Here is a 130,353-nt window from a genome sequence, read left to right as displayed (position 1 = left end):
TTTGAGAGGTTGGTCATGACTAGACTGAACTCCTGCCTCAGCAAAGACCTGGACCCATTGCAACTTGCCTATCGGCACAATAGGTGAACGATAGATGCAATCTCAATGGCTCTCCACACGGCTTCAGACCACCTGGACAACACAAACACCTATGTCAGGATGCTGTTCATTGACCATAACTCTGCATTTAATACCATCATTCCCACAATCCTGGTTGAGAAGTTACAGAACCTGGGTCTGTGTACCTCCCTCTGCAGTTGGATCCTCGACTTCCTAACCAGAAGACCACAATCTGTGCAGATTGATGATAACATCTCCTCCTCGCTGACAATCAATACTGCTGCACTTCAGGGGTCTGTGCTTAGCCCACTGCTCTACTCTCTCTATACCCATGACTGTGTGACTAGGCATTGCTCAAATACCATCTATAAATCTGCTGATGATACAACCGTCGTTGGTAGAATCTCAGATGTTGACAAGAGGGTGTGCAGGAGTGAGATATGCCCAACTGGTGGTGTCGCAGCAACAACCTGGCACTCAATGTCAGAGGAAAGAGCTGATTGTGGACTTCAGGAAGGGTAAGACAAAGGAACACATACCAATCCTCATAGAGGAATCAGAAGTGGAGTGAGTGAACAGTTTCAAGTTGCTGGGTGTCAAGATCTCTGAGGGCCTAACCTGCTCTCAACATATCAATGCAGTTATAAAGAAGGCAAGGCAGCAACTATACTTTATTAGGAGTTTGAAAAGATTTGGTATGTTAACAAATACGCTCAAAAACTTACATCGATGTACCGTGGAGAGCATTCTGACAGGTTGCATCACAGTCTGGTGTGGAGGGGCTACAGTACAGGACTGAAAGAAGCTGCAGAGGGTTGTAAATCTAGTCAGCTCCATCTTGGGTACTAGCCTACAAAGTACCCAGGACATCTGCATAGAGCGGTGTTTCAGAAAGGCAGTTTCCATTAAGGACCTCCAGCACCCTGGGCATGCCCTTTTCTCAGTGTTACCATCAGGTAGGAGGTACAGAAGCCTGAAGGGACACACTCAGTGATTCAGGAACAGCTTCTTCCCCTCTGCCATCCGATTCCTAAGTGGACATTGAACCCTTGAACACTGCTTAAGTTTTTTAAGATATATACAATTTCTTCTTTAGCACAATTTTTAATCTATTTAATATACGTATACTGTAATTGATTTACTTATTACTATTTTTCTTTATATTATATAATTGCATAACTGCTGCTAAATAAACAAATTTCACAACACATGCCAGTGATAATAGACCTGATTCTGTCTTTATGTTGTCTCTACTTAGTATGTTGTGTAAGTTAAGTATAATGTATGCTCTTTTAAGTTCATGAATAAACTCTTCTCGAGCTTCAAATTGGGTACAGATATCAATTTTAACAGACGTTTCAATGGCAAACTCTGCCATCTTCATCAGGCATGATGCCTGGGCATGTCTGGTCCGGTGGTATTTATACCCTCGTCATCCATCCCTCCTGATTGGCTAGTCCTCATCCAGTCAGGTTTCTGCTCTCTCATTTTGCTTACAATGGAATTCCAGTTCTTACTTAGAGTGAGACCTTTGTCTTTGTAAAAATTATTTTCCTCTATTTTTATTGCAATGGTTTCCTTTATCAGGCAGTCCCAAAAGCTATTGACATGGCACTGTAGTTTTGTGCTGTTAAGGCGGTAGCAGAACATTGCAAACGCAATGTGTACCGCTGATTTCTCTGGGTAACCCAAACAGATCACCCCCTGTGCTCCTTGATGTGGGTTTCCACCGTGTGTCCCGTCTGACCGATGTACGCTGCTCTACATTCACAGGGAATCCTGTAAACGCCAGCAGTCCTGAGTCCCAGTTCATCTTTGACCCACATAAGCTGTGATTTGAACTGCTTTATAGGTTTGTGGATTGTATTAATTCGGTTTTTCTTCAGGATTTTGGCAATCGTTCCAGAAACCATGGAAATATAGGGAAGACAGAATTAATACCATCTACAAACCCATAAGGAAGCCAGACTGGATGCACGGTGGAAACCCGCAGCAAGGAGAACAGGAGGTATATCCGTTTCGGTTACCTGGAGAAATTGGGGGTAGTAGAACATTGCATTTACAATGGCCATAGGATTGACATCGGCACAAAACTACTTTGCTGCGCCAATGGCTTTCAGAACCACCTAGTGAAGGAATCCAGTAAAATAAAACTAGAGGAAAAGAATTTTAACAAACACAAAGGACTTACTCTAGGTAAGAACTGGAATTCGATTGTTAACAAGATGGAACAGCGGAAGCCTGATTGGATGAGGACTAACCAATCAGGAGAGACAGATGGCAGGGATATAAACACCACAGGACTAGACATGCCCAGGCATAATTTCTGATGAAGATGGCAGAGTTTGTCATCAAAACATCGATTAAAATCGATACCTGTACCCGGCTGGAAGCCCAAGAAAAGTTTATTCGTTATATTTGCCAAGAAATCACTAGTTCCTTTATGTAATTTATGTTTGCTATGATTATAATATATTGTACTAATACTGCAAAAAGGTTACTTTTGTGGTATTTATACCCTGGTTATATATGCCCATGGCAATGAACTTAATCTTGACAATGAAGGGCATCTGACAACATGGAGAAAAGATTCAAGGGTCTGATAATGTTTAAGTCGAGGCAACTATTAGGTATTAGCCATTGTTGGGATGTAAATGTTGATACAGAGCCTTGAATGATGTAGAAGGTTTATAGAAAATGGAGTACCATGGCTTGTGAAAGACAGGCTTTAGGCAAAGGTCTCAAGGTCTAGTAGTGTGACAGAGAGAGTGCCAATATCAAAAAGCATGAGGTTTGATGTTTGAGAATTTTCCAGAGCGTGTTGGTAATTGGAGAATGATTCTGACTTCATGGGATAAGAATGTCCTGCCGCCTTGAGGAGGAATGTGACCTGCCACCACTGGGGAAATGGTGGGGTAGAGCTTGGATCAGGCAGTAATGGAGGGCCCAGCACAAACTGGACTGAACTGTTCTGGACAGTTTGAAGTTTTGCATCTTGTTTCAAGGCTGTTAGCTGATTCCTGGCTGAGAGATTGTTTTTAAATATATATTGGAGTGAAATCCTAAAGGTTTGTCTGAGTAACTAGAATAATACCTAAATCTGCATAAGAAAAGTGTTAAAATAAGATTCTGAAGATTAGATATAAACAAGTGCATTATTATGCTATACTTCTGACTGAAAAAGCTTCCAAATCTAAGCTTTAACAATCTTTCATATACATAGGGTTTCAAGATTCATTGAGGATTTTTATCCATGAGAAATGTGATCACATCGCTGGTAAGCTGTGAACGATTGAAGCTGTTATTAAAATGCCTTGAAGGCCCAGATGTAACTGAATAATGAACACTTCATTGGATGCTGTATTTTCGTTAGCTGTACATCTTGGCAGAAAGTATGCAACAAGACATCTGTCTTTTTGTTTAGTTGGAAATGCACTTGCCTGTAATTATACTTTATAGCTCACAGTGTAATTTTGGCCTGATATTTTAGGTCTACAACATAACACTACGTATGAGCACAAGGTTGTTAAATAAATAGTTTTGATAATAAGTAGTTCACCAATTCAGATGAATGTAAAACATGCCAGGCATTACATGAAGAATAGTAAATTGTCCTTATTTTTCTTGGTCAATATTCATCTCAGCCAATTAGTTGTCATATTTCTAAACCTTGCTGTTCTCAAATTTAAACACAAAGTATACTACAGATGCTGTGGTCAAATAACACGTACAAACAAGCTGGATGAACTCAGCAGGTCGGGTAGCATCCGTTGAAAGGAGCAGTCAACGTTTCGGGCCGAGACCCTTCATCAGGACTGAAGAAGGAGGGGGCAGGGGCCCTATAAAGAAGGTGGGGGGAGGGTGGAAGGTGCAGGTGAAAAACCAATCGGAGGAAAGATCAAGGGGTGAGGGAGGGGAAGCAGGGAGGCGATAGGCAGGATAGGTGAAGAAGGAATCTAAGGGGAAAGCACTATGGGCAGTAGAAGAAGGCAGAATCATGAGAGAGGTGATAGGCAGCTAGAAGAGGAGGCAGAGTGGAAGTGTAATAGGGGAAGGGAGAGGGAGGGAATTACTGGAAGTTGGAGAATTCGATGTTCATACCAAGGGGCTGGAGACTACCCAGATGGTATAGGAGGTGTTGCTCCTCCAACCTGAGTTTAGCCTCATCATGGCAGTAGAGGAGGCCATGTATGGACATATCCGAATGGGAATGTGAAGGAGAGTTGAAGTGGGTGGCAACCGGGAGATCCTGTCTGTTGTGGCAGACAGAGCGGAGGTGCTCGGTGAAGCGGTCCCCCAATTTGCGTCAGGTCTCGCCGATGTAGAGGAGGCCGCACCGGGAGCACCGGATACAATAGGTGACCCCAACAGACTCACAAGTGAAGTGTTGCCTCACCTGGAAGGACTGTTTGGGGCCCTGAATGGTTGTAAGAGAGGAGGAGTAGGGACAGGTGTAGCACTTATGCTTGCAGGGTTAAGTACCAGGTGGGAGATCTGTGGGGAGGGACGTGTGGACCAGGCAGTCGCGGAGGGAACGATCCCTGCGAAAAGCAGAGAGGGGTAGAGAGGGAAATTTGTTCTCAAATTTGCTTCTGCATTTGGTTAATTCATAGTTGAGCAGGTGATTTTGAAAGCCAGTGGAATTGTTTTTGTTTATTGCTAGGGAATTAATATTATTCTGAACACATTCACAATATCAGGGTGAGCAGCCAGAAGTCATGGTACACATTGGTAACAACAATATGGGAGAAAGGGAGGAGGTCCTGAAAAAAGAATACAGGGAGTTAGGAAGGAAGCTGAGAGGCAGGACCTCAAGTGTAGTAATCTCTGGATTGCTGCTTGTGCCAAGCGACAATGAGAATAGGATTAGAATGAGGTGGCAGATAAATGTGTGGCTGAAGAATTGGAGTAGGAGGCAGGGAATCGGACTTCTGGATAATTGGGACCTCATCTGGGTCAGGTGGGACCTGTACAAAAGAGATGGGTTGCACTTGGATCTGAGGGGGACCAATATTCTTGTGGGCAGGTTTACTAGAGCTGCTGGGAGTGGTTTAAACTAATATGGCAGGAGGATGGAAACCAGTATGATGGAGCTGACGGTGAACCAGCAGGTTTACAAGTAGTTGATGGGTGTAATGTGTATGTAAAGATGGACAAGCCAATGATTGGGTACAAATGCAGACAGAGTAAAGAGTTAAATTGGATGAATTCGTAGGACAATTAGAGATTGGTTGGTATAACATTGTGGGCATCACTGAGTCATGGCTAAAAGAAGGCCGTAGTTGGGAGCTTAATATCAAAGTATATACTTCGTATCAAAAGGACAGACAGGAAGACATAGGCAGTGGTGTTGCTCTGTTGGTAAGAGGTGGAATTACATCTTTGGAAAGAGGTGACATGGAGTCAGAATATTGAATCTTTGTGGGTGAAGTTAAGAAACTACAAGGATAAAAAGAAACATTATGGGAATCATATATTGGCCCCCAAATAGTAGCCAAGATGTGGGGTTGAGATTGCAAAGGGAGCTGGAAAAGGCATGACACATCGTAATAGAGGACTTCACTATGCAAGGGGATTGGAAAAATCAGGCTGGTGTTGGATTGCAAGCGAGGGTATTAGTGGTATGCCTATGAGATGACTTTTTAGAGCAGCTTGTGCATGAGTCTACTTGGGGAAAAGCTATCTTAGATTGGGTATTGTGTAATAACCCAAATCTTAATAGGGAGCTTAATGTTAAGGAATCCTTAGGACGGAAGTGATCATACTATGATTGAATTCATACTGCAATTTGAGAGGGAGAAGCATAACTCATATGTATCACTTACACAATGGAATAAAGGGAATTACAGAGGCATGAGAGAGGAGATTGCCCAGGTGGATTGGAGGAGGATACTGGCAGGGATTTTGGCAGAGCAGAGATGGCTGAAGTTTCTGGGAGTAGCTCACAAGGCACAGGGTAGGTATGTCCCACAGAAGAAGTAGTTCTCAAATAGCAGGAGTAGGCAACCGTGGCTGACAAGAGAAATTAAAGACTACATAAAAGCCAAGGAAAGGGTATGTAAGGTAACAAAAATGAATAGAAAGCTGGATAATTGGGAAACTTTTAAAATCCAACAAAAGGCAACTGGAAAAGCTATAAGAAGGGAAAAGATTAACTACGAGGACAAATGATCCAAAAATATAAAGCAGGATACCAAAAGTTTTTTCAGTTATATGAAGAGTAAAATGGAGGTGAGAGTTGATATTGGACTACTGGAAAATGATGCTGGTGTGGTAGTAAAAGGAGATAAAGAAATGCTAGGTGAAGTTAATGGGTACTTTGCATCTGTGGAAGTCTAGCAGTGTACCAGAACTGTGTGAGTGTTAGGGAGCAGGAGTGAATGCCATTGCTATTTCAAAGGAAAAAGTGCTCAGCAAACTCAAAGATCTTCAGGTGGATAAGTCAACTGGACCAGATGGATTACATCTCAGAGTTCTGAGAGAGGTTGCTGAAGAGATGACGGATGCATTGGTCATAATCTTTCAAGAATCACTTGATTCTGGCATGGCCCCAGAGGACTGGAAGATTGCAAATGTCACTCTGCTCTTTAAGAAGGGAGGAAGGCAAAAGAAAGGACATTGTAGGCCTGTTAGCCTAACCTCAGTGGTTGGGAAAGTGTTGAGTCTATTATTAAGGATGAGGTTTCGAGGTACTTGGAGACTAATGATAAAGTAAGTCAAAGTCTGCATGGTTTCAGTGAAGGGAAATCTGTTAGGGTTCTTCAAGGAAGGAAGTTCTTCAATGGACAAAGGAGAGGCAGTGAAAGTCACTTAGTTGCATTTTCAGAAACCATTTGATAAGGTGACACACATGAGGCTGCTTAACAAGATAAAATCCTATGCATTACAGGAAAGATACTAGCATGATAGAGGAATGGCTGACAGGAGGCAGTGAGTGGGAATAAAAAGGGTCTTTTCTGGTTGGCTGCCAGTGGCTTGTGGAGTTCCTCAAGGGTCAGTATTTGGACCACTGCTTTTCACATTGTTTGTCAATGGTTTGGATAATGGAATTGATGGCATTTTGCATAGCTTGCAGATGATGCAAAGGTGAGTGGAGGGGTAGGTAGTGCTGAGGAAGCAATGTGATTGCAGCAGGACTTTGTCAAATTGGAAGAATGGGCAAAAAGTGGCAAATGGAATACAGAGGGAAATGTATGATAATGTGTTTTGGTAAAAGGAACAATAGTGCGGACTATCGTCTAAATAGGGAGAAGGTTCAAACATCAGAGCTGCAGAGGGACTTGGGAGTCCTTGTGCAGGGCTCCTAGAAGGATAATTTGCAGGTTAAGTCTGTGGTAAAGAAGCCAAATGCAACATTGGCATTTATTTCAAGGGGAATAGAATATGAAAGCAAAGAGATAATGCTGAGCCTTTATAAGATACTAGTCAGGTTGCACTTGGAGTATTGTCAACAGTTTTGGGCACCATATCTCAGAAAGGATGTGTTGTCATTGGAGAGAGTCCAGAGGAGGGTCAAAAGGATGAATCCATGAATGAAGGGGTTAACATATGAGGAGTGTTTGGCAGCTTTGAGCCTGTACTCATTGGAATTTAGAATATAAGGGGATCTCATTGAAACCTACTGAATGTTGAAAAGTCTAGATAGGCTGGATGTGGAGAGGATGTTTCCTATGGTGAGAGAATCCAGAACTAGAGGGCACAGCCTCAAAACTGAGAGGCAACCTTTTAAAACAGAGGTAAGGAGAATTTTCTTTTTTAGCCAGAAAGTAGTGAATCTGTGGAATGATCTGCCACAGTCTTCAGTGGAGGCCAAGTCCGTGGGTATACTTAAGGCAGAAATTGATTGATTGCTGATCAATCAGGGCATCAAAAGATATGGCGAGAGGTGTATGTGGTTGAGTGGGATTTGGAGTCAGCCATGATCGAATGGCGGGGCAGACTTAATGGGCTGAATGGCCTAATTCTGCTCCTACATCTTATGGTCTTCTAAACTGAATGCAAAAATAAGGAGTTTATGCTTGATATAGCATCTAGGCACTAGTGAGACCACACCGAGGAACCGTGTATGGTACTGGTCTCCTTATTTATAAGATGTTTTTATGCATTGGAAGCTGTTCTGAGAAGGCTTACTAGACTGGTACCTGGAATAGTTGATTTTCTTATGAGGGAAGATTGGATAGGTTAGGTTTGTATCCACTAGAGTTTAGAATAATGAAAGTGAATTTGACTGACATGTGGCTGTTGTATTTTTACTATTTATTGTTATGTTTGTTATTTAGTGTTGCATTTGTTATGTTATGATTGCACTGCTCCTGGGAAATGCTGTCTCATTCTGCCCCAGAGCTGATGTACGGTTAGAATGACAATAAAGTTTTTGAATCTTGAATCTTTGAATCTAATACCTTAAGGGATCTCGATGGGTGAATATGGAGAGGTTACTGCTCCCTAGAACAGAGAATCTAGAACATATAGTTTTTGTTTAAAATAAGGTGTCACCCATTTAAGACAGGTGATGGCTTTTAATTTTCTGTCTCATGAGGTTTGCAGTTCTTTAGAAGTCCTCTTCAAAAAGTAGAAGCAGTAGTTTTTAAATATCATTTAAGGCATTTGATAAGAAGGGGATGAAAGTGGTTAATGTGAATGGGGAGTTGAAATTATAATTAAATCAAAAGGGATGTTATCAAATGGCAAAGGAGGCTTGAGGGATTGATGACTCTTAATTCATGAGTAACGTGTTCCTTTGTTCCTTAAACATTTTCTCCCTCAACAGGAAATAGTTGCATCATGGCCTGGTATGGAAACCTTGTACGGAAAAGCCTACAAAAAGTAGTGGATATGGCTCAGTCCGTTATGGGTAAAACCCTCCCCACCACTGAGCACAACTATACAGAGTGCTGTCACAGGAAAGCATCATCCATCATCAAGGACCCCACCATCGAGGCCTTGCTTTCTTCTCACTGCTGCATCAGGAAGAAGGTACAGGAGCCTCAGGACTCACACCACCACTTTCAACAACATTTATTACCCATCAACCGTCAGACTCTCGAATCTCAGAGGGGTAAGTTCACTCACCCCAATATTGAACTGTTCTCAGAACCTATGTTTTTGGGACCTGTTTATCTCAGGATCTCTTGCTTCATTTGACCAATTGTCAAATAAATTTGCACTCCCAAAAATACATTTTTACAGATACCTTCAAATTAGAGATTTTCTACGTTTCCAGTTAGCTACTTTTCCTAAAGGTCCTAATAAAAATTTACTAGACGATCTTTTAAATTTAAAACCTTTTGTTAATGGTTCTATTACCGGTATCTATAACTTGTTGATTGATTCTAGACAAGACTTTTTAGATAAAATGAAAAAAGCTTGGGAGGATGACCTAAATTGTCAGATTTCTGATGATAGATGGAATAAAATTCTTACGGGTTAATAAATCATCTTTCTGTGCTCGTCATTCTCTTCTACAGTTTAAAGTGGTTCATAGAGCTTACATTTCTAAACAGAAGCTCTCCAGTTTTTACCCGAATGTTTCTCTACTTTGTAATAAATGCAACTCTGCTGATGCCTCTTTAATTCATATGTTTTGGTTTTGCCCTACAATTGAAAAGTTTTGGCGGGAAGTATTTCTTACCTTCTCTCAACTTTTTAGGGTCCAATTTGACCCAAATCCCCTTACTGCCTTGTTTGGTATTATTGCAAATGAAGATATAACTTTAAATACTCCTAACCTACAGGTTTTAGTTTTTACCTCTCTTTTAGCAAGAAGAGCAATCTTGCTTAAATGGAAGGAGTCTACCCCTCCTACACATCTTCAATGGCTACGTGATATTATGTCTTATTTAAATTTAGAAAAGATCCGCTGCTCAGTCTTAAATTCAAAACAATCTTTTTATGATATTTGGGGACCTTTCCTAAATTACTTTTCCAATTTATAAAGTTTAACAGTGCACAGACTTTTATGTATATTTTTATCTTCTCTTCTTAAGTGAATATGTTTTTTTTTCTAATTATCCATTGTCATCCATCAGCTTTTTTCTTTGGTAGTTGGTAGGGGGTTGACTTTTTTTTTAGTATATAAAAAATTTCTTTTATGATGTATGACTTATCTTTAAATTTTTGATTACAGAGTGGTATACCTTTATGTGTTATACTATAACATTTTGATCAATTTTATTACAATATATGAATGTACACAAGTTAAGTTGAGATGTATCTATGTGTTGCAGTCTGTAAATCTTTTTTGTCTGAATAAAAATATTGTAAAAAAAAAAAGAAAGAAAGAACCTATGGACTCACTTTCAAGGATTCTTCTTCTCAGGTTCTCAATATTTATTTCTTATTTATTTATTATTATTATTATTATTTCTTTTTTCTCTTTTTGTATTTGCATTTTTTTGCACATTGGTTGTTGTCTGTCTTGTTGGATATGGTTTTACTTTGATTCTATTTTTTTCTTGTATTGGAACACAAACATAGAAAACATACTCCACATTACAGGCCCTTCAGCCCACAAAGCTGTGCTGAACATGTCCCTACCTTAGAACTACCTAGGCTTTACCCACAGCTCTCTATTTTTCTAAGCTCCATGTACCTATCCAGGAGTCTCTTAAAAGACCCTATCGTTTCTGCCTCCACCACCATCGCCGGCAGCCCATTCCATGCACTCACCACTCTCTGCATAAAAAACTTATCCCTGACATCTCCTCTGCACCTACTTCCAAGCACCTTAAAACTATGCCCTCTCATGCTAGCCATTTCAGCCCTGGCAAAAAGTCTCTGACTATCCACACAGTCAATGCCTCTCATTATCTTGTATACCTCTATCAGGTCACCTCTCATCCTCTGTCGCTCCAAGGAGAAAAGGCCAAGTTCACTCAACCTATTCTGATAAGGCATGCTCCCCAAACCAGGCAACCTCCTTGTAAATATCCTCCCCCCTTTCTATGGTTTCCACATCCTTCCTGTAGTGAGGCAACCAGAAATGAGCACAGTATTCCAAGTGGGGTCTGACCAGGTTCCTATATAGCTGCAACATTACCACTTGGCTCTTAAACACAATCCCACAATTGATGAAGGCCAATGCACTGTATGTCTTCTTAAGCACAGAGTCAAACTGCATAGCAGCTTAGAGTGTCCTATGGACTCGGACCCCAAGGTCCCTCTGATCCTCCACACTACCAAGAGTCTTACCATTAATACTATATTCTGCTATCATATTTGACCTACCAAAATGAACCACCTCACACTTACCTCGGTTGAACTCCATCTGCCACTTCCCAGCCAAGTTTTGCATCCTATCAATATCCCACTGTAACCTCTGACTGCCCTCCACGCTATCCAAAACACCCCCAACCTTTGTGTCATTAGCAAATTTACTAACCCATTCCTCCACTTCCTCATCCAGGTCATTTATAAAAATCACGAAGAGAAGGGATCTCAGAACAGATCCCTGAGGCACTCCACTGGTCACCGGCCTCCATGCAGAATATGACCTGTCTACAACCACTCTTTGCCTTCTGTAGGCAAACCAATTCTCGATCCACAAAGCAATGTCCCCTTGGATCCCATGTCTCCCTACTTTCTCAATAAGCCTTGCATGGGGTACCTTATCAAATGCCTTGCTAAAATCCATCTACACTACACTACCTGTGTTTGCCTGCAAGAAAATGAATCTCAGGGTTGTATGTGGGGACATATATGTACTTTGATAATAAATTTACTTGGAACTTTGAGATAAAGATCTTAACAATTAGCTTTACTTGTCACGTGTATATTGAAACATAGAGTGAAATGTGTCATTTGCATCAACGAACAACACAGTCTGAGGATGTGCTGAGGCTCTGCATGTGTTCAGCACCATGGTAGCACACCCACAGTTTACCGACTGTAACCTGTTCATACCCACATAGCACATACCAGCATAGCGCACCCACAGTTTACCGACTGTAACCTGTTCATACCCACATAGCACATACCAGCATAGCACACCCACAGTTTACCAACTCCAACCTGTTCATGCCAACATAGCATATACCAACATAGCATAGCCACAGTTTACCAACTCCAACCCATGCATACCCACATAGCATATAACAACATAGCATAGCCACAGTTTACCGACTCTAACCTCTTCATACCCGCATAGCACATATCAACACAGCATACCCACAGTTTACCGACTCTAACCCGTGCATCTTTGGAATGTGGGAGGAAACTCACGCGGTCATGGGAAACTGTACAAACTCCTTACAGATAGCACTAGTTGTTCTGTAAAGCATTATGTCCTTGTAGGGCGTGTTGGCAAAAATGAAAAAAAACTTTATAAACAAAAGTCCCTTCTTTTGCCAGGCTCAGAACGTTAGCAAAAAAATGATCTGCACGTATTCAGACAACCATGCACTGTATTTAGGCCAGCCTAGGGAACATGGAAAAATAATTGTCAAATACAAATACAAATACTACAAATACAATACAAATACTTTATTGTCACCAAACAATTGATACTAGAGCGTACAATCATCACAGTGATGTTTGTTTCTGTGCTTCACGCTCCCTGAAGTACAAATCAAAGTAAATATAATAAAAATTTAAATTATAAATCATAATTAGAAAATAAAAAAGGGAAAGTACGGTAGTGCAAGTCAGGTCCAGATATTTGGAAGGTACGGCCCTGATCCGAGTCAGGATCTGTTCAGCAGTCTTTATCACAGTTGGAAAGAAGCTGTTTCCAAATCTGGCTGTACGAATCTTCATGCTCCTGAACCTTTTCCCGGGTGGAAGTGGGACAAAAAGTGTGTTGGCTGGGTGGGACTTATCCTTGATTATCCTGGCAGAACTGCTCCGACAGCGTGCGGTGTAAAGTGAGTCCAAGGATGGAAGATTGGTTTGTGTGATGTGCTGGGCTATGTTCATGACCTTCTGCAGCTTCTTGCGGTCTTGGACAGGACAACTTCCATACCAGATTGTGATGCACCCCAGAAGAATGCTTTCTACGGTACACCTATAAAAATTAGTGGGGGTTTTAGGGGACAGGCCAAATTTCTTCAGCTTTCTCAGGAAGTAAAGGCGCTGGTGGGCCTTCTTGGCAGTGGACTCTGCTTGGTTAGACCAAGTCAGGTCATTTGTGATATTCACCCCGAGGAACTTAATGCTTTTGACCTGTTCCACCTGCGCACCACCGATGTAGATGGGGTCATGCAGTCCGCTACTCCTTCTGAAGTCAACAACCAATTCCTTCGTCTTGCTGACGTTGAGGGATAGATTATTGTCTTTGCACCGTGCCACCAGGTTCTTAATTTCCTCTCTGTACTCAGACTCATCATTACCCAAGATGCGGCCTACAATTGTGGTGTCATCAGCAAACTTATATATTGAGTTCAACGGAAACTTGGCTACACAATCATGGGTGTACAGTGAGTACAGTAGGGGGCTGAATACACGGCCTTGTGGGGCACTGGTGCTCAGAGTGATTGTAGAGGAGAGCATGAAATTTGAGAAGGAGAACTAAATTCCAATGTATTGGTAATTCAGTGGAATAAAGGAAATTAAATGGCATGAGAGGGGAGCTGGCCAAGGGTGACTGGAAAAAAACACTAGCAGGAAGGACAGCAGAGCAGCAATGGCTGGAGTTACTGCAAAAAATGAAGGAAGAACAAGACAGATATATTCCAAATAAGAAGACATTTTTGAATGGAAGAAGGACACTACCATGGGTGAAAAATGAAGTCAGAGCCAAAGTAAAAGCAAAAGAGAGGGCATACAAAGAAACCAAAGCTAGTGGGAAGATAGAGGATTGGGAAGCTTTTAAAAACTTGTAGAAGGAAACTAAGAAGGTCATTAGGAAGGAAAAGATGAATTATGAAAGGAAGCTGGTGACTAATATCAAAGAAGATACTAAAAACTGTTTTAAGTACGAGGGGTGATTGATAAGTTTGTGGCCTAAGGTAGGAGTCAATTTTAGAAAACCTAGCACATTTATTTTTCAACATAGTCCCCTCCTATATTTACACACTTAGTCCAGAGGTCGTGGAACATACTGATCTTGGACCTCCAGAAAGTGTCCACAGATGGGTGATTGATAAGTTTGTGGCCCAAGGTAGAAGGAGATGAGTTATACAGCTCTCTTTACATGCACTTGCAGGTCAACTCTTTGAGTGATTATGCAGAAAGTTTGAAGTTAATAACTCATCTCCTTCTACCTTAGGCCACAAATTTATCAATCACCCGGATGAGTTATTAACATGTTATTAACTTCAAACTTTATGTATAATCACTCAAAGAGTTGCTCTGCATGTGCATGTAATGAGAGCTGTATAACTCATCTCCTACTACTTTAGGCCTCAAAATTATCAATCACCCCGATATATAAAGTGTAAAAGAGAGTCAAGGGTAGATATAGGACCAATAGAAAATGATGCTGGTATTGTAATGAGAGATGCAGAGATGGCAGAGGAACTGAATGCGTATTTTGCATCAGTCTTCACAATGGAAGACATATGCAATATAGCGGACATTCAAGAGTCAGGGAAGTGAAGTTTGTGCAGTGAAAATCACAACTGAGAAGGTGCTTAGGAGGCTTAATGGTCTGAGGGTGGATAAATCTCCTGGACCTGATGTAATGCACCCTTGAGTTCTGTGGTAAACTATGTGTATACCTCTCTGGACACGCCCCTCTGCTGACTGCTCCTGTGGCTCCTCCCACAGACCCCTGTATAAAGGCGATTGGAGGCACTGCTCCCCCCTCAGTCTCCAAGATGTTGTGGTCACGTTTGCAGCTAATAAAAGCCTATCTTTTGCCTCCCATCTCCGAGAGTTATTGATGGTGCATCAAGTTCTGAAGGAAGTAGCTGGAGAGATTGCGGAGGTGTTAACAATGATCTTTCAAGAAATCGATAGATTCTGGCATTGTACCAGATGACTGGAACATTGCAAATGTTACTTTGTTATTTAAGAAGGGTGGGAGGCAGCAGAAAGGAATCTATTGACCTGTTAGCCTGGCATCAGTAGTTGGGAAGTTGTTGGAATCGATTGTTAGGGATGAGATTATGGATTACCTGGAGGCACATGTCAAGATAGGTCAAAGCCAGCATGGTTTCCTGAAAGAAAACTCCTGCCTGACTAACTTACTGCAATTTTTTGAGGAAATTACAAGCAGGGTCAACAAAGGAGATGTAGTAAATGTGGTGTACTTGGATTTTCAGAAGGCCTTTGACAAGGTGCCGCACAGGAGGCTGCTTAGCAAGGTAAGAGCCCATGGAATTACAGGGAAGTTACTAGCGTGGGTGGCGCATTGGCTGGTCGGCAGAAAGCAGGGAGTGGGAATAAAGGGATCCTATTCTGGCTGGCTGCCGGTTACCAGTGGAGTTTCACAGGGGTCGGTGTTGGGATTGCTGCTTTTTACAATTTATGTCAATGATTTGGACGATGGGATTAATGGATTTGTGGCTAAATTTGCCAATGATACAAAGATAGATGGAGGAGTGGGTAGTGTTGAGGAAGCAGAGAGACTTAAATAGTTCAGGAGAATGGGTAAAGAAGTGGCAAATGAAATACGATGTTGTAAAGTGTATGGTCATGCACTTCGGTGGATGAAATAAGCAGGAAGACTATTATTTAGATGGGGAGAGAATTGAAAATGCAGTGATGCAAAGGGACTTGGGAGTCCTTGTGCAGGATACCCTAAAGGTTAACCTGTAGGTTGAGTCAGTGGTGAAGAAGGCGAATGCAATGTTGGCATTCATTTCTAGAGATACAGCATAGAATATAAGAGCAAGGATGTGATGCTGAGGCTCTATAAGGCACTCATGAGACCACACTTGGAGTATTGTGTGGAGTTTTGGGCTCCTTATTTTAGAAAGGATATACTGACATTGGAGAGGGTTCAGAGAAGATTCACAAGAATGATTCCAGGAACGAAAGGGTTACCGTATGAGGAACGTCTGGCAGTTCTTGGGTTGTATTCCCTGGAGTTCAGGAGAATGAGGGAGGATCTCATAAAAACATTCCAAATGTTAAAAGGCCTGAACAGATTAGATATAGCAAAGCTATTTCCCTTGGTAGGGGAGTCTAGGAAAAGAGGGTACGACCTCAGGAGTGAAGAGGGCATCAAAGGGTGTGGGAAGAAGGCAGGGGAGTGGGGATGACTGGAAGAATTGGATCAGCCCATGATAAAATGACGGAGCAGACTCGATGGGCCGAAAGACCTACTTCTGTTCCTTCCTACATCTTATGATCTTATGTATTAGGAATTTGCTGTTAAAGCCACAGCATTCAACACTTATAAAGAACGAGGAATTATAGAAAAATAAAGTTAAAGATTAAAGTACGGATGTGAAATAAAATGTGCAATTTACATAAATACCTGTATGTAAACAGCATTATAAAAAGTAGTTTAAAGTATTTACAGTGCAGTGACAAGTGTTAACAAACAAGGGCAGAGTTGGCTAACGAGTGGTTGATCAGATTAACTGCCTGGGGGAAGAAACTTTTAAGATCAGACACCATGAAGCTGAAATTTAATATCAATGCTGGCTCAAAGCAGGCAATTCATCTCTCAAAACTCGCCCACCCCACAAGCATATATGTGAAGACTGCAAATTTTGCTATTGATAAGTAGAATGCCATGATTCAGTAACTTTGTTCCAGTGTATTTATGAGCCATATCATGGTCTGTTTAGACTGTAGCAGATCTGCCAATTATCAAAACTGCACACAAGATTCTAAACCACTGGTGAAAAAATACCATAGGATTTATGTTCAGGAGACAATTACAGTATGTTTATTTCAGGAGAAATGTAATAAAATCAGATGACCGTAAAAGGTCAGCACATTGGACAGTATCTGAAGGATAGTGAAAGTTAACATTTCAGGTGGATGATTTTTCATTAGAGTAAGGGAAACATAAGAAACAACTATGTTTTAAGTTGAAAGAAAGAAGAGGAATGGAGAGAAGAAAATAAAAGAATGTGTGAAATAGAGTGAGAACAAGTTAGACTTAATTCAAGCAGTAGAGCTGTCAGGTCCAAGGGATTGGTGAAATGCTTATCTATCTGGAAGAGATTTGAGGGGAAGGAGATGAATGAGGCCAGAAGAGAGAAAATAAATAATGCTGGAATTTTGAAATATAGTGTGAATGGAGTTGGAAGTATAGTTGAAATATATCTAGTGATTTCCCATTCCAGTAAAAATAATCCCTCCCCCTCATCCTCTTCTATTCCCTCCCCCTCATCCTCTTCTATTCCCTCCCCCTCATCCTCTTCTATTCCCCACTCTTACCTCTTCTCACCTGCCCATTATCTCCCCCGGGTCTCCTGCTCCTTCCCTTTCTCCTATGGTCAACTATCCTCTCCTATCAGATCTCTTCCCTTCCAACCCTTTATCTTTCCCACCCACCTGACTTCACCTATCATCTTCTAGCTATCCTCCTTCCCCTCCTCCCAACCTTTTTTTTCTGGCATCTTCTCCCTTCCTTTTCAGTCCTGAAGTAGGGTCTCAGCCCAGAACGTTGTTTATTCACTTCCATAGATGCTCCCTGACCTGTTGAGTTCCTCCAGCATTTTATGTGTGTTGCTTTGCGTTTCCAGTATCTGCATGCATTTTTATGTTTACAGTTGAAGTGGGCTGGCCTATGGTGTAGTTGCTTGAACACTGGGCTTTGAGGTGGATGGTCCTGAATTTGAATCAGGCTGGCTCCCAACCGGAGTAGCAGCAGTATCTGTGCAGAAGAAAGGTCTGGCGATCTACTTCCATAGTGTAGTGGACAACACTACACTATGGATCCATAGGGTTGCCAGTCGTCAACAATGACTCAATGGCACTCAACCTCAACAACAACAACAACATAATTGAAATATAATTGCTGCAAATCTGAATTAAAAGATAATGCTAAAAATGCTCAGTACATCAGCCAGCTTGTGTGGTGAAATAATAAGTGAATTAACATTGTAAGTTAATAACATTTTGTCATAGCTGGCCAATTCTGGTGTGAAAAGGAAAAAACGTGAATTCAATGTTATGCCCTAGTAGCTGTAACATACTTAGAAGATCAGATGCTGCTCCTTGAGGTCACCGTAGAAAGACCAAGATCAAAGTGGGAGTGGTATGGAGAATTAAAATGATGGTTGCCCTCTTTGACAGGTGTTCTGCAGAATGTCTTTGTGTTTACCTTCTCCAATATAGATTAGATCACATCATGAAAATCACGTACAGTTCATTTATTTGTAATTTTCATTTTTCATAATATGCTTTTTGTATGGTAATTTTTTTCTAGTTACAGGTCTTTTAGTGAGCGTCCGTTCACTAATCGTTCAGGGACTAGATGACACATTTAAAATTGAGAACAAAAACTACAATGAAGATTGTGCAGCTGGTGGAGCTGCTGCCTCAGATCCAGGATCTAGGGTGCATCACAACCTCTGGTATTGTCTGTGTGGAATTTGCACATTCTCCGTGTGACTGCGTGGGTTTCCTCTGGCTGTTTCAGTTTCCGCCAACATCGCAAAAGATGTGCAGATTGAATTTTAAAATCTGTGTTGATTCGTTGGGAATGTAGGGAGAATAAAATAGAATGGGCCCATAAGAAACAGGAGCATAATTAGGCCATTTGACCCATCAAGTTTGCTCCACCATTCTACCATGGCTGATTTATTCCAAGGGTGGATAATCAGAGCAGATCTGATGGAGTTAGAGATTGTTTCCAAGTTGTATGACTCAATGTGAGGAAATACACTTTTTACTCAACAGTTAAAAGGGAATTCTCAACTTTTAAAGGTTGTGGAAACTATCAGTGCCTTTAAAAAGGGAACTGGATAAGCACTTGGGAAAATAATTTGTAAGATGATGGAGAAATAGATTTGATGGGTTTATTCTATTGGGAAATGTGATGATCTGAATGGCCAACTTCTATGCTGTATTAATAGTATGATTCTAACATACGGAAAATATTAGGAATAAATGGTATGCTCCCTTGGTTGTTCTGCATTAGATCCTGATATTCCTTGATTTTCTTAATAGCCAAAAATCTATTAAGTTCAGACTTATTTATTATATTGCAATCTGACCATCCATAGCCCTCTGAGTTGGAGAATTTGCAAACTCCTATATTAATTTTTTTTTAAAAAGCTTCACTTTCTGGTAGAGTGCTCATTGAAGATGTCTTCAAGTCTTAGGGGGAAAAAATACCCTCCAGCAGACTATTGTTCCGAAAGCTTTGTATTGATTTTGATCAGTTTATTTTTTCGTTTCTCTGGGGCAGACGTACACCATGACAATTATTAATGAAGTATCATCCTTCATTCAAAGGGTTAAGTTGTCTTACGTCTCATTGCAAAAAGAACAATGACGTATTGGTTGAGTTAATACATTCCTGTTGTAAAAATCATTTAAAGTGGTGCATCGCATGTCTCCAAATAAAGATCTAATTTAATCATTGGTTAATATAGTTTGACCTCACTGTTTGATTGCTAGATCATCAAACGCCACAGTTGTGTAATGTTTTGGATACTGCAATGTCTTGAGTACTTATTGGCAAGAAAAGATTGGAAATAGAATCCCCTGGGCCGAAGTTCAATAGCAGAGACTTAAATTACAAACGAAGTCTGGAGAATTCAAACTTCTCAGCCCAAAGCAGAGTTTACTTAAAAATAATATATAAAGTGCAGGAACGTTTCAGAATATTAATTTGACTTCCACGATGAAAGTGGTAACATTGGACATGGGTAAAACTTTTAAAATATGAATAAAGGATTGACAATAGAGGATTCTTTTTCACGCGCATTTACGAAGCGTAAAATAAGATCCCTGATAAAGAAATGAAGGCTGAAACGCTCTTTCATCCCTTTTTTAAAAAATTCAAGCGATTAAAGACGCTTTACAACCTACAAAGTGCCTTTCAGAAATTTAGTTACTATAGAATCGCCAGTAAGTTCACAGCAAGGACAAGGCGGCAGAATATAATCTCTCCAAATAGATAAGATGTCGATTATGTTGATCATTTACTTATTTGTAGTGGACATTAGGACCCGGGGGACGGTGGTTTCGGGAGGAAAAAGGAAGTCCTTATTGGCGGCGATATTTCTATTTAAAGATTATCCTGAGTCAGGAAACTTGGGCTCCGTAATGACCGGGCTTCGAGAATCACTCTGTTAAACTGCCGGCGTGAAAAGCAATGGAAGCGAAAATGGAAGACTTGGACGCCTGCATTTCTGCGGAAACTGATAAAATTGAGCCGGAAATATCTTCGCTAGAGGACGAAGTATGTGAAGGAGGAGTGCTGGAACCAGAGGAGGAGGAAAAACTTGGAGAAAGGTAACAGGATTTAGAAAGAAGGCTGAGGGAACGATTTTAACCATGAGACACTGTTTACATAATTTAGCAATACAGACTAGCACTGCGAAATAATGTAGAGAGAAGTGGTCAGATATGATTCTGTGGAGATCTAGATTCGTTTCGCTCACTGTTCTCGCCTGCAGTTTGGCAGTGGTGGTGTTTGCACTGCCGGCTATTTAAAGTTGACTTGGACACCAGATACGAAGGCCTCTCTGCCCCTCCTACTTGTTGTCTGTTGAAACCAAAATAATTTAGCATTAAATCGAATGTCATTGTCGAATGACAGTTTCTCCGGCAAGAACATTATCAGTTATGACTCCTTTCCTCCCACATTCTTCCCGGCAGTAACTTTCTATTGGACAGACGAGTTAGTCAAAGGACAAGTTAATATGGGGTCCCTGTCGATGACGCGATCACAAAAATAAGAACAGTAACGGATCTTTGATTTGGACAGCATTGTATGAAGTAGTAGAAGTTTTGGCTCGCTTTGAAGGGTATTAGCTGTATTTCCACCAAAATTGTAATATATCTCATCTTTAATTCCGAGTCAGGATTTAACTATGAAATTGTGTTTGGGTTGGGGGGAAGGGGGAAATTATTTGGGACGCTGGCCCTGTGTAGTTGAGACCGGAATGAGCAATAAACAGTGACAGTGTTAGCATCCACAATAAAATTAAAGGGGAACTAACTTCACCAGATGGCACATTTTTTGTTTATGTTTCTCTATCACAAGGTCCTGCCAAGATCCGAACTGGATACTTAGTAGTCCTTGAGGTGAATCTTGATATCATGGTATCTGTACCAAGTGGTTTGCAGAAGGGTCATCAGGTATCATCAAACCTATGCTTTTCTCACTACCATAAACACAAGAGATTTGCAGGTGCTGGAAATCCACAGTAACACACACAAAATGCTGGAGGAAAATCAGTAGGTCGGGCAGCACCAATGAAGAGGAATAAAGAGGCTAGCAGTTCAAAAGGTAGGATCTTTGTTTCTCTCCATAGATGGTGCCTGACCTGTCGAATTCCTCCAGAATTTTGTGTATTTTCTAATTACTTGTTTGCTACAGCTAACTAGAACTTGAGACTCCCAAAGTAAAATGGTGGTAATGTACAAAACTTTTGATGACACTATATTAGTTTAGTATAATTAGATGACCTTTTGTTTAACAACATGGTAAACCTGGGGAAAGACCAAGGTAAGTGTAACTGTCTGCCATAATGGAGTTATACACTCCAGAATGTCTGTGGGGATTGCTTCACATTGCACAACCACATTGACAGGTACATGCTGTACATCAGATAGCCATTTATGTCCATTGGCCAATTGTTGCTGGCTGCCTACTATATAGCATTTTAACTGCTCCCTCCAAAACATGTAGCTCACTGCTGCACAATATATCTCTAGTCTGCCGTCTGTCTGATCCTTGGCTAAACATTTCCTTGTTTCTGCATTATTTATAAATGTCCCTTGTTTCCAATTATTCTTGAAAAGTTTCCTTGGCCCATACTGGCCTTTTCTTGCAAGCCATTCATCACCTGACATGTGAACATGTACAGCCAGTTTTATATGGATAATTATGGCATTAGTTCTAGTCCCACAAGTGAGCTGAATATTTCAATGTTGACACATTACTTTCTACTCAACGTTCACTTGAGGTCACATATGCTTTTGGTGTATTCTTTCTAGCTATTTCATATGTCAATAGTAAACGATCTAAGTTTAGCAACAAATTTTCAAAAAATTGTTGAGTAGTACTGGACTTGCATCCTTTCTTTATCCTAAGGATAGTCTAAGTCTTTTTAGACTGTATTGGTTCTAAAAGCAACCTATATATTAAAGAGATTATAAAAATAAAGATTAGCTTTATTGTCACACATACATCGAAACAAATGGAGAGATGTGTAATATGTGTATATGGCCACCACAGTGAGAGGATTGGGCTGGGTGCAGCTGCAAGTGTCCCTGTGCTTCTGGTGCCAACATAGCATAGCCACATCTCTCTTACCCACACCCTAACTGCACATCTTTTGGAATGTGAGAAGAAACCAGAGCTCCTGGAGGAAACCTACACAGTCGCAGGGAGAACGTGCAAACTCCTTACAGATGGCGGTGGGAATTGAACCTCGACCTGCCGCTGTAAAGTGTGGTGCTAACCATGTTGTTACCATGGTATTTTTGTAATAACTTTTTCTGCTGCTGTTGATTTTATGATTCAACTCTGCATGTTGTCCATGATTTAGGGACATTCTAGATATTTAGCTTTGTGTCTCTCATGCATGCCTTAAATTGCCTGGGGTCACTTGTGGTGAATTGACCAGCATATTACTGGTAACATTTTGCTTGTGTTTTTGTGAATTTATTCTCATTGTCTTTACTCCTTAACTGATTGGCGAAGTTAAGTAACTTACTCACTTTAAACTTCCTTTCCTTTCCCTATATTCAAGTGCTGTACCTTGTCTCTGATAAAAGCAAGTTGATGAGATTCAGGTGGAGAAGTCAAGACCTTGCAAAGAGGGCTGGGCAGGGCTTCATAGCGGCAAATAATGCCAACTGTTGATGGAAGTTGCAAATCGAAGGCACATACATCCAAGTAGTTTGGGATGGTATATGAAAGCATGATGCATACAGGTAAGTTAGATGGTTACAGTCTTCTTTCAAGGGTAGGAGAGTCTAAAACTAGAAGGCATATGTTTAAGGCAAGTGAGGAAAGATTTAAAAGGGGCCCCAAGGATCAACATGGAGGATGGTGGGAATGCAGAAGAAGCTGCCAGATAAAGCTTTAGAGCTGGGTACAATTACAATATTTAAAAGGCATTTGAACAGGTAGATGCATGGAAAAAGGTTATATGGACATGGCCAAAATGCAGTTAGGAGACCAAAAGGCAAAGTTTTTAATAGATTGAAAACTGTGAGAAAGATGGTTACAACCTAAACTATTGATACTTAGTAATAGCTACTTCTCCTCTGATACCTACTTGTATTTCTATTCAGTCATTCAAATACCAGAATTAAGGCATACAGACCTCATCAAAAAAACTGTGAGGTTGTGGTTGCCATACACAAGAATCATCTACTATGGAAAGATCAATTAAAACTGATATTTTAGAGGGATCTTTTAAAAAGTAAGAATGAGTCTGACACTGGGAAAGTAAACAAGATGAGCCTTCATGCTTGTCATGAATGTGGAACCAAAAGGCAAGAATTTAGGGTTGTGCTGAACAAATTAAGAACAGATGTTCAAATGAATTTCTTTATATGTAAGATGGTTAACAACTAGAACAGATTGCCATAGAGGATGGTTGGGGCCAAGACATGGGTATTGTTTCATTGCAGCCTGATTTATAAAATGAAGGTGTCTGGCTGTATATCAAATAGGCAGAATTGCTCAGTTGACCTCAAAGGATGCTTTGAAGCATTCAGGTGCTGATATATTGTGTTTTTCTTCAGTGCATAAAATAATAATATCAGAATGGAGGAAGAGGAGCAGACCATTCAGCCCCACAAATCTGAACTACCGTTCAAAAAAGTTTGTAGCTCTCATAAAATCCTAAATCCATCCACACATCATGGTTTAATGTTGCAGGCTATCAAAATCTATCACATATTATCTATCAAGATAGCACATGCTACTTTTTCTGAGAGAGTTCCACAACTTATATCAGCCTTTGCATGGTGAACATCTCTCCAACAGACTAACATCTCTCCAAAATAATTTGGCTCTGATTTTAAGGTTATGACCAATCACTTTGTGGAAACTATTACAAAATGGGATAATGCTGGAGGACTGGGAAATGCCCCTTTGATCCAGTTTCCCTTCAAGCAGGAATGATTGCTCTTTAATTATCTCCAATTCCATTCAAAGTCTATAAAACCTGAATCCAGAATAAACTATTTTCTTATCTGCTTCACATGTTATTTTTATTGTTGCACAATTCATTGGAAAGTAAGGAGCTGGAAAAGCTGTTTGATGCATCTTGATGACCCTATTTAAAATGGCGTGAAATTTTCTTGCCAACCTTTAATGTCTCATACAGGGTACCGAGCAAAAGTCTTAGATATATATCAGCTAGAGTGCCTAAGATATTTGCACAGTACTGTATTTGTCAACATAGAGCAGAGAGTGAGTTTAAAAATCTGGCGGGAGCAAAAGATGTTGGGAATGGTGAGGGTGGAGTGCCGCAGGAGGGGTGTGGGACAGGTGACAGAGAAGGAGTGCCAGGACAGGAGTGTGTTGGTAGTGTGGGTGCAGACACACTCAGCCCTGAGACACCAGGCAAGATCATTTGATTCCAAACAATTGGTTTATTGATCATTACAGAATGTCTCTCTGGTGGATCCTGCTTCCTCCCCACTCCCGGCCTGCTTCCTACTCTCAGTCCACAACAGAGACCCGTATCAGAATCAGGTTTATCATCACTCACATATGTCATTTTTTTTTTGGCAGCAGCAGTACAGTGCAATACATAAAATTACTATAGTACTGTGCAAAAGTCTTAGGCTTCCTGGCTGATATATTGTATGTGCCTAAGACTTTTACATAGTATGGAAGGCAATTTTATTTTCTCTCATCTTTCTTTAATCAGAATTTTTAACTGTATGGTTAATGTCCTTATAATCTTTAATTCCCCATCTCAGTTTTAATCCACCTCCCAAGGAGAAATTGATGACAATTATTTTCATATCAACTAGGCTGATCTTAGAAGAGTTAACATTTTGCTTCGGTTTAATGAATTTATCCTTATGGCTTTTACACTGTAATGGATTGGCCAAGTTAAATAATTCACTTACTTTAAACTTCCTTTCCCTATGTTAAAGAGCTGTACCTTGTCTCCATTCAGGATTCCGAGTGTCAACAGAATTTAATTCAGAAGTAAACTTAGATCAAATGCTTAAAGTAATAATTGATTTTCAATGTCTTGGGTGAAGACTTCTCATCCAGACTGATGAAGTCTTGACCTGAAATGTCAACTGTCCATTTCCCTCCATAGATGCTGTCTAACCTGCTGAGTTCCTCCAGCATACCGTCTGCTGGTATCTGTCTCTATAAATTAAAGAGCAGATTGATTCCTTTTGTGAAAGGATAAAGTGAGAGGTAATATTTAAACAACTGAGTTTATATTTCTTCATCTCTTCACAGATGAGATGAGGACTACCCAGCCTATAGAAGATTTATGATCATCTGTTTGTACTGTGAAATGTTAGTAATGTTACCTACGTTTAAACATATTAACCCAAATCTGTGTACATCTGCAATATAATTCTAGGTAAGATATAAAATAAAAGCAGAAAATGCAGGAAATCCTCACCAGGTTAAGTAGCATCTGTGGAAAAACAGAGGTAATATTCCATGTGGATCACATTTCTTCAGATCTCAGGAAAGTTAGAAAATCAGTGTCCTTCTGAAATGGGAAAATCAGAGTTAAGTTGCAGTGAAGGATAGAGAAAAGGAAACAATTTACTGTAGTGGAGACCAAACGAATCAGAGTCATGTTTAATATCACTGGCATAAATCGTGAAACTTCTTTTGCAGCAGTGGTGCAGTACAATACATAATAAAAATGATAAATTACACAATGTATGTGTGTATGAAAATGTGTATATCTACACACACAAAAAGAGAGCAAGTCCATTCAGAAACTTGATAGCAGAGGAGAAGAAACTGCTCCTGAAACATTGAGCGTGTATCTTCAGGCTCCTATACCTCCTTAATGTTAGCAATGAGAAGAGGGCATGTGCTAGGTGATGGTTTGGGGGGTGGGGTGGTCCATAGTGATAGATGGTGCCTTGTTGAGGTATTGCCTTTAGAAGGTGTCCTTAATGCTGGGGAGGCTAGTGCCCATAATGGAGCTGGCTGAGTTTACAGCTTTCTGCAGCTTTTTCCAATCCTCTGCAGAGGCCCCTTCATACCAGAAGGTGATGCAACCAGTTAGAGTATTCACCACAGTACAACTGTTAAAATTTGCAAGTGTATTGGATGACATACCAAGTCTCCTCAAACTCCTAATGAAAAATAGCTGCTGTCATGCCTTCTTTGTAATTGCATCAATATGTTGGGCCCAGGACAGATCCTCAAAGATGTTGCCACACAGGAACTTGAAACTGCTCACACTTTCCACTGCTGAGGACTGTTGTATATTCCCTTGATTTCCCCTTCCTGAAGTCGGCAGTCAATTCCTTGTTCTTACTGATGTTTGTTTGTTTATTTAGGGATAGAGTGTGGAATAGGCCCTTCTGACCTTTCAAGATGTGCCACCCAACTCTGATTTAAACCTAGCCTAATCATGGGACAATTTACAATAACCAATTAGCCTACCTGTTACTTCTTTGGACTGTGGGAGCAAACCAGTGCACCCGGAGAAAGCCCACAGAGACAAAACAGAGAGACTCCTTACAGAGGACGCCAGTATTGAGCTCTGAACTCCAACATCCTGAGCTGTAATAGCATCACGCTAACTGTTGCATTACCTTGGCGTTGACATCACTGAACCAGCTGATCTGTCTCGCTCCTGTGTGCCTCCTCGTCATCGTCTGAAATTCAGCCAACAATAGTTGTGACATCGGCAAATTTATAGATGGCCTTAGAGCTGTGTCTAGCCACATAGTTGCATGTGTAGAAAGAGTACGGCAGTGGGGTAGGTCTGTGTCTATGAGGTGCACCAGGTGTTGATTGTCAGCGAGGAGGGGATGTTATTTCTGATCTGCACAGACTGTGGTCTCCCAGTGTGGAACTCAAGGATCCAGTTTCAGAGGGAGATACAGAGGCCCAGGTTTTGAGGCTTGTTGCTTAGAACTGAAGGTATGATGCTGTTGAATGCTGAGCTGTAATCAATAAACAGCAGCATGACACGGGTTTTACTATAGTCCAGGTGCTCTAAGGCTGAGTGGAGAGCCAATGAGATTCCATCCGGTGTAGCCTATGGTGGCGATAGGCAAATTGCAGCAGGTCCAGGCCCTTGTCTAGAATCAACTCCTGCCTAAGCATGGCCAACATCTCAAAGCACTTCAAAACAGTGGATGTTAATGCCGCTGGGCGATGGCTGTTGAGGGAGCTCACCAAGCTCTTCTTGGGCACTGGTATGATCCGAGCTCGTGGAAACCTCCAGAAGCAACAGTGAGAGATTGAAGATGTCCTTGAAAACTTGCGCCAGTTGGTTGGCACAGGTTTTCAAAGCCCTGCCAGGTACACCATCAGGGCCTGACGCCTTGTGAGGGTTCACCCTCTTGAAAGATGTTCTGACGTTGGCCTCCGAAACAGAGATTACAGGGTCACAAAATGCTGCAGGGATTTGCATAGTTGCAGTTTTATTCTCCCTTTCAAAGTGTGCATAAAAGGCATTGGGCTCAACTGGGAGTGAAACATTACAGCCATTCCTGATGTTAGGCTTCACTGTATGGGAAGAAATGGCTTGCAAGCCCTGACAGAGCTCACTTGCAACTGATTGAATTGGTAGCCTCTATTGGAATTGTTTATTCACTGTCAAATAGGCTGCCATAGGCTGTACCTGGGCTTTTTGTATAGTTCAGGATCACCAGCCTTGAATGCCACAGATCTTGGCCTCAGCTAACTATGAATCTCCTGGTCCATCCACATTATTTGGCTTGGGTAAGTCCAGTATGTTCTCAAAGGCACACACTCATCCACACAGGTCTTGAAGTCAGTGATAACTGTGGCATAATCTTTCAGAATATGAAGAATAATTCTTGAATATTGTCCAGTCCACCGGCTCAAAGCAGTCCTGCAAGTGCTCTGCCTCTGTTGACCATATCTTCTTGGTCCACACCACTGGTACTGTGATCCTTAGTCTCTGGCTATAGTAATAATACAACCAGGTGATTGTCTACTTAAAAGCAATATGTTTCAACAGGAATAGCCACAGTATGAAATATGTACAAGATTCTGCCCTAACATCCTAAATTAGAGTCTGATAGATAATGGAATGGAGAAATGCATACTGTTCAAATATATATTGTATTGTATATTGTTCAAATTTCAAAGTAAAATTTATTTTCAGAGTACACACGTCACCACATACAACCCTGCGATCCTTTTTCCTGCAGGCATACTTAGTAAATCTATAGAATGGTAACTGTAAACAGGATCAATGAACAAAAAATTGTGCAAATGAAAATAATAATAAATGGCAATAAATAAAAGCATGAAATAACAAAATAAAGAGTTGGTAAAGCGAGGCCATTGGTTGTGGAAACACCAGAAAAAGAATAAATGTATTTATCTCCTTTTGTTCAAGAACGAGATGATTGAGGGGTAGTAACTGTTCTTGAACCTGATGGCAGAAGTGAGATAAGAGCATGGCCTGAGTGGTGAGGATCTTGGATGATGGATGCTGCTTTTCCATGGCAACGTTTCACATAGGTGTGCTCAATGGTTACACTGTAATGATGCGGATAGGCTTTTTCCATCAAGAGTAGGGGAGATTCAAACAAGAGGTGACTAGTGGGGTACCGCAAGGCTCAGTGCTGGGACCCCAGTTGTTTACAATATATATTAATGATTTAGACGAGGGAATTAAATGCAGCATCTCCAAGTTTGCGGATGACACGAAGCTGGACGGCGGTGTTAGCTGTGAGGAGGATGCTAAGAGGTGACTTGGATAGGTTAGGTGAGTGGGCAAATTCATGGCAGATGAAATTTAATGTGGATAAATGTGAGGTTATCCACTTTGGTTGCAAGAACAGGAAAACAGATTATTATCTGAACGGTGGCCGATTAGGAAAAGGGGAGATGCAACGAGACCTGGTTGTCATTGTACACCAGTCATTGAAGGTGGGCATGCAGGTACAGCAGGCAGTGAAAAAGGCAAATGGTATGTTGGCATTCATAGCAAAAGGATTTGAGTACAGGAGCAGGGAGGTTCTACTGTAGTTGTACAATGCCTTGGTGAGACTGCACCTAGAATATTGTGTGCAGTTTTGGTCCCCTAATCTGAGGAAAGACATTCTTGCCACAGAGGGAGTACAGAGAAGGTTCACCAGATTGATTCCTGGGATGGCAGGACTTTCATATGAAGAAAGACTGGATCGACTAGGCTTATACTCACTGGAATTTAGAAGATTGAGGGGGGATCTTATTGAAACATATAAAATTCTAAAGGGATTGGACAGGCTAGACGCAGGAAGATTGTTTCCAATGTTGGGCAAGTCCAGAACGAGGGGTCACAGTTTAATGATAAAGGGGAAGCCTTTTAGGACCGAGGTGAGGAAAAACCTATTCACACAGAGAGTGGTGCATCTGTGGAATTCTCTGCCACAGGAAACAGTTGAGGCCGGTTCATTGGTTATATTTAAGAGGGAGTTAGATATGGCCTTCGTGGCTAAAGGGATCGGGGGTATAGAGAGAAAGCAGGTACAGGGTTCTGAGTTGGATGATCAGCCATGATCATACTGAATGGCGGTGCAGGCTCGAAGGGCCGAATGTCCTACTCCTGTACCTATTTTCTGTGTTTCTATGTTTCTAAGAAGACATGAGTTGAGAGTTAGGGGGCAAAAGTTTAAGGGTAACACGAGGGGGAATTTCTTTACTCAGAGAGTGGTAGCTGTGTGGAATGAGCTTCCAGTGGAAGTGGTAGAGGCAGGTTTGGTATTGTCATTTAAAGTAAAATTGGATAGGTATATGGACAGGAAAGGAATGGAGGGTTATGGGCTGAGTGCAGGTCAGTGGGACTAGGTGGGGGTAAGCATTCGGCACAGACTAGAAGGGCCAAGGTGGCCCTTTGTTATATGGTTATGGTTGGGAGGGCTTAACCTGTGATGTACTGGGCTAAATCCACTATCTTTTGTAGGATTTTCTGTTCAAAGGCATTGGTGTTCTCATACCAAGCCATAATACAGTCGGCCAGCACGCTACCCACCACACATCTATAGAAGTTTGCCGAGGTTTTTGATGACGTGCCGAATCTCTGCAGACTCCTGAGGAAATAAAGGCACTGCCATGCTTTCTTTGCAATTATATTTATATGATGGGTCCAGGACAGGTCCGCTGAGATAGTGACACCCAGGAATTTAAAATTACTGACCCTCTCCACCTCTGATCACAATCAGTTCTTTGGTATTATTGACATTGAGTGAGAGATTGTTGTTGTTACTCAGCCAAATTTTCAATAGCATACCTCTTGTATGCTGATTCATCGCCCCCTTTGATACAGCCCACAACAGTGGTATCATCAGCAAACTTGTATATGGTGTTGGTACTGTACTTAGCCACGCAGTCTCATAGGTGTAAAGTGATTAGAGTAGGGGGCTAAGCACACAGCCCTACCATGCACCTGTGTTGATGAAGATTGAGGAGATGTTTTTCCCAGTCCAAACTGACTGGAGTCTGTAAGTGAGGAAATCCAGGATCAAATTGCACAAGGGGGTATTGAGGCCAAGGTCTCAGAATTTATTGATTAGTTTTGAGAGGATGATGGTATTGAATACTGAGCTGTAATCAATAAGGAGCATCCAACGTATGCATCTTTGCTGTCCAGATGTTTCAAGGCTGAGATGGCATCTGCTGTAGACTTGTTGCTTTGGTAGGCAAATTGGAGAGGATCCAAGTCGCCACTCAGACAGGAGCTGATATGTTTCAACACCAGCCTCTGGAAACACTTTGTCACTGTGGATGTCAGTGCCATTGCTGATAGTCATTTAGACAGTTTACCACACTCTTCTTGGGCACCAGTTCAATTGAAGGCTGCTCGAAGCAGAGGGGTGCCACACACTGCCGGAGTGGGAGGGTGAAGATATCTGAGAACGCATCAGCCGTTTGGTCATCATAGGTCTTCAGTACTTGGCCAGGTACTCCATCTGGACCGGAAGCTGTACTCGAATTCACTCTCTTGAAGGCAGCCTGCATGTCGTCTTCAGATACTGAGACCAAAGGATCATCAGGAAACTTGCGGGTGCACGAAGGTTCCTCCCAGTTCTGGTGGTCAAAGCAAGTATAGAAGGCATTGAGTTCATCTGGAAGTAAAGCTCTGCTGTCCCCTATGTCCTAGCTTTGTAGAAGGATATGGCATTCAAACCCTGCCACAACAGTTGTGTATACCTCATTGATTCTAGTCTAGTATGGAATCTCTACTTAGCCCAAGAGATGGCTTTCCGGAGATCATAATGGCACCTCTTGTAGCATCTGGCTGTCAGCAAATTCTGGATTTCATGTTTCATCCAGGCCTTCTGATTGGGATAAACCCTGAACAATTTTGTGGGGACACACTCAACCACAGATATTCTAATAAAGTCTGTTACAAATCTGGTGTAGTCATTCAGGTCCTCAGATGAGTTCCTGTATGCAGCCCAGTCCACTGACTCAAGGCAATCCTGCAACCATTCCTCTGCACCCTGTGACCACCTCTTAGTTGTCTTAATCCATGCTTCTTTAGGCTTTGTTTGTATACAGGTAGCAGGCATACAGCCAAGTGGTCTGGTTTGCCAAAATGTTGTCTCGGAAAGGAATGATAGGCTTTCCTTTTCGTAGTGTAGTTGTGGTCAAGTGTGTTGGGACCTCTGGTGCAACAGGTTATATGCTGGTGATAATTGGGCAGGATTTTCTTCATAGAGGCCTGGTGAAAATCGCTGACTATAATTTGAAGTGTGTCGGGATGGCTGTTTCTTGCCTGCAGACAACATTGTGCAGTGTTGCAAGTGCTTGTTTGTATTCAGTCACTGGTGGTATGTAAACTGCTGTCAGGATTGCGGATGAGGCAAATAAAATGGTCAACATTTAATCGTCAGGTGTTCTAAGTCAGGTGAACAAGAAGTCCGCAAAACCCCACTATCCGTTCACGAGCGAGAATTGACTAAAAATCACATGCTGCCACCTTTCTCCTTACCAGAGTTCGCAGTTCGATTCATTCTGAAAATCATAAAACCTTCTGGTTGGATAACCCCATCAAGTGCATTCGCAGTTAACCAATTTTCAGTTCAACGGACAACTGAGATCTTCCTCATCTTTCTGTTACAGTAGCCTTGCCCTGAGGTTGTTAGTTTTATTTTCCAGTGACTGCACATTCTCCAACAAGATGCTGGTTAGTGGAGACACCATCTATCTATGCTTCAGCCTGAATTGAATTTTGCCTCTCCTGTTACATTTTCGGCTTTTAAGTTGCTGCGTATAACTGCTCCTCATTTAACTGTCGAATGTGAGATCTGAAGACCATTGATAAAATTTTGTAGTCCATTGTTAAGAGGAAATTTACATGCTGCAGATTGTAGCGAAAGTAATTCAAAAGAAGTATATTGAAGAGGAAAACTGGTACAACTTTCTGCAGCCCACAGAATGTCATTGATGTACTCCTGCGCCATCTTGAAACCTAATGCCGTTAGGTTGATATAACTCCACACTCAACAGCTCTATTCTCTTGCATCTTTTTTTGCTATTGTCAATAGTAACCTTTGGTCCCTTGGAGGATAAGACAACTGAATTACTAATAACAGGAAGCAGAATTAAGACATAGGAGAGAGGAGCAGAATTTAGGTCATTTGGCTGATCGTGTCTGCTCCACTGTTCGATCATGGTTGATTTATTGTCCCTCTCAGTCCTATTCTCTTGACTCCAATCCATAACCTTTGATGCCCTGATGAATCAAGAATCTATCAACCTTTGTTTCAAATATACCCATTCACCTGTCTGTGGCAATGAATTCTACAGATTCACCACTGTTTGGCTAAAGTGTCAGAAATAGTAAATTACTTTTGATCAGTCTTCATCAAAGAAGCACTTAAAAACATCCTGATAATATTAGATAGTAAAGGAGGAAAAAGACAATGTAAATTAATGGGTTAACCCAGCCTTTCTCAGCCCTTTTTGCCCTGGAGGAATTCTTGAGATAATTTTCAGATCTCAGGAAACCCCTGAGATTATTTAGAAAGAGAGAGAGAGAGAGAGATAATTATACCTACAGCTCATGATATGTTAGCATGATCAGTAAGTTATAGATATAATCCAAAAATAATTGTCAATACTTTTTTGAGTAGAGAATGTATTTTTAGCCAAACTTCCAATCTCATAAGGAAAACATAATAAATTTCTGTTAAAGATGGAATTTAATTTTTCTACAGGTAGGCTCAGTCAATATAGTTTAAATAAAGGTTGTAAATTGGTTTTAATGCTATTTACAATATGTAAATTTATTGACTATATTGAATAGTAAAGTTACTAAAAAACATAAGCCAAAGCAATATGGATTAAAAAAATATAGCCTAAGACACAATTTTATACAAGACTTTCTCATGCTGCATCTTGTCCTAGCATTTTACCCACTATATTTTTACATGCTGCCATTATTTGGTTCTCACCAACTGTGTGACTTTTCTGGGTAATAAGTTCTGCTACTAAATAACTTGCTTCCTGAAACCTTTGACTGACTTTATTAACAAAAGATCAATTTATTTATCAATTTATTGATCAAACAATGATCAATTTATTAACAAACTCTGTTTTGAGTTTCCAATAGCTGTTTAAAATAATCAACTTTTACATGTGGTATGTCAGTGATTTGTCGTTAAGTGTCTTTTCAATTTTGCTGGAGCCATTGCTGCATTTGTAGGTTATTTGCTACAGATGAGGCACAATGGAATTGGACAACTTGGATCGCTAATCCATGTAAAACCCATTGATAAGTAACTTCCATTGTAAAGATAGACATTTTGTGTGTCTGTTGTTATACTAGTATAGTGAAATGACTCAGAAGATTGAAATTCTTCAACATTAACCTTATCAGAATTGTCCATAGGCCGAGGCTTAGAATCCTCCTCTTCCAACTCATACATCCTCTTCAAAAATCATCACTTTGGACCGTCTTTAGAATGAAAATTTCACTCCAATTTTCTACCACGCCGATAGAGCTTGTTCGATCCCATAAGTCAGTTGGCAGTGTGTTAGGGGAAGTCAAGGGGTGTAATGCAGGAGGGAGAGGCTGACATCACAGCCCAAGTTGGGCGAGTCTATTCAATGCTTGGAAAATGCACTTCATGCTCTGCATCAGCCTACTGTCCATTCCTCTGTGCAGGACTGCGCTTACCAATGATCAGCCTACCATCCTCCCCTTTGTGCAATACAGCGCCCACAAATTATTAACAGCCTCCCCTATCTCGCAGCAAGAACTGAGAGTGGACTCAACCAAATAAACATGGTCCTATTGCGCACTGCCACGCTGGGCTGAGAGACCTCTAACGAGATTGCTTGTGGAGCTGCTCAGCTATTGCCCACCACTGTGAGCGCTAGTGTCATGCATTATATGAAGTTCAAAGAATTTTGTTTTTAATCACCATCTCTCGCAGAACCCTGAGTTAAAGTATCCAGAGGCTTTAGCCACAGCTTTGGTCTCCATATTTAGGGAGGAGATGTATACTGTACATTGGAATCGTTGTAACTAAAATTTACCAGGCCTACAGTGACGAGATTGACATATGAGCAAGGTTTGATCAGGTTGGACATTCCTTTACTGAAGTAAAGATAACAAAAATGTGATCCTATTGAAATGGACAAGATTTTGTGGGTATTTAGCAGGTGGATTTTAACAATGGGCATACTTAGAACAAAGGAGCAGACTTTCAGAATAAAGGGTCATGTAGTTAATATAAAGAAAAGCAGGAATTTCTTCACTCAGGTGGTCATGACTTTTTGGGACATTGAACTCCAAAGAGCTGTGGAGGCAGAGTCAAGACATATATTCAAGGTGGAGATTGACATACATTTGAATTTGGGAAGAGAATGGGAAGGTGGTGTGAAGATGAGATATGTCAGCAGTGATCTTATTGAATGTCAGAGGCTGTTCAAGGGACTGATTTGGCCTACTCCTTCTCCATTTCTTATCCTGATCCACTTTTCTCTGTCGTAATCCCAAGAGCGTAAACTTTTAACATAAGTTTTGATTTATTTTAAGAGATTAACTTTGTCACATGTACATCAAAGCATACAGTGAAATGCATAATTGGAGTCAAATCAAATCAGTAAAGATTGTGCAAGAGTTGACATGCTTCATCTGGCATGACCACAACTTGCGAACCCAAGTTGTGCATCGTTGAAATGGGAGTGAATACCAGAGGAAACCCACGCAGTCACATGGGAAATGTACAAATTCCTTAGGCAGTGGTGGGAATGGAACACCAAATGTAAAGTGGCGCAATAACCACTGTGGTACTGCGCCAGTATTTAAGGCTGTTTCAATGTGGAATATTCTCTTATACACTGTGGTAGCTTTGAATTGAATTGAATTGACTTCATTGCTTACATCCCTCATATACATGAGTAAAAAGCTTTATATTATGTCTCCATCTAAATGTGAAATTTATAGTAATTTATAATAAATAGTATGTTTTTCAGATGGCAGCAGCTGGAATAGATTGTGGTTGGGGTGATTCGGGTCCCCAGTGATCCTTCAGGCCCGCTTTACACACCTGTCTTTGTAAATGTCGAGAATAAGGGGAATAGCCTGCCTAGAAGGAGCTTTTACGTTCGCCCTGTGACCACATGGGTTTCCTCCAGGACTCCGGTTTCTTCCCACATTCCAAAGACGTATGAGTTATGGTTAGTAAGCTGTGAGCATTCTGTGTTGGCTCTGGAAGCCTGGTGACACTCGTAGGCTCTCCCCAGCACATCTCCAAATGTGTTGGTCATTGACACAAACAACACACTTAACAGTATGTTTCAGTGTTTTGATGTTCTGTACGTGTAATAAATCTAAACTTTAAATTAGTGAAGCAGAATCTACAGAAGTTTTAATGAAATGATTTAATTACTGAGCGGAATGGAATATTTTAGTGTATTGGAAGCATATCAGTAAATAGGACTGGTCTAATTAACTCATAGAGAAAAGCAGAGAGGAAGATGCACAACAGCCTCTAAACATGCAAGTATATATCAATGCTTGTATAATAATTTTTGTTTCACACAATATAACAATTAACTATTATTAAGGCAATAGACCTCAACAACTCAGACCACAAATGCCCTTCAATAGGCTTCAACAACACTTCAAGTTCCAAATGACTCTTCAACTACAGCAACTGTGTCTGCTGTCCATGCAATTTCTTCCTTTCCCCAGTTTATTAAAGCACCTGCCTCACCAAATATATCTACTTGTTGTAGGTGAGAAAAAAGCAATCAGAATCCAAAGCCCTGAGCTGTAGCAGTCCTTCATTCAATAGGGAAGACCAAGTGGTGGAAGGGCCCCGAGCACAGTTACAATATGTACATTGCTCAAACCAGTACGGATGGCCTCCACAGTGTAGCCAGTTGCATTCCAAGAAACTGGATGGTATCATGATTTCCTTTAACACAAAACTGTCATTTGTGCATGCATCATGAAACACTAGCTTAAATAGAATATATTTTGTACTAACTGATTTACTTTTTTCACACATATTCCATGAGAGAGATTTTATAAATTTGGGAAGTGGTTTGTGAATTTGGTCAGGGGATTTTTCTAAAAAATGGATTGCTCTAGTGGGGAGGGTCATCTGTACATTTCACATTGATTGACAGGTGTCAAATGCAATTAGTTGTTCAGCATATGTTATTTCACTATTGTGTGTGAACAAATGGTTCTACAGTATAATGTATTTACAATGGGAGTGTATTTTAAGCTATAAGGCAACTTTGACATTATTGATTCTTTCTATTCCCATTACAACATATTGTTCCATGATCTCCTCTAGTGCTGCAATTAAGCCACTCTCAGGTTGGAGGAGCAACACCTAATATTTTGTTTTCATAGCCTCCAATCTGATAACAGGAATATCGATTTCTCTAACTTTCAGTAATTTCTCCTATTTCCCCCATTCTTTTTCAATCTCCTATTCTGGCTCCCCTCTTGCCCTTTCTTTTCTCACCTGCCCAGCACTTCCCTTTGGTGCCCCTCCTCATTCTATTTCTCCCATGGTCCACTATCCTCCCCTATCAGATTCCTTCCTCTTAAGCCCTTTATGTCTTCCACCTATCACTTCTCAACTTTTCACTTCATTCATCCCCCCTCCCCTCCACCTACCTGGGAGGGGGAAGACAACATATGTGATAAGGTGATGATGTCATCCTACATAATGAAGGAAATGATAGAGGAAGGTGAGGCAATGTTAGTTAAATTTAGTGTAATTTGGTGATGCGTTTGATAGAGACGTTGTGGGCCAAAGGGCCTGTTTGTGTGCTGTATTGTTTTGTGTATTAGATAAGGTTACTCTGGAGGAGGTGGGAATGCCAAACAATTATCTGAAATTATTTGAGGAAAATGTTATGAAAGGTGCAAATGTGACTTAAAATACTAGAATTCATACATATTTAAGCTGGATAAATATTTCATGATGCTGGAGTGAAACACCCAAGGCAGTATGTATGCAGGGAATGCCATATTATTTTTGAGACGGTTTGCCATGTGGGTAAAGTCTTGTTCTCACATATCTTTATTGCTTTCTCATACTGTAGAGTATGGAATCTTATTTATTGCTATAGGGAGCAGTGGCGATTACTTGCTATATCAATGCACAACGAACTGCAGCTTAAAATAGCCCAAGGCATAAATTGATGACCATTACCAGTGATTTGGTATGGATCTGCTGTTGTTGCTAAAGCTATTTGTTTAGCTTGGGAAAATTCTCCACTGGTGAAGATTTCCTATCAGTGATGTTATGATAGAACTACTCCTTGAATTATCAATGGATTTGGCTTCCTATTACATGCATCAGTTCCTGCCTCCTTTTATTGTATTTGATGCTTTCAATCATGTTCTAACACGGACAACACACATTTATGAGTCAAATGAAAATTTTACAAAACTCAGTTAAATCTCACTCTATGTTGAGAAAGTCTGATAATTAATTGAACACTTCAAAACATTTCTATCAACTAGACAGTAACCAGAAGGTGTGAACAAACAACTAATATCCAAGTACCAAATAACCTCTGTGAACTTTACTCATGAGTCTTTAATCTGGCTAATATACCATCTGAGTTATGTCAGCTTGAGGCTGTTTGAAAGCATATATCAAAATGGCCAATGAATGTTATCATCTTTATATCCCACAGAATTCTAAACCTAACAAAGGCAACACCACATACACCACAGTAATTCTGAGCAGAAGTTGTGTATTTTAGATCCTTTTACAGTTGTGTATGTTGTTCAAATAGTTTATCAGACAATTGACACTGTTTAAAATATTGTATAAGCAATTTGTAGTTTTTAAAATTCAGATGTTTACAATGTTTTTATTGTCTTACTTTAGGACATGTTATAGTAATTCCTTGATCTATGATTACTTACTGAATTATTGCTAAAACATAATTTTTGGGGGTAACTATTTATGAAGCTCTTTTTGTTATAATGAGCAGAGTGTCTCTTGCCACATGTAGCAATACACTATACCCAAATGCCCGCAATGTATTTAAACTCAGCCTTTGTATGAAATACTGCTTTCTATTTGAACATTAACACTGGCATCTCATGTGGCTCTCAGTAGGTGTTCCCAGCAAAATGAATGCTAATTGAATCAATTCTAAAAAGGATATTGCATCAAAATTGTTGTTTGTTCAACTCCTGCTCTATCACTTCCTGACCTTTCTATTGATATTACAATTTCAGTCCTATTGATGGAGTGGTGATCCATTATTGAAGTGACTAGCTTCATGAACCTTAGGGTGACATGTACCCCACAGGGTCAGTGCTGTCACAGTCAAAATTCATGAATCAAATGATCACAAATTGAGGAGTTACTGTAAATTTATTTTTAAAATCATTTATGTATTTGAAATAGTTTGGAAATGTACAATGCAAAATCTTGCCTTACAACTTTGTTTGCTTATTTTCTGATAGCCTAAAGGAAGTCATTAAAGACAAGTCAGTAAAACCTAAAGTGAATTACATTATGTCAAGCTCATCCTTCTCCATGTTGGCGGTTCAAAGTGAGGACTGTGGAATTATTTGGGAAACTGTTTCCAGTAGTCGGTGCTCCACACCATGGGCATCGGAAAGCACTGCCTCTGATGTTTACAGCATGGAAAGTACCCCTCTGAGCTCTCCACCAGGGAAAGTAATATTTATTACAGACAAACTGCCTCAGTGCTCATCTGTGAATGAGCATCAAAGCAATAAAAAGAGTAAATCTGAGAAGCATCATGTTGAGGCAATGGATCTCAGGCCAGGAGATGCCTTGGAAATGGCCAGAAATAACTTGTGTGTTTTAAGAACACAAGCAGACAAAGTTCAGCCAGTTGAAATGGACAAAATGACAAATTCAAAATTGTTGAAAGAGTCTAATAAGACAGAGGTTTACAGTCAACCGCTCATAGAACATAGACCAGTATTGTCGAAATTAGCAAGAAAACCCAGTGAGGATGGAAATGTGTTGCGTGAGGTGTCAGCAGCCACTGAAGATGCCATGCAACATCATGCTCCAGTGCACTGTCGGAGGAAACTTCATAAAAATACAGTAGAACAGGATGAAAATAGTGTAAAACTGGAAGACAGTTGTTTAATCAATTCATTTTCAACAAGACCAGACCAACAAGTTAGCATGCCTCCAGCAAAACTAAGAAAGCAAGGAGAATCAGAAACTTTGAAACATTTCTCAGATACAGGACTTATTTCAGCATTACCAGAGTGCAAAGATTCAAGGCTGTCTGTAGAAACCAGTGCAGAGCCTGTAAGAATTTCACATTCAAAAGAGACTTGTAAAGACACAGAGCTCTTCTCTTCACCACCCAAGATGGTAATATCTAATGGAACAATACCAACAGGCAAGGGTGACTTGCAAAATATTAAAGTTGCTTCAGATTATGGTCCATCCTTTTCTTATGAAACATCTATTCCAGACTGTAAAAAATTAGCTTCTGACGAGGAGCTAACATCTGTTCCATTTGAGGATAGATCACATTTAAATAGAAGTCCAACTGGCAACACATTAACAAAAACAATACCTCATCATTTTCCAGAGAAACAAGAAATTATGATAAAAGAGGATCAAGCTTATTCAATGGCAAATCCAGAAGTCAAATTTCTAGGGATGCCTATAACTATCAGTTCAGAGCTTACAAAGCCCATGGGAAGTGCAGAATCTGGAATACCTTATAAAGGCACAGATAATTTTGGATCAGTAATCAAAGATGAGTGTGTAGAAGCTGCCGATGTAAATTTACAGAATTTATCTTTCATTCACACTGTAGGAATGGTTGCAGGTATGGAAACACCTCAAAGTTCAGAGAGGCATGAAGCTGAGATACAGGAGAAACCATTTTACTCCATGGCAAATCCGGAGACATTGGAAGTGTTAAATGGATTCCTTCACAGCACAACATGCAGAACACCTGAGGATGCTTGTCACTCAAGGTTAGTAGATTTGGAAGATAAATTACAGCTCGAAGAAGATAGTAAAATTCAGAAAGCTGTGTTCAACATAGTGGCTGAAGGTTCTGAAATTTTGAACATTATTGCTCCAGCAAGCATTTGTTCAGTGGACCAAGAGGAATGTCGCAAAATGCAGGACAACCTGATGTATTTACAAGTCAATCCTATTATTGAAAAAAAAGATTTTAAAGGTGATATTGAAAGCACAGATAGTTTTAATAGAATGAAGGATGCACAGCAATCAAGATTATTGGGTGCATCACAACATTGTGAGCAACAACCGAATCCTCAGAATTTGTGGGACTCCTTCACTGTGGGAAAATCCAGTCCGTCCTCTGTAGTGCATACTGAACACGTTCATGTAACTGGATCAAATCCTTCCAATGTGGCTGGGTCAAATCCCTCTGTTGCAATTGGAACCAATCCCACTCATGAGATTGAGACAAATGCTCAATTGGATCAGCTTGGATCCAATCCTCATACTATCTGCTCTAATCCTTCTCATGGGAGGAAATCTAATCCCACTTCAGTTGAGACACCCAATCCTTCCACCGTTACAGTATCCAATCCTGCATCCACTGAACAGTGCACTGCAGTTGATAAGTCCGCTAAGAAGAGCGGAACCAAGGAAGATGATTATTTTGAAAAATATACTTTGGTGGATGAACAAGTTCCCATTGATCCAGTTACTATAGTACACAAAGTCCAGGAATTATCATTTCCAGAGGTAGAGGATCCATCTGTGATAAACCTGGAAATGGGCCTGAGCACAGAAGAAAAAGAGCTTTTTAATTTTGATGAGTTTGATGTGTCTAGAAATCCTGGAAGCTATGATGATACAACAGAATTTTCTGTACAAACACCCAAGCCTGAGCCATTGAGAAGAAGAGAGGAAGCAGATATTGCAGGTGTATTTTATCATAAGGAAGCTGGTTCGTTGCTCTTTGACACAACTGAAGGAATTCTTTCGCGCTCCCATAATTTTCCAATTTCAACCAAGTTGGTTGATCTTACACTTCTAGAGGAACCACCTGCTCTGGCATTTTATTATAAAGATCTCTATGAGGAAGCTAAGGGACGGAGAGAGCAGAACAATGACCAGTCAGATGAGGACAGCAGTAATCCCGAACTTTCATTTCAATGTCAGTCATCTGACACAGATGAAGGGACTGGTTTGTATTTCGAGAAGTATATCCTGAAGGATGATATCCTAGATTTGCCAAGGGGAACGAAACCAGAGCAATCTCCTTATTTGAATGAAGCATTGCCGCAAAATGTTGCAGTTGAAGCAGAAAGAATTTCATTATTTTCAGAAAATGAAGAGCAGTTTCCTGCAATAGACATCGATAAGGCAGAAGTTGCAATGCAAGAAAGAGATTCTGAAAAAATATTGGAGCTACAGAAAGAATATGAAGAAAAATCAATGGAAGAACATGAAGGTCAAAAAGTTTTGTCAGAAACTCTATCCATAACATGTGAGGAAGTTTCAGAAGACTTAAGTATGGCAGTTGAGCAAAAGGAAGAAAATACTAATGAAATGACAATTGAGGGAACACTGGATATTCAAATATCACCTTTTGAGGAAACATTTTATGTAAAAGAAAAACTTTCCTCTGATGTTAAAGATCACTTGGATACAGGGCATCTTGTCAATCTAGATTATTCATTTGATGAATACGGAAACCTCTCCAGTGAAACAGGATTAGACATTAATTATAATTTTCCAGCACGAGAAATTAAAGTTAATCAGGGATGTGTGTCCAGTAAGAAGGCAGATATTTATCAGAATGAATTTGATATTTTGAAGAAGGAACAATCTATTGAACAAAAATTCAGAATTGAAGATGAACAGGCTCCTGCTGAATTGGGACAGGAAACTGACCAGGAATGCATTCAACCATCCAGAAATATTGAAAATACAGCACATGATGAAATAATCATTGGGGAGCACACTTTAGAAACTGAAGAAATAGCTCCACAACCAGGGACAGAAGAATATGGGAACACAGACTATACAGCAAGAATGGATGAAGAAATCTGTAAATGTGTTCTGAAAGAAGACTTTGGTCTTAATGATAAGACATTACATCTAGAATCAACTGAAATTCCAATAGCTGTTGATGAAATGGAAACTTCAGAAGTTGAAATAATTGATTTACAGAGTATTGAAAGCATTTCTAAGGAAAAGGTTAACATTGAAACTGAAGACCTAGGAAAAACTATGGATGAAACAGGTTTTGAAGAAAACTATGATTTGACTCTATCAGAAGTCAATAATTATGAAATTATTCCAGATCTTACTGAAGAATTGCAGGAAGAAGAGTGTCTTACTGGTGACACAGTGCAACCCATGCAAAGCAAGTATAAGTCACCCAAGATGCCATCAAGTGAGATACTTACTGATGTAATAACTTATGAGCGAGAGTCAAAGCATATTTTTGATGATATTCAAACTAGGCAAGATTCTCACAGAACAATAAGTGAAGCAGAAGATAATGAAACTGAGGTTCCACAAGAGCATTGCCCAGAAATTATCCAGAATAAGGTAGATATCAATAATAAAGCTTATCTTCATGAAAGCTCAGAGGATTTACTTGTGAAAGATGTAGAGGAAGAATCCAAAGATTTGTCTTTAATGGAAGATGTGAAAATTATTGAGGATGAAAGTAACCAGGCAGAACTTGATAGTCTGGAATTTACAGATAAAGAATTGGAAGAAATTACTCAAGAAGAAACTCAAGAATTGAGTCTCCAGAAGACAATAGGAGAGGAGATAGTTGGGGTAATCCCACAGAAACCACCAAAGCCAGCTGACACCTATTGTGTTACCTGTGGGCTTCCAATTTTTGCAATTGATAAACTGTTTGGAGAACATCAAGATCATGATGTCATCTCAATAGATGCAGCTGTGGTGAACCTAAAGGTGAGAAACGTTGTGTTAAATAAACCTACATTTAGATCACCTTGCACATTGAAGCATTCATCCCAAATTGCAGCCTTCCAGTGAAAATTTATTTCTGTTTGGCACTTGATTGGTTAAAAAAATTGTGCAATACTTATTAAACGAATAAAAAGATAATTATTGGCCACTAATGTTGTAAACTAAGCAAAATTATCGAACTTAAATTCTCCTTGTGTTGGCTTATTATATATTGATGTTTAAAATGTCTAGTTGAAAGGAATACATGCATTGCCTAAATGTTTTGATGAGCCATTTACAAGACTTGACTCTACTGAGGATATCAGTTTAGTAGTTATTATCAATTAATCATGCAACAGTCTCCATTCTGCCTGAAACTTGTAACAGGCACCCAAAAATAGGGGCATCAGGCAAATAGTGGAGACGGGTTATTGAAACGGGGAGATAAATGGAGCTAACAGAAGTAGCTTGTAACAACAGACCAGTGTAGGTTGCCAGGTCTTAAGAACCTGAGTTACAGGGAAGGGTTGAATAGATTAGAATTTTATTGCCTGGAATATAAGAGAATGAAGAGAAATTTGATAGAGGTATACAAAATTATGGGGGGTATAATAGGGTAAATACAAACATATTTTCCCCACTAATGTTGGGTGAGACTAGAACTAGAGGTCAAGAGTTAAGGGTGGAAGCTGAAATGTTTAAGAGGAACATAAGGGGGAACTTCTTCACTTAGGGGGTGGTAAAAGTTTGGAAAGAACTGCCAGAACATTGGTGAATACAGGTTTGATTCCATTGTTTAGAAAAGTTTGGATACATACATGGATGGAAGGGGTTTGGAGAGCTATGGTCTAGATGCAGGTTGATGGGACTAGGCAGAATAATAGCTTGGTATGGACTAGATGGGCTGAAGGGCCTGTTTCTGTGCTGTAGTGCTCTATGATTCTGTCATTGCTTATTATCAATCATTACAAATGAAATCCTAGGATTCAAACTCTCTTTCATGAAGATAATGAAATACTGTTGTTTATTAATTTTCTATATATCTGCACAATGTGGTTGAAACCTGAAACAGTAAATGTCTTGATGTCTATTAAACAGATTGGCACAGGAACAGGCAGTTTAACCATTAGTCCATCAGGAATGCAATGGCTCTGCTGTCCAGTCATTATCAAAGCAAGGAGCAATACCTTTGTGTCATGCTCCTTGTGAGTATCCAATTACGCATACTTGGGTCTTATGGATAATTTGGATGATGATGGCATGGGAATGCCAGATGCAGATAGTTTACCACTTAGGGAAATTACTGATCCAGCTAATGGATTGAATTCATCTCCCAACTAGAATCTCAGTCAATAAAACACATTCACACTTAAAAAATATCTCAAGGCGGTAACTAGGACTGCTTTTTCCTTTGATCGCCAAAGCTCATGTATAGACCATACACCATACCTCTAATTCACAAGGTGAATCTTGGTTGAACAAATAATAAGCATACAATAAGTACAATGAACATCATTACAAGATTGTCTTCTCAAATTATCAAAGTAAATTTATTATTAGTGTCACCATATATTATTTGAAGATACATTTTCATGCAGGCATTCCCAGGAAAAATCCCAAGAATATTGTTTACTAGTCTACCACACATTGTAGGGCAAAGTGTGTGCCTACAAATGTTCAAGTGCGGAGATTTTTATGATTGGGTATCAGAGACCTAACAAGTAGTTAACAGTATTCTTGAAGGGTACCGTATGTTGTGACTGTGGTCGAAGTCACCAGGAGACACTGAAGCTGATGAGATTGAAGTCTTTATTCAGCACAACAAGCTGGCATCTTTGGAGACACTCCTGGAAGACGCTTGCTTGACCCAATACTACATGACATTTTTATATGCTAAAGATCAAAGGTAATGGCAGGGTAAGTCTAAAGTTACAATGTGTTCACAATGCTTCCTTTGAATTACATATACTTTTCAAACACACAGATCTTCACACCAACACTCCAGACACCCAAAGTGAATGTTAATCACCACTGGCTCTGGCTGTATTCATGCTTATGCAGACATCTCAGGTCAATAAAGTGTTTATTTGTTTGCAATCGACCCCAGTCTGCAGCTCCGGGAACATCATTGTTCTGAACTGCATTTTAAACCCAATCTACAACCCACATTCAGGTCTGAAGACTGGTTACTGTTCCAATTAATATTTGCTATATTACATAACTCCAGAATGCACCCTAACAGCCCCTCCTCTTGGCGCCCCAGAAAAAAATAATTTTGATCCAGGAAAGACCAAACCTTAAGGAGGATATAATCAAGAAAGGCAGCAAAAATGTCATGTACTTTGTTCTCTCGTCCCCAATTACCTGTTATATCCCTATGTGCATCTACATCTACACTATCGTCCCTAATGGCTAACTACAAAACCAAGCAGAGATGGTACTGTGCCAGGGCAGCATGGTAATGTAATAGTTGGCACAACACTTTACACTATAGGTGACCTGGGTTCCATTCCCACCACTGCCTTTAAGGAGGTTGTACGTTCTCCACGTGATTGCGTGGGTTTCCTCCGGGTGCTATGGTTTTCTCCCACAGTCCAAAGACTTGCTGGTTGGTAGGTTAATTGGTCATGGTACATTGTCCCATGATTAGGCTAGGATTACTCTGGGGATTGCTTGGCAGTGTGGCGAAAGGACAGAAGGATGTATTCCACTCTGTATCTCAATAAATTGACAAATAGTCTTTAAAATGCAGCTTTGTCATTGACTGTTGTCTCCTTGCCTGCTGGCTGATTGTGGTTTAATCACATTCTTTGTCTCTGCTCATCATTCTCTGATAACTTAAAACTCAACAGTGGCTATCAGTGGCTCTTTGGTCAGACTCACAGGCAACAGTTCACAATCCATACCCTGACAAAAGACTGTCAGAATCTGACAACTAGTCTCTCAGACCCTTTAACTGATGTACAGGAAGGGTTGGATGGTCTCTAATTACTGCGAGGACCTCACCCTGGTGGTACTCACTTCTGTATTGTCCATTCGATCACTGGCCCAACCACTGAAAGAGTCCGTTTCCTTTGTTTCCATTCCCTGTTCAGACCAGGGTAACTAATTTCTTCGCTTAGTCTGTCATGCTGTCAAAGTTGTGGAATCTGATGTCCCTGTAAACTCAGATCCCTTCCCAACTATTTTCCCCAATGTTTTTCTATTCTGATCTATACAACTAATCATCTGCCTTCAGGAACCAGTCTTCACTATGAAGTAAAGTGGCCATTATACTTTAACAGGCAGTTCATAGTTTGCTGCCTCACTCTCTCGGTGTCGTTTGCATTTGTGTTTATTATGGGTCTGCTCCAGACCCGTGCAGTCAGATCTGATGCAGCCGGCTAGAGTTCATCACTTAGGTTCTCTGCAATGACTCTGTTAACAGGTACCTTGATCCCTCGCTCTGTCTGTGAGTTTCACCTGACTCCAGTGTTTCCACTAGCTATCTCATCAGGTTTGCACACAAACACAGGTGTCATTGTTCAAACGTCCCATCTGGGATCCTATCCATTGTGGAGCAAACTGTGCCTTTTCATGACTTGATCATGGGAGGACTGTCTCTTCTCCCTCTGGCTGTCTCTGAGCAGCAATGTGTTGCTGTCGTTTTGCTCAGTCCTTCATTGTGTTACCCTGGTCACAGTGGTCCTTCATGTCTCTGTGTAATCTCATTAAATTGGCATTTGTAGTTTCTTCCTGTACACTTGTAATTACAGTTGCCTCTTGTTCTTCTGCTGCCCTCCTTGCACAGAGTCTGCCTGCTCATTCCATTTCTGCTCCTAACTATTCCCTTTCTGTGAGCCTTTAATTTAATCACTGCTACCTCCTCCAGCAGCTCCAGGCTGTGTTTGGCCCCTACCCTCGGAACCTCTTGATATGATTCCTACACATTGCCCTGTTTCACCTCGCTGCTTGGGGCTGCTGTTGCTCTGTGGGCCATGTTAGTTGTTTTGTGGGTCACACATATTTGCTATTCCTGTCTTGCCCAGGTACTTCATCCTTTTTCTGAGTCTATGATAGCACCTGCCTGACTAACTGTGTCTGTTGCTTTCATGTTTGGATACACCCAAAATCTTTTGGAAGCTGCACTCCCTCAATCTCAAGTACCTGGGGTTGACTTCTCTCCACTCTCATTGTTTCATTTCCTGCAATGGTAATGTAAATCACCTTTCTAGTCATGGGCAAGGGCAGATCAGTTATCGATTCCAACTTTTCACATTGCTGGTTTATTAACCTCTTGCATACATCCATGGATGACCACCCCTGGCAATAGAGGCTGTAGCCAGCTGTTTGTCTGATCTCACCAGCTGTATAATGTGGTCGGCAGTTAAATAGGAATGAGAGGGCGCTGCTGTGGAGTCTGTCTGTTTTGGTGAGTGAACCTCGCACCTTTGTCTCTCTTCAGAACACTGCCTCCAACCTAGGCCCAATAGGCCACAGCTGTAACAAATTATCTCCTTTATCCTTCCACCTCTATTCCAGCAGTTCCTTGCTAAGTGCCCTGGTTGTTAGCACACAAAGCAAGCCCTCTGATACTGTTGCGGAGTAGGTTGGTCCCATCGTGATCTCCAAATCTAAAACTTCCTGGTGAGCGAGCTTAGACCCTCTTTCAGCATTTTCAGGAAGACTGGGTCATTCCTCCCTGGATTATCCAACCCTGAATACTCCTCATACGCTCGATATTTACGTTCTGCATAAACCATGGCAGGCACACCAGCTCTCTGAAAAACTGACATTATTGTTCCCCAGTTACTCTCACCTCCCCCCATCGCTGCCTCACTTTCTCCTTAAAGAAGTGTTACCTCTTGTCATTGTTAGTATTCCCAGTAGTTGGCCACATACCATCCTGCACCCCCTGGGCCATACTGGCCCACATATTCGTTGGGCACTTTGCTTGTACTAACACATGTATATCTTTGGGGCGCTTCTGGTGAACTTCAACCATTTCCTCAAGCTTGCGCCGGAATTCTGTATTCCCACAGGCAACTTTGGCAGGGTAGCTCTGACAAAATGATTTGCTCTCCCTAGGAGTGAAGACCTTATAGATGGTCATAATCGGGGTGAAGGACTGACTTTGGTTATCAGGGTTCTCAACCTGATGTTGCCTGACTTCATCGGTGGCACCCTGACAGATATATCTAGATATTTCCTCTCCTTCAAGTATCTCCACACTAATTACCACAAAATGCAAAATATAAATGGAAGATAAAAATGAATCAGTACATACTTAAAACCACAGGGTATGTTATCTGCAATCTGCCACTTATGTGTGTTTGAACTTGTACTTTATCGTTTGCATCTGACTGTTATACCAAAGTTACAGACTTTTCTTAAAAAAACAAATGCATTTGTATAAGAGTCTAGTACTATACAGTTCTCCAGATGAGTACACATGCACCCCACTGGGGTTCCAAATGGTCAGTAACCACCACTGGTGGCCCTGCCTCACCAAATTTGCCAAAACTGTCTGGTCTCTTACACAAACACTACTTTTATATCTACTAGTTCAGCTCTCTGTCAAGTTCATGATTATTGATCTGAATGGATCTATTGCTGAGTCTTAAGAGGACTGCTGAGATCACTGGCACCCAATGGTCTACGGAAGTATCCCAGATGAGCCCCCAGATGTTGTGCCTATGATCAGAGTCACCATAAAACACTGAAGCTAGTGATATAGAAGTCTTTATTCAGCACAACAAGCAGGCATCATTTTAGACACTCTTGGTAGAGGCCTTCATGATTCAATATTGCATGACATTTTTATATGCTAAAAATGGCAGAACAATTCTATAGTTACAATGTATTCACAATGCTTCCTTTGAATTACATATAATTTTCAATCACCTAGATCTTCATATCAACAGTCCAGATACCCAAAGTAAATGTTAATTGCTGCTGACTCTGGGCTGCATTCATGAATATGCAGACATCTCAGGTCAATGGAGTGTTTCTTGGTTTGCATCTGACCAAGGTCTGTAGCTCCAAGAACACCATTGTTCAGAGCTGCATTTTATTCTCAACCTACAATCCACATTCAGGTCTGTAGAATGGTTGCTGTTGAAATTAATATTTCCTACTGTATATACCATAACTCCAGATTTACATCTTAACATCATAATTGTAAAGGCCAGTGAGTGCAGTGGTTGTGACAGGGCTTAGTTTTGACCCACTGTGATATTTAACTAGTTCCAAACAATTGGTTTCAGAGATCATACATTTCCATCTAGGAATTGTCCAAACCACTAGTTACGGGGTAGGAGCACCCTATCATGTTTAAATTGATGATGGCCTTGTTGTTAATTAATATTCACTTTGAAAATTTACAGTAAGTATATCACAGTGGTTTATGATTGTACATCATTCAAGTTGGTTATTGCCTTGTTCTTGGTACAGTGAATGCGGTATGTGGAATTGTTGTCGCTTCTAGTAGATATACAAATAATAAAAAGAGCTATTTTATTTCAGAAAAGAACAGGAAATGTCCCTCTGCAGCCAAACTCACAGTATATTTGACGCAATGAATTCTGTTTAAATATTCAGATGAAATTATTGCTAGGCATCTAATGCTTATTGATAGCACTGCCTGATTGCTTGCTATAATATCTAAAACAGCTGGTTATTTTCTGGAATATTAGTTATGGTCTGTGTCATGTTTATCTCTATCTGCCATTTTAATTTCAGACAGTAATGTGATTCAATTACGTCAGCTAACAGCTGTAAATTCTCAAGTGGTCGCTTTGCTTTAATTGTTTTGCATTCTTAAGCTACTTTTGCAGCAAAATTCCACATGAGAGATGGAGTCAGATAGGATTGGGATAGAGTTCAATATGAAAATGATAAGCCTTTGTGTTCAATGTGGAAATAATAGGCCTCTGCATTCAATGTGGATATGATAGGCCTCCGCATTCAATGTGGATATGATAGGCCTCTGCATTCAATGTGGATATGATAGGCCTCCGCATTCAATGTGGATATGATAGGCCTCTGCATTCAATGTGGAAATGATAGGCCTCCGCATTCAATGTGGATATGATAGGCCTCCGCATTCAATGTGGATATGATAGGCCTGCGCATTCAATGTGGATATGATAGGCCTGCGCATTCAATGTGGATATGATAGGCCTCTGCATTCAATGTGGAAATGATAGGCCTCTGCATTCAACGTGGAAATAATAGGCCTCTACGTTTAATGTGGAAATGATAGGACTTTGCTGCATGGATGCTGAAAAATATCCAAAATAACAGATATCAAAGTAACACACTTGGCAGTATGGAGGATCAGTGAGATCTTGGGTCCGTGTCCATAGGACGCTCAAAACTGCTGCACAGGTTGACAGTGTTGTTAAGAAGGCATATGGTGTGTTGGCATTCATCTGCTGTGGGACTGAGTTCAGGAGCCGTGAGATAATGTTACAGCTGTATAAGCCCTTGGTCAGACCCCACTTGGAGTACTGTGTTCAGTTCTGGTCACCCTTCACTACAGGAAGGATGTGGATACTATAGATAGAGTGCAGAGGAGATTTACAAGGATGTTGCCTGGATTGGAGAACATGCCTAATGAAAATAGGTTGAGTGAACTTGGCCTTTTCTCCTTAGAGCAACGGAGGATGAGAGGCAACTTGATAGAGGTGTATAAGATGATGAGAGGCATTGATCGTGTGGATAGCCAGAGGCTTTTTCCCACAGGGCTGAAATGGCTAACATGAGGGGGTATAGTTTTAAGGTGCTTGGAAGTAGGTACTGAAGGGATGTCAGGTGTAACTTTTTTTTACACAGAGTACAGAGTGGTGGATGCGTGGAATTGCTACTGGCAACAGTGGCGGAGTCGGATACAATAAGGTCTTTTAAGAGCCTCTTAGATAGGTACATGGAGCTTAGAAAAACAGAGGACTATGTGGTAGGGAAATTCTAGGCAGTTTCTAGAGTAGGTTATGTGGTTGGAACAACATTGTGGGCTGAAGGGCCTGTAATGCGCTGTAGATGTCTATGTCTATGTTCTGTAACCCAGGGAACATTCAGGGGATCGAGCTTTGTCTGGAGAAAGAAACCCAATTAATTACCCTGTTATTAATGGGTGGGCTTGATGAGCTGAAGAGAGGGGTGTGAATTTAGTGTGGTTATAACTCTAGAGTGATTTTTGTAGAGTGGGTCCTTTGGCAGGGGAATGTAGAGATGTTGGAAGAAAATTTGAGTAGCCTGTGCCAGCACAGAAATGAACCTCCCCTCCACTGACTGTCTACCCCTCCCACCTGGTCATTCCCACCTCCTCCCATTGGGCAGAATGTACAAAGGTCTGAGAACACTTACTGCTGGGCTCAAGGATACCTTTTACCCTGCTGTTATAAGACTCTTAAACAGTGTCCTTTTGGGTCAAAGATGAACTCTCAATTTCCTCGTCTACTTTGGCATGACCTTTGCACTTTATTTCTCTACCTGCACTGCACTGTCTCTGTCAGTGTAACACTTGTTTTGCATCACACATAACATTACTGGAGGAACTCAGCAGGTCAAGCTGAACAACCCGTTGACGTTTCAGGCCAAGAGTCTTCTACAGGACTAAGAAGGGGGAAGATGCCAGAATAAAAAAGGTGGGGGGGAGGGGAAGGATAGTGAGAATGTGATGGGTGAAGTCAGGTGGATGGGAAAGATAAAGGGTTGGAGATGAAGGAATCTCATAGGAGAGGAGTGTGGACCATAGGAGAAAGGGAAGGAGAAGGTGATGGGCAAGTAAGAAGAAGAAAGGACAGAGTGAGGAATAGAAGAAGAGGGAAGGGAGAAAGAATTTATTTTACCATAAGGAGAAATCAATATTCATACCATCAGTTTGGAGGCTACCCAGACAGAATACAAGATGGTGCTTCTTCACCCTGAGGGTGGCCTCATCTTGGCACAAGAGGGGGCCATAGACTGACATGTTGGAACAGGAATGGGAATCAAAATTAAAACATTTGGCCACCGCAAAGTTCCACTTTTGGCGTATGGAGCGGAGGCACTTGAAAAAGTGGTCCCCCAATTTACAATGGATCTCATCAGTGTTGAGAGGGCCACATTGGGAGCATTGGATATGATAGACAGCAGCAGCAGAATCACAGGTGAAGTGTTGTCTGACCTGGAAGAACTGTGTGGGGCCCTGAATGGAGGAGAGGGAAGATTGAATGGACAGGTGTAGCACTTTGGCCACTTGCTGGGATAAGTGCCGGGAGGGTGATGAGTTTTCTTGTTACCTTTAATAGGTATGTAGGAGCAGCAGTAGGCCATCCTTGTACTTGCGTTTGGAAACATCTGTATGGAGAGCATACAGACAAAAGTTTTTCACTGTAATCCCATTACATGTGACAATAATAAACCAATTTCCAATCAAAGGGGATTGTATAAGTTCTGGGAGAACCATGGGTAGCTTTACAAGCTCATCATGATTTGCAGGAAATATTGTAAATGCACTTGCATCTTCTCCTGAGCTGCTAGAGTCTAGGAAGCCTGAATGGCCAATGTTGAGCCAGTATGAATGATTGATTGTGAGGTTCCCAGCTTTATTGTAACACTTTGGTTCCTTGACCCCTGTCCCTCTTTTATAAAGCCTGCCAAGTGGGTGGGCTTGGGACTGAGAATTTGAAAAAACTCACGTGACTCTCTGTCACCCATATTTGGGATTTAAAATTATTCTGGATGTTTCAGGTTGATGACTATTCATTATTTAGTTCTGATGTTCGGTCATTTTCCTGAACCAACTCCCTCCAGAGATATTGCGTGAACCGTTGTGTCTTTTCCGGAGATTTCTATTTTTATGTAGATTTGATATATTTTGGAAGGTTGAACTTGAAGGCAAGGTTAATGGCAGGGTTATTAGCAATGTGCAGGAGCAGTGGGATCTTGGGTCCATCTTGTCCATAGTTCGCTCAAAGTGACTGCACAATTTGATAGGGTGGTTAAGAAATCATATGGTGTGTTGGCCTTCATTAGGGGATTGAGTTCAAGAGCCTCTAGTTGATCTACACTTGGAGTATTATGTTCAGTTCTAGTGGCCTCATTATAGGAAGGATGTGGAAGCTTCGAAGAAGACACAGAGGAGATTTACCAGGATGCTGCCTGGATTCGAGAGCATGTCTTACGAGGAAAGGTTGAGCAAGCTAGGACTTGTCTCTTTGGAGCAAAGGAGGATGAGAAGTGACTTAATAGAAGTGGACAATATGTTAAGTAGCATAGACAGAGTGGACAGACAATGACTTTTTCCCAGGGCGGCAACTGCTAATGGGAGAGGACATACTTTTACGGTGATTGGAAGAAAGTATAGAGGGAAGTCAGAGGTTTTTACAAACAGAGTGGAAGGTGCACAAGGTGGACTGCTAGGAGTGGTGGTAGAGGCAGATACATTAAGGACAATTAAGAGACTCTTAGATAGGCACATGGACAAAAGGGAAATGGACACCTATTTGGGAGGGGAGGGTTAGATTGTTCATGGAGTAGGTTCAAGTTCAAGTTTAATTGTCATTCAACCATACATGAATGCCATGAATGTGGCCAAATGAAAGAGTGTTACTCTGGGGCCAAGGTACAAAACACAGTACCAACAGTCATACACAGCACAAGGCACATTTAACACATACTGTATAAGATAGCAAGAACATCTAAGATATTGGTAAAATACAGTCACACAAAAGATATTAAAAATATGTCAAATTATTTTTAAAAATATGTAGTCCAAGGCAGTCTGCAGCCAAACACAATATGGCTTGCCTTCTGCTGAGCTAATACTGGGGAGCAGCACTGGCTCCAGTTTGAATGCCACGCCATGCTCGGAGTTCTCCGATTCCAATGCCTCTCTCCTGGGCGACTGTAAACTGGCGACACCGCTACTTGCGGCCTCCTTGCTGAGACCGAGACCACACAGCTCCTCCGCCGTCCTCCCCTGCTGTCCGCCACTAAATCAGTGGGTCGGTCTTGCAGTGTCTGATGTCCAGTGTTATGATTGCAAGATGATCAATTGCTGTTAGACTACACACCACCTTTGCGCGTCTACTCCTGTGTTGCCTCTTGTCACAGGCAGCGGCACGATCCCCACCACATCCAGCTCCTTTAGTTTCTCCGTCAACATGCACACCTCGCTATTGGGGTAGACCTGCAATACTTTAAGCTCTTAATGTCTAGCTGGGTCTTGTGATCATATAAAAATACATTTAAAAAAAGACAATAACACCTCTGGTTGGCCCCATAGAAGCAACTGCATCCAAGCCTGCCACCATCTTACCGGAGCTTAAAAGATTGACATATCTTCGTGGGGCTAAGGGTCCATACAGTACTCTATTCTAATTTTAGTATCCACTATATTTTAGATTTGTAAATAATGACTCCTCCGGCTCCAGAATCGTCTGTAGCTGACAGGGAGGTGTGAGTCTTTCATTCCATTTTGCTGTTGAGCTCCAAGCTTTGTGCTCTAGTGTGTTCAGCTCTCCAGTGGTGGTAGTCAACCCATATACACTTGTTGCCTGTGCCATCAGAATCAGGTTTTTAAAACTCTCATTGGCTATCTCATCTGGAATTTGAAAAGCAAAAAACTGCAGGAAATAAGAAATAAAATATGGAACATGTAGGCAACAGCCAGCAGGTCACAGAGATGTGTGGATGAAAAACACAATTAATACTTAAGTTTGAAAACTTTTTTATTGGACAACATTTTTATTTTGATCAAAATTTTAATCTTAAAAGTTGTCTGTTTTTCTCCAACGTTTTCTGTTTTGTTTTTACCTGGCACTTAGTTATAATGAAGTGTGCTTTTTCCATTATTTTAATCAACAAAATTAAAGCTTTGAAATGTTAAGATTTATAGATGAGTGGACATCCAATCAGTGCACACAATAGATACTTAAGCATTATCTTTTAGGCTTGACCAGAGCATGGTTTCATTGGGAGCTCTTATGTATTATAACTCTGTGTGACTCATTAACATAACTGTATAAAGCCACATTCAGTGTTTCTTTTAATATTTCTCAAATTTAACATTATTCTTCCAGCAGAATTTAAAATTTGAGGAAGGAAAGTTACCCATCCCGTTAAATCACTGATATAAAATTCTCATATACAAGACAAATGACGGCCTTTTGTACTTAACTATTGTGACTAAAAGTAGCATATTTAATTCCATAAGATAACCTTCAAAATGTATTGTAATTGCTTTTTAAATGCTTTTATTTCTTTGTAGGAAAAGTTGGATGAGTTTGTGGAGGCAGCTGAGGAAAAGGCATGCAGAACAGAAGGATTTGTGACAGAACTAGAAGATGCATTTAATACTGTTGAGGTGGGTGGTATGTAAAATTTGTTATGGACTGCTAATGAGGAAGAATAATATATACTTCAAGTGACGTGTGCTCAGTGTCACTTTGTTAGGCATAGGAGTGGAACTTGGTGTGGTCTTCTGCTGCTGTAGCCCATCCACTGTGATGTATTATGCATTTAGATGCTCTTCTGCACACTACTGTTTTTAACATGTGGTTATTTGTGTTACTGTTGGTTTGAACCAGTTTGGCCATTTTCATTTCTGACCTCTCTCATTAACAAGGTGTTTTTTGCCCACAGAACCTGGTGGTTTTTTTTTTTGTTTTTTTTTGCACAATTCTCTGTAAACTCTGGGGACTATTATACATGAAAATCCCAGGGCATCAGCAGTTTTTATGATACTAAAACCACCCCATCTGGCTCCAACATTCATTCCATGGCCAAAGTCACTTATTTCATTCCCCATTCTGAAATTCAGTCTGAATAACAACTGGGGCTCTTAACATAAGAAACAGAAGCAGGAGTAGGCCATCTGGCCCATCAAGCCTGCTCCGCCATTCTATAAGATCATGTCTGATCTGTCCATGGACTCATCTCCACCTACCTGCCTTTTCCCAAAACTCCCCTACCATGCAGAAATCTATCTAACTTTGTCTTAAATATGTTCACTGAAGCAGCCTCCACTGTTTCATTGGGCAGAGAATTCCACAGATTCACCACTCTTTGGGAAAAGCAGTTCCTCCTCATCTCAATCCTAAATCTACTCCCCTGAATCTTGAAACTATGTCCCTCTTGGCCATGTCTACATCTAGAACCCAAGTTTGGCCATTAGCTCACCAAATCTGTGCCAAGCATCAAGCACCCGTTAAACTATTCCTTCCCCAACACAATCTTTTCTCTCTATGTTCCCATCATCATCCCTCAAATTTTACACAGTGCAATTTACAGTGGCCAATTAACTCACTGACTCCATGTTCTTAGGGTATGGGAGGAATCCAGAGCCACTAGGGGGAATGCAAGCAGTCACAGGGAGAACATGCAGTTACCACCCAGATAGCACCAGAGGTCAGGATTGAATGTGGGTCACTGGAACTATGTGGCAGTGACTTTACCAGCTGTGTCACTGTGCCGCACATGTCTATAATAAGCATTGCTTTCAGCTTCCAGCAGTGAGTAAATGCTTTCTACAAGTGTTTGTGTTTTGTTCCAGATCACTGTTCCTTTGTGAAGAAATATTTCCAGCTATTTATGCTCTCATGTTCCTTTCGATCTCCCCTGGTTTTCCAGCCCTGTGTTACACTTGTTACCCAGATGATCAAACTGAAAATTTTCCCTTTAGAATTTCAAACTTTTCATCATTTTAAAAAAAGCTAAGTTATTTTAACAAATAAATAACTAAGATTTATAAGCACAGATATTATTCTTGTAACTATAACAATGAGGTACTTAAACCAACTTGCAGAACTTTAATCCTACTTCAGCAATGGAACAGAACAACTCTTGGAATCCCATGGACTTTGTGTTTCTTTTTGCTCAAATGTCTTTTTCTTTGCAGTCTTTTTTTCACTATCTTATGTAATTGATGTAGATATATTGTATATAATGTATTGTGTAATTTCTATACCTAATACATAGAACCATAGAACATTACAGCACAGAAACAGGCCTTTTGGCCCTTCTTGGCTGTGCCGAACCATTTTTCTGCCTAGTCCCACTGACCTGCACCCGAACCATTTCCCTCCATACACCTCTCACCCATGTACCTGTCCAAGTTTTTCTGAAATGTTAAAAGTGCGCCCGCATTTACCACTTCACCTGGCAGCTCATTCCACACTCCCACCACTCTCTGTGTGAAGAAGCCCCCCAATGTTCCCTTTAAACTTTTCCCCCTTCACCCTTAACCCATGTCCTCTGTTTTTTTCTCCCCTAGCCTCAATGGAAAAAGCCTGCTTGCATTCAGTCTATCTATACCCATAATAATTTTATATATCTCTATCAAATCTCCCCTCATTCTTCTACGCTCCAGCATCTATACATCCTGTATCTAATAAAGTGGCTATTGAGTGCATGTTTGTGGTCTTCTGCTATTGTAGCCCATCCACATCAAGGATTGATGTGTTGTGTGTTCAGAGAAGTTATTCTGCACATTACTGTTGTTATACATGGTTATTTGAGTTCCTGTCATATTCCTGTCAGCTGGAAGCTGGAACCAGTCTGGCTATTCTCTTCTGACCTCTCTAATTAACAGGGCATTTTCGCCCACAGAACTGCTGTTCACTGTATATTTTTTTGGTAATGTTTTTCTCTGTAAACTCTAGACTGTTGTGCATGAAAATCCTAGGAGATCAGCAGTTTTGTGAGATACGCAAACCACCCCATCTGGCACAAACAGTCATTTCACAATCGAGTCACTTTTCTTCCCCATTCTAATGTCTGGTCTGAACATCAACTGAACCTCTTGACCATGTCTGCATGTTTTTATGCATTGAATTGCTGCCACATGATTTGCATTAATGTGCAGGTGTACAGGTGTATCAAATACACTGGCCATTGAGTGTATACTGCTGCAAGGAAGATGTTCATTGTACCTGTACATCACTGTACTTGTGCACATGACAATAATATCAACCTTAATCATGATTTAATCTACCATTTTAAGTGGAGACATCAAAATTGAGCATGGTATTGTGAGTATATTAAAGCATTTAAATGTAAGGTATAAGTCCTCAGTTTACATTTGGAATGCCCTAGCTGTACAATATAACACTATATTTAATTTGCCTATATACTGGACGTATTGGTTTCAATATTTTGTTGTCTGTAAATCATTAGTTCTTCAATTTTTCATCGAACTTGCTTGTTAGTTATGTAGAAAAAATACCCATTTGTCCCTGTTTTGTTACCGTTTAATGCTCTCAACTGAAGTTATACTTGTTAAGTAATCTCCAGTACATAAGAGCGGAATGAATATTACTGTAGACATGAAGGAAGCTAAGCTAATTTCATTAACGATCAAGCTATTTCTCTAAAAATCACAGGAAAATTGTGCCAAAGAGGAGAAGAATCTGGAGGAGCAGCACGAAGAAGTAATGAATTTGCTGCTATCACAGTACACCGAGATGACACAGGTCCTTGAAGAGGAGAAAAAGATGAAACTGGAACACTTGTGTGACCAAATGGTCCATTACCGATGTAGCATTGATTCGACAAAGGAGGCTGCTGCGAAGACAAAAGAGAGCTTTGAATTTGACGACATGGCATTCCTAAAGGTATGTTTACTTATATATTGTTATCATATCCACAGTGTGACCAAATTTAAGGGGCTAAGATTTGGCAGTAAAATTTTGAATACTTTATTTATTTAACTTTACTTAGAGATACAGCTCTTTGAGCCGCGCTGCCAGCAGCCCCCAAATTTAACCCTAGACTAATCACGGAACAATTTAGAATGACCAGTTAACTCATTAACGTCTTTAGACTGTGGGAGGAGACTGCAGCACCCACAGGAAATCTAAGCATTCCATAGGGAGCACGTACAATCTCCTTACAGATGGTGCGGAAGTTGAAATCTGAACTCTTATCTCCTGGAGCTGTAATAGCGTCACGCTAACTGCTACACTACCGTGGCACGTTAACTTGGTTACTTTTAAAATAAACATACAAGATACCAAAAAAGTTCGATTGTTCTTAGAGTAGATTAGTAGCATAACATCGTAGGCCAAAGGCCCGGTACTATATTTAGTGTTCTATGTTTTATGTTCCATATCCAAATTTTAAACTTTGACATGAGGGACTGCAGTTGTTAGATAGGCTGGAGGAACTCAACGGGAGGGAAGTTAATGTTTGACATTTCAGGCTGAGACCCTTCTTCAGGATTGGAAAAGAAGTAGACAGAAGTTAGAGTTAAAGGATAGCTCAACTAGATGAAGGTATAGCCATGGGCACTCGTATAGACCCCACCTCAGTCTGCCTTTACATTAGCTATGTGGCACGGTCCATATCGAGGAATGACTCCGCATGCGTGTCGATATCTGCAAGTTAGACCGGCGGGAAGAGTATAAAAGGCGATCATTCTTTCTTCGGCAGTTTGATCGAGGAACGACTGCACAGGCACGTGGACATCAGCAAGTTAGTCTGGCAGAAAGGATTTAAAAAGAAGACAGCTTTATAGAGTGGGTGACAGAGTAGAAAGAGTCAGAGTAGAGAGAGTTAGAGTAGGAGGGCTTTGGCTCAACAGGGCTTCAGCGATAATGGGTCAAGGCGAGTTAAGTTACTTGTGAAGAATAGGAATAGTAAGTATGTCTGTGAGGCCGGTGTTCTGTACTGGGTGTCAGATGTGGGATGTCCAGGAGATTCCCAGCCTCCCGGATGGCCACATCTGCACCAGGTGTGTTGAGCTGTGGCTCCTTAGGGACTGGGTTAGAGAACTGGAGGTGCAGCTCAATGACCTTCATCTGGTCAGGGAGAGTGAGGAGGTGATAGAGAGGAACTACAGGCAAGTAGTCACACCGGGCCTCAAGAGACAGGTAAGTGAGTAACAATCAGGAGAGGGAAGGGCAAGAGTCAAATACTAGAGAGTACCCCTGTGGCTGTCCCCCTTAACAAAAAGTACTCCTATTGGAGTACCGTTGGGGGGGTGGATGAGCTACCTGGGGGAAGCAACAGTGGCTGCACCTCTGGCACAGAGTCTGGCCCTGTGGCTCAGAAGGGTAGGAAAAGGAAGAGGATGGCAGCAGTGATAGGGGATTCTATAGTTAGGGGATTAGACAGGTGATTCTGTGGACGCAGGAAAGAAACGTGGATGGTAGTTTGCTTCCCAGGTGCCAGGGTCTGGGATGTTTCTGATCACATCCACAATATCCTGAAGTGGGAAGGTAAACAGCCAGAGGTCATGGTACATATTGGTAGGAAAAGGGAGGAGGTCCTGAAAACAGACTACAAGGAGTTAGGAAGGAAGTTGAGAAGCAGGATCTCACGTGCCTGTGCCATGTGACAGTGAGTATAGGAATAGAGTAAGGTGGAGGATAAATGTGTGGTGAGGGATTCAAGCAGGTGGCATGGATTCAGATGTCTAGATCATTGGGACCTGCTTTGGGGCAGGAATGACCTGTACAAAGAGGACGGGTTGCTCTTGAATCCAAGGGGGACTAATATCCTGGCGGGGAGGTTTGCTAAGGCTACTGGGGAGCATTTAAACTAGGATCGCTGGGGGGTGGGAGCCAAACTGAAGAGACAGAGGAAGGGGCAGTTGCCTCACAGATCGAGAAAGCTTGGAGACATTGTGAGAGGAAGGATAGGCAGGTGATAGAGAAGGGATATGCTCAGACTGATGGTTTGAGATCTGTCTATTTTAATGCAAGGAGTATTATGAACAAAGCAGATGGGTTTAGAGCATGGATCAGTAATTGGAGATATGATGTTGTGGCCATTGCAGAGACTTGGATGGCTGAGGGGCAGGAATGGCTACTTATGTGCCAGGCTTTAGATGTTTCAGAAAGGATAGCGAGGGAGGAAAAAGAGATGGGGGTGTGGCACTGTTGATCAGAGATAGTGTCACGGCTGCAGAAAAGGAGGAAGTCATGGAGGGATTGTCTACTGAGTCTCTGTGGGTGGAAGTTAGGAACAGAAAGGGATCAATAATTCTACTAGGTGTTTTTTATAGACCACCCAATAGTAACAGGGACATCAAGGAGCAGATAGGGAGACAGATTCTGGAAAGTTGCAATAATAACAGGGTTGTCATGCTGGAATATTTTAATTTCCCCAATATCGGTTGGCATCTCCCTAGAGCGAGGGGTTTACATGGGGTGGAGTTTGTTAGGTGTGTTCAGGAAGGCATCCTGACACAATATGTAGATAAGCCTACAAGAGGAGAGGTTGTACTTGAGCTGGTATTGGGAAATGAACCTGGTCAGGTGTCAGGTCTCTCAGCAGGAGAGCATGTTGGAGATAGTGATCACAATTCTATCTCCTTTACCATAGGATTTAGGACAAGTAGGAAAGCATTTAATAGGAGTAAGGGGAAATATGAAGCTATCAGGCAGGAACTTGGAAGCATAAACTGGGAACAGAAGTTCTCAGAGAAATGTATGGCAGAAATGTGGCCAATGTTCAGGGGATTTTTGTGTGGCGTGGTACATAGGTACGTTTCAATGAGACAGAAAGGATTGTACAGTACAGGAGCCATGGTGTACAAGGCTGTTGAAAATCTAGTCAAGAAGAAAAGAAAAGCTTATGAAAGGTTCAAAAAACTAGGTAATGATAGAGATCTAGAAGATTATAAGGCTAGCAGGAAGGAGGTTAAGAAGGAAAATAGGAGAGCCAGAAGGGGCCATGAGAAGGCCTTGGCGAGCAGGATTAAGGAAAACCCCAAGGTATCCTACAAGTATGTGAAGAACAAGAGGATAAGACGTAAGAGAATAGGACCAATCAAGTGTGACAGTGGAAAAGTGTGTTTGGAACTGGAAGAGATAGTGGAGATACTTAATGAATACTTTGCTTCAGTATTCACTACGGAAAAGGACCTTGACGATTGTAGGGATGAGTTACAGCAGAATAAAAAGCTTGAGCATATAGACATTAAGAAAAAGGATGTACTGGAGTTTTTGGAAAGCATCAAGTTGGATAAGTCACCGGGAATGGGTGAGATATACCCCAGGCTACTGTGAGAGGCAAGGAAGGGAATTGCTGAACCATTGGCAATGATCTTTGCATCATCAATGGGGATGGGAGAAGTTCTGGAGAATTGGAGGGTTGCAGATGTTGTTCTTTTATTCAAGAAAGGGAGAAGAGATAGCTCAAGAAATTATAGACCAGTGAGTCTTACTTCAGTGGTTGGTAAGTTGATGGAGAAGATCCTGAGAGGCATAATATGATTAGGAATAGTCAGCATGGCTTTGTCAAAGGCAGAATGTGCCTTACAAACCTGATTGAATCTTTTGAGGATGTGACTAAACAGATTGATGAAGGTAGAGCAGTAGATGTAGTGTATAAGGATTTCAGCAAGGCATTTGATAAGGTACCCCATGCAAGGCTTATTGAGAAAGTAAGGAGGCATGGGATCCAAGGCGACATTGGCTTGCCCACAGAAGGCAAAGAGTGGTTGTAGACAGGTCATATTCTACATGGAAGTTGGTAACCAGTGGTGTGCCTCAGGGATCTGTTCTGGAACCACTTCTCTTCATGATTTATATAAATGACCTAGATGAGGAAATGGAGGGATGAGTTTGTAAATTTGCTGATGACACAAAGGTTGGGGGGGATTGTGGATAGTGTGGAGGGCTGTCAGAGGTTACAGCGGGACTTGGATAGGATGCAAAACTGGGCTGAGAAGTGGCAGATGGAGTTCAACCCAGATAAGTGTGAGGTCGATCATTTTGGTTGGTTAAATATGATGGCAGAATATAGTATTGTATTAATGGTAAGACTCTTGGCAGTGTGGAGGATCAGAGGGATCTTGGGGTCCATGTCCATAGGACACTCAAGGCTACTGCAGAGGTTGACTGTGTGGTTAAGAAGGCATATGGTGCATTGCCTTCATCAACCGTGGGATTGAGTTCAAAAGCTGAGAGGTAATGTATAGAGCCCTAGTCAGACCCCATTTGGAGTACTGTGCTCAGTTGTGGTGTCTTCACTACAGGAAGGATGTTGAAACTATAGAAAGGGTGCAGACGAGATTTACAAAGGTGTTGCCTGGATTGGGGAGCATGTCTTACGAGAATAGGTTGAGTGAACTTGGCCTTTTCTCCTTGGAGCAACAGAGGATGAGAGGTGACCTGACAGAGGTGTGTATAAGATGATGAGAGGCATTGATCATGTGGATAATCAGAGGCTTGGAAGTAGGTACAGAGGAGATGTCAGGGGTAAGTTTTTTTAATACAGAGAGTGGTGAGTGCATGGAATGGGCTGCCAGTGATGGTGGTGGAGGCGGATACGATAGATGCATGGAGCTTAGAAAAATAGAGGGTTATGGGTAACCCTAAGTAATTTTAAAGTAAGTACATGTTCGGCCCAGCATTGTGGGCTGAAGGGCCTGTATCGTGCTGTAGGTTTTCTATGTTTCTATATAAGGTTCCACAACTCTTTCTCTGCTGCATCGACAACGTCATTGATGCTACCATCCACACCCATGCTGAGCTTTCAATTTCATCAAGTTTGCCTCCAGCTTCCACTTTGCCACCAACTTCTACCCTGCCCTCAAATTCATTTGACCCATTTCCAAAAGCTCTCTCTACTTTATTGATGTCTTTGTCTCCATCATTGGAGTCAGATGATCTACTGACATTTTTTACAAACCTACTGACTCCCACAGTTATCTTGATCAAGGATGCTTTTCCCATTTCGGCGTTCCTCCTCTGCTGGAGCCGAATTTTCCTCTTTTTTTTTCCAGAAAGTGGGTTTCCCCTCCACTTCCATCAATGCAGTCATCAGAATCAGAATCAGGTTTATTATCACCGGCATGTGTCATGAAATTTGTTAACCTAGCAGCAGCAGTTCAATGCAATACATAATCTAGAACAGGGGTGTCAAACTCATTTTAGGTCACGGGCCGGATTGAGCAAAATGCAGCTTCATGCGGGCCGGGTCAGTCGGACGCGTGCGAACGCAGCTTTCGTTGCCTCCGTTTTTTCAGCCTGCTTTCATGTGTCTCAGTCTCTGCTATAACTACAAAATGTTTCACTTTACAAATTCCGTTTCTTATGAAGAAGACTGCCGAGCAAGACTGCCGAATAAACACTAAAAACCCTGAAAACCTGGTACCTGAATAAACTCAGCATTAGCCATATCATACGCCATAGGCGCTTCGATTACTGGGGCCAGCTTTAATAGTAATTAGATATTATCTCGCGGGCCAAAGATAATTCCACCGCGGGCCGGATTTGGCCCGCGGGCCTTGAGTTTGACATATATGATCTAGAAGAAGAAAAAAATAATAATAAATAAATAAGTAAATCTTATTCAGTATACTTTATACAGTATATGTATATTGAACAGATTAAAAAATCATGCAAAAATTGAAAATACTATATATTAAAAAAATGTGAGGTCGTGTCCAAGGGTTCAATATCCATTTAGGAATTGGATGGCAGAGGGGAAGAAGCTGTTCCTGAATCGCTGAGTGTGTGCCTTCAGGCTTCTGTATCTCCTACCTGATGGTAACAGTGAGAAAAGGGCATGTCCTGGGTGCTGGAGGTCCTTAATAATGGATGCTGCCTTTCTGAGACACCGCTCCTTGAATATGTCCTGGGGTAGTACCCAAGATGGAGTTGACTAAATTCATGACCATCTGCAGTTTCTTTTGATCCTGTGCAGTAGCCCCTCTCCCCCACCCCTCTCAATACCAAACAGTGATGCAGCCTGTCAGAATGCTCTCCGGTACAACTATAGAAGTTTTTGAGTGTATTTGTTGACATACCAAATCTCTTCAAACTCCTAATAAAGTGTAGCTGCTGTCTTGCCTTCTTTATAACTACATTGATATGTTGCGACCAGGTTAGATCCTCAGAGATCTTGACACCCAGGAACTTGAAGCTGCTCATTCCCACCACTTCTGATCCCTCTATGAGGATTGGTATGTGTTCTTTGTCTTACCCTTCCTGAAGTCCACAATCAGCTCTTTTGTCTTACTGATGTTGAGTGCCAGGTTGTTGCTGCGATACCACTCCACTAGTTGGCATATCTCACTCCTATACATCCAATTGCAGAAGGAGATACAGAGGCCCAGGTACTGCAACTTTTCAATCAGGGTTATGGGAATGATGGTATTAAATGTTGAGCTATAGTCATTGAACAGCATCCTGACATGGGTGTTTATGTTGTCCAGGTGGTCTAAAGCCACAAGGAGAGCCATTGAGATTGCATCTGCCGTTGACCTATTGTGGCGATAGGCAAATTGCAACAGGTCCAGTCCTTGCTGAGGCAGGAGTTCAGTCTAGTCATGACCAACTTCTCAAAGCATTCACATCTTCACTGACTTCTCGCATCTTCTCCATTTCCCAAGCATCTGACATAATGGGGATAGGGTTTTCCTTGTCCTCAGCTATCACCCCACATCATTCTCTACAACTTCCCCTTTCCTCGCGGCTTTCTGCAGTGATTGTTCCCTCTGTGACTCCCTTGTCCACTTGTCCTCCCTTGTCCTCCCCGCCAATCTAATTCAAAGCACTTAACTTTGCAACAATGATAAGTAATGCACCTGCCCATACACCTCCTCTGTCACCAACATGTAGGGCCCTAAACAGTCTAACTAGGTGAGGCAGCACAGCAGATGGTTATACATCAATGTCATTCATTACATCTGGTGCTCCCTGTGCGACCTCCTCTACATCGATGACATCGAATACAGAGTGGGGGAATCATCTCAACCATCATCTTCGCCTGGCCTGCTGGCAGCAGATGGCATCTCCCAGTCACCACCCATTTTAATTCCGCTTCCCATTCCTACACTGACATGGCTGTACAAAAACTCCTCCACTGTCACTTTGAAGCCAGACACAGACTGGAGGAACAAAAACCGTATTCTGTCTTGGTAGTCTAACCTGATGGCATCGATATTGATTTCTGTAATTTCCAGTAATCCCTCCCCAGTTTGTTTTCCTTTATCCCTGTGGCCTCTTTTCCCTGTCTCGCTCTCATGGCCTGCCCATCATCTCAACCTTCTCCCTCTCGTTCCCCATCTCCTTCCCTTTATTCCATAGTCTACCATTCTCACCTGTCAGAATCCTTCCACCCATCACCTTTCAGCGTCTCACGTTTTTCCATTTTTTATTACTCCCCCATCCTCCTGCCTTTTCCCTCCCACCTATCTCAGCCAATGCCTGCTGGCTTGTGCTCTTTGCCCTTCCCTACCCTCATATTCTGGCTTTGGCCCTTCCCTTACCCAATGCCGATGAAGGGTCTAGGCCAGAAATGTCAGCTGTGTATTTCCCTCTATATATGCTGTCTGGCCTGCTGAGTTCCTAAAGTATTTTGTGTGTATTTAATCTTTGACATTTTTTTAGGAAGAAGTGGAAGATACTGTAGATGCCATAAATCATATTCATAGTGAATATAAGGATTATTTTCCGTGCTGTGAATAAACCTCAGTTTTGAAAGTGCTAATTAAGGGAGCTTTAGTGAATATGTTTAAGGAATGGCATCATTTATCTTATCCTGATTTCTCCCTCATCCTGATGTGTACTAATTGCCAACAGATGTATATCCATTTATTAATTGTTGCTGTTACATAATCGCACGCAACAAAAGATTTGGATTTATGATTCCATAACATTTGTGACAAGTGGCAATATGTGTATAATTTATCTACATCACCTCCAATCAGTTGTGTTGGTAGATGTACAACACTGTGAAACAAGAATGTCAACTTATTTATTAAAGTATAATTGATATCAAAAGAACTGTGGATATGGGAAATCTGAAATTAAAACAGAAAATAACCTGCCTGACCTGCTGAGTATTTCCAGTATTTTTTTTGTTATCATTTTGTAAAGTTCACCAAATAAACTTAGCATAGTTAGCATGCTTTGTATTTTAAATAAATGTCTTCCAAATTTTCATTTTAATGACCTGCATATTTTGGCATAAATTTCATTTTTTCCTGATCTCTCTGGCCAGTGCCTTCTCAGTCACCATTACTAACTGGTGAAGTGGTTGAGTATGTGAGGCCGGGTTTGATCCTACCTTTTCAAACCTGATGCCTACACCAAATACTTGGCCATTAACCACCAACAGATTTTCTATGCCATTAAATTAATGCATTGCCAACACTTATTCCTCTGATAATACATTGACTGTCATTGCCAATTTTACAAGGTACATACTCTTCATTCCAAAAATAAAACAAGGCGTTCATGGGCTGTGGTACAATCATTAATGCTCACTGTACGCTACACATTGGGAGCTTCTGCCCACATTTGGTAACACCTGACTTGTGTCATATAGCCTGTGTATGAGAAGAATATTCAAAAGTTACATCAAATGTTAATAATTAACACTGATAGATCTTGCAACCTAATTGTAAAGTCATGCATGAATGCACTGAGCCAATGCTTAATGAAGCTGACCTTGTAAGATCAACTCAGTTTGTTATGGTTCAACGTGTTTTGCCCTTGAGTCACACTATCAAGCCTAATTTAGGTTTCTGAAATTTAAAAGGAAACCTAAACTGCTGAGAATGCTCAGCGGATCAGCCAGCACATGTGGAAAGAGAAAAAGTTAATATATCAGCCTGAAAACCCTTCATCAGAGCTGGGGGAGAGGGGAAAACAGGGTAGTTTTAATTTCTGTTGACTTGAAACATGAACTGTTTCTCCTTCCACAGATTTTCCCTGACCTACCAAGAAACAAAACGGAGATAAATTTCAAGTTTGAGGACAAGTTAAAATTAAATTGTTTTCTCATTTCTCCAATTCTGGTGAAGGGCCTTCAGCATCAAACTTTAACATTCTTTTTGCCCGCAGATTGGTAGCATAGCGGTTAGTGTGCACTATTGCAGCTTGGGGCGCCAAGAGTTTGGAGTTCAGTTCCAGAGCTGTCTGTAAGGAGTTTATACATTCTCCCTGCCACTGCATGGGTTTTCTCTGGGTGCTCCAGTTTCCACCCACAATCCAAATGTGTACCGATTGGTGAGTTAATTGATCATTGTAAATTGTCCTGTGATAGGGTAGGATTAAAAAAAAGTGGATTGCTAGGTGGTCCAGCTTGTTGTGCAGGAAGGGCCTATTCCACGCGATCTCTCTAAATAAATACCCTACATTTTTTTGCTTTTTTTTGGGTCATACTTCCTTTGTCTACAGGTTTTTTAAATCTTCTAGTTTAGATTTCATTACTTCCTTTGGTTCCCTGATTAGCATTTGTTTTAGTTTCAGCTGTTAGTTACTCTTTCGTTTCCAGTCTGCAGTACCTTACATCAAGAGTAGATCAAATAATAATGTTTTTCATTTGACCTGGATTACAATAATTTTCTTACTGGATACATTGACTTGGTTGTTTTCATCACAGTCAGATGAGAAATATCTTTCTATGTGGATTAACAACTGCCAAGTTATTTTTGCTACGTGAAGGGCAATTATCCAAGAGTATTTTACTTGAACTGTGTTCTAGATGTGAACTTGTGATGTGAGTTAATTTCTCATCCATCCACCCACGGCAGAATGAGTTTGTCTATCTAGTCAAAACCATAAGACGTAGGACCAGAATTGGGCCATTTGGCCCATCAAGTCAGTTCTGCCATTCAATCATGGCTGATCCTTTATTCCTTTCCTCAACCCAATTCCCTGCCTTCTCCCCGTAGCCTTTGATGTTAGAACATATCGATCTCTGCCTTAAATACACCCAACAACCTGGCCTCCACAGCTGCCTGTGGTAATAAATTCCACAAATTCACCACCCTCTGGTTAAAGAGGTTTCTCTACATCTCTGTTTTAAATGGATGCCCCCCTCTACCTTGAGGCTGTGCCCTCTTGTCCTAGACACCCCCACCATGGGAAACATCCTTTCCACATCTACTCTGTCTAAGCCTTTTAACATTCAAAAACAGTTGAAAGTTGGGGGGAATGGCTGCTAACTTTTGCAAGTCTGCATAGTTCTTGCCTGTTTGGTGCATCTCATGTTTTCAGTATATTTTTACTTGCACAGTTCGTCTTCTTTTGCACATTGGTTGTTGTCAGTCTTAGTTTGTTATGTATAGTTTTCTATATATATATATTATATATATATAAAAATAAAATGTCTATTGTATTTTTCCTGTAAATGCCCACAAGAAAATGAACCTCAAGGTAGTATATGGTAATTTGTATTTGGATAATAAATTTACTTTGAACTAGTTGAAGCTTATGTTTTCTTTTGGACCATGGTTGGAATGGTTTTTTCTGAACGATTTTTTTCTCTCTCAGAACAGTGTTAAAATTGTATTCCATATTCAATGTAATCAACTGACACCAAGTCCTCCATCGGTCAGGGTCAACCTTGGATGTTGTGTCCTAGCTATCTAGGTTGTGCTATCTAAGAGATGTTGTGCACGTGCTCTCAGTATTATTTATTTTTTATTTTCCTTTTTTTGCACATTGGTTGCTTGTCAGTCTTTGTTTATGTATAGTTTTCCATAAACTTCATTGTATTTCTTTATTTTCCTGTAAATGCCTGCAAGGAATTGAATCTCAAGGTTGTATATGGTAATGTGTATATACTTTGGTAATAAATTCTCTTTGGCTTTGACTTTTGACCAACTTAACAATGACCATCAGCAACAAAGGAGAGTCTAACTACCAGCTCTCAAAATTCATTGGCATTACCATAAGACCATAAGACAGAGGAGCAGAATTAAGCCATTCAGCCCATTGAGACTACTCCGCCATCCCATCATGGCTGATCCCAGATCCCACTCAACCCACACACCTGCCTTCTCGCCATATCCTTTGATGCCCTGGCTGATCAGGAAACGATCAACTTCCACCTTAAATATACCCTCCAACGCAGTCTGTGGCAGAGCATTCCTCAAATTTATTACACTCTGGCTAAAAACAAAATCCTCCTCATCTGTTTTAAAGGGTCTCCCCTTAATTCTGAGGCTGTACCCTCTAGTTCTGGATACCCCCACTGTAGGAAACGTCCTCTCCACATCCACCTTATCTAGTCCTTTCAACATTACCATCACTGAGTTCTCACCATCCTTATCTTGGGGGGTCAGCATTGACCATAAAGTTAACTCCAGAGACTGATTACATTATATGGCTCCAAAGCAGGTCAGAGGATAACTATCCTGCAGTGGGTGACTCCTGACTTCTCAATGGCTTTCCAGGAGTCTGATGGAATGCTCTCTATTTGGTTTAGATGAGCGTAGCTCCAACAGCATCCAGGGCAATGGAACTCCCTTGACTGGCATCCCCAATCATTTACTTTCTTCATGTCCAGTGCAGCATAGTCAGAGTGTATATTGCCTTGGGCTAATCTGATGGCAGCTTCCAAGCATGTGACTTGTACACTGAGGAGGACTCTGACAGAAACCATGTGGTAACAGCACCACCTGCAGGTTCCCCATCCTGGCTTGGAAATATATTACTGTTTTTTCTCATTGTTACCTGGTCTCAGTTCTGGAGCTCACCTTCCAACAACATCATGGAGGACTTGTGTTGCAACAGGCCAAGTCCATGGCTTATCACCACCTTAGGACTGGGCAATAAACACTGACCCTGCCAATGATGACCTCATAACTGAAAAGTATAAAGTGGGAAGGACGAACAATTAAAACTTTGCTGCAGGCAAGGGAGCCGTTTTATCTGTTGTGCCTGTGTTGGCTTTTTGAGTTGCATTGTGTTATTCTCAGTTGTCCCACTTTATCTAAAACTCAGTAGTTTAACTTCTAGTCAAAGCAGATATTCCATACCCTTTGAAAAATTATCACTGAATTTATTTCTATCAAGGATCAGCTTTGTTTGCCATATACATTTATGTGTATTAGGAATATGCTGTGGTGCGTTGGCACAACATGGAGTAATAATAACATTCAGCAATGGCTGGTTTAGCTCGAAGGGCCTATTCTGCACTGTCCATAAATATATAAATAATATCATGTACAAACAGCATTATAAAAAGTGGTTTAAAGTGTGTGCTGTGCAGTGTCTGGGGTAATAGATAGTGGTGGTTGCAGTGGCTCCATCTATAACCCCAATCACTGCACTATAGATATTACATTCCAATTTGTAGTGATACCCATTTCACTCTGCCACTCCAGTTTTGTCCTACGTCCAGGACAAAATGATGGCTAACACATCAGTGATGAGACTATTATGTGTTCGTTGAACAAAGCATGTAGTATAGGTGATGGAAGGTTTGGAGACTCATCTGTGGAAAAAGCCTGAAATTACCTAGTGTGGAAGTCTGCAGCATTGCAATGAATAGGTGGGATGCATATGGAACTACCAGGTTGGTAGATATCAAGCAAGTAAATAGTTAATATTCTGCTTCCTCAGCTGTTTCACAATTTTATCATACTTTTTAAACCCCTCAAATACTCTCTGCTTTATCAAAGTATTTCTTAACCCCTTCATAATTAGCATCTCCATTGGATCATAATCAATTTTGTCTGAGTGGTATTTTTCATTGTTAAAAACAACAGATAGATATGTAGAAATTAATGTTTCAGTCTCTAACTTACTAAGCTATTCTTACTAAATCTGACTTTTTCTAAAATGAAATAAGTTGCAAAGGATTTGCTATTATCTCCACATTATTATGAATTAAAAATAAGGCTCCTAATTAAGATATTTGTTCAAACATACTTTTATATTTATCAAAATATTTCTAAGACTTGTATGGCACCCTTCATTACCTTGAACATTATGAAGTTATGTGCAGCCAATTAATAACTTGTCAAATATATTGTTGCAATAGGACAAGAGCCAATTTATGCACAGCGATGTAATCTACAATTAGACCAAATAATATGGTTTTAATTATGTTGGTCAGGATGCTTTTGAACAGGAGCAGGTGAGTTTTCCCAGTGTCTGAAATCCACCCCATGGATGGAAAGTTTAAATTTCCATTTGAAGTACAACACTTTCCTCACCATTCCTCACATTATTTACAAAACTCTAAAGTGGAATTTGAAACCATAACCATATCTGATCTATTACCACTGAGAAATTTCCAACTCTATCTTAAAAAGGCCTGGAAACTGTCAGAAACTGGATGATTGAACCTATTTAATGTGCATGTTGCTACTCTCTGTGCCAACATCAATGCAGATAGCATTGTCTTCTTTTAGATAATTTTAATGCCAGCTTATCAAAATTTTTAAAAATATGTGCACAAAATGTTAATAATTAATTGAAAGGTAGTTAATTTAAGTTATTTTGATTTTCTGAACATCTATGGGATAGCTTAGTGAAAATATCCTTCCTGGTAGATCAGTACTGGAACATTTCTCTCTTTCAATCTCTTTATTATTATTATTATTGATAATATTATGAACAAATGTACTGGAACATTTGATGTCATTTTGAGTATTCTTGAAGAATGTTTAATGTCTGTCGCTGACAGTTTGAAGGCTTTGTTTCCACTGCTTAGTTTGTTTCATTTCTGCTTCTCTTCCTTATCCACAGTCCTTCAGGATGATCAATGACAGGTACTTTTGGATTGATCTGATTTTGTTTGTGTTATTCAGAGTGGTTTACAGCCGAATCTAACAGCTGATCAATGCTATGGCAGTGAAAAGCTTAAGAGCCTTGAAATTCATGATTAATATGTTTGGGGTGTTTTTAATACTATATTAACTTTGTGTTGCTAAAGTATATTTTCTACAATACTGGTACTAAATTTGCACTTTGAGGCTTATAAATGTATTTGGAAGGGCAATAACCTGTTTTGAAGTAACATCAGTAACATAATGAATTGTAATATTCTGGATTCAAAAGTGCACTGTTTTGATAACAGATTATGTCCTCCTTTGTTCCAAAATGGGAAGAAACAGCCCTGTACGTTGCCCTTATCCTGTAAGCACATGACATCTGAGGTGACCTTAGTGCAGCAGCACAGATACATCATTTTCTCAAACGTTTCCATTTTTGGGAAGAGGCACATTCCAGTAAAACCCCTTACTGAATTTGGCACCGATGCCACTTCATAGCTATGTGGCTGCAGTGCCAGGCTCTAGCTGCGAGTAGGGCCCACGCAAGTCGCACCCAATGTTGCAAATGGTGCTATGGAAAGAGAGTGTGAGGTTGAGAGAAAAGGAAAGGAGGAATGAGACTCTGCCACTTCACTGATGGTTATCTCAACATGAGGCAACACAGTAGAGTAGTGGTTAGTGCAATGCTGTATAGCACTGACCGTAAGATCGAGCTTCGATTCCTGGCGCTGACCGCAAGATCGAGCTTCAATTTCTGGCACTGACCGTAAGATTGAGCTTTGATTCCCAGTACTGGCTATTAAGGAGTTTGTAAGTTTTCCCCGTTGACATCTGGATTTTCTCCAGGTGCTCCAGTTTTTTCCCACATTCCAAAGACATACAGTTAGGGTTAGTGAGTTGTGGGCATCCTATGTTGGCATCAGGAATGCTGTCTCCATTAGCACAATCCTCACTGATTTGATTTGACTTGATGCAAATAACACATTACAAGTTTCAATGTACATATGACAAAGTTAATCTAATCTGATCGTGTTGATGAAGGCAATTAAAAAATGGCAGGATCTCCTTTGTTCTTGTGTATTGGTGAGGTGGGAGCACAGCAAGGTACACCTGGTGAAGGAGTTAGCAGAAAGATGAGCTTTGGACAGCTATGTGTGGAGCGCAGAGAGATGGGGGAGATTTTGAACAATTTCTTTTCTTCGGTATTCACTAAGGAGAAGGATATTGAATTATGTAAGGTAAGGGAAACAAGTAGGGAAGTTATGGAAAATATGACAATTAAAAAGGAGGAAGTACTGGTGCTTTCAAGGAATATAAAAGTGGATAAATCTCTGGATCCCGACAGGATATTCCCTAGGACCTTGAGGGAAGTTAGTGTAGAAATAGCAGGGGCTCTGACAGAAATATTTCAAATGTCATTAGAAACGGGGACGGAGCCGGAGGATTGGCGTATTGCTCATGTGGTTCCATTGTTTAAAAAGGGATCTAAGAGTAAACCTAGCAATTATAGGCCTGTCAGTTTGACATCAGTGGTGGGTAAATTAATGGAAAGTATTCTTAGAGATGGTATATATAATTACCTGGATAGACAGGGTCTGATTAGGAACAGTCAGCATGGATTTGTGCATGGAAGGTCATGTTTGACAAAGCTTATTGAATTTTTTGAAGAGGTTATGAGGAAAGTTGATGAGGGTAAAGCAGTGGATGTTGTCTATATGGACTTCAGTAAGGCCTTTGACAAGGTTCTGCACAGAAGGTTAGTTAGGAAAGTTCAATCATTAGGTATTAATATTGAAGTAGTAAAATGGATTCAACAGTGGCTGGATGGGAGATGCCAGAGAGTAGTGGTGGATAACTGTTTGTCAGGTTGGAGGCCGGTGACTAGTGGTGTGCCTCAGGGATCTGTACTGGGTCCAATGTTGTTTGTCATATACATTAATGATCTGGATGATGGGGTGGTAAATTGGATTAGTAAGTATGCAGATGATACTAAGGTAGGTGGTGGTGTGGATAATGAAGTAGGTTTTCAAAGCTTGTAGAGAGATTTAGGCCAGTTAGAAGAGTGGGTGAAAGATGGCAGATGGAGTTTAATGCTGATAAGTGTGAGGTGCTACATTTTGGTAGGAATAATCCAAATAGGACATACATGGTAAATGGTAGGGCATTGAAGAATGCAGAAGAACAGAGTGATCTAGGAATAATAGTGCATAGTTCCCTGAAGGTGGAATCTCATGTGGATAGGGTGGTGAAGAAAGCTTTTGTTATGCTTGCCTTTATAAATCGGAGCATTGAGTATAGGAGTTGGGATGTAATGTTAAAATTGTACAAGGCATTGGTAGGGCCGAATTTGGAGTATTGTGTACAGTTCTGGTGACCAAATTATAGGAAAGATGTCAACAAATTAGAGAGAGTACAGAGGAGATTTACTAGAATGTTACCTGGGTTTCAGCACCTAAGTTACAGAGAAAGGTTGAACAAGTTAGGTCTTTATTCTTTGGAGTGTAGAAGGTTGAGGGGGGAGTTGATAGAGGTATTTAAAATTATGAGGGGGATAGATCAAGTTGACGTGGATAGGCTTTTTCCATTGAGAGATAGGGGAGATTCAAACGAGGACATGAGTTGAGTTAGGGGGCAAAAGTTTAAGGGTAACACGAGGGGGAATTTCTTTACTCAGAGGGTGGTAGCTGTGTGGAATGAGCTTCCAGTAGAAGTGGTAGAGGCTGGTTCGGTATTGTCATTTAAAGTAAAATTGGATAAGTATCTGGACAGGAAAGGAATGGAGGGTTATGGGCTGAGTGCGGGTCAGTGGGACTAGGTGAGAGTAAGCGTTCGGCACAGACTAGAAGGGCCGAGATGGCCTGTTTCCATGCTGTAATTGTTATATGGTTTGGAAGTGAGACACCTCAATATTGTATGTGCAAGAAAGGGCACCACAGGTACACAAGGTTGTGTGCATCTGGGAGATAAATGAGAGATTAATGGGTGATCTTATGAAAGATTTTAAAAGTTTTGAGGGTTATAGGTACAGTAGATAGTCACAGTCTTCTTCCAGTGACACCAGAGTCTTAAACTAGAGGATATGGCTGGCATAGTTTTACGATGAGACAAGAAAAATTTAAAGGGGCACATTTTTCACAAGAAGGGTAGTGGGGTATCTGGAGTGAGCTGCCAGAGGATGTGGCAAGGCAGCTGCAGTCATAGTGTTTAAAAATGATTTGGATAGACACTTGGATAGGAAAGGTTTAGAGGATTATGAAGCAAATGCACGTAGATAGGATTAGCGTAGATAGACATCTTGATTGGAACGGGCAAGTGGGATGAAAGGGCTGTTTCCTTGCTGGTTTACTCTATGAAGTCCAGCTTGCACTTGCTACTGAAAGATACTTCTGTTGGCTCCAATACTCTGATTAGTCAGACGCCGGGGTCTTATTCCCTCACATTTGCCACAGAGAGAGAGATGTGTATATACACTGTAAATTAGCCTTGTCATGGGTCCTCTTCCTTACTTTGCCCCTTAGTCTCACAGTCTAGGTTTGCTGGAACTTCTACACAGAAGGGAGGCTCATTTGGCCTCAGGAGCTGAGATGGATCACCTGAACCTCATGTCCCAGGATACTGGGGCACTGCAGAACCAGACAGCATTGTCTGTTTGATTCCAGGAGTTTTCACACATAACTGCAAACCTGTGCCCCATTCAGAGTGTCGGTATTTCCCCGTTCATCACAGGCTGTTGGGCAAGATAGTGAATGACTGCAGCCACCCCAGATGGTTACAGCAGTTGGCAAACAGCACAGGTATTTGGTTCAGCAATCAAGGAGAAGAGACAACCTTCCTGCAGCCGTGGGCAGGAACTGCCTGGTGGTAATGCAGTGGAGCCCACCCAACTATCTAATTCCATTTAAATGTTATTATTTTGTTAGTTTGGACTGGAGAGGGATTTAATGTTGAGATCTTTAAGTTCTACTTCATTTTGAATTCTGAATTAAACACTTTTGTTTAATCTTAAATTGCAATGAGAAATCCAGAAACTGTGCAGAGCAATAAGCAACCAACTCAACAGAGATCGAATAATTGTTTACTCTACAATTACAGAATTACAGAACAATTATAGACATTCTTTATTGTAGATAATGCACATGAATTAGCTCTTGCAACTTTGGTGTTAAGGTATTCATCAAGATGAAAGATGAGACACTATCTCAATATCTCTGAAGTATTCTTTAATAGGGGGAGGCACTATTGTCTCCCTTAGTATGAGGGTACAAAAGGTAATGCAAGATTATCATAAATTACATGGTGGGGAGATGTGACCTGCACACAATATTCCAGATGCAGTCTCAACAGAGACGCCTATAAGTGGATAAGGTATTTCTGCTTGTGTTCAACTCCTCTGGCAGTGAAAGCCAAATTTCTTACTGAACCTAACAGATTTTAGGTAGAAGGATGTGATGTTCCTCTAAGCACCGATATTCCGCCTTTTTAAATACACCTCCTGTTCCTCAAACCCTCCTTGTTTCCTTTGCTGCAAATCTCTTTTGCTTCATTTCTAAGGTGTTTTGATAGGTTGAAGCTCCCCATTGATCTCTGACATGTGCTTGCTGATCTGAACCTAATATACTTGCTTTGAGTACCATACCTCGGTAGCATGCTGCTTGTTTGAAGATTTAATTAATGTTCTGTCTGCTTCAAATGTGACACTGCTTCAGCACAGGCTTTGCAATTAGCATTGCTGTTGACTTTTTAACCATTTTGACTCACTCTAGTTAGTATTGAATTAATAGATATTCTAATGGCTCTTACAAGCTTTTCCATGACATTAATGGTATTAAAAATGAAGTATCAGAAAATATTACACACTTCATTTAATATTGATAGTAATTACTTGTCAAGATCAGCATTTGCCTACTATGCTTTTGCATGACGTTAACATTAACAGAAGATACATCTTTTCTATTGAAGTTGATTTTGCTCACACAAGTATTTTAAAAGAATATAAAGCCTCAGCATTACATGTTTGCTTTTATAAGGCACTGGTCAGACTGCATACGGAGTATTGTGAGCAGATTTGGGTCACTTGTCTAAGAAAGGATTTGCTGGCATTGGAGATGGTTTGGACGTTCATGAGAATGTTCCTGGGAATGAAAGGGTTAATGTCTGAGGAGTATTTGATGACTCTAAGCCTGTATTTGCTGGTGTTTAGAATAATGGGGGCAGGGGGAATCTCACTGAAACTTGTCGAAAGGCCTAGATAGAATGGTGGAGAGGATATTTCCTATAGTGGGTGAGTTTAAGACTGGACGGCACAGCCTCAGAATAAAAGGATGTCCCTTTAAAACAGAGATGAGGACTTTCTTTAGCCATGAATTATGTGGAATTCATTTCCACAGATGGCTGTGGAGACCAAGTCATTGGGTGTATTTAATGCAGAGATTGATAGGTTCTTGATTAGTCAGGGCATCAAAGGTTACGGGAGAAGTCAGAAGAATGGGGTTGAGAGGCATAATAAATGTGCCATGGTGGAGTAGATTCAATGGACTGAATGGCCTAATTCTGCTTCTATGTCTTGTGGTCTATGTCTCATAACTATGGGGAAACAATACTGCAGATGCAGGAATCTGAAACAAAATCTAGAAGAACTCAACTAGTCAAGCAGCATCTGTGAAAAGTGGAGCCTGTTAATATTTCCGGTCAAAGACCCTTTATCAGAAGTGGGAAAGAGAGAAAGTAGGTTAGAGGGAAAGCAATGGGTGGAACAAAGGAAACATCAATAAAAGGATGGCACAATGAACAGCTAACCTCCTTTGCCAATGTGATTTGTTCCTAATGCTGTGGGATCTAGTAACGTTGGATCAATTGGCTTACTGGAGCACACTGAGCAGATTATACAAATGAAAGGAAATAAATGGTATGTACAAGTGTTCAGTCCTGATAGAAACGGAAAGAGCATGTTACCTGAAGTATATCTGGAATGTTTTTATATCCTAGCACTTCCTCTGCCTCATGTTCTCTGCTGAATGAGCAATGAAGAGAATTGCCTGTCCTGCTGCAAACTACAACAGGGATTGTCATAATGCTGTAGTCAGCAGCAAACAATGTAAAAAGTTATTGATCAACTACAGCTACCTAATGTAATCCTGAAATGAGGAATCAGGGCTTGGAAGGGATCTTCATCCCACTGATAATATAATTAAGGTAGCAAGCCTATGGTTTATGTCATAGAAGGTTTCATACTTCTGTGAGAACAGTGACGACTGTCCTCGGAGAGATTGAGAAAAGAGTGCAGCTACCTAACAACCATGGGGAGGGGTCTGTGGTATTGAACTCTTCCATAGCTTCTCCCTCAGAGAATACCTGGCATTACTGTGGACCCTTAAACCACCACGCTGCGGTTCCAAGTCTTGCATCAAAAGTACTGGGATCACCAGTTGCAGTTCCCAAGATCTGAAGTGACAGAGGAACTCAGTGGAGGTCTCGGCTGAGGGTGATGATGTGTGGTAGTGTTGTCAGAATGAGCGGGCAGCCTGCACCAGACTGTAAGTGGTGACAGGCAAGGGTATGATGACCATTTAAATCAGGCAGCTGCAACTTTATGAGAACCTGGTGGGTTTCTGATTGGCTGATGACATGTGTGCATAATAAAAACAACTAAAATACAGTGGTGCTGAAATACGCTGTCGCACGAGGATTGATGACTTTGGGAAGCATGCCATGCTCTAGCATGACTCATAGAGGGAATACCAATCCAAATTCTCAACACAAAATTGGTCATTTACCCACTCCACTCTGGGAAATCAATTTTCATTAATGAAGCACTGAAATAAACCGAACTCTGCAATCTAATTATTCTTCCTCCCAACGCCTATACTCTTCAACAGACTTGGGTTCCCAGATGTGCCCAACAGCTATCGATTTTTTCCCCCCTTTTACTCCAATCTTTTCAAATACTTGGTATTACATTTTGAAACAATTAGTAAGGCTTTTGGTCCTCTAACTAGACTGCAATATCTGGGTCTGGAAGATCTTTAAGTTGATAGAGGCACTCTTGGAAAGTTCTATGTGATTATCGTTCTTGTATTGACTTAAATAAAAAGGGAGCTAAAGTATTTCCCATAATGACCTTAATAAATTAGAAAATCCCCATAATATTTGCAAATGATGAATACCCTTTTGCCCATCAGATTCCTCATTAGGAAAACCATGGAATCTCCCAATTCAATATTTGGTCTCTATTACTCTTCTTGGTAACCTATTGCTCTTACTGATCACCATATGAGGAATCATTTCTTCCCGTTCATCATTAAATAAGTTAGTAGTTTTACATATTCCATTGTTCTGTTTGTAACAGTAAAAATGTACATGTACTGTTCCTCTAACAGCTTTCCACAACACTACAAGACCAGCCTTCGAATTTAATGCTTTTTGGCAAAAGATCCCACGTTTCTCCAGAAATTCCCACACAATTCATGCTTTTCAGAGTGAATAAACCTCTTGACTCTCTCCTGATTGATATCTAGTCATTACTCAGGACAGGGTGCAGTATCAAAACGCCAGTAGAAGTCAAAGCACACTTAAAATGGTAATTAGGGCAGCAGAATTCTCTCATGGTCAGATAGTAAGCATATTGTATTTCAGTGGGTGTGGCGAGTCATCTCTTTTAAGTTCTTTTCAGATAGGCAAAGTTTATAGAGTATATTGTTGTTTTACAGAACATTTTCAAAGAGGCGACCCTGAATTTGTTCCCCAGTCCTGAAACTAACTCGGGAGAAATTGCTGGCTAAAGAAATTCATCCTCACCTTTCTTCTACATGGGTTCTGAGGCTGTGCCCTTTGGTCCTAGACTCACTCGCTATAGGAAACATTCTCTCTATATATCTCCACTCTATGTGTCTCTATCAATCTATTATTTTTTTTCAGATTGATTATTACAAAATTGTTTAATTTCCAAAATAATTCACTGTAATTAGAGTTGCTTTATGTGTGAAATATGACAGATTCTCAGATAATGATAGTCTTTAAATTTTCAGAAAACTGTTGATGAAACAAAATATGATATTCTTGGGTGATAACAGAATCCATGAAAATGTTCAGTGGGTTAGGCAGCAGCTGTGGAGCAAGAAAGTGTCTTGGTTCAGTTCAGTGACCTTTCACCCATTCTGCATTGTGAGTGGGAGGGAGTAGCTAAGTAATTACTCAAGATTATATTTAAACATTCCAATAATCACCTACTTTTAATAATTAATTTGCTGCTGTTATTCAAAAGGAAATAGCATAACTGATAAATCAATATCTATTTACAGAGTGATTTCTGCTTTGGAGACTGCAGTTTCTCTGGATTTGAAGCCAAGTTGGTGTTCCTCCTTGGAAGATCTTGCTGTCAAGTCTTCAAGATCTGGATTTGAGTCCTTGAAAAATTTGCCTGGTACTGCTATTAAGCTTTATTAGCTGCTTAATCTCAATAGCATAGAGATGTTTCTCCATTTAGAATCAAGTTTCATTGATGGCTTGAGGATGCTGATATAATGGGAAAATTAATAACTAGGGATGTGATTCAAAAAAAGGTAAGCAGTGGATTTTCACTAAACCAGTAGTATTACTATGTTCTTCCCTCTGGAAAGCAGTGATATAAATATGCCAACATTAATGCATTAATTAAAGTATATTGATATGACATAAGCATGGGAATAGTGCTCTAATGACTCAACGTTTGTCATAACCATCTCTATGCCTTTGTGCAATATCCATACATCTGCACCTTGAGCTGACTGGAACTTGCCCACATTGCTCCGCATCATCTTCATTTCAGTGTCTATCCTGCTCACTCCCTTGAAGTCAGGTCAGATGAACTGAAAAGCTGGCCTACACATTAACCTTTCTCACAAACACTGATCCAACAACTTTCTAAAATCACAATATTGTTAGATCTCTCAGACTCGTAATGCAACCTTGATTGCTTTCTGCTGGCAAATGATCAGAATCAGGTTTAATATCACCAGCATATGCCGTGAAATTTGTTAACTTAGTAGCAGCAGTACAATAAGATTATGAGAGGCATAGATAGGGTGGATGGTCAGTACCTGTTTCCCAGGGCACCAATAGCAAACACCAGAGGGCATATGTACAAAATTAAGGGAGGAAAGTTTAGGGGAGACATCAGGGGTAAGTTTTTTTACACAGAGGGTTGTGAGTGCCTGGAATGACTTGCCAGGGATGGTGGTGGAGGCTAAAACATTAGGGGTTGGAGAATGGCTAATGTTATCCCACTTTTTAAGAAAGGAGGGAGGGAGAAAACAGAGAACTATTGACCTGTCAGCCTGACATCGGTGGTGGGAAAGATGCTAGAGTCCATTATTAAGGATGAAATAGTGGCATATCTAGATAGCAGTGATAGGATTGGGCCGAGCCAGCATGGATTTACCAAGGGTAAATCATGCTTGACTAATCTGTTGGAGCTTTTCGAGGATGTAACCAGGAAGTTAGACGGGGGAGATCCAGTGGATGTAGTGTACCTCGATTTTCAGAAGGCATTTGATAAGGTCCCACATAGAAGACTGGTGGGTAAAATCAAAGCTCAGGGCATCGGGGGGAAGGCATTGACATGGATAGAAAACTGGTTGGCAGATAGAAAGCAAAGGGTAGCGGTGAATGGGTGTTTCTCAGAATGGCAGGTGGTGACTAGTGGGGTGCCACGGCTTGGTATTGGGACCACAGCTGTTTACCATTTACGTTAACGATTTGGATGAAGGCATAGAAAATAACATCAGCAAATTTGCTGATGATACTAAGCTGGATGACAGTGTGACATGTGATGAGGATGTTAGGAGAATTCAGGGTGACTTGGATAGGCTGGGTGAGTGGGCAGATACTTGGCAGATGGCGTTTAATGTGAATAAGTGTGAGGTTATCCACTTTGGGAGTAAGAACAGGAAGGCAGATTATTATCTGAACGGTTTAGAGTTGGGTAAGGGAGTAATACAAAGAGATCTCGGAGTCCTTGTTCATCAGTCACTGAAGGTGAATGAGCAAGTGCAGCAGGCAGTGAAGAAGGCTAATGGAATGTTGGCCTTTATTACAAAGGGAATTGAGTACAAGAGCAAGGAAATCCTCTTGCATTTGTACAGAGCCCTGGTGAGACCACACCTGGAGTATTGTGTACAGTTTTGGTCTCCAGGGTTAAGGAAGGACATCCTGGCTGTAGAGGAAGTGCAGCGTAGATTCACGAGGTTAATTCCTGGGATGTCTGGACTGTCTTACGCAGAGAGGTTAGAGAGACGGGGCTTGTACACGCTGGAATTAAGGAGATTGAGAGGGGATCTGATTGAAACATCTAAGATTATTAAGGGATTGGACAAGATAGAGGCAGGAAATATGTTCCAGATGCTGGGAGAGTCCAGTACCAGAGGGCATGGTTTGAGAATAAGGGGTAGGTCATTTAGGACAGAGTTAAGGAAAAACTTCTTCTCCCAGAGAGTTGTGGGGGTCTGGAATGCACTGCCTCAGAAGGTAGTGGAGGCCAATTCTCTGGATGCTTTCAAGAAGGAGCTAGATAGGTATCTTATGGATAGGGGAATCAAGGGATATGGGGACAAGGCAGGAACCGGGTATTGATAGTAGTTGATCAGCCATGATCTCAAAATGGCGGTGCAGGCTCGAAGGGCCGAATGGTCTACTTCTGCACCTATTGTCTATTGTATTTAAGAGCCTCTTGGACAGGCACATGGATGAAAGAAAAATGGAAGGTTATGGGGTAGTGTGGGTTTAGTACTTTTTTTTAAGGATTATATGGGTCAGCACAACATGGAGGGCTGAAGGGCCTGTACTGTGCTGTAGTGTTCTATGGTTCTATGGTAATGCAATCCATGATAATATAGAGATTATAAATAAATTAATTACAGTAAGTGTGTGTGTATATACTGTGTGTGTGTGTGTGTGTATATTAAATGGTTAAGAAATGCCAAAATAGTAACATGTGTTCACGTCCATTAAGAAATCAGAAGGCAGAGGGGAAGAAGCTGTTCCTGAATCACTGAGTGTGTGCCTTAGGCTTCTGTACCTCCTACCTGATGGTAACAATGAGAAGAGGGCATGTCCTGGGTGACAGGGGTCCTTAATAATGGATGCTGGCTTTCTGAGGCACTGCTCCCTGAAGATGTATTGAACACTACAAAACTGCATTTTATGGTTCCAATCAGCTAGCTAGTTTTGCACCAGTATCCAAGCCCACTTCCATTAATAGCTTGTCTTTCTTTTGCTCATGGATCACTAAGTTCTATTCTTCAGCAGCTTCTTCTGTGCCTTCTGTAATTTTATTGTTGAAGGGATATATCCAATCTTCCAAGGTAAATTGTAAACATCTTTTGTTTCCTATAATATTTACTGAAATTTCTGTTGTACGGAGTCCAAGTCATCTTTTCTGACTCATCTTGAGCTCTGCTTACATACTTAGGGGGGGTTTCCCTTCTATTTTTCTGCATTTGTTTTATATAAACAATTGGCTCACCAGGTACAAATTTATAGAATCTCACAGTGCCATTAATCCTAATGGCCTGTGTTAAATATTTGGATACTTCTTGTTCTACAGTTAGGTATACCATAATCATATTCTCAACAGACTCTGAAAAATAGTATGTACAATGTTGCAACAGTCTATCTCATGACATCATTCTTAACAAAGTTCAAATAATGATTATGAATTATGACAATTTGTTCATGTGTTCCCCCATAAATGACCTAAGATGAGACACCTGCATGAAATGAGGCGAAAACATATCGCCGTTCCTTCATTGTCACTGGGCCAAGATGATGGAATTCCCTCCCTAACAGCACTGTGGGTGTACCTACACCTCAGGGACTGCAGCAGTGCAAGAAGGCAGCTCATCACCACCTTCTCAAGGGCAGCTAGGGACAGGCAATAAATGCTGGCTTAGCTGGTGACACCCACATCCCGTAAATAATTTTTTTTTAAACCCGCAATGTTTGTAAAATAATATATGCATATTAGGGATATATATATCTTCCACAAACGTCTACAGATGGGCAGCAGAGAGCATCCTAGTATGCTGCATCACTGCATGGTACGGAAACAGCTCTGCGGCACACAGGAAGGCTCTACAACAGGTAGTTGAAACTGCCCAAGCAGGCACCAGCCTACCCGCTATCACAGACATATATACGGAAAGGTGCCTGAAAAAGGCCAGCAATATAATGAAGGTTCTCACCCACCCTGCTCATGTTCTGATTGTCCCACACCCATCAGGGTGGAGGCTATGTAGCATCCACACCGGGACCACCAGACTCAACAACAATTACTTTCCCCAAGCAGTAAGGGTGATCGACACCTCCACACACTAAGCTACCGCACCACACCCCCAACCACCACTACGTTATCATTTCCTGTCAGTCATCTTATGCATAGACACTCCTATCATCACTTCATGAACATACAATCAATCAATCTTGAGTATTTATATTTATTGTGTTTTTTATTATTGTGTTAATATCGGAGTCTACAAAGCAAGTGGTCCTGCTGGAACTTACTGTCCCCTGGGAAGTCCGGATTGAAGAGGCCAACGAGCGCAAGAGGGCTATGTACACATATCTTGTTGCAGAATGCCGGAACAATGGCTGGAGAGCTCGCTGTGAGCCAGTCGAAGCTGGGTGCCAGGGCTCTGCTGGCCATTCATTACAGCAGACTCTTAAACTCCTTGGAGTAAAAGGACTGCAGTGCAGAAGAGCCACCAAGAACATTCTGGAGGCTGCTGAAAAGGCCTCGCAGTGTCTGTGGATCCAGAGGGGGGGATCCGTGGATTAGTGCGCCACTTGGACACAAGTCAAGGGCTAATCACCACCGGCTGGGTTGCCCGGGCGAGGGTGTCTGATGATTAAAGACCCGAAACATCCTCTGATCCTGGGTTCATCACTGAAGACGTGTCCAAGTAGCACCAGAAGGTGTATTCTATTCTACAACTGCTCTTTGCAACACACACAAAATGTTGGAGGAACACAGCAGGTCAGAGAACCCCTGGTCAGGACTGGAAAGGAAGAGGGAAGAGGCCAGAATAACAAGGTCGGAGGAGAGGAAGGAGGACAAGAAGGTGATAGGTTATGGGCAGTGTGGAGAACAGGTAATAGGCCAGAATGGGGAATGGAAGAAGAGGAAGGGGGAGGGTAAAAGAAAAAAGAGAAAGAAAAAAAATATCAAAAGGAGAAATTGATGTTCATACCAGCAGGTTGAAGGTTACCCAGAGGGAATGTGAGGTGTTGCTTCTCCACCCTGAGAGTGGTCTCATTGTGGCGGAAGAGAAGCCCATGGACTGACATGGCAGAACAGGAATGGAGATAGGAATAAAAGTGGTTGATCGCCATTTGTGAATGGTGAAGTAAACATGTGGTAGGATCCTGCTGAAGATGTTGGAAATTGCAGAGGAGGATACATTGGATGTGAAGGCTCATGGTATGGTAGGTGAGGACAAAGCACAACTCTATCCATGTTAAGGTGGCAGGAAGAAGGAGTGAATGCAGGAACTGGAGGAGATGCAGGTGAGGGCAGCATCAATGAAAGGAAACCCCATTCTTTGAAGAAGGGGGATGTCTCTGATGTCCTGGAAAGGAAAGCCTCATCCTGGGAACAGATGTGGTAGAGACGAAGGCACTGAGATAAGGGAATTGCATTTTTATAGGAGGCAGGGTGGAAAGAAGTATAGTCAAGATAGCCATGGGAATCGGTAGGCTCATAAGAGAAGTTGGTAGACAGTTTATCTCCAGAGATGGAGACAGAGAGATTGAGAAAAGGGAGAGAGGTGTCAGAAATGGACCGAGTGAATTTGAGGGCAGTGTGGAAGTTGTGGGCAAGGTTGATTGTGTTCTTTATCTTACATTTTTTGTTGTTGTGTCAGAGCCAGAGTAACAATTGTTTTGTTCTCCTTTACACTTGTGTACAGGGCATGATATTAAGCAATCTTGAATCTTCTTGAACCTTGAAATAATGAATGTATATGGCAAATAAAATTAATCCTTGATCAACATATGGCTGTGGCTAGAATTCTTAAGGGGTCAGTGACATCGAGTACCTGACCTCCAGAGTATTCAGAGTTTGTGTGACTTTATATTGTGTTTGTGGTCCATCTTGGCGAGACAAGGGTGATATCCTAGAGCCTCCCCTTTCTCTTGCATTCCTTGGGTGAATGAGTTTTTAAAGGGATGGATCAAAATATCAGGCATCAGTTAATTAATTCTATTTTTGCCTTTTAAGTTTAAAAGTATATAATTCAGCGTACATCCTTTAAAATGTCTAAATGAAAGTCCAGTGTTGCCGTCAGAGGCAGAGCACAAATTTAGTGGCATTTGGCCAGTGGCAGAGAGGGGTTGGGTAAGTTTCCCAGCAGTTGCTTCAAGCTTGGAGCTGTTGACTCGCCAAGAAAGCTGTCTCCTTCAGCACTCACTGAGGACTTGAGGAAACTTTTCAAAATTTTCCATCATTCCCAGCTCTCTCCGAGTCTTTCTTCCTCCCCACTAATATGAGGGCCTTGATCATAATGTAATACTTTGCCAATTCTCTGCAAAATAACACTTCAACCAATAGCAATCCAACGTGTGCCATTCAGAAGATGGGAGTTCTCATGGGGCCATTAGTCATTATTTCATCTTTTCCAAGAACTGTGAAAGACTTATTTCAAGTCATAGAACCTATAGACCGTGTTTCCTCTCTTATCCTTAAGGAATCAACTATAGTTTCTTTTTATAGTCATGTGCATCACCGCAATTGCATGTTCCCTTCTGGAATTCAAATTCCCTTATTTTCTTATGATGTGGGAGGCAATTTGGCCCTACAAGTCTATGCTGGCTGAGGAAGAAAAGTATTTCATGACAGAGGAATGCCAATAACACTTAAAAGGATGAGTATATTTTTCAGCATATAAAATTTTTAATTTGTCTCACAGAATTTTATTTTTTTTTCAGTTCCCCACTCTCCAAAAGTTGTACCTCAAGAGCCAAATACAGCAACCAGCACAACAATAACCGTCTATTGGACAGTTGCAGAGGAAGATGTCATTGATTATTTCCAGGTGTACTGTGTGGAGCATTCTGAGGGAAGCCGAGAACTAAGCGGTAAGGACCCAACACTGATCATTGTCCATTTTTGATCTGATTCCAATACGTCAATGAGCTTTATAACAGAAATCGCTAAATAATTACAATACTGTACAGTGCACCTTATTAATAATAAATTCCTACTTGGGCCCTTAGCTCCCAGTGGAGCATAAGCCATTGATGACCTCCAACTCCAACTTCCTCAGAAGTTGATGGTATTGGAAATAATTCAGATGGTTGATGTAGGTGGTTGATGGTTAGGTTAAGTTGGTCAGTGTTGGAGTTTACCAACACTTCGGCAATCCATTGCCGGACTGGCCTATACAGCTTCACCAGAGCCCTGTTAGACAGCCTTACCCATTTCCCCCTCTCACGAAAGGAACGTAGGGTTGGACTTTGAGAGGCGTGAATATCTTTGTTTAATTATCCATTTCATCTCCTGAGCCTCACAAACTAAAGTGAAATACACTGGAAGATGGAAATCGGAAATAAATATAGAAGATGCTAGGAATTCTCAATGGGTCAATTAACGTCTATAGAAAGGGAGAAAAGACAAACATTTCAAGCTTTGACTTTACGTCAGAAGCTCCAGTGAGATTATTATTTATCTATCTCTCTGGCCGTAGATGTGATCTGAGCTATAAGACGGGAACAGAATTAGGCCATTCAGCCTATTGTGTCTGCTTTGCTACCTCTTGTTTCTGACTTTATCTTGCAAATACAAGCCCAGAAAGTAAAAGATTTCCTCTGTCATTCAATTCTTTGCAGGTTGATAAACATTGCGGAAAGATCTCATGCAGTTGTTCTCTAGCTAAGTTTGTATTTTTGGATTTTCCCACCCAAATGTGTAATAAAGCATTTACATAAAGTGGAGTTTGTGATGAATTTCTGAAAATTAAATGAAATATTGAAAGGGCCACCTTTTAATGTGTCCAATGGATAAATATAAGTTAAATCAAAAGCAAAGTAACTAGCTTTTGTTATAGAGCCAGTGCATTATTAGATATGAAGCCACATTTATCAATGCACAAACTTAATAGATAGTTCTTAGACCATAGAAAATAAAACAGTATAGCACAGGAGGAGGCCCTTCAGCTGAACTAATTAAACTAACAACACCTAATCCCTTCTGCCTGCACGTGGTCCATATGCGTCCATTCTTGGCATAAACCCCCCTGTCATATCTGTTTCTACCACCACCACAGCAGTCCATTCCTGGCAGCCACTACTCTCTATGTGTGAATAAACCTCCCCCACACATCTCCTTTGAACCTTCCTGTTCTCACCTCAAATACATATCCTCCAGTATTAGACATTTCAAGTTCAAGTTTAATTATCATTCAACCATGCAGGAATACCAAAAAAAAAGCCAAATGAAATTACGTTCCTCCTGGTCCAAGGTGCAAAACACTGACCCAGCATTCATACATGGCACAAGACACATATAGTACATATAAGACAGCAGTAAACATACAGTCTCTCAAAAATTATTTGTCGCCCAAGTACCTGAGTGACATAGAAACATATAAACATAGGAAACCTACAGCACAATACTGGCCCTTCGGCCCACAATACTGTCCTGAATATGCATTTACTTTAGAAATTACCTAGGGTTACCCATGGCCCTGCATTTTTCTAAGCTCCATGTACCTACCAAGGAGTCTCTTAAAAGACCCTATCTTATCCGCCTCCACCACAGTCGCTGGCAGCCCATTCCACACACTCACCACTCTCTGCATAAAAAACTTATCCCTGACATCTCCTCTGTACCTGCTTCCAAGCACTTTAAAACTGTGCCCTCTCATGTTAGCCATTTCAGTCCTGGGAAAACACATTGTCCTGTGAATTGATGGTGCATGGGGTGTTGTCGACAGGAGCAAGCAGTTCTCAGCAGTCCCCAGACAAACATGCAATCGAGTTTGTGTTCTACAGAGTGAACATTGGGGGCAGCCCCCAATTTAACATACATGCCACTCCACAACACCTCCAGCATTTACCCTCGTGGACTGCAATAGGCAAGCCCGTGGCATGATGCTTAACTTCGCTACAACCGAGGCTACACAGCTCCCACACTGATTAACCAGTGAACGATTCACTCAGTATTTTATATTACCAATGTCCACCAGCATTTTATGATTGTAAGAAAAGCATCCAAGACATTCACTCCCTGTTAGACCGCACACCACTGACTCCGACACCTTTCTGTGGCAGGCAGCAGCACGGTCTGCACCAAGTCCAGCTCCTCCACCAACGAACAACTCGCTGATGGGCTAGACTTGCAGTATTTCAACCCTGATGGTGGCCTATTGATGCCTCTCATAATTGTATCAACTTCTATCATATCTTCCATCAGTCTCCACCATTCCAGAGATAACAAGCCTAGTTTGTCCAGCCTTTCCTTGTATCACATAGTCTCTAATCCTGGGAAACCTCTTCTGCACCCTCCACATCATTCTGTAATGCAGTTCCCTAACTGCAGCTTAACCAGAATTTTATAAAGCTGCAATACAACTTTCTCACTTTTTTCTTAAAGGGAGTACTACTGAAGAATATAAGATGGCGGTGAAGGAAAGTTACTGCGTTCTGGACAATCTGGAGCCAAGCAGGTGTTACCTAGTTTGGGTGATGGCAGTGAACTTCGCTGGGTGCAGTTTGCCCAGTGAGAAAGTGATGATTCAAACTGGTGAGTATGTTCAAGTGGTGCGGCTGAAAAATATTCTACTTGGTGATAATGTGTTTTATCTTTTAGCTAGAAGTTCCATGTAAATGCCACCACGAGTTGATTTCCTACTTCGTCGTTCAATAAACTCATTCAAAGAGCAGTTTACACAGCTGAGCAGTGGATTAGCTACAATAAGTGGGAGCACACACAAATGCTGGAGGAACTCAGCAGGCCAGGCGGCATCTGTGGAAAAGAGTGAACAGTTGAGGTTTCTTGGTCCAAAGCGTCCAAGGTGCTGCCTGGCCTGCTGAGTTCCTCCAGCGTTGTGTGCTGCTTGGATTTCTGGCTTTTGCAGATTTTCTCGTGTTTGCAATAGATAGCAGTTGTCTCTTTGGGTTAGAGAGGACTCCAATGGCCAAATCTCCAGTCCACAACACTATACGATGGCCTTTACTACATATGTGCACATCAGGTGAGAATGGATTTGATCCAAGTGTGATCATATTTCTCTTGTATCACTCACCCCTGTGACTGGATCACAATCTGACATTCCTGAGGTTCTCAGAAGAACAAAGGAGATTGCGTAAGATGAAACACATCAAATTATCCGTACCTCAGGAGCTTATTTAAAGACATACAACACAGTAACAGGCTCTTTCAGCCCAATGAACACATGCCACTCAATTATACACATGTGACAAGTTAACATACCAACTCATACATCTTTGCAATATGGGAGGGAACTGGAGCACCCAGAGAGAACCCACATGGTCACAGAGAGAACGTTCAAACTCCTTTCAGACGGCAGCAGAGCTTGAGCCCAGGTTGCTGGTACTGAGCTAATCACTACGCTACTGTGCCACCCTGTGCTGTTGAGCAAAGAAAGCTAGTTTTAAAAAAAAATCTTATGTGACTGAGACTTCCTGGTTCTTGAGATATTTTACTTTCAATTCTTGAATTACCTCGAGCAGGACAGTTCACCAGTTCACTTTGAAGCAGAATTTTGCCAACTTGTTCCCAGACCCTTGACAAATTTGAAATAAGTCTCTGCTTAATCTGTGAGGCTAACTCTAAATTACTGAGCTAATGTCCGGCTTTTTGCTTTAATGACAACTGAATCAATTTCTGTACAACTTGAATGTGTTATTTCACAAACAATTATCATCTGCTGAGAAGTACACACATAACTGCATATTTTTGGTTTTTGCTAATTTAAATTAAGTGTCTGATCCATTACCAAATCATTGAGTTTTTTACTTGGAAATAACGTCACTTGCAGTTACTCAGCTAAGATTGAGGAAAAGAGGGATGCTGGTGCCATCTTCTCTAAGAATCTTCACCTTGTGGTGGTGGAGAGGCTTGTGAGTTCCTGAGATCCCGAGGGTGATGGCGCCTGGTGTTCAGCCATCTGGCACATGGCTCCTGGTAGGGTCACCCATGGTGGTAGGGTCAAGGGGGAGTTTCTGGATAAAAAGCAATCCAAGTACGACCTCCAAATAAGCAGTGGAGCTGGTTGAAAGATGATAACACATCACAAGGGGAGTGAAGGCAGAGGAAGGCTGAAGCAGCCCAGTCATCTTACATTCCATGCCACTGGGTCGTGACCCCGATCTGTCAAGGACTGCTTGGTGGCTCCCCATGCACAGATATTCTTCATTAAGGGAGAATGCAACCCCTTAGGAGGATGCTGTACTCAACTCAAGTGCTTGCACTGCTGCTACTGTCATGTTAAGCTGCATCTTCCTTGCAGCTAACTGCAGATCCCAGTTGGATTAAAGGGGCACTCTGTCAAAACAGAAATGCTGAAATGTTCAAACAACACGCACAAAATGCTGGTGGAACACAGCAGGCCAGGCAGCATCTATAAGGAGAAGCACTGTCGACGTTTCGGGCTGAGACCCTTTGTCCTGCCGAAGGATCTCGGCCCGAAACGTCGACAGTGCTTCTCCTTATAGATGCTGCCTGGCCTGCTGTGTTCCACCAGCATTTTGTGCGTGTTGTTTGAATTTCCAGCATCTGCAGATTTCCTCGTGTTTGCTGAAATGTTCATGTCAGCATGCATATTGTTGGGTAGTGGAATCGATGGAGGTTAGGGAAGAAAAGATCCTGAAACATTTTATCTTCATTAAATATGCTGTTTATATTACATCTCTTTGTTAGGTCACCGTCACCTGTTTAACATTAATTGTCAATAGATTTGAATCTGATATATTCATGTTACAGAAAATTCAGAGCCATTGAGCACACTGATGTATGATTTTGATTCACACTCTTTCAAATGAGAGGAGTGTATTGGGCTCAAGATATTCACTGCCCTTTCTGAAGGTGTTAATCTCTTTTTTTTAAGAAAGAGACATTTAATTGGCAAAGAATGGTTTTGTACTATGTCTCACAAGAAGTAATGCCCCCTCCTGAAATGTTAAAACCATAGAAGTCATGAATTTGTTCCACATATGAAGACAGCCTTGACAATGCACTTCTAACATAAATCCATAACCAGTTCTGTGCACAGTCCACTGGATACTCGATCACCCATGAGACCATCATTGTCTCTTTCTAAAAAGCTTCAAACTTAGTTGTTGGCAGAAAGACCAAGGCAAAACCCTACAGTGTTGAAATAAAAAGAGAACGTGCTGAAAATATGCTCCAGATCGAATGCCACTTAATGGAGAGTGAAGCAGTTAACATTGAAGAAAGATAATTAACAGTTAGTGTTTCGCATGAATGATATTTCACCAGTGCAGTTTCTAATGAGAGGTCATTATGCAGATACATTAAATCTACATTTCCCTCTTTCTACAAATGATGCCTGAGCTGCAGTCACTTATAGAGTTGCTGTTCCTTTTTTTTTCATCTTCCCATTTGACCCTCCAGTTATGTAGAGGCTGATTTGTGCTGTGGTGTGTCACCTTCATCAAGTGTTTCATCCAGTTGTCTATTCATTAGCAAGATCCCTTAACAAGAAGGAGTGTCATATCTGTTACAAACATTCCATCAAGGGTTAACATAAAATATTTTATTTTTCCTCTTCCACATTGCTGTCAAAACTAGCAATATGTAGTAAATACCAATCTTCACTGCTTAGCAGCAAATTCAGCTGTGTGGGTTTCCTCCCACGTCCCAAAAGCTGGCAGGTTGGTTGGTTAATTGGCCACTGTAAATTATGTAAACATGGCAGTGAGTGGTCGAATCTGGGGAGTTAATAGGAATGCGAGGAGAATAAAAAGAAATTAATGGAAATTAATGCTTTAGGTTGGTGTGGACCCAATAGGTCTGTTTCTGTGTTGTGTAACTCTGACTATAAAATCAGTTTATGAAGTAATCTGGGTATTTTTTGTAAAGGCCAGTATCGTCCTTGATGACTGTACAGTAAAACCTATCTGTTTGTTGATGGCCAGTGGTTAAGGAAATCTGCTGCTCTTAGTCCAACTATGTGGATCAGTCCAATGCAGTTGACTCTCAGCTGCCCTCTGAAATGGTTGTAACAAATCATAATTAAAAATAGAACACATCAATAGAATGAGCAACTATGTGGGAGAATCTTCCTCATTGGGGCTTTATTGGTTCAATCATCACCTTTTCAGGGAATTAGTCGTGAATATTTATTATTGATCTGCTGGTGATACTCATGTCCCATAAAGAAAACTTAAAACTTAGCATTAGCCAGAAATTAAATTTTCAGTCTGTGGAATGGGGTGTGATATTATGTGATGCTTGTAATGAAGTTGGCCCAGCTTGATAGCGTTATGTTTTGTTCATTGTGATGGTGGTGAAAAGCATACTCTCCATGTACTGAGGATTTCCTTTTACAAAGTAGTAAGTGGCCATTGTACAGTCAGGAGATGAAGCTGCATAATCTTATTATGACTTGTCTCTTGCGTAGTTCCAGCGGCACCTATGATTAATGCCGAGGATTGTACTGTGTGCTGGGACAGTGCCACCATCCGCTGGACTTCTGGAGATCTCAATACTATTGACTTCTTCATCCTTGAGTTTCACAAACAAAACTATCATCAAAAATCGAAGTTCAGGTCAGTTTGACTCCTGGTCGAGAAGTCTTCTTATTCAGCTGTTATTTTCTAAAAAAACTTCTCTACTAATTTTTAAAAAAGCAATTACAAATGTGAAGTATTTTATCAGCTGGAACACATCTTATGCTCTGTGGCTCCACACTTCCACTTGTATGGGAAACAGCTGTTTTCATTGGTACAAGTGTGGTGCAGTTAGAGCAGACTGTATGATAGAGTACACCTGGTACAGGTAAAGAAAGTGGACATTTCACTGGACATAAAGCATATGCCAATAATGAAGTAAAATGACCTCGCCAGCAATTTCCTCAGCTTTGATTCCCTGGTCTGAATAAACCTAACATTGGTGATCATCTCAACAATATTCCCTGACCCTGTGTGCCTCTGGCGCTGTGTTCTTACCATCCTGGACAGAGCTGCCCCATGCTGAAGGGTAAACCAGCCTTAGGGAGGTAGGAGCCAGAGCTCTTCATGATGAAAGGTTTCGGCCTGAAACGTCGACTGTTTATTCATTTCCAATAGATGCTGCCTGACCTGCTGATTCCCTCCAGCATTTTGTACTGTATGTGTAACTCTTCATTTATCCATCTCTTGCGTCCTCAACATCCTGCCTTTCTCTCTCCTCATTTGTGATACTCCTTATTGTAGGACCTTCGCTTTCCTATCATTTTCCTTCCTACCTTTCCTCCTTCATCTTTCCCTCTCCCTCTATGTTACCCCACATTCATACACATTTGGTCCATGCTCCTGTTTCACCTAGATATTGCATCTGATGTGGCCTCCCAGAATTTGCCTTTGTCACTTATGGGCCCTATGATTTGGATGGCACCCTGTCATCAGACAGATATTAAAATCACACAGTGAACAGAACAGATTGATTCAGCTTTATAAAGCTGCTAAGCTTGGAAGACTTGTAAAGCTGGTTCATGATCTCTGAAATCTGCCAACCAAGGAGCAGCACTGGGTACTTTTCAAGTTCTGGAACATTAAACAGTTGAAAGTACTGATATTGACAAAATGCACAAGCACTTTTTTTTTAAAAAGAGCCACCATGATCTCTCTAGATCAGAGAAAAGAAGTAAAAGGGTCATATTTTGCCCCCTCTCCGTTCCCTTCACTGCCCCCTCGCCCTCACCCTTTCCCATGTTTAGATTATACTGTATGCTCATATCACGAGTTAGACTTGAGTCATCTGAATTCTGGGAAAAGCCTCACCAACTAATCCTAATACGTAAGTAAGGTGTTTCGGCTCTAATGTTAAGTTTGAAAATGAAAGCAACATTTGATGTCTGTATTGCTAATTATAGTCAAGTGCCCAGAGGTTATTGTCTGTTATTTCATAATATGAATTATTCAACACCTGTAGAGATAAGGTAGTATAGGCTTGTATTACTAGACCATTTGTGCAGACTAATAATCAGCGGATATGCCTTCAAATCTCTTAATAGCAACATAACTGGTTAAATAAATCAGTACTGGTGACTATAAAGATATCAGAATGTCATAAATTGTGCAGTGGGGAAGTAAATCTGTGATTGTACACTGATCTGATCCCAGACCCACTGCACTGTGGTTGACTCTTAGCTGCCCTCTGAAATAGGATACAAGCACAGATGGTAAATGCAAACGTTGACAGCAATCTACACGTTCCATGACTTAAAATAATACAGAAGCTAGAAAGTCATCTTAGCTGCAGGTTTATGACTTCCATTAGTTAGTTTTGATAGTTTCTACCCCACTATTATAAGACTATTAGATATTCTTTAGTATGATAAGGTCTACCTTGTTATGACCGTGCACTTTATTGCTTAACTGCACTGCACCTCCTCTGTAATGGTTGCACTTCATTCTGCATAGTTATTGTATTACCTTGTTCAATCTGAATTCACTGTAAATGAGTAAATCACACAAAATGCCGGAGGAACTCAGCAGGTCATGTGGCATTTATGGAAAGGAAGAGTCAATGTTTTGGGCCAAGTCCCTTCAACATCCTTTCAACATTCCTTGACTTCTCTAGTGCCTTTAACACCATCCAGCCCAAGATCTTAAGGCACAAACTAACGGAGATGGGAGTAGACTCTCACATGGTGGATTGGATAGTGGACTACTTGACAGATAGACCTCAGTATGTGCGGTTGGGAGACTGTAGGTCTGACACGGTGGTCAGCAGCACAGGGGCGCCGCAGGGAACCGTACTCTCTCCGGTCCTGTTCACCCTGTACACATCAAACTTCCAATATAACTCAGAATCCTGCCATGTGCAGAAGTTCGCTGATGACACGGCCATAGTGGGGTGTGTCAGGAATGGGCAGGAGGAGGAGTATAGGAAGCTGATACAGGACTTTGTGATATGGTGCAACTCAAACTACCTGCGTCTCAATATCACCAAGACCAAGGAGATGGTGGTGGACTTTAGGAGATCTAGGCCTCATATGGAGCCAGTGATCATTAATGGAGAATGTGTGGAGCAGGTTAAGACCTACAAGTATCTGGGAGTACAGTTAGACGAGAAGCTAGACTGGACTGCCAACACAGATGCCTTGTGCAGGAAGGCACAGAGGCGACTGTACTTCCTAAGAAGGTTGGCGTCATTCAATGTCTGTGGTGAGATGCTGAAGATGTTCTATAGGTCAGTTGTGGAGAGCGCCCTCTTCTTTGTGGTGGCGTGTTGGGGAGGAAGCATTAAGAAGAGGGACGCCTCACGTCTTAATAAGCTGGTAAGGAAGGCGGGCTCTGTTGTGGGCAAAGTACTGGAGAGTTTAACATCGGTAGCTGAGCGAAGGGCGCTGAGTAGGCTACTGTCAATTATGGATAACTCTGAACATCCTCTACATAGCACCATCCAGAGACAGAGAAGCAGTTTCAGCGACAGGTTACTATCGATGCAATGCTCCTCAGACAGGATGAAGAGGTCAATACTCCCCAATGCCATTAGGCTTTACAATTCTACCGCCAGGACTTAAGAACTTTTTAAAAGCTATTATTAATGCTTTTGAGATAGTGATTTAGATGCATATCATATTTTTTACTGAGTTAAGTATTGTATGTAATTAGTTTTGCTACAACAAGTGTATGGGACATTGGAAAAAAGTTGGAATTTCCCCATGGGGATGAATAAAGTATCTATCTATCTATCTATCATGCAATGAATTGTACTGTATGAACAGTATCCAAGACGAGCTGTTCTGAATTCCAGCGGCACATGTGACAATAATAAACCAATTTCAACTCCAATTTCAGTTCCAACCTTTTGTTTTTCCTTTCAGGTCCATGGCAGGAATCCGAGGATGTGAGCAGACAGTCAGCTTGCCCCCACTTGAGAACTTCCTGTTCTTTGTTAAAGCTGTGAACAGTCTTGGATGCAGTGACACAAGCAAACCAGCACTGATTTCCACTAAAAGTAGGAGATGTATTGTTACAATATTTGAAAATGAAATGCTGGATATCTCAAACAGTTTTTCCTCATCTAATTTAAGTAATTATTTGAAACAAAAATTGTTGAGGATTTGCATTATTTTCTAGCCTGGAAGGAAGAAATGCAATAAAGCAGTCAATGAAATGAAACCAAAGATCAGAGTAGCTTTGAACTAAATGAGCCTCATGAACCTGATTGATTTCTTTGAGGATGTGACAAAACAAATTGATGAAGGTAGAGCAGTGGATGCGGTGTTTATGGATTTTAGTAAGGCTTTCCACAAGGCTCCCCATGGTAGATGTTGTGACTGTGATCAGAGCCACCAGAGAACCTGAAGCTGTTGACACAGACGTCTCTGTTCATCGTGGCAAACAGGCATTCTTCTGGAGATCCTCCTGGTAGAGTCTCACAAGCCCAAAAGTACATTGCATTTTTATATCCTTAAAATCAAAGGTTAACAGCAGGTGATTCAATACAATTTCAATAGTTACAATGACATCATTTACTTTGATATTTTAGCTTGACAATGCTTCCTTTGATCAGAGTGGGAGACACCTCTGAATGTTCAAACACCCATACTGGGACAAACTAATTGACAGAGATATTCTACAAACTTCTGAAGACCAAGAGCTAGATGCCCAAGATTAGTATCTGTGCAATCTAACTCTCTGAGTACTCAAAAGAATAAATTAGCCATTGATTGCAATAATACCTGTGACCATGTTTGAAATGCTAAGTGACAACATCAATCTGATCTCAAACAAAAGAAAATCTGCAGATGCTGGAAATCCGAGCAACACACACAAAATGCTGGAGGAACTCAGTCTGGTCTTCCAGTTTGAACTCAAGTCACAATGGTGCAAATAATTTAGCAATGTTTGATGCAGGCCAATTAACACAATCCCATTGTCTTAATATTTGCCTGATACATATGCAAGCATTTCATGGTCACCATTTTGCAAGCCATATCTCTTAGACAGACAGACAGACATACTTTATTGATCCCGAGGGAAATCGGGTTTCATTACAGACGCACCAAGAATAGTGAAGAAATATAACAATATAAAACCATAAATAATTAAATAATAATAAGTTAATCATGCCAAGTGGAAATAAGTCCAGGACCAGCCTATTGGCTCAGGGTGTCTGACACTCCGAGGGAGGAGTTGTAAAGTTTGATGGCCACAGGCAGGAATGACTTCCTATGATGCTCAGTGTTACATCTCGGTGGAATGAGTCTCTGGCTGAATGTACTCCTGTGCCTAACCAGTACATTATGGAGTGGATAGTATAGTGCTCCACGTGTAGTGCAGAGGTGTGCTTTTAACTTCAATTTGTTGCTTGCAATTTACAATCCACATTAAGAGCTGAAGACTGGTTCTTGTTTGAATTAAAATCTGCATTCACATGACTCCAGAATACTCCTTAACAGTAGGCTCATTCAGAAAGTCAGGAGGTTTGGGATTCAGGGAAACATGGCTGCATTGATTCAGAAATTGCTTTCTCATAGAAGGCACGAGGTAGTAATGGATGGATTGTATTCTGCCTGGAGGTCTATGTCTAGTGGTGGTTCATGGTGATCTGTTTTGGGACCCCTGCTCTTTGTGATTTTTATAAATGACTTGGGTGAGAAAGTGGAAAGGTGGCTTGGTAAGTTTGCAGATGACACTAACGTTGGTGGTGTTGTGGATTATATAGAAGGTTGTTACAACAGGATATTGATAGGATGCCATGCTGGACTGAGAATTGGCAAATTGAGTTCAATCTGGAAAAATGTGGTGATAACTTTGTAAGGGCAAATTTGAAGGCAGAGAACAAGGTAAATTCCGTAGCAGTGTGGAGGAACAGAGGGATCTTGGGTTCCATGTCCATCGGTCCCTCAAAGTTGCCATTCAAGTTGATAGGCTGGTTATATGCTGTGTTGTCCTTCATTAGCTGGGAAATTGAGTTGGCCACCTAATTAGATAGATAGATAGATAGATACTTTATTCATCCCCATGGGGAAATTCAACTTTTTTCCAATGTCCCATACACTTGTTGTAGCAAAACTAATTACATACAATACTTAACTCAGTAAAAAATATGATATACATCTAAATCATTATCTCAAAAAGCATTAATAATAGCTTTTAAAAAGTTCTTAAGTCCTGGTGGTAGAATTGTAAAGCCTAATGGCATTGGGGAGTATTGACCTCTTCATCCTGTCTGAGGAGCATTGCATCGATAGTAACCTGTCACTGAAACTGCTTCTCTGTCTCTGGATGGTGCTATGTAGAGGATGTTCAGAGTTATCCATAATTGACCGTAGCCTACTCATCGCCCTTCGCTCAGCTACCGATGTTAAACTCTCCAGTACTTTGCCCACGACAGAGCCCGCCTTCCTTACCAGCTTATTAAGACGTGAGGCGTCCCTCTTCTTAATGCTTCCTCCCCAACACGCCACCACAAAGAAGAGGGCGCTCTCCACAACTGACCTATAGAACATCTTCAGCATCTCACTACAGACATTGAATGACGCCAACCTTCTTAGGAAGTACAGTCGACTCTGTGCCTTCCTGCACAAGGCATCTGTGTTGGCAGTCCAGTCTAGCTTCTCGTCTAACTGTACTCCCAGATACTTATAGGTCTCAACCTGCTCCACACATTCTCCATTAATGATCACTGGCTCCATATGAGGCCTAGATCTCCTAAAGTCCACCACCATCTCCTTGGTCTTGATGATATTGAGACGCAGGTAGTTTGAGTTGCACCATATCACAAAGTCCTGTATCAGTTTCCTATACTCCTCCTCCTGTCCATTCCTGACACATCCCACTATGGCCGTGTCATCAGCGAACTTCTGCACATGGCAGGACTCCGAGTTATATTGGAAGTCTGATGTGTACAGGGTGAACAGGACCGGAGAGAGTATGGTTCCCTGCGGCGCCCCTGTGCTGCTGACCACCGTGTCAGACCTACAGTCTCCCAACCGCACATACTGAGGTCTATCTGTCAAGTAGTCCACTATCCAATCCACTATGTGAGAGTCTACTCCCATCTCCGTTAGTTTATATTAATTATAGGGAGGATGTGGAAGCTGCAGAGGAGATGCTGACTTGAGTAGAAAGCATGTCTAATGAGGAAAGTTTGAGTGAGCTAGGGCTTTGCTCTTTGGAACGAAGGAGGATGAGAGGTGGCTTGATAAAAGTATATAAGATGATAAGAGGCATAGGCAGTGTGGACTGACAGTGTCTTTTTCCCAGCGTGGCAATGGCTAATGTGAAAGGGGATGATTTTAAGGTGATTAGAGGAAAATATTGGGGAGATGTCACAGGTAAGCCTTATGCACAGAGAATGGTAAATGCGTGGTATGCAAAGGCAGGAGTGGTGGTAGTGGCGGATATATTAGGGACATTTAAGGGACCCTTAGGCAATGTATGAAAAAATAAGAGGGCTATGTGGGATAGAAGGGGTTGATTGATCTTGAGGTAGGTTAAAAGGTTGGCACAACATCATGGGCTGAAGGGTCTGTATTGTGCTGTACTGTTCTGTGTTCTATCTTCTACGTTGACTTGGACTTGCTTAAGGAGAGCTTGTTTGATAGAGAGGGTAGATTTTATTGACCGTTAATATACATAGGCATGGCAAATGTGGTTTGAGAGCTTTATAGGCAAAGAAATTAAACTGTAACATTTAAATTTTAACCAGATATGATATTAGAAGCAAGAAGGGGGTGAACACATTTAATGTAGCTGGAATTAAGGATTGATTCACAACAGAGGAAAGAATTGAAATTCAAGACTGTATTACATCGTATTGAAAGTCAGAAGTTAAAAAACCATGAAAGCAGGAAATTGAATTTGGACTTGTTCTTTCCCTTTTCTGAGAACCCCGGGGTATGTCTGGATACATAACTAGAGATATGGAATGATTGACAATGAAATACACACAGAGACCTTGCATCCTGCTAAGGATGAGAAGCTGTGATTTGTTGCCTATAGCTCTTGACCAAATTTGAAGCTGGCAAAAGAGATGTGTGGATGTTAGGGACTATATTTGGACTATATTTATGTGTTGAATGTTATAGAAGAATAAAACCTTGTTTTAAAATCATTTGTCATTGAATAGGTACTCGCTTTCATCTGAACAAAGAAACAATCCCTCCAAGTATGCAGTTGTCTGAAGATGGGACAGTAATTCACTTTGATGACCAAGCTATGGAAAATGAGAATCCACTGACTGAGTAAGTAGCCATGGCAGTGAAGCACGAAAAGAACAATTTCACTTTAATTCCACTTCCCATTCCATACACATGTTCTCATACCAACACGTGTCAGCCTTCACTGTCAGGTCAAGGCTCAATGCAGGTTGCAGGAACAGCACCTTGTATTTCGCCTGAAGTGACAGCATGAACATCAAATGCTGTCACTTCTCATCCTCCTTTGTTCCAAAGAGAAAAGCCCTAGCTCGCTCACTCCAGTAACTGCTCCCTCTCTGACCCTTTCCCCCATTTTCCTCTTTCAGTTTCCTATTTTCCTCCCTCCCTCATTTGCCTATTTCCTCCAACACCTGTCTCTACATATAACCTGCCAGATCTTGCTCCACTCCTTCTCTCAATCTGCTTATACTCTCTGTCTAGCATTTCCAGTCCAGATGACCCAAAATATCAACTGTCCCTCCAGATCTGCTCCTTAACCCATTGAGTTCCTCCAGCACTTTGTGCTGTTCCAGATTCCAGCATTAAATGTCTCTTGTGTCTTCAAAAGAACAATTCCATCATACTCTAATCAGTGATTTGGTCGAACCCCAACAAAGAACTAAAACTTCCTCCCTGATGCTGTATCTTAACAACTTAACAATCCCTTCCCTAAGCAGCAACAGCACCTTGTATTACAGAACACATTTAACCTCATAAGGAGATTGGTATGAAACTATAGTTGACAGTGAGCTACCAAACTAGATCATAGGGCAGATAACAAAACTGTTGGCCAGAAATGTGCTTGTTGTTTACTGGAGTGCATGGCCTTAGGGGATTGGAAGCTGATTTAACAGTAACTTTCAGAAAGTAAATGGAATAATATTTGAATGTAGATGAAGGGAAGTTGAATGAGAGTTACTGAATTCTTTTTGAGGGCCATCATTGGCACGTTGAGCCCCATGCCCTCCGTGCTGAGTAAAGCCATTCTACTTTTGGTAAATTCTGAATGCCTAATGCTCTGACTATCCTGTTGCAATTCCCAGTCACTCATTTCACTGAGTTTTCAGATCTTCCTCCTGCCCTGTCAGTTGTGCAGTGTGATTTGGGGTGTGCAGAACAACTAAATAGGAACTAGGATGAAATTTTAAAAAGATGCCTGTGGTGGAGATTAAGGAAGACCCTGTCCAAACAAAGGAACTGAACAAGATTGGTAAAAATAATTGGTTGCTTCACTGATTTTGTAGTCTGTTCGCCAAAGGGGCCTCCTATATGTGACCATGTTTTTCCAAGTTCTCACAGCTTAGAGTCATTGAGCACCGCAGTCCATTCCAGACTGTTATTCTGCCTAGTCCCATCGACCTGCACCTGAACCATCACCTTCCATACTTCTCTATCCATGTACCTATCCAAATTTCACTCAAGTGTTGGAAGTGACCCTGCATCTTCTGGCAACTCATTCCACATTCTCACCACCCTCTGAGAGAAGAAGTTCTCCCTCAGGTTTCCCTTAAATATATCACCTTTCACCCTTAACCTATGACTTCTAGTTCTAGTCTCGCCCAACCTCTGTGAAAAGAGCTTGCTTGCATTTACCCCATCGATATCCTTCATAAATTTGTATACTGTACCTCAATCAAATCTCTCATTCTCTGATGTTCTGGGGAATAAAGTTCCCTAACCTATTCAACCTTTCCCTATAACTGAGGTTCTCAAATCCCAGCAACATCCTTCTGATTGCTATTGTACTGTTTCAATCTTATTGCGATCTTTCCTGTAGAAAGTGACCAGAACTACACAAAATACTCCAGAATGGGCCTCACCAACATCTTATACAGTTTCAGCATAACAGTCTAACCTCTGAATCAGAATCAGAATTGGGTTTAATATCATTGGCATATGTTGTGAAATTTGTTGCTGTGCAGCGGCAGCACATTGCAAAACAAAATTATAAAAAGCTATAAATTATAACAATAAAAAATATAAATAAATTAAATCAGTGTAAAAAGAAAGAGAAAAAAATGAGGTGTTCACGGATTCATTGTCTATTCAGAAATCTGATGTCAGGAATGGGGGACAAGAAGCTGTTCTTGAATCGTTGAATGTGTCTCCTTCTTGATGGCGGTAATGAGAAGAGGGAAATATCCTGAGTGATAGGGTGCTTAATGATGGATGCCACCATTTTGAGGTATCATCTTTTGAAGGTGTCCTGGATGCTGAGGAGGCCTGTGCCCATGATGGAGTTGGCTGAGTTTACAACTTCCAGCAGCTTTTTACTTATCCTGTGCAGTGGTCCCTCCAAACCAGACGGTGGTGCAACCAGTTAGAATACTCTCCACAGTACACCTGTGGAAATTTGTGAGTGTCTTTGGTGTCGTACAAAGTCTCCTCAAACACCTAGTGAGATATAACTGCTGTTGTGCCTTTGTAATTGCATCAGTATGGTGGGTCCTTCAGAGGCTGTTGACATCCAGGAACTTGAAACTACTCACCCTTTCCACTGCTGATCCCTTGATGAGGACGGGTGTGTGTTCCCTCGACTTTCCCTTCCTGAAGACCACAATCAATTCCTTGGTCTTGCTGACAGAGTGCAAGGTTGTTGCTGCAACACCACTCCACCAACTCATCTACCTTGCTTCTGTATGTCTGCTTATTACCATCTGGAATTCTGCCAACACAAAGGTTGTGTTGTCAGCAAATTTATAGATGGCATTTGAGCTGTGCCTAGCCACAGAGTCATGGATATAGGGAGAGTAGAGCAGTGGGCTGAGCACGCATCCTTGAGGTGCACCAGTGTTGATTGTCAGCAAAGAAGAGATGTTATTTCCAATCTACACTGTGGCTTCCCTGTGAGGAAGTCAAGGATCCAGTTGCAGGGGGAGGGACAGACACCCAGATTTGGGAGCTTACTAATCAGAATTGAGGGTACAATTGTGTTGAATGCTGAGCTGTACAAGTAAACAACAGCTTGACGTAGGTATTACTTTTTTCCATGTGATCTAAGGTCAAGTGGAAGGCCAATGGGATTGCATCTGCTTTAAGATCTATTTAAGACTATGATAGGCAAATTGCAGTGAGTCCAGGCCCTTGCTTAGGTAGGAGTTGATTCTAGCCATGACCAACCTCTCAAAGCACTTCTTTACAGTAGATGTGAGTGCCACTGGGTGATATTCATTGAGGCAGCTCATCCTGGTGGTCTTGGGCACCTTTTGAAACAGATGGGCACCTCTGACTGCAGCAGTGAGGAGACTGAAGATGTCCTTGAACACTCCCGTCGTTTGGCACAGGTTTTCAGAGCCCTATCGGGTACACCATCAGGGGCTGATGACTTGTGAGGGTTCACCCTCTTAAAAGATGTTCTGACGTCTGCCTCTGAGACGGTGATCACAAGGTCACAGTATAGTGCAGGGATGCACACAGATGTAGTTTTATTCTCCCTTGTGAAGCGTGCATAAAAGGCATTGAGCTCATCTGGTAGTGAAACATCAGAGCCGTTCATGATGTTAGGGGTTTGCCTAGTAGGAAGTAATGGCCTGCAAAACCTGCCAGAATTGACTTGCATCCAACTTTGTCTCTAACCTCAATCGGAAATGTTTATTTGATCTTAATATAGCCTTCTGTAGTCTGTACCCGAACTACTTGTATAGTTCCAGGTCACCAGTCTTGAATGGCACAGTTCCTGGCCTCAGCAGTCTAAGAAATTCCTGGTTCATCCACGGCTTCCAGTTTGGATTGCTTGGTATATTCTCAAAGGCACACACTCATCCACAAACCTTGATGAAGCCGGTGACGCATTCATTCAGATCCCTGAATATGGCCCATTACTGTACTTAGTACTTTGATTTATGAAGGCCAATGTGCCAAAAGCTCTCTTTATTACCCTATCTACCTATGTTGCTACTTTCAAGGAATTATGATCTGTATTCTAGATATCTCTGTTCTACTGCAGTCCTCAGTATCCCTCCATTCACTATATAAAAATTACCCTGGTTTGTCCTCCCAAAGCGCAAAACCTCACACTTGTCTGCTTTAAATTCCATCTGCCTTTTCTCAGACCATTTTTCCAGTTGGCCACATCCCATTGCAAGCTTTAATAGCTTTTTTTCACTGTCCACTATTCCTCTTACCTTGATGTAATCTTCAAATATGCAGTCCATATACTATGATCTAACTGAACCAGATAAGCTAAGAAAAGAACTGCAACTGGTCTCTGTTGGTTTCAGAGGCTCCACCGTTCCCCTGGAGCTATTTCAAGTGCAGGGCTCAGACAAGAAACCTGAGGTGAAGTATAATAGTGTTTTTGAGGAATTCTAATAGATGTAATTTGTACATAGAGTTTCAATATAACCATTTTACAAAATGTAAACTAATGGGTATTTTTTTAATGATTCTGCATCTAGACTGCTGCGACTTAGCTTGAGCACACTCTCATTATAAATATTAAGACTAGACCACTTTATACCCTCGCCTTTTAATGGGGAATAGACACAGCACAAAGGTATGCATTATTTCCCCGCCAAAGGAATGCGTAACAAAGAAGCTGTTTCTTTACCAAAGTTTCTGTGAGGTATAAATTTCAGAAATGATGAATATCTGTCTCTCAGTGGATTTAAGGTAATTCATTCTCAGATGACAAACATGAGGTTCTTGAGCCAATTCATTACCTCATCAGACTCCCTCAGCTGGGTTACTGGCTGGTAATTCAATCAAGGGTATCCAGTATCCACGGAGATCTGTCGGCCAATCATATGACTTTCCCCGCAGTGATTTAAGCTGCTGCCAGAAGCTATATTTTGTGTCAATTGATTATCCCTATGAACATTCGAGCCACATTCTGTTATCTTTGAAAATCTCCCCTCTCTTTAGAAGTGGAGTTGTGAACCATTGCCTGTGGATTCACTACATTTACTGTATTCTTAATTTAGAAGTTTACACACACAGATTGGTTCTTTCCAGTTTCCTCTCTGGGATATTTCTTGTCAAATTTATCATTAGAAGGAACAGTGACGTACAGCTGCCTGGAATTTCATCCTCTAGATGCACCATATAATAGTGAATTTACATTTTATTTTGCTCCTGAGCCTTGGTTCTATTAACTTCAATGGAAATCCATTACAAATCCATTAAATGCCAAGTTCAATGGTTAGCTCTGAATTGATAAACATTGATGTCATATCCACTGTTGATTTGCTGAAACTCATCCTGACCTCTTCTTCTGATACCTTTATTACCAGCAAAAGATTTAGAAAATCCCTGAAATAATTCCCCACCACCCAGAACATACCCTTTTCTCATTGCTACTATCAGGGAGGAGGTACAGAAGCCTGAAGCCACACACTCAATGATTTAGGAACAGCTTCTTCCCCTCCACCATCAGATTTCTGAATTGGCAATGAATCCATGTACACTACCTCACTTTTTTACTTTTTGCACTACTTCTTTAATTTTATATATACAGTATTTATAATTTTTTGAATATTACATATTGCTCTGTAGACCTGCCATGAAACAACAAATTTCATGACATATTAAACCTGATTCTGATTCTTTCTCAACTCCCTCAACTGCAAGTAATGCAAATCTGACTGTACCTGCTGCACAATCGAGTAGCCACCAGTTTTCAGATATGATTTGACATTACAAGTCTGTATTGCTTAACACTTGAGGACTGTCCTGGGGTAGAATGATAATCCTAAACTATGATGCTGTTTGTACTGGTTCTGTGTGCAGGAAAGCAAAGCCATTTCACCTTTCTGCTGACTCTCTATTCCTTCTCAATTTCTCCTTCCACCTTAGCCTTGAATTCTCATCTCAGTCTCTCTCTACTTAATTCCCACTCCTCCCTCCCTTCTCATTTTCAGTGTTAAGTATGTGCAGAGCAAGAATGACAACCGCGCAGTTGGATTAATGTTTTCGCTGAGTCACATTAGCCACAGTACATGCTGGGTAACTGACAGTGCGGGAGCAACGAACCGTGCCCACTGAGATGAGCGCCAGCCCGCGTGAAAAGAGAGAGCCCTCCACGCGTAGGAGGCCCAATCAGTTCAATCGTCCACTCGCCACATTCTTGAAATCAATCCAATACAGTTCACCCAGTATATTGATTGAATTCACTAAACCCACTCACCTTACCTTCATGGCAATATTACAGCCATCAGGATAGGAACGTTCCTTCTCTCATCCATTCCCTTTCTCCATCTTCATGAAATTCTTTTTCAAAATGCTCAACTCACCTCTTCCATAATGTTCTATTTGTTTCTCTCTAAAGTGCCCCATGCCTGAATTGGTTTAATAAATGTCATTAAACAGACTAAAATAATTACAATATCTGGCTGCTAGAAATCTGACATAAACACAAAAAATAAACTGGAAATGCTCAATGGCTCAAAGGCAGCAACAGTGGATTGAAAACAAAGGTCACATTTCACATTAACTCTATGTCGGCACGCGACGTAACTTCCACCCAGTAGACATTGCTTCCACACCATCTGTAACACTGCTCCCCAGCTCAAACACAAGCAACCTCCCATCAACATTTGGTCAGTCATTCACCTGGGCCAAAGTGCTATATATCACCCTTAGTGCCTCGTTCAGGCTGCAGCTAAATTTCAACTCCATTTCCTCTTCACTTCAAAGATTCCTTGGTTCTATCATTGTAAAATCACAACAATATTACTTTTAGTAGAGACACTCCAAAGCCTTCTCAATTATGTGCAGATTTGATGGAGACAGAATTAATTCAAATATAAAGTAAAACACATAAATTGCTACCAACCCATGTACTCCTCCCCTGTCTTCACCTATCACTTGCCAACTTGTACTTCCCTTCCCCCTACCTTCTCATTCTGGCTTCTTCCTCCATCCTTCCAGTCCTGATGAAGGACTGTTTGTTCCCCTCCGTTGATGATGTCTGGCCTACAGAGTTCCTCCAGCATTTTACGTTTGTGTTCTCCACCCTCCTCCAGCATTGATACTGTCCAGAGAACAGGGTTTCGCCTCCCCCTCCTTTGATGCTGCCTGAGGTTTTCCTTTCCAGAACATCAGAGACGTTCTCCTTCAAAGAATGGGGTTTCCCCTCCAACACCTTTGATGCTGTCCTCACCTGCATTTCCTCCATTTCCCTGACATCTGCGCTCACCCCGTCTTCCTGCCGCCTTAACCTTACCTACCACCCCATGAGCCTTCATATCCAACACATCATCCTTCAGAATGTCCGCCATCTCCAAAGGGATCCTACCACCAAACACATCTTTACCTTCGACCCCCCCCCCCACTCTCTGCTTTCCACTCCCTCTGTGATTCCCTTGTCCATTTGTCCCTCCCCACTAATCTCCCACCCAGCACTTATCCCTTCAAGTGGCCAAAGTGTTACACTTGCCCATTCACCTCCCTCCTCACATCCATTCAGGGGACAAACGGTCTTTTCAGGTGAGGCAACAGTTCATCTGCGAATCTGCTGGGGTCGTCTGTGGTGTCCAGTGCTCCCAATGCAGCCTACTCTACATTGGTGAGACCTGTTACAAATTGGAGTAGTGCTTCATCGAGCACCTCCGCTGCATCCACCAAAAGTGAACTTCCTGGTGGCCAAACATTTTAGTTCCCATTCCCATTCCCTTTTTGACATGTTGGTCCATGTGCCAACTCCTTATATTCTGTCTGAGTTATCTCCAACTGATGGCATGAATATAAATTCTTCCGGTAAAAAAATTCCCTCCATCTCCCCAATTCTTCTATTGTTAACTTTGGCTTCTTACCTCTTCTCACCTGCCTATCTAACACCCCCTTCCGCACCTCCCATTGCCCCTCCTCCATCCCTTTCTCCTATGGTCCACTCTCCTCACCATCAGATTACTTCCTCTCCAGCCCTTTACCTTTCCTACTCACCTGGCTTCACTTATCACATCTAGCTGTCCTCTTTGCCCTTTCCTCATCTTTTTATTCTGGCATATTCCCCCTTCCTTTCCAGTCCTGAAGAAGGGTCTCAGCCTGAAACATCAACTGTTTCCATGGATGCTGCCTGACCTGCTGAGTTCCTCCAGCAGTTTGTGTGTGTTGCTTTGAATTTCCAGCATCTGCAGAACCTCTTGTGTTTATGGTCCAAATTTAAATAAGGTACTGAACCAAATGCATAACAAATCACATTTGTTAGTTCATTTCACCCTACCAGTGTAACAGTTTTACTCCTGCTGAACCCCCCAACTCTGTTTTCTAGCATTTCACACTCCATTGTCCATTAGCTACAGGTTTTGCAAAGCCCTGCTGTTTATTTCCTGCCCTACGTCATCCACCACATCCATCCAACTCAGTGCTCAACCTGTCAGCTGCCAAGTCCTCACTTACCACCAGTGGTAACGGAAGTTTCAGTTGCCAAGATCCCTCTTACTTCAAATGGACCTGGGAGATTTTTGTTTAAAAAATTTGTATCTGTAGAATGTGACTAGTATAGATAGCACTATTATTCATCCTAATTTCCCCAAGAAAGGGTGATCAGTTGCCTGCTTGAACCCCTTGTAGAGACTTGATTTAGTTGTGCATTTAATATTTAAGTAATGTAGTGTGTGTGTGTGTGTGTGTGTGTGTGTGTGTGTGTGTGTGTGTGTGTGAGAGTGTGTGTGTGTGTGTGTGTGTGTGTGTGTGTGTGTGTGTGTGTGTGTGTGTGTGTGTGTGTGTGTGTGTGTGCCTCATTTAAAGTAAACTTAATTAGACTCGCATTTTGGCCTCTTGTACCTTTGAATTAGTTTAATATTTGAAGTTATAGAAACATAATATTGGCAACAAGGTATTTTTGAAATGAGCCCGAGATGGGTGCAGACCCATTCAAATGCAGGGAATCGTTTGAACTAAAAAAAAACACGGTGAGTAAAAAACACAGCCCAGCACGTGCAGAGAAAATAAAGGCCATAAATGGAAGAATTCATGATTCATAAAAAGTGAGTACTGGATGATAATAATCATTTTAAAAAAAGCAAAAATGGCTGGCTACATTGAAAAGATTGACGAGTTTGATTACACAATCGGTAATTGGCTTATGTATACTGAACAGTATTTTGAAGCAAATGAAATAGCCACTGAGAAGCAAGTGCCAATTTTGCCAAGTGCAAAGGGTATACAGTTTGCTCCAACCAAACCAGCAGAAATGAGCTTTGGTAATATTGTCAGTGTAATGCAGGAACTCTTAGAACTGAAGCCATTGTTGATTGCAAATCATTTTGGGTTTCGTAAGCAGAAACAAGAAGAGCGGGATTCCATTTCAGCATATGTGGCTGAATTGAAGAGATTGTCTGAGCATTGTCAGTTCTGTAATGGGCTTAATGATACACTAAGAGATCATTTAGTTTGTGGAATCTTAAAAGAAAGCATTCAAAAGCAGCTCCTAACCGAAGCACAACTTGCATTCAAAAGAGCAATTGAAATTGCTGTTTCAATGGAAACCACAGACAGAGATGCAACTGAGTTGCAGCCAGGAATGAAAGTGAACATGAATAAAATTGCAGCGTCTAAACGTAAATCAGCCTGGCCAAACAAATTGTGTTATCATTGTGGCAGGGACTCACATACACCAAATAATTGTAGATTTAAGGTGGAACTCACAGAAAGTGCAACAAAGTAGATCACATACAAAGATCATGTCAGGCAGACAAAAACAAATGGACTGCACAGAGAAGAGAAAAAGTCAAGTTGCAGTTTCAAGAAGAGCACTAATATGCATGCCGTTGATGAAAAATCTGAGAATGGTGAGAGTGACACAAGACTGGGTACCCTTGAGGTTTTCAATATGAATACTAACAATAGACGAGCAATATGGCTCACACCAGAAGTGAACAACAAATTAATTAAAATGGAATTGGACACTGGCTCAGCTGTTACAGTCATTCCACAAAATGAGTTTGAACAGCTTTTTGAAGATGCTAGACTGAAGCCTGCAGGTATCCAACTAAGAACTTATACTGGAGAAAAGATAACTCCTGTGGGAATGAAATCCATGTGAGTGAAATGAAACAACCATTGAGTTTGCATGTAATAGAAACAGGAGGACCAGCATTGTTGGGACTTGATTAGCTGAGATAACTACAATTTGATTGGAGATCCATCCACGATTTGCATGCCACGTTCCCTGCAATAAAGTCAACTGAAAGTGAATTAAACAAGGTACTGAATGATGCCACAACTGTCTCCATGCCGTACACTATGAAAAATTGCTCAACAGAGCACAAACAGGTTTTGGTGTCAACCTCTGTGCTCTGGTTGGAAAGAATATTAGACAAAGGAAGGACCATGCTGCTCAGAAGAATTGTGAAATTAATGGAAACATTGGTCTGACTACAACTGATTTTGTAGGCAACATATCTGAGAAAACCTTTGATATGTTTATCGGGCAGTTACTTGTGAATGTGGCTTGGTTTTAAGCTGGAAAAGAGCTCAAGGAACTTCAGGAAAGTTGCAAACATTTGACTTTTGTGAATATAAAGAACTAGAATCTACTCTGCATGCATTAAGGCTATTACGTGAACTTCCAAGTGGGAGACAAAAAGCTGTTTTGTAAAAGTAGATGCCAAGACCAAAGCCCAGCTGGATGAATGGAAGGCCATGAAGAAAGTAGTCAATGAAGATATGAGAATAGAAGATTCATCAGATGATGTGGATGAGGAAACCAAGAGGAGAGATCAAATTGGAAAGGGAGCAATAGAAAGATTAATAAGAGAATATTCCAGTGAACTAAATGCATGGATCAAGATCAGGATTCACAAACTAGAAGAAGGAAAAAGAATGAGAATACAAATCACTGGAGCTGTCAGAACCATTTCTGCAGTCTCAGAGTCAACTCCTACAATCATCATGGAGGAGGCTCCAAAACCTGAAATTGGTTTCACAGCCACAAGTCTCATCTGCCAAGCAGAGTGAAAAAAAAAGTTATACTCCACAAGAGTAAGAAATCCTCCGCTGTGATTAAATCTTTAAGCCTGAATGGAACAATATAAAACTTCACTATGCAGTGAATGTCCTGTGTTGTTTCTTTAAAAAATCATTACGGGTGATATATAAATATATATGTAAATTGTATATGTCTTCACTCCGTTATGACATTGTGAAACGTGGCTGCAATCCGAGTCTCAGCCTGGAAAGGGACATGACTGTGTGGAAAACATCATGTGTGGTCCCAGTACCCAAGAAAGGCTAACTGAAAATCTTGAATGACTACCGTCCAGTGGACCTGACCTCACACATCACGAAGACCCTAGAGAGGCTGTTCCTGGCTCACCTCCAACCCCCGGTCAGATCAGCCCTCGATCCTCTGCAGTTTGCCTACCAGAGGCATATTGAAGTCAACAATGCTGTCATCTACCCGCTGAACAAAGCCTATTCCCATTTGGATAAGCAGATAAGAGGAACATATTTGTTTGATTTCTCAAGTGCCTTCAATTCCATGCGGCCCTCATTGCTGAGGGAGAAACTCAGTTCACTTCAGGTTGGCACTTCCATTGTATCCTGGATACCTAACTGGCAGACCACAGTTTATGCGGCTTCAGAGCTGTGCGTCAGACATGACTATAAGCAGCACTGGGGTCCCACGGGGGACTATAATGGCTCCCTTCCTGTTTACCCTGTATACCTCGGACTTTTAATACAACACTGAGTCATGTGATCTGCAGAAATCCTCTGACTCAGCAATAGTTGGGTATATAAGGGAGGACAGGAGGATGAATACAGGGCCCTTGTAGAGGACTTTTTGAAACGGTGCCAGCTGAATCATCTGCAGCTCAGAATTAATAAGACAAAAGAGATGATGATGGACTTTAGGGAGACTAAGACTGCACTGCTCCCTGTTACTATTGATAGTGAGGATGTGGATGTGGTGAGAACCTGCAAGTACCTGGGGGTGCACCTGGATGACAGGAGTGGAGCTCCAACTCAGAGGCTGTGTACAAGAATGGCCAGAGTCACCTCTACTTTTGAGGAGACTGAGGTCCTTTGGAGTTTGCAGGCCTCTCCTTCACATGTTCTACCAGTCTGTTGTCACCAGTACGATCTTCTATGTGGTGGTGTGCTGGGGCAATGGCATCAACACAGATGATGCCAACAGGCTCAATAAATTGATTAGAAAGGCTGGTTCTGTTATAGGAGTCAAACTGGACACACTGGAGGCTGTGGTAGAACAAAGGACCCTATGGAAAATCCTGCCAATTCTTGACAATGTTTCTCACCCTCTGGAAGCCGCCTTGCCTGAACAGAGGAGCACTTTTAGTAATAAACTAAGACAACTGTGTTGCTCCAAAGAGCACTACATGAGATCACTCTACATTCTTAGACTCAATCTATAGCCAGGGAACTGATGACCCCCTCCTGTTAGACTGAGGTAACTTTTTTATTCTTTCTTGCTTCTCTTCTAACATTTATATATCTGTGCACTTGTAATGCTGCTGTGACAGTGTAATTTCCTCTGGGATCAATAAAGTATCTATCTATCCTTCTATCTATATGTGATACATGCACACATTGCTTAAAGTCAACTCAAGGTTAGACCTGAATTTTGGACTCCTGTTACAAAACATAACAGGCTGGCTGGACCACTTCAGAGGTCAGCTGACAGTTAACCACAGAGCTATCTGTTATATAAGTCAGACCAAGTAAGGACACTATGTTTTGTTTTTTAAAAGGACATGAAGAAAGTAGATATATTTTTGAGATAATCAAGCAAATTCATGGTACTTAAAACGCTTAATTATTCAGAGATAGTAAACTTTAGGAATTCCACGGCCTAGAGAGCAGTCAAAGCCAGATGATGAGATGTACTTAAGGTTAAATATTTTAAAGGTTGAATACCTGAGGGCTGTGGGAAACTACGTAACACAGAGACTGAATTGATGCCAGCATTGGATTAGTAGGTGGGTCGGTGGGGGGGGGGGGGGTGGGGGGGGGGAGTACATTTGAGGGTCCAGATGACCTGCACCTATTGTGCACTTGGAATTTCTGTGCTGGAACTTAGTCTCAGGCTTCACAATCTTTAATAACATTACCATCTGCGGTGCCTGATCTTTCCCTTCTAGCTTCGCCTGCATTCATGATGTTTGTTATAAATTTAAAACTGAGTAGGCAGTTGGCAGAATATCTGGCATTTGGAAGGGAAGGATAGTATTATTTACATTGTTATCAGGCTGTCTTACTTTTGATGGTGGGGAGTGGAATATTTATGAAATGATACGGAATTTCATACATAGAGTGAGTTGCCAGAGAAAGTGGTTGAGGCTGCTGCATTAACATTTATAATCCTGTGGATAGGAATATGGATAGGACAGTTTTAGAGGAATATGGGTCAAAAGCGGGCAAAGGGTACTATTTGAGATGGGTGTCTTAGTCGGCATGGACCGGTAGGGCCTAAAGGCCTCTTTCCATTATGTATAACTCTATCATTGGGGGGGTGAAAGAGCCCTGACACGATCAGCAATTCCCACCTCACAGCGCAACGTTCTTGTTCTTGGCTGCAAAGCTCTCAGTGGAACAATATGTTAAGGATGGCCGTAGATCGATTGTGTTTTCTCTGGAGACAAACATATAACCAAGGAATAAAAGTGCTGACAGTACTCAACGTGTTCATCGAAATTCTTTCCACATGATGTTAGGAATCCAAACTCAGCCAGTTTATTGTCTATCCTAACCTTTGATTACACGTGACATTTTTAACATACAGTCAATACATTAAAATCATTGGTGTCACCTCTGTGAACTGCTCCTGTGTAGAACTGAATTGAATTGACTTTATTTCTTACATCCTTCACATACATGAGGAGTAAAAATCTTTTATGTTGGGTCTCCATCTAAATGTGCCATTTGCAATCATAGTAATTTATAATAAATAGAACAGTCAATGTAATACAGAGTACCTTCAAATCAATGTGAGTTCATCAGTCTGATGGCCTGGTGGAAGAAGCTGTCCCAGAGCCTGTGGGTCCTGGCTTTTATGTTGTGGTACTGCTTCCCAGATGGTAGCCGCTGGAATAGATTGTAGTTGGGATGACTTGGGTCTCCAGTGATCCAACAGACCCTTTTTACACACATGTCCTTGTAAACCTCCTGAATCATGGGAAGTTCACAGCTACAGATGCGCTGGGCTGTCTGCACCACTCTCTGCAGAGTCCTGCGATTGAGGGTGGTACAGTTCCCATGCCAGGCAGTGATGCAGCCAGTCAGGGTGCTCTCAATTGTGCCCCTGTAGAAAGTTCTTAGGATTTGGGGGCGCATACCAAACTTCCTCAACCGCCTGAGGTGAAAGAGACGCTGTTGTGCCTTTTTCACCACACAGCTGGTGTGTACAGACCACGAGGTCCTCGGTGATGTGAACTTGAAGCTCTTCAATAGCTTCCAGTTCCCCGATCCCGACCGCTTCATTTTCATCATGGATGTCCAATCCTTATCCGCATCAAGAAGGCCTCAAAGCCCTCCGCTACTTTCTTGACAATAGACCTCACCAGTTCCCCAACACCACCACACTCCTCTGGTTGGCGGAACTGGTACTCACACTTAATAACTTCTCTTTTGGCTCTTCCCACTTTCTTCAGACCAAGGGTGTAGCTATGGGCACTCGCATGGGCCCCAGCTATGCCTGCCTCTTCATGGGTTATGTGGAACAGTCTATGCTCCAAATCTATACTGGTACTGCTCCCCAACTTTTCCTTTGCTATATTGACGACTACATTGGTGCTGCTTCCTGCACCCATGCTGAGCTCGTCAATTTCATCGACTTTGCCTCTAACTTTCACCCAGCCCTCAAATTCACTTGGTCCATCTCGGACACTTCTCTCCCCTTTCTCGATCTCTTGGTCTCCATCTCTAGAGACAGACTGTCCACTGACATCTTCTATAAACCCACTGACTCCCATAACTACCTTGATTATACCTCTTCCCACCCTGCCAAATGTAAAAATGCTATTTCCTATTCCCAATTCCTCCATCTCCGTTGCATCTGCTCCCAGGATGAGGCTTTCCGTTCCAGGACATCTCAAATGTCCTCTTTCTTTAAGAATTGTGGTTTCCCTTCTGCCATCATCAATGATGCCCACAACTGCATCTCTTCCATTTCCCACACTTCAGCCCTCACCCCATCCTCCCGTCACCACAACAGAGACCGTGTTCCCCTTGTCCTCACCTACCACCCCACCAGCCTCCGGATCAAGCACATCTTTCCCTCTCTACCCCTCTCTGCTTTTCGTAGGGATCATTCCCTCCGTGACTACCTGGTCCACACGTCCCTCCCCACAGATCTCCCACCTGGTACTTATCCCTGCAAGCGTAAGTGCTATACCTGTTCCTACACCTCCTCTCTTACCACCATTCAGGGCCCCAAACAGTCCTTCCAGGTGAGGCAACACTTCACTTGTGAGTCTTTTGGTTTAATCTATTGCATCCGGTGCTCCCGGTGCGGCCTCCTCTACATCGGCGAGACCCGACGCAGATTGGGGGACTGCTTCGTCAAGCAACTCCGCTCCGTCTGCTACAACAGACAGGATCTCCCAGTTGCCACCCATTTCAACTCTGCGTCACATTCCCATTTAGATATGTCCATACATGGCCTCCTCTACTGCCATGATGAGGCCAAACTCAGGTTGGAGGAGCAACGCCTCATATACTGTCTGGGTAGTTTCCAGCCCCTTGGTATGAACATTGAATCCTCCAAATTCCAGTAATTCCCTCCCCCTACCTTCCTCCATCCCAGTTTCACTCCGCCTCCTCTTCCAGCTGCCTATCACCTCTCTTATGATTCTACCTTCTACTACCCATAGTGCTTTCCCCTTACATTCCTTCTTCACCTCTCTGGCCTATCCCCTCCCCCACCCCTTGATCTTTCCTCTGATTGGTTTTTCACCTGGCACCTTCCCACCCTCCCCCCACCTTCTTTATAGAGCCCCTGCTCCCTCCTCCTTCAGTCCTGATGAAGGGTCTCGGCCCGAAACATTGACTGCTCCTTTCAACGGATGCTGCCCGACCTGCTGAGTTCATCCAGCTTGTTTGTATGTGTGAACTTGAAGCTGTTCACTCTCTCAACCCCAGATCCATTGATATCAATAGGAGTTAGCCCATCTCCAATCCTCCTGTAATCCACAACCAGCTCCTTTGTTTTTGCGACATTGAGGGAGATGTTGTTTTCACCAATGATCTGAATCAGTCTCCCAGTTATAATAGGCAACAAAGACAGTACAGGTTTGTCATGTGGATTGCATTGCTATCTTGTAAATTATTATCTCTGTGTGACCATGCTCTCTCTGCAGGTACTGTTCTGTTCTTGGAGAAGCTTTGCCTCCTCGGGGTCAACACTACTGGGAAGTAACAGTTGACCGGTGTGAAGCCTACAGGATTGGAGTAACATATCCTAGCACAAGAAACTGTTCGTTGGGGAGAAGTAACAAATCGTGGTGCATGCGATACTATGCAACTGCAGCAGGGTATGAGTTGTCCTTTATTTACTACACAATAGTGGGATTCAGGGGCTATTCTACTTCAAAGTTCAAAGTAAATTTATTATCAAAGTACATATATGTCACCATATACAACCCATTTTCTTGCAGGCCTACTCAATAAATGAATAATAACCATAACAGAGTCAGTGAAAGACTGCACCAACTTGGGCGTTCAGCCAGTGTGCAAAAGTCAACTATGCAAATACAAAAGAAAGAATAATAGTAACAAATAAGCAATAAATATAGAGAACATGAGATGAAGAGTCCTTGAAAGTGAGTCCATGGGTTGTGGGAATGTTTCAATGATGGGGCAAGTGGAGTTGAATGAGGTTCTCCCCTTTGGTTCAAGAGCTTGATTGTTGAAGGGTATTAATTGTTCCTGAACCTGGTGGTGTGATTTCGGAGGTTCCTGTGCCTCCTTGATGGCAGAAGTGAGAAGCGAGCATGGGTAGTGGGGGTCCTTGATAATGGATGCTGATTTCCTGCTACAACGCTTCATGTAGATGCGCTCAAAGATCAGGAGGGCTTTACCCATGATGGACTGAGCTATACCCACTACGTTTTGTAGGATTTTCCATTCAAGGGCATTGGTGTTTCCATATCAGGCTGTGATGCAGACAGTCAATATACTCTCCACCACACATCTATAGAAGTTGGTCAGAGTTTTAGAACTCATGCTGAACCTTCACAAACTCCTAAGGAAGTAGAGCACTACCATGCTTTCATCGTTATTGCATTTGTGTGCTGGGCTCAGGTCAGGTGACAGCATGATTCCAAATGGAAGAATTAAGCTCAGACCAAACTTCCACAGAAAGATAGCTTTTGATTAGTCTCACATGGGGTTTTGTGGTCAGTATGGAAGATCATGGGAATGCAGAGCCCTTGTGTTGGAGAAGAATATCAGTAATATACTATACACCCAATGGCTACTTTATTATGTACTCCTCTACACCTGCTCATGAATGCAAATATCCAATTAGCTATTGTTACGGATTCAGCAACAATAAATATAAAGTGAGGCAGGGTTTTTATAACAAATAAAACATTTATTAAACACTGAAAAACAAACCCCCAAAAGTAAACAAACCACTAACGTAACCGGAAATCAGCTGCTGTGCGGCAGCTTAAACAGTTCTTAAAGCAATGAAGCTTAAACAGTTCTTAAAGCGATGTTGCAAAAACAGTTCTTCAAAGTAGTACTGTGAAAGTTCAAAATGCTTACAGTCCATTAAAGGAGAGACTTTTTAGACAATTTAAATTCTCTTTCACGTCGTGTTGTTGCGGTTCCCAGTCGAACTACTTTTCCCCGAAGAATTTACGAAGATGAAAATGAAACGGCTTAAAGGCACTGACCTTTCCTTTACAACACTGTACCCAATCCTTTCTGCTATATTTCGCAGGGATTAACACGAGCACAGTCAACGAATTCCTTCCGAATGAGGATCAAACAAGGTCGAACCTGTTTCACCGTCGAAATCGACTTTCCTCGCTCTTTTAGCTCCTGAACTCCGATCTTCACTCTCCATTGATTTTTAACTGGCAGTATTATAAAGAAACTGCCAACAATGACCTTTTAAACTGCAGGCATTAAATAAAACTCCATCTTTCAACCAAACTGCATCATAATATTGGACCACGCAGTGGCATGGAGTCAAACTGGCAAATCCAGCCACGAACTGCCCCTCCTCACAGGGAGGGGTCCTCCTTTTATACCCTGTAAAAAAAACCTGTCATATGACCTCTACTGGTGGGAAAATGATGTCACTCCACCATCACAAGACCACTACCTTAAGTCCAGTATAGCTTCAACACCACTGTCATGTGACAAGTACAAAATACCCACGGGTACGTAACACTATCGTGTGGCAACAACTCAAGGCATAAAAGCATGCAGCCATGGTCAAGAGGTTTGTTGTGCGTTCGGGCCAAATGTCAGAATGGAGAAGGAGTCTGATCTAAGTGAGTTAGGCTGTTGGTGCCAGACTGGTTGGCTTGAGTATCTCAGAAACTGCTAATCTCCTGGGATTTTTATGGATAACATTCTAGTTTACATAGAATTGTGCGATAAACAAAAAAAAATCCAGTGAGCAGCAGTTCTGTGAGCTAATCAAAAGCTACCTTTCTGTGGAAGTTTGGTCTGAGCTTAATTCCTCCATTTGGAATCATGCTGTCACCTGTCCTGGGCCCAGCACACAAGTGCAATTATGAAGAAAGCATGGCAGCATTCTACTTCATTTAAAATGTCTTGTCAATGAGAGAGATCAAAGGAGAATGGTCAGACTGGTTCAAGCTGACAGGAAGGCGACGGTATTTCAAATAAGCATGGGTTACAACAGTGGTGTGCGGAAGAGCATCTCTGAATGCACAACACATCAGAGCTTGAAGTGGATGGGCTACCCCATGAACCTACTGTATTTGCAAGCATGGATAAAGCAGATATCCAACATGAAACAAGAAATAGCATTTAAAAGATTTTGTTTTAAATTATTTGGGATGAAAATTTTGTCCTACATGCCCATTCCCTTCTCAGCTAATGTAAAACACAATGCATTAAATTCCACTTTAGTCTTAATATTATAAGATTGTATTTAACATTATAGTCTACTATATCATTTTGCTGCTCGATTATAGGTACATCTGTTAGGTATAGAAAATTATGAGGTGTATAGATAGGGTAAATGCGAACTAGCTTCTTCCACTGAGGTTGATTGAAACCCTTGTGCTAAGGGTGAAAGGTAAAATGTTTAAGGAGAACATGAGAGGGAACATATTCACTCAGATGGTGATGAGAGTGTGGAATGAGCCTGCAGAAGTGATGAATGTGCTTCTAAGTGGTTCTGTTTCAGCATTTAAGAGAAGTTTGGATAAGCTCATGGATGGTAGGGGTATGGAGGGCTGTGGTCCAGGTGCAGGTCAATGGGACTAGGCAGATTAATAGTTCCACATGGACTAGATGGGCCAAAGGGCCTGTTTCTGTGCTGTAGTGCTCCGTTGACTCTACGCTCAGGAACTCCATAGACGATACAATCATTTACTATATTACTGATTTTGAGCAGGTTAACACATTCATTACATCGATATGCATCCATCAAGTAATAGAACAGCCAGCTTGATCTGCTGCTCACATGTGCAGCTAATTCCTTAGCTTCAGCTAGGCTTGGGAGGGAAGATTCACAGCCAAGTTGAATACTTGACCATCCCACATGTATCGATGTTTGGAAAGGCATAATATGATAAGGAATAGTCAGCATGGCTTTGTCAAAGGCAGGTCGTGCCTTACGAGCCTGATTGAATTTTATGAGGATGTGACCGAACACATTGATGAAGATAGAGTAGATAGATAGATAGATAGATAGATACTTTATTCATCCCCATGGGGAAATTCAACATTTTTTCCAATGTCCCATACACTTGTTGTAGCAAAAACTCATTACATACAATACTTAACTCAGTAATAATATGATATGCATCTAAATCACTAACTCAAAAAGCATTAATAATAGCTTTAAAAAAAAGTTCTTAAGTCCTGGCAGTTGAATTGTAAAGCCTAATGGCATTGGGGAGTATTGACCTCTTCATCCTGTCTGAGGAGCATTGCATCGACAGTAACCTGTCGCTGAAACTGCTTCTCTGTCTCTGGATGGTGCTATGTAGAGGATGTTCAGGGTTTTCCATAATTGACCGTAGCCTACTCAGCGCCCTTCGCTCAGCTACCGATGTTAAACTCTCCAGTACTTTGCCCACGACAGAGCCCGCCTTCCTTATCAGCTTATTAAGACGTGAGGCGTCCTTCTTCTTAATGCTTCCTCCCCAACACGCCACCACAAAGAAGAGTAATAGATGTAGTGTATATGGATTTCACAAGGCATTTGATAAGGTACCCCATTCAAGGCTTATTAAGCAAGTAAGGAGGCATGGGATCCAAGGGGACCTTGCTTTGTGGATTCAGAATTTGCTTGCTTACAGAAGGCAAAGATTGGTTGTAGACGGGTCATATTCTGCATGGAGGTCAGTGACCAGTGGTGTGCCTCAGGATCTGTTCTGGGACTCCTACTCTTTGTGATTTTTATAAATAACCTGGATGAGGAAGTGGAGGGATGGGTTAGTAAATTTGCTGATGACACAAAGGTTGGGGGTGTTGTGGATAGTGTGTAGGGCTGTCAGAGGTTACAGTGGGACATTGATAGGATGCAAAACTGGGCTGAGAAGTGGCAGATGGAGTTCAACCCAGGTAAGTGTGAGGGGTTCATTTTGGTAGGTCAAATATGATGACAGAATATAGTATTAATGGTAAGACTCTTGGCAGTGTGGAGGATCAGAGGGATCTTGGGGTCCAAGTCCATAGGACACTCAAAGCTCTTGCGCAGGTCGATTCTGTGGTTAAGAAGGCATATGGTATATTGGCCTTCATCAATTGTGGGATTGAGTTTAAGAGCTGAGAGTCAATGTTGCAGCTATATAGAACCCTGGTCAGACCCCACTTGGAGTACTGTATTCGGTTCTGGTTGCCTCACTACAGGAAGGGTGTGGAAACCATAGCAAGGGTGCAGAGGAGATTTACAAAGATGTTGCCTGGATTGGGGAGCATGCCTTATGAGAATAGGTTAAGTGAACTTGGCCTTTTCTCCTTGGAATGACGGAGGATGAGTGGTGATCTGATAGAGGTGTACAAGATGATGAGGCATTGATCGTGTGGATAGTCAGAGGCTTTTTCCCAGGGCTGAAATGGCTAGCACAAGTGGGCACAGTTTTAAGGTGCTTGGAAGTAGGTACAGAGGAGATGTCAGGGGTAAGTTTTTTATGCAGAGAGTGGTGAGAGTGTGGAATGGGCTGCCAGTGATGGTGGTGGAGGCAAAAACGATAGGGTCTTTTAAGAGACGCCTGGATGGATACATGGAGCTTAGAAAAATAGAGGGCTATGGGTAACCGTAGGTAATTTCTAAGGTAAGGACGTGTTCAGCACAGCATTGTGGGCCAAAGGGCCTGTATTGTGCTGTAGGTTTTCTATGTTTCTGTGATATTCACCCTCTAGCAGAAAGTTCATGATCAAGAACAGGAATGATAAGTGATTGATGCACTAGTTACATAAATCCAATTGCAGCAGTCTTTCTGGCTCCTTTGCAGAGATCATTTAAAACCAGCAGACACCAGCGATCAAATCCAACTCTCTTCTGGTTGTACAGTTCATTTAAGTGGTGCTTTTGCACATCAGGCCAATAGCACATCGCCAGTTTAAACCGATTTGTTAAGTTGGTAGTTATTATATTATTGACAGTTTTAAACATAGAAATCTACAGTACATTACAGGCCCTTTGCCCCACAATGTTCTGCTGACCATGTAACCTGCTCTAGAAGCTCCCTAGAATTTCCCTAGCGCCCAGCCCTCTATTTTTCTAAGCTCCATCTACCTATCTAGGAGGCTCTTAAAAGACCTTATTGTATTCGCCTGTCCCACCTTCGCTGGCAGTGCATTGCACACACCCACCACTCTGTGTGAAAACTTACCCCTGACATCCTCTCGGTACCTACTTCCAAGCACCTTAAAGCTATGCCCCCTCATGTTGGCCACATCAGCCCTGGGAAAAAGCCTCTGGCTTTCTGCACCACCAATGCCTCTCATTATCTTATATACCTCCATCAGGTCACCTCTCATCCTCTGTTGCTCAAGGAGAAAAGGCCAAGTTCACTCACCTATTCTCATAAGGCATGCTCTCCAATCCAGGCAACATCTTTGTAAATATTCTCTGCACTCTCTTTATAGCATCCACATCCTTCCTGTAATGAGGTGACCAGAACTGAATACAGTACTAAAAATGGGGTCTAATTAAGATCTTATATAGCTGTAACATTACCTCACAGCTCTTGAACTCAATCCCATGGTTGATGAATGCCAACATACCATACGCCTTCTTAACAACACTGTGGACATAAACCCCAAGATCTCTCAGATCCTCCACACTGCCAAGAGTCTTATCATTATTATATTCTGTCTTCAAATTTGACCTACTGAAATGAACCACTTCACATTTATCCAGGTTGAACTCCATCTGCCACTTCTCAGCCCAGTTTTGCATCTTATCGCTGTCCCGTTGCAACCTTTTGACAACTCTCCAGACAATCGACAACACTCCCAACCTTCGTGTCATCAGCAAACTTACTAACCCACCCTTCTACTTCTTCATCCAGGTCATTTATAAAAATCTCAGAGGAGGGTTTGCAGAACAGATCCCTGCAGAACTCTGTTGGTCACCTTGAGTGGATCACCGGTGATCAACACTCGAGGGGATCACCGATGATCAATACTCGAGGGATCACTGATAATCAATACTCAAGGGATCACTGATGATCAATACTCGAGGGATCACTGATGATCAATACTCGAGGGATCACTGATGATGATTTGGCTGGCTGTCCATTGCAGTAAGGTATTCAATGGTTCATTACCTTAGTGTAGCTTCATACATACACACTACTTCAACTTTAATCATATAAACAGGTAGGATTGCTGTCACACTGAGCCTTTTCTAATGTACTTAAGGGCTTTTTAAAAAAATTGTGATTACAGTAATTTGACTGATCTCAATTGTTTCCTTGCAGCAAAACCCCTTAACTGAAAAACATTGTTTTCTTGCAAGCATTGATTGACATTCAGCAGTTGAATTTTATTTTGAGTTGGTTGATGAGTTCATAATAACTGATGTGAACACTGAACATATTCTTTGAGCTTGTTGCTTAATTTTATCTTGTCCTTGCATTCATTTTATTACCTTATTAACATTCCTGTTTTTCTAAATAGGTACAGATATGAATTTCTTCACAACAGTACATCACATGATGTCCTTCTCACAGAATTCCCAACAAGCGTTGGTGTTTTTGTGGACTGTGACAGTGGCCAATTGTTGTTCTTCAATGCCCACAATGGACAGTTACTTCATACCTTCAGGCACCAATTCACTGATTTCATCTACCCTGCCTTTGTAGTTGAGAAGCCTGGATTTCTGTCTGTGTGTACAGGAATTGAATTACCCAAGTTTGCTAAATGCAGCAAATGCTAAACATTTTCATGCTATCAGAGACTTCAGTTGTTCAAGTCTTTCAACTGTTGTAGTCTTTGATTTTCATATCCCAAACTTAACCTGATACACAAAAGCAGCAGCTATATCTGTCTCAACAAATTCAAGGTATTCTTAACTCATTGTGAAGGATTGTCCACAGTTCAGCTCTACGGTATCATTAAAGATGCTGAAATAATTTAGAAGAGAAATATGTTCCATTTTATTCACAGTGCAATGAAGCTTCCAGTAGATCCAATCAACAATGGACACTGCTGCGTGGGAATTGCTATTTCTTAGTGTTATTTCCTTACGTTGAAGCTGGTTGGGTAACATACTCTAGGTTTTTATGATATCATTGGAAAAAAATAGAAAGATGGTAATCATTCAGTTTCAGTGGAATGCTTCTTTGGAATTTACTGGAAAAAATCTCCCAGTTTAATCCAATAAATATATTCAATTGACAAACCATAGACCATAAGACAGAGGAACAGATTTAAGCCATTCAACCCAATGAGTGTGCCCAAATGGTTGTGCTTAAGAGCTAAATAATTTTAGGGATTTTAAAATGTACATTAAATGATGTTTTGATATTCATCATGCTTACTAAAGGGTGAAAAATATCTTCAGGTATTGTTTGATATCTACCAGTAGTGTATCCCTGATACTGCAGGTTTGTTAAAATAACACTGCTGTCTGGGTGTTTAATGATATTCCAAATTATTTAACATAAAAGGTTGTCTTTTCACACTGCAACTATTTTTGTTGTAGACCTGTGCAAATCAAAGTATAAGTTCTGATAATATATAATTGGATATAAATGATCATACATACTGTGGTTTAATTGACTAATTTATCATTCTGCTGGTTATACCTTCTTTGTAGATTTGGAAGATGTTTGGGAAATAATCTCAGTGAAATTCAAAATTATGACATTGAAAGTCATGACATGAGCCCTGATCATGCAGTAGTTAGAACATCAACAACACAACTACAGCATTGCCTAATAGCGGGTTGCCTATTAACCAGACTCCCTTGAAAATTTCAAATTTCTTGAGGTTCTACTTATGCTCCTTTGTGATAAATTAGTCCAGTCCAATCTCCCAGAGAATCATCTTAAAATTGTGTTCTTACATAAACAGCTTTTGAGGATATCATTTGACAGCAACATGCTTGTTTTATGTATTGTTATGTAATATATGTGACACACAAGAATTTTTTTTCTTGTAGAAACCTTTTGTATTACTTTAATTGAGAAATCTGAAAATTAAAACAATTGCATTTTTACACATGCCAAACTGATACTTAACATGCTCTATTGTGGATACTCTTTTATATAAAAAAAAGTGGCATGTCATACAGGACAATTTGATATGAAATTTACCAGAGAGGGAGCTGTTATATCTTACCATGTTTGTGGTATGTACGGGTACTTTATATTACTGTTAATTTCAACTCATGAGTGGAAATCATACCTTTTTTTGCATTGGCATGAATTCCTTGTCATCAAGTAAAGAAACAAAAGCTATTTTTTGATTCTGTGAAACTGCGATTATTGTCTGTCAGAGGTAAAGACAATTGTAGATTTCAGTATTTTTCAATCCTTTTAGTTTAATTGAACCTTTTATGTAAATTAAGATAATCTGGGCTGGTTTTGTAGGTTAGGAAGGCAAATAAAACAATTTAAAGGCCATGGAAGTATAAGTAAAATTATGTCATACTAAAATTCTGCCATTTTGGTGAGACACCCTGTAAATTCATCCATGAACCAGCTTTATAGTAATGGTAATATGTTATACTCCACCTCAGAAAGTTGGTGCCATTGAAACCATCTATGGAGGAAAACAACGACTGCAACTAAAATGAATTTCAGAAAGAGAGGAGTGAGCTTCTTTCCGGTTATGCCCATTAATGCCAGCAATTCACAAAACAGATTATCTAACTTTGCAGGAGAATCATAAGACTAAACCCTGGCATCTGAGACCTTGATTGATAGAAACTATTAAATTATAAGTTTAGGACTTATTGTGAAATGGATGTGAGAAAAATAATGGAGGCAAACAACCTTGTGATTATTTCAGTATGTGTTAGGTGCTGTGATAAGGTTTCTTTTTCTGAATGGATAAGATAGAATGGCTGAAAAGATTTTACTGATCCATTTTTCATTTGTGATTAAAGGCTTGTACAGCTCTTACTAAGAATTTTTTGAGGTTTAATGAAAGAATATTGTGATGGGGAGTATTATAGAACTAGTTTTGTAAGTGTCTGCATTAAATGTAAGATATCATATTAATTCAGTTACTGGATTAGCTGCCAAGTTTTAATGCCATTGATCTAGTGAAATAGTTCAAAACACATTTTGGCTAATCAAGAATTTAAATCAAGTAATTAAATAAACCTGGGGTCTATTTTTATTAAAATATGCTAGTTTTGGTAATTGTAGGCTTTTGAAACTACTGGATTGTTGTAAAAACTCATCTGGTTCACCTGTGTCATTCAGAGGAAATCCACCATCCTTATTTGTTCTGATCTTTGCATGACTGAGATCAGCAAGTGTGTTGAGTCATCACTATCTCAACCAATCAGAGGCACCTAGGGATGGACAATAAACACTGGTGTTGCCAATGATGTACACATCATGTGAAAGAATACATTTAAAAACACTGTTCTTAGAAGGTGCAATAAATTGTTAGGTGATTAACTATCAATTGTGTTTTCTGCTATGAATTTATTTATTTTAATTTATATTTTATTTCATAAAAATGAAGCTGAAAGTAGTCATATGTCAATGCTATGCATTGCAGCTAAAAAAAAACCTATTGAGCTGACAATACCCCTTAATGTGGGTATTATAAACACTCTGTGTTATATCAAATGCCAGGAGGAATTTGAGAATATTGGTATAGAGAGAAAGATTAATAGATAATTTCATTAAATTATCATAGAAATTTTTTAAATATCTTTTTTTCTAGCACAGGAATGAAAAGATACTAATCTTTAGTTTTAGCCTTTGTATAATTGCCTAAGAGTCAAGAGAAAACAGATGTTGGAACATCTATACTGGCCAGCTGGTGTAGTGACATCCACACATGACTTTGAAGAGAATCGTCCAGGTTTGAATCCAACTAGTTCCTTGCACACTTTCCATCCCTGCTGTGTTGAGGGTCAAGCTAGCAACTCGGTCTCATAGAAAGCAGACAAATGCTAAGGAAACAGCAAAAAAAATGCTGCCCAATGCGCCACAGGGCACAAAAAGGAACATCATCTACACTGATGAAATTTTAAAATTCTGGTATCGTAAATACAACAATGCAGCTAATAGAAAAAACGTAGGAGATAATTAATAAACAATTTATATTGATAATGGCTCCATTGCGTTATTCACCAACTATCCCTTCATCTAGGTTCTAAGATTGCAACATAAATTGGGCCTTTAAAACAAATCAGTGCCTCTAATGTTTATGAAATACTTACAAAACTTAATTCACCATAAAAATTAAGTCAAGTGAGGTTCCTTAAGTGAGCTCCTTACTGAAAGAAACCTTAACGGTAAGTGTACTGAATCAATCTTTGATTGGTTATAGAGATCATGAATCTGAACTTACTCTCACAAAATGGGATCTCTTTCGGCTCCTGGCATAAAGTTTACACAGATTGTTAAGGATTTGGATAATGAACTTCCTATTGATAATAAACCATGTGTGCAAATGACTGGATATACTTTCCTTTTGCCTTTCTAGAAAGAAATGTAAGCTGTTCTCTTTGATTACTGTAAATTATGCTATTTACATATATAAACAGTAAAATAAAGTAGTTTAAGTTTCAAAAATATGGTGTCTTTATTTTGTTTGTAACCGAGTATTAATTGAAATACGGCAAACTAAATTTGATTTTTGCACAGGGGAGAAAGGAAAATGCTGGAATTACTAAAAGATCAGGCAACGAGTTTAGATAGAGACACAGAGTTAAAGATTAGCTTGATTTGTACAGCAAAACATTGAAGCATACAGCAAAATGTGTTGTTTGCGTCAAATAAAGTTAGCGAGGATCATGCTAGGCAGCCCATGAGTGTCACCACGCTTCCAGCGGCAACACAGTATGTCCACAACTCACTAACCCTCTCCGTACATCTTTGGAATATGGAAGGAAACCCACATGGTCATGGGGAAGAAGTACAAACTCCTTACAGACAACAGCAGGAATTGAACCCCTATCGGTGATCAGTGGTACTATAATGGCATTTATACAGGTCAATAACCTTTGTCAAAACTGGGAAAGAAAATTTTATGTTCTGTGGGTGTGGGGGGGGGGGGAGAGATGTCTGTGAAAAGGCAAAGATCAAGAGAAAGAACGAATGAACTAGTTGTGATGCCAGCTGAGAGAAGGCAACAAAGATCTACACCATCTGG

The 130,353-nt window shown here is 41.2% G+C and overlaps 1 protein-coding gene across 1 annotated transcript; it reads left to right on the top strand.

Annotated features, from left to right (window-relative positions):
* Positions 1-20,193: 20,193 nt before the first annotated feature.
* LOC140729788 (cardiomyopathy-associated protein 5-like) lies at positions 20,194-129,773 on the top strand. The gene is made up of 13 exons (XM_073050005.1): positions 20,194-20,364; positions 39,192-43,644; positions 55,877-55,972; positions 58,989-59,219; positions 73,050-73,072; positions 81,373-81,494; positions 88,031-88,180; positions 90,696-90,845; positions 94,708-94,855; positions 98,119-98,252; positions 102,375-102,489; positions 118,704-118,877; positions 125,689-129,773. Exons 1-13 carry the CDS (start codon positions 20,225-20,227, stop codon positions 125,945-125,947), a joined length of 6,195 nt encoding a protein of 2,064 aa, XP_072906106.1. The 5' UTR covers positions 20,194-20,224; the 3' UTR covers positions 125,948-129,773.
* The last annotated feature ends 580 nt before the right edge of the window (positions 129,774-130,353 follow it).

This window comes from Hemitrygon akajei, chromosome 6 (assembly GCF_048418815.1).
Source record: "Hemitrygon akajei chromosome 6, sHemAka1.3, whole genome shotgun sequence".
Taxonomy (NCBI): domain Eukaryota; kingdom Metazoa; phylum Chordata; class Chondrichthyes; order Myliobatiformes; family Dasyatidae; genus Hemitrygon; species Hemitrygon akajei.
Note: the sequence above shows the minus strand (reverse complement) of the source record. Positions and strands in the feature narration are given on the sequence as shown.

What these genes read in the sequence shown, in the direction of transcription:
- LOC140729788 (XM_073050005.1), top strand. Translation starts at nt 20,225, where the DNA reads ATGGAAGCGAAAATGGAAGACTTGGACGCCTGCATTTCTGCGGAAACT. An exon ending in ATGCATTTAATACTGTTGAG is followed by an intron (nt 55,973 to 58,988) that starts GTGGGTGGTATG and finishes TAAAAATCACAG; the next exon opens with GAAAATTGTGCCAAAGAGGA. An exon ending in AATGAGAATCCACTGACTGA is followed by an intron (nt 102,490 to 118,703) that starts GTAAGTAGCCAT and finishes CTCTCTCTGCAG; the next exon opens with GTACTGTTCTGTTCTTGGAG.